At 39.0% G+C, this 125,164-nt stretch overlaps 5 protein-coding genes across 5 annotated transcripts; 1 reads left to right on the top strand and 4 right to left on the bottom strand.

Moving 5' to 3' along the window:
* Positions 1-5,418: 5,418 nt before the first annotated feature.
* Positions 5,419-35,818, bottom strand: LOC135470016 (integrin alpha-9-like). The gene is made up of 21 exons (XM_064748708.1): positions 34,698-35,818; positions 23,806-23,933; positions 23,168-23,274; positions 22,386-22,589; positions 21,554-21,599; positions 21,158-21,229; positions 20,118-20,203; positions 18,103-18,156; positions 16,780-16,917; positions 16,033-16,141; positions 15,442-15,627; positions 14,220-14,423; positions 13,493-13,650; positions 13,170-13,298; positions 12,481-13,007; positions 11,656-11,848; positions 10,997-11,164; positions 10,352-10,471; positions 9,775-9,873; positions 7,881-7,997; positions 5,419-7,433 (listed from the first exon to the last, which is right to left on the bottom strand). Exons 1-21 carry the CDS (start codon positions 34,907-34,909, stop codon positions 7,197-7,199), a joined length of 3,294 nt encoding a protein of 1,097 aa, XP_064604778.1. The 5' UTR covers positions 34,910-35,818; the 3' UTR covers positions 5,419-7,196.
* A 5,520-nt stretch (positions 35,819-41,338) lies between these two features.
* Positions 41,339-71,179, bottom strand: LOC135470321 (DNA repair endonuclease XPF-like). The gene is made up of 23 exons (XM_064749183.1): positions 71,109-71,179; positions 69,196-69,299; positions 67,222-67,318; positions 66,666-66,748; positions 65,518-65,640; positions 65,067-65,124; positions 64,160-64,312; positions 62,775-62,888; positions 61,293-61,441; positions 59,512-59,565; positions 59,135-59,204; positions 57,534-57,621; positions 57,123-57,274; positions 55,545-55,634; positions 54,581-54,730; positions 51,875-52,063; positions 50,713-50,850; positions 50,385-50,513; positions 49,914-50,000; positions 46,493-46,666; positions 44,841-44,981; positions 44,072-44,167; positions 41,339-42,104 (listed from the first exon to the last, which is right to left on the bottom strand). The coding sequence occupies exons 2-23, from the start codon at positions 69,267-69,269 to the stop codon at positions 41,844-41,846; spliced, it is 2,670 nt and encodes an 889-aa protein (XP_064605253.1). The 5' UTR covers positions 69,270-69,299; positions 71,109-71,179; the 3' UTR covers positions 41,339-41,843.
* Positions 71,180-71,565: 386 nt separating this feature from the next.
* LOC135471460 (transcription elongation factor 1 homolog) lies at positions 71,566-76,384 on the top strand. Its single transcript, XM_064750707.1, has 4 exons — positions 71,566-71,619; positions 72,288-72,435; positions 74,409-74,479; positions 75,149-76,384. Exons 2-4 carry the CDS (start codon positions 72,320-72,322, stop codon positions 75,211-75,213), a joined length of 252 nt encoding a protein of 83 aa, XP_064606777.1. The 5' UTR covers positions 71,566-71,619; positions 72,288-72,319; the 3' UTR covers positions 75,214-76,384.
* Positions 76,385-80,844: 4,460 nt separating this feature from the next.
* On the bottom strand, positions 80,845-86,580 carry LOC135471120 (riboflavin biosynthesis protein VVA0006-like). The gene is made up of 3 exons (XM_064750191.1): positions 86,277-86,580; positions 84,595-84,746; positions 80,845-83,094 (listed from the first exon to the last, which is right to left on the bottom strand). Exons 1-3 carry the CDS (start codon positions 86,539-86,541, stop codon positions 82,876-82,878), a joined length of 636 nt encoding a protein of 211 aa, XP_064606261.1. The 5' UTR covers positions 86,542-86,580; the 3' UTR covers positions 80,845-82,875.
* Positions 86,581-105,603: 19,023 nt separating this feature from the next.
* Positions 105,604-121,100, bottom strand: LOC135471532 (doublesex- and mab-3-related transcription factor 3-like). The gene is made up of 4 exons (XM_064750797.1): positions 120,926-121,100; positions 114,789-115,128; positions 107,470-107,606; positions 105,604-106,944 (listed from the first exon to the last, which is right to left on the bottom strand). Exons 2-4 carry the CDS (start codon positions 115,109-115,111, stop codon positions 105,965-105,967), a joined length of 1,440 nt encoding a protein of 479 aa, XP_064606867.1. The 5' UTR covers positions 115,112-115,128; positions 120,926-121,100; the 3' UTR covers positions 105,604-105,964.
* Positions 121,101-125,164: the final 4,064 nt, after the last annotated feature.

Below are 125,164 nucleotides of genomic sequence, written 5' to 3'. Positions count from 1 at the left end.
AGAACGTCCACAGATGTGACACTGTGGAAATGACAGGCTGATAAGGCTACTGGGTAACGTAGTGTGGAACAGGCTACTAAGCAACCTTAGCTTTGGCTGTAGTCCCACCGAGTAAAGAAGTGATCAGATATTCTGGCAAGAGGTGTTACGGACAATGTACAGCCCAGTTAAAGTGAGTCATAACGTCACAAACGCGACGTAAAGGGTACTACGTGCTATTTAAGGTTACGCATAGTCCGTGAATTATGATCGGCCACATAAGATTTACACGTCAGTTCTACCAGAACAAAGGTTTCCATGTGTAAGACATTGATCCGAGGGTTGAGACGCCTGATCGTCGTATATCGGTTTTCTCCACTGTTTTATTGATTTAATGTACTGCCAGATTAATTGATTTACACATTTGTGAATGATGAAAGCCTCTCTTGCTGTAGGTTTATGACTTTGTTCAATGTAGTATATAGTCCTCTGTAAATGTTTTGTATTCTTTGAAATAAGAAATGCTAGCCCCTGGAGTCATTTAAAGCAGGTATCAACGGTATCCAGGAAGGTTGACGATATATACCTACTAACTCCGTGTTAATGACTACATCTGATGTATGTATGTGTATATATGCTTGGGATTTAACGTCCTGCTTAACAATTTTTCAGTTATATCCCGGCTCGGAGCCAGGTTTGTGTACACATATTATGTTTGCATGTGACAGGGCGAGCCCATGCCGCCAATGTGCTATCGCCACTGAAATATCATGTGGAAGGGCGAGTCCATTTGTAAAATAAATTGCGGTCTCAGTCATTCGTATCCATCTGTTATATTTTAGAGTGAGTGCTTAGGGTTTGACTTCGTACTTAACAATTTTTCAGTCATATGACGACGAAGGATCCCTTAGTGTGCATGTTATGTGCCTCCTTGTTTTACGACGGATTTCCACCGCTTTTTATCTAGTGCTGCTTCACTGAAACGACTTACCGAAGGTAAGTAAGCAGCTCCACCAGGACTCTACCGCCCCCGAAGCGAACGCTGTACCAACTGAGCTATTGGGGGCCAGTGTTACATTTTAGATAACACGTGTTTGATATCTTTGCCTCATGTTATTGTTAAAACTATCAGGAAGCGCACAAATAAGTGATAAAGCATGTAAGCCGCCATATCCCGCGATCAGCTGACATGTCCCATCTCGGCTTTACGGACGGGAGGATGTATACAATATGACTTCATCTTCGTCTATTGTTCATTACCTACTATAATTACAACAAAGAAAGGTGCCATTAAGTTCTAAACCCTGTTATACTGTCTACGGAAATGGGGCGGCAAACAGATTGTAGCCCTTACAACTGAGTTCACTATAGATTGTGAAAATACGTTGCGTCGTTTGCATAAAAGGAAATGTAAGGCGATTGAAGTTACAATCGCGATCTTATGCCAAATTTGACACGTACAGAAAGGTGGCGCGTAAATGGACAGTGAACCGGTCATTAATTTGCCTTCATTTTCAAAAAGCGTTCTGCGTCATAATGATTCAGGAGCTAACAACGACAACATGTGAAAAATGCTGGTAACATCTTTTTGAGACAATCACATGACGTTGAAAAGCACTAGGTTAGTATTCCTAATTTGCGTTAATTTTGAAAGGAATGACCCGATTGTAATTTCTGATAGTAAGCCACAACTATCGCAGCTTAACATCCCTTCGTGCAAGACAGTGTCGATTGTAAGCTAAGTCTACAGTCGAGATCTCAGCGATTTACAAACTCGCCAAATACTAGTAACAACCTGTCGTTCTAGGTTTGTTGATTTGATAATGATGAATTATCAAACGTTGTTATGTAACCAAAAAGGACAACATTGCGGCTACTCAGCCTCACTTTGTTTAAAGCAGCCGGGTACTTACACTTGCTGTGTGTTAATGCACCATATTGCTGAAAAGGCTCTCACAATGTCATGCTTTTTTTCTGTATTTTATTTTTTTATACAGGTAGAAAACAGCTAAGTTCGGCCCGAGAGCGGAAAATACAGCTGTTCAACAGCTTCCTATAAATCGATTCCTAAATTCTAGGTTTACCCGAGTTTCAGAGCACTTAGTGACGAGCCTGGTGTCTTCACCATATAATCAACTTGTATTATCGCTCGTTTGAACAACAGGTTTCTATACCGTACTCAGAGACAGCTTAGCGATTAGATTTCCTAAATGTAGTTGTCAAATTAAATGCCACGCAAAAAATTCTGATATATCAACCGTTCACTTACATTACCACATTCTCTTGTAACACACCTAATGTGAGTAGAATAATTCTTTTATCGGCTTAGCGAAATGCGGAATTGGGATGAAGAATAAACATGCTACTCCTGTACAACAGGAGGTCTTCGAACAAAGTGCACACAGCCATTTTGATTGATTAAAGAATTTATTTAAATTTATGTATTTAGATTTTAAGTTTAAGCCTCAATAAGTTTGCCCTGTTTGAGTACACGAGTCAGAGTTTAATGGAACACCTGTAGTGTTTGAACCTACACCAGTTGGGACTGCAGTACCCAGTACTCCCACCAATGCACCAAGGTAAAACTCTTATCGTTTACAAGAAAAGAACAGTTAACCCCACTACAGCCACACTTAAAATATAGAAGGTAGGATTTAACCTTCCCAACGTAACTCTGATCGTACCGGGGTTTGAACCAGAGACCTGTGGGACTGATGCCTATGCTTATAGATTCCCCGTGGCCCGGATGTACACAGCAGGTACATTTTGTGCTGTTACATATAAGATCTTGATATATATTTTCGGAACAGATATTTTTATCGTATTTATCATGAAATATGAGCTCATGGGCGTTGCACAGACAATGAAGTTATCGAGCGGTCATCATGTAAGAATGCGGCCAAGAGGCGGTTACCTGTCCGACACAATACCTTACAGTGTTTGTCACGCCATGGTTTCCTCTTGTATGTTGTTCTAACATTAATATATTGTTATACATTTCACTTTACCCATAGACGAACAGTGACGGAGTCTGCTTCAAAGACCTTTACCCACATAGTGCAAACTGAGGGAAAACAAAGCGTTTTTGTGATGTAGCTTGACATGTGTGGTGTTGCTTTCAGAGCAGAGTGATGCAGAAAGCTTGACATAGATGTTTCGCCACAGAGAATAGAAAAGTGATGCTGATGTTTGCGGAACTTATTTGTTCCTCCGCCGACATCAACACAGTATAACGGGTTTGTGGAGGCTTCTAGCCAATATTAGTTCTTGTATTTACAGCTACACCCACGTTTGTGAGCGCACATAAACAGCACACAGAATCTATTCACGGTCTGTCGACAACATAAAATTGACTCCACGTTGTTGATGTATTATATGGGATCTACCTGCCATTAGGCCGGGCAATATTTAAAAATAAATACATAAAAAGCTAATAAAAATAACCTCATCTTATATAACACACCGTGATATTTCGAGAGGCGAATAATATTGGGGATGGGGTCTCGGTGGTCTGGTGGTAAGCTTGCTAGCGCGGAAGTATGGCCGAGGAGCCTCTCACCAATGCGATCGCTGTGAGTTCGTCCAGCTCAAGCTGGCTTCCTGCTGGCTTACATGAATACTAGTAAATTGAGTAATACGTACACCAGTGAAATAAGTAAATAAATAAATAAATTAATATGTTTTCCCAAACTCTGCTCGGTTTCCTCCCACAAAGTTTGATCACACAAATTCCTTCTCCCTGCAGGTCAGTTTTATAGCAAGAATTTTGATGCAAGCCATAATAACCAGACGAGCAGGTACGTTGTATACAGCTTCTAAGCTGTTCTGTGGTGTGTTATTGTGTTTGGCTCATGCTGGCTTCCTCTTCCGGCAGTTGTACGTGGGAAGGTCTGTCGGCAGCCTTTGTTTGTTCGTTGGATTTCCACGGGCTTCGCCCGGCTTTCTCCCACCAAAATGTTGGCCGCCGTTGTACAAGTGAAATATTCGTCACTACGGCGTTAACTACTAACCAAATAAATGAACAAATAAGTAAACGAATAGCAGTAAATTGAGTAATAGGCATAAGTATAACCTACTACTGAACAGAAGGTGATATGAACTGAGGGTTTAAAGATCGTAACAAGGTGTTTTTTCTGGTTCCCTTCCGTTTCATTTGCGTGTGGCTGACCTAACGAACAATAATTACAGGTATTTGCACAGTAATGTTTCAAAGCTGATCTAAAAACAGGTTAGAGTTTCCATATAGCTTGTTGTCACCGTCTTGGTTTCTGTCCGATACGATAGCCAATGATAGTCATTGACTTCACTGTCAGACCTATGCTTCTGCAGGTGGAACACGATTACTTCACAGAAAACGTTAGCCCAAAGTCAAACGTAAACGTGATGTGACCACACGTCAAGATGTGTAGATGACTAAATAGTTACAAACTACAATGCAGGCAACGTGAGAGTTAAGATCACCTACATACACGTAAGTATCATTCAACTTTCCCAGTAATGTCTAAAACTACGGTCAGAAATCAAAGAGATGAAGACGAAAGCTAAAAGAAAACTAACGAATTTCGCCTACATATCAGGTACATACATATTGTTTACGTCTAACTTTTGCTGCTCAGGATTAGTCTATTAAAACCATCATATTTTTACAATGAAAAAATACATGAAATTACGCTGAGCGTTTCCTCTCTTATGTTATACCAACACTGCATTTATGTCGCATGTATGTGCGTTCACCGCTTTGGTGGCCTAATGGTTACAGCGTCCGCCTCAAACTCGGGAGACCCGGAATCACAACCAGGGTCATACCAAAGACTTTAAAAATGATACTTGTTGCTGTCTCGCTTGTTGCTCATCACTGAGCGGTTACACCAAGGAAACATCACCGGTTGGTAAAATGTAACTGGGTTGGGCAAGATATTTCAGTGGCAGCAGCAATTTGGCCTTCGCTCTGTCTCAAGAAGACATAATATATGTACACACACTTAATGACTCCTCACCGTAATATGACTGAATATTTTTTCAGTATGACGTTAATTGCCAAGTAAACATACATACATACATAATGGGGTTAGGCGTGATAAATTGCACACGTTTGAGTAATATTGCTTCATATACAGTCTTTAAGATTTCTTAAAGACGCGTGTCTTTTCGTCATTGTCACAGCCATCAGCAACATGCTGGTTGAGGTAGCCAACGCCCCACTGACCACATTCCATCCTCGCAAATGACAATTACGATGGTTCTTTCCCTCTCCCAACCCACCAAGAATAACAAAGCAGACACACTTCGGCATTTCTCAGAAAAGTGTTCAACACCTTGAAAAAAGCTGGAATTAATCTTTAAGCGCAACGCCAATTTCCGTCACAGCATGGAACTTATTTCTGCCATGTCCATTTTTACACAATTATAAAATCTAAAGAAAGCAACATCACCATCGCCTGGCTTAAACACTTCATGTGTTTATCGTTATAGTTTATTTAAACTTTACATAAATAGCAGTAAAATTGTTAAAATATTATACAAGACCGTGTTAAACATGAAGGTCAACATGAAGAGATTCAAAAGGATAACTGTAGAAATAAATTAAACTTAAATCAAATCTGTCCCCTAGAAATAAAGTCATATAGACAACGGTACACGGAAGACCTTTCGTAAGCAGACGAGAGTGTGAGATACTCACTTTAAGAGAAAAAATAAAACCGGTATGTAAACTATATCACATGGGAAAACATTAGACACAACACCCCTCCCCTACCCCTCGGAAAACATTCTCTTAGACGACATTACAGTAAAAAGTTACTATATGAAAATTTACAAGAGATACATTAAGCATTTCATATCGTAAAGTTTGGTGAAATGAGATGCGGATTGATTGATCGATTGATTGATTGGTTGATTCATTAGTGTTTAACGTCGAACTCAAGGATGTTTTTTATAATCAGTCCCAATTTGCAAAGTACATCTATATAAAAATAAAGCTTGCTGTGTTGTTACACTGTCTTAGAAGTCACTTGATACTTAATAGCTGGTAACAGTTTTAAAAAGTATAGGTACAAACAGTATAGGTAGCAATTTTCTGGTAAATTATGAATTTGAAAGCTATTATTCACTGATGCAATCTGTGCATATATGAAGAGCTTGGGACACGAGCCTTTTTTAAAGCCATAGCGTTGGCCGGATCAAGTGCACAAAGCACATGCTCAACCTTGCACAAAACAACATTCATTACACACATACTTCCATAATGATTGACTCTGATTGTCTTCTTAAGCGCACCACATTTATGGCGTCTGGCATGTATATACAACTGAATTGAGCCACCTGACATTCATAGTGAGACGAAGTCTGTTCCACCTGCAGAAAATAAAACCCATCGTCATCGTCATCACATCAGTACCTGATATTCGGTGCATGCACACCAGAACTGTACAACCTATTCGACAAGATTTGAAAACAGAGCCTTCGTCCACAGCAGGAATACCAGAATAGCGTAAATCTGTTCTTCAGTTGCCTCAAATCCACATAAGAAGCCACATTTGAACACACTACCTTTCACTGAAAAGAATTCTTTTTCAACAATTTGGACTAGTTATTGGTAGAAATTGCTTCCACTCAAAAATATAGTTGTTCAAGGCATCTTCATAGTGTAGGGAAATATTCATATCGTCTATTAAATACTTCCTTTCAACTTATCATCATTTAATGATGTTCACGATTTTTTTCCTTCTGGTAGTATAAAGCGGATCATTCCGTTCTCCACCTCTACAGTAATCCTTTCAATCGATGCCGGGAGATTAACAACACTGTAGCGCAATCGTTCCTTGTCCAAAGCAACCAAATTAAACTGATCACCAGGCAGTCAAGTCTCCATCATATTCTAATCAGGTTTCAAATATTCTTCGATTCAAAACTATTTTACAAACCTCTCTAAGGACGTGGAGCCTAACTGTTTAGAACAGGAAATGGTACAAGTTGAAGTATTCTCAACCAGCAGATGATGTCTCCTCTGAAGTTTACTTCAGTGAACAATGTCGCTTTTATAAACCTCAGAAACTGGACAAAGGTTGTCGCACTTTTTACATCCTGCACAGGCGTATAACACCATAGTGCAATTTGTGCTGCATACATGGGTTTTCTGTAACTAGTCTTGCTTTGTAGGGTACATCACGATGAGGACACGATGGGGGATGATTTTGTCATGGTGTGATGAACAATTGCTACCTGTCCGTCCTTCTGGAGCCATGTCCATTTGCAATACCGCTGTTCCTTTGCAGAATAGGCTCCTCATAGTCGCCCGAGCCTGAGCACGTGACTTCGTTCCGCCTCCTCATGGGCTGTAGGCGCATGCCTTCGTTGTCGCTCTGCATAGTGTTCATTCTACTGCCGCTTTCACTTTCTCTTTCTTCAATAAGCCGTGCGAGTTCTTCTTTCTTCTTACGACGGAAAAATCCACCCTATAAGTTATAAAAGAAATGAAAGCTGTAGCCCACAAAAACCATCAAGGAACATTGAATCAAGGTAATATCAACTAACAGATCCTGATTTTTTAAAACCCGATAAAAATATATTCCTACATGGGTATCAGGAAGTATATCAGTTAGTTGTTGCCAAAGTTGTAATAATCTGGTTATATGTGGACATGCAAATGGTAGAGCTTAATGTTTCAATAACGAGATACAAGAATCACGCATCGTTTCTACGACTGCTTTTTCGTCTTCTATTTGTTACTATGTAGACTTCAAGTACACCCACCTTAGTTTTCCAATTGGAACTAAAGGTTCTTTAGGGACTATTAAGTACCTTTGCTCGATTCCAGTTTCGAATCTCATATTTTAACGAGAACATTCTACGGAACAATACATTCTACACAAGCGAATTTGTTCACGCATGCTGACAATTACCCTCCATAGCAGTATACAGATGACCAGTATGACGAGAAATCCCGCGGAGACGCTGGCTAGGAGGGCCCAGAGGCTGACTCCAGTACTACTGACGTCTGTGTACAAACTCGTCATCACCTACAACACATAAATACTGTCTTATCACATGAACTGCTGCTAACATTTTGTCCATTCACACATGCCCGCATTTTCCATCTTCGAAATTTCAACAAATTTGATCCTTGTTCAAAACCTCCTACACTCAATAATTTTTCACTTAAACGATTGCAATCAGTTGTGAAAGAAAGCGGTATGGGAAATTTAGCAAGTTACTGATATGCACTTCATACTGGTGGAAGTTAAAACTGCCAATGGTCCCAGAAAGTAGTGAGAGCTCCCTCAACAAATTAGGTGTTCAAATTCTGTTTATTCCATAATAGGTGAGAAGACTACATTCACACTGTGCGCGGTAATGCTGGGTAGTTACTACCAATTCACGGATATAGTGACTCCCTTTTCGAAAATGTAAGATTATCAGAAATCGCTAAATTAGTTCAAAACCCTCTGACCTGTACTTGTATATGTCTGACTGTTTTGTTACAGTGGTAAGTCCAAGTAGCAGCAATATAATTATTTATTTACTCATTTATTAAAGACCATACTCAAGAATTTTCAACTACACGACAGCGTTCACTTTCATAGATCGATGAATACGGAGTGCTCTGCATAAAACTCCGATCTTTGGCAAGTTACTGACGAGGTTTATCACGTTTGATATACAAATTAGCATACTATATTGGAGAGAGAGGGGTGGTGTTCAACGAACATGAGACTGCACCAAACATTTCCACGAAGGCCGTCATATTGTCACCAAGGTCCAAACAAATATGAGACTGGGAGTCTTGAAATTCTCTGACCGATGCAATGCACATGACGTAGATATATTTTATCTTACCGTATGGTGATAGCGATCAGAGGATAAGACAGCCATGCACATGGGATCGAGATCTTCTGTCATGTACCACCATGGCTTACCGTTTTGTTATAGCGATCAGACGATGGGACAGCAATGCACATGGGATAAAGATCTTCTGTCATGTACCAGCATGGCTTACCGTTTTGTTATAACGATCGGGGGATGGGATAGCAATGTACATGGGATAAAGATCTTCTGTCATGTACCACCATGGCTTACCGTTTTGTTATAGCGATCAGACGATGGGACAGTAATGTACATGGGATAAAGATCTTTTGTCATGTACCAGCATGGCTCACCGTTTTGTTATAACGATCAGACGATGGGACAGCAATGTACATGGGATCAAGATCTTCTGTCATGTACCACCATGGCTCACCGTTTTGTTATAGCGATCAGACGATGGGACAGTAATGTACATGGGATAAAGATCTTTTGTCATGTACCACCATGGCTCACCGTTTTGTTATAGCGATCAGAGGATGGGGCAGCAATGTACATGGGATCTAGATCTTTTGTCATGTACCACCATGGCTTACCGTTTTGTTATAACGATCAGAGGATGGGGCAGCAATGTACATGGGATCATGATCTTCTGTCATGTACCAGCATGGCTTACCGTTTTGTTATAGCGATCAGACGATGGGGTAGCCATGCACACGGGATGAAGATCTTCTTTCATGTATCACCATGGCTTAACGTTTTGTTATAGCGATCAGAGGATGGGGCAGAAATGTACATGGGATCAAGATCTTCTGTCATGTACCACCATGGCTTACCGTTTTGTTATAGCGATCAGATGATAAGACAGCCATGCACACGGGATGAAGATCTTCTGTCATGTACCAGCATGGCTTACCGTTTTGTTATAGCGATCAGAGGGCGGGGCAGCAATGTACATGGGATCGAGATCTTCTGTCATGTACCACCATGGCTTACCGTTTTGTTATAGCGGTCAGAGGATGGGGCAGCAATGTACATGGGATCGAGATCTTCCACAAACTTGGCAGAGGAATTGATTTGCATGAGACTTGTATCCTGACAGAATGAAACAACGATATTTATATCAGCTAGTAATTTGTGGTGGGTGTCTTTGGAAACAATCAGTATACATTTCATAAGCTGTCGTTGTTTCATGGTTTACAGCCTTCTGATATCACATTGGACAAACCATTCCATTGGTCATGACACCACATATGACAAATGATTCCATTTATCATTTTGTCTTTCAGAATGTCAATATCCTTTCTATCTGGCGTGAGTGTATACTATAAAACAATCCAACAAAAACTACCCGTTTTTTTATTTTTTTTTTACCTATGCCTTAAAGGCACGCAAAGCAAACCGAATAATAAATCTGTGCCAAGCTACAAATAAAAGACACCAGGGAAATACGAGTGGCACATGCTTCTTAAATGCGAATAAAGTAAATATCCTACTAAATAAAGCCGTAAAAATTCTTGAAATGGGTCAGTGGTCAATAAATATTGAGGCTACAAAACACTGGCTGCCCTACCTGTATTTCCACGAACACATTGCTCTGGATATACATCCTGACTGCCACGTGCACACTGGCCTCAGCACGAAGGTTCCGAACCATGCACTGGCCACTGATGCAGACTGCCTTCTCACAGCGCTGACAGATTAGAGATATCAGATCAGTTATTGCTGAGTATTAAATATATATATATATATATATATATATATATATATATATATATATATATATATATATATATATATATATATATATATATATATATATATATATAGAAAACATCTGAATTCGTTCTGGGGACACTAACAGAGTCTGGTGCCTTGCAACAGCTGTAATCCTAGAATCTAACATTTGTCTTGGTGATGAAACACATTAGGCGGTAACCATACAACAAAACACACTTACATTCTATTTATTTAATTATTTGACTGGAATTTTACGACGTACTCAATAATATTTCACTTATACGAAGGTGACCAGCATTATGGTGGCAAACCTTCCCGCGTGACTCAAATTCCACTACATATGTGCGTGTGGGATTTTTATGTAGGCCTATGCCAAATGTCTACAGGCATTGTGTGAGAAAAAATAATGTTAATACTTGTATGTCTTAAAACTGTCAAAAAAATAAAATAAAATATAAGGCATTAGCATGATACACACCTTATCAATATTATCCACGGCAGAGTTGAAAGTATAAAAGGTCTGGTTGTGTGAATAGCTCGGATGTTGCTGTACGGCTGTTTTCATGTTCACGTGAACACCTTTGTCAGACGGTTGATTAATTTGGCACACATTCTCCCGAATTAAGTCTGTCGCTGGATCTATAACCTTAAAAAAGAATAAGAGTGCCAACGTGCGACGTTATAGGCTTGGTTGTGAAGGAAATAAGCCCTGATATTCGATCCAAGATTTGCTCACAAATGCCTCGTTAGCTTAAAATATAATCAAAGACTTACAACATAGAGAGTAAAATCAGAGTAGCCATCACAGTGTGATAGCTGGCAAATTGTCACACGTAACCCTAGACATATGGGTCTTGTCACTTTACGTCATTTAGGGTTATATTTTAAATCTTCATGTAAATGCTTAAATAGTAACAATTTAAACGCCCCTTTTCACCATGGCTTAAGCAGAATTAGGTAACAAAAATGCAGTGATATTAATTGCACTCTATTAAACATCATTAGCCTAGAATTACTCAAAATGCCGTGTTGTCATCACCTAGTTACAACAGAATGTGTTTAATATTCTCCCTATACCTAACTTATCTCTAACCTTTGAGATAACAAAAATCAAAGTTCACTATTACGCGGATTTACCTCCATTCGGTTGACCTTCACCATGTCACCCAGCCGTTTGTCTAGAACCACTGTAATAAACATCGTTCCCACGGGTAAAATACTAGGTCCCAAGTTGCCGATTTCATACACATGGCTGAAAGGTTTCTCGGTAATGCTGTTATCACTTTTCAAATCAGTGCGCAGAAGGCGAATTTGTTCAGGCGATGAAATCCTACAACATAAAAATCCCTTCTTGTAAACCTTACTCATCGCAGTATTAATATTATTACAATTTGATACCAGGAGCAGCAGGACCATTTCCAAGATGGTGGTGGGTGGGGTGGGAGTAAATGATAACAAAAATAAGTTGGCGGAAGACCGCCCCCAGCAACCAGACTATCACAAACAGCGTGTTTCCGCTGTCGGGTCGGTAAAATGGTATTTTTTGACATGACTGGTTGTCATGGTGTCAGTGATAATGTGACTGAGTGGGGTGTCCTGTCTGGTGTCTTTGGCATGACACTTCAGTGGCGACAGCGCTTTTGTGGCATGGACACGCCTTGAGAACGTCGTAAAACACCAATCAAATAAATAAATGAATACTGACTCCTTGTCGTCATATGACTAAAAAATTGTTAAGTACGACGTAAAATCCTCAAGCATACATACATACGCACTTCCGGTTTGGCGCATAAAGTGGCCTCGAAAGAAATCTAGATTAAAAGTAAAAAATTAAATTTACAGAGTTACTAAGCATGTCAGAATAAAATTGTTGAGACCGTTTAGAACTGTGTCCATCCCTCTTCCGAAATAATTAAAGTTACATAATTTGTTGTCCTTTCTCTTAATTGTGTTTGTACCCACCCAGTAACGATGAGCCCGGCTTTCAGGCGGATAAGCAGATAATCTATTGTAGATCCCTCACTGAGCGTATCATTCATCTGCTCGCTGGCTGTCCGGACATATGCCCGGATCTGTAGTGGATCCGGGTCTGGATTTCCGGAATCAACGAACATTTTCACCAGAAAAAGAACAGTTTCCATAGTGCGAACCGGATTGCCTATATCGCAGATGACCACCGTGTGATTGTTTGGTGAAATGTTTCCCTCCATATGTGCGGTGTTGTTACCCGGTAGCAGGTGGGTGCAAACCGTGGCACTGGGGCCTCGTATGGAGTTTACCCGGACGTATTGCAGTGAGGTAGGGTACGAGATGAGCACACTCGTCAGGTAAGCTGGCTCTCCCGAGTTTGTCACAGTTATCTGATGGGAAATGTACGAGTCCTCTCCACTGATCAGATAGTCTTGTCTGTTGGGTAAAATCAGTTCCGTTTCCAAGTGCAAATCGCTCACACATACGTTGTCAGCTCCGCAATTTTTCACGTATAATATCTGAAATAACAATCAACACAGATATACATATATGTGAAAGATCACATAGGGTATTTATATACACTGGTGATCAAATGATCTAAAGAACATGCATGTTCTCCTTACCGTCTTGGTTCTTGCATGGAGAGATTGTAAAGACAAAGTAAGATACTGTGTAAATACCTGTTTTGAGGCTTTCCTGGATTTGTATTTGTTGAGCACTGGCTGAAGGTGGACGGAAGATGATTTTACAAAGGGCGACAACTCAAAGGACACAGCAAACTTCACTGGTGTGATAATGTCTTGACTCCCCTGTGTTAAAAAAAAAGTGAGCTATTTTATGTCAAAATATCTCCTGGTTATGACTGAAAAACTTTCAAGAAGACGTTAAACTCTTCATCCAGTGAATCAAAAATCGGCCTCGTAATTTGTACACGTTTCTCTGTGAATCTAGACTGAAACGTAAGGATATTAGAGCAAGCTGAAAGTAATTACAGGTAACTTACAAAAGCTACAGCTTGATGCTGAGAGCAAGTGTACTTGTCTTTCGTTAGTCTAGCTCTGGAGGAAAGGGACTTCCATAGACCTTCCTGTTTGAGAGAAATTCGGTCCACCTGAGACACCCGCGTATCCATCGTGTCGGCCGTCAGGTTGTAACTGATTTCTGAAATAAACATTATCTACAGGTCACTAGATATGTTAAAGACGAATCGATATCAGGAAGGTGATAATTGCATAGTTCACCGTTAAAAGCATTACAACAGCCTGATAATAACTCTATTGTGATTTGATTCAAATCTGGTTGTTAACTGACATCAACTTCAGCTCTATGAAGGCCCCCAAGGAATGTTCTAATTAACATGGGAAAAGCAGCTAATTCTGCGGATCCTTGGATCATCGGGTAGATCCTATTACATTGTTACTTATATCATTCTTCCGTAAAGTCCTTACAGAAACTATTATGCGGAAACTATTATGCGGAAGATTTCTCTAGTGGATAAAGCAATTGTCTTATGAATAGCTGTGTTATATAATTTTACCAGGGAGTATGAAGGCTTTTCTCTCTTTCTCTTATAATAGCTTAATACATGTTATGCCAGGAAAATCTCAATTTTGGAGACCATATACCCTCGGAGTCAAGGGTATTTCCACGACAATCACGATTGCCTAAGATTAAGAACATATTTAGAACTGCCTCGCGTTCTCGTGATTGTTTCAAGGGAGATAACTCACCGATATCGTCAGACGAGGTGGCACGGTCGAACTGGAAGCATACGGTCACAGTGAAACACGTCACAGGCTTGCCCTTAACTTCACAGTTTTTCTGCTTCAGGTCTATCGTTTTGACGGAGAATTTAATCTGGACTTCCAGGTCTATAACAGGGATTCCCCGCAGCACAACAGCCTTGTCCGAGAGGAATGACCCAACGGCAAAATCTGATGGTAGACACATTAAAATTTATCCTCCATATAATCTTGTAAATCATGACAGTTAAGTCACCTCGCAACACAAATACCAAGACATTTACGGAATCGACGCAATTTATGGAACCTAAAGACACCCTACAGACTTACTCCAAAAATGCTCACACTCTCCTACTTTGCCTGTCCGCACGACGAACAAATACAGCGATTTCTAGCACACTGCCGTTCATAACGACATATGTGTGTTCATGTTCACCAGAAGTGTATTAATTGATTTCTTTTTTCACATGTAAATATACAGGTAAAGGACGTTACGTAATTGACAGCACAGGACTATTCAAAACGCAGTCCATCTTAATGTTTGGTCAGTTGAAGTGCTGTTTCAGTCCTAAGAGCAAACAGGCGAAAATAGCGAAATGATAGGAGAGATACCGTAAGAAAACACAGCTAAAATCAGAGTTCAAAAACATTTACACTAGTAACCCCAATTAATGAAGAGTTCTCAAAGCAGTTTCCGTAAAATTTTACTGATGTGACACGATAATATTTCTTATATGACGATGAATCAAGAAGACGAGACGTCGAGTAAGGCATTTATGCTGGCATGACGTTATGCGTGTTTGAAAGTACGACGCCATTTGTCGCTATTCGTCAGCGATGGGTGACGTCAAGTGTTCTTGCATGACGTCACACCAGGCAAAATTGGACAAAGCGGAAAACTTTTGTTTCCGTATTATCCTCCGAAACTTACAACATAGGTTTTCATATGAAAGCAATTCAGATTATCTCAACCCTGATAAAATTAGCATTTTTACCCTGCTTTTAAAACATACAGTATATCAACAACCGCGCCTTATATTTGAAACTGACAGATGTACATGAAAGACATATAGCTCACACATTAGCATTCTGTACTGTTAAGCATCTGCACACGAGTGTTGAAATGTCCGTTGAGTCTATTATGACGGAAATGCGAAATACCGGTAGTGTGAGTCAAGCCAGCTTAAATATGTCAGTACCTATAACTTACCCCCAAACGTGTTCCCATCTATATCGTGCACCCGTGAAAACGAACCCCCAAAGCCTCGCAGGTTGGCTCCGAGCTCCGCACCTCTGATTCTTTGGGAATATTCTGACCGCAGTCCGCCTTCGTAAGCATTATAAATATAGATCGAGCCAACGCCTTCGTCTTCAAATGGCGCTCCAATCACAATATCTGTGAAGGTAAAAATGCGAATGCGGATTAGTGGTTCAAAGACAAAAAATACCAGCGCGACAATTTAATACCCAACGACCATGCTCGTCAATACTGATGAGGTGAGTCCATCTGTATAAAGCTATCACGTATTTTCCGTGTTGCGATAAGTGGGCTTTGCTATCTGATTGACATGGACAGTATACATTCATTGGGAACTACATTACATTTCTACAAACTATGGCGAAATAAAGGCCTGTGCCCAGAGGGAACTTATTTACCTAATAATTTATTCAGGTATAAACAATGAAGCCAGACTCCAAATATATAGTAAGAGAAGCAGATGTACCCAGACTAAGACAATGTTTACATAAATTATTTACTTGGCGTTGTTACACTGTCTGCTTTAAGGAAAACATCATTTACCTGGATATCCATCAATGTCAACATCCCCCAAGCTGGATATAGCTGCCCCAAAATGAGATCCAACTGATCGACTACCGTCAAGCACAGGGTTGGATAAATGAAATATGCCCTGAAAGAGGAGAACATGGTATTATACATATGCAACATTAGGAGGTGTTTTCCACAACATTCTTTGAAGCTTTTTTCCCCAAAAAATTTCGCCAAAAAATTTTACTATAACAATGACAGTTTTTCAATGTCCCACAGGAGAATAAATCCTGTTAAAATCTTGTCCTCACGCGCCTTTCCTTACTTTGACAACAGTTTGCTAACAACTTCCGAAAGTTGCTGTTGCCAATAACCAAAGCTTTAACACATTTAGACACAAGTATTCGAAGTTTTCACAACTGTTTATCGCTATAAACCACAGATGACACCCCCTTTCTTACTGCCACCCCGCCTTCACCACACCCCAAAACTCATCAGGGGAAAAGGCGAAATTATAAGAGCTGCCTTTTGCCAGTATCTGGTTTCTTCCTGTCGCTGGTCTTCGTCTTTTGAATACAAGAGCCAAAATAGGGAACTAGGCAAACGCTAAACCTGAAGCTCTTCAATTCAACCATTGAAACCTTGCTGTTACTAAGGTACTAAAACTTAAAAACGAAAGTGTTACATGACACCGAGACAAGAGGAAACATTTTAGAAAATATGCCGAACTGATCGACCCACTGACTACCACAGATATGTGTTTACAACTAAGTATATTACCAAATCCCTGTTGATGAAGACGTAAGCTCTTCCTTCGTTCATTATGTAAGAGTACAGCGGTGCTCCAATAATGATGTCATCCAAGCCATCACCGTTAATGTCCACCACCGTGACCGCAGAGCCAAACTTCTCACCGACCTGTGCAAGTCAGGTATCTTTTTAGACATTTACGAGGGACACAAGATCGTCCTATTTGTGGGTACATGTAGATAATATATAAACGATTCATTATTTATTTTTCAAGAATAATACTCAAGAATATTTGATTTATACGACGGCGGCCATCATTTATACAAACCATTGATCTTAGGGAAAACCTCGGCGTACAGCCGATTAATTGGCAAGATTTCAGAAAGGGAAGCTAAAGATGAGTTATGGAGACCAAGATTAAAATAGGTGACTATGCTCTTTTAGGATTTGTTGACTAGAACAACGCGCTTCTCTGAACTCGAGAAAATGTCGGTAAGATCAGTAAAGTGAACAAAATAATAAAAGGTTCTGCATGCATAACAAAGAGAACACGGGCAAAAGTCAAGTAGATTTATTTAAGCTTAATGAATTCCTAGCAAACCTGAATATAGTAGGAGAAAAATCACAAAAACTAAACTAAATTAATTCCTAGCAAACCTGAATAGAGTGGGAGAAAAAATCACAGAAATTAAACTAAATTAATTCCTAGCAAACCCTGAATAGAGTAGGAGACAAGATCACAAATATTATACTAAATTAATTTTAGCATGCAAACCTAAATACAGTAGGGGACAAGAAGACAAAAATTAAACTAAGTTAATTCCTTGCAATCATGAATAGAGTAGGAGACAAGATCACAAAAATTAAAGTAAATTAATTCCTAGCAATCCTGAATAGAGTCGGAGACAAAAGGACAAAAACTACACTAAATTAATTCTTAGCCAACCTGAATATAGTAGGAGACAAGATCACAAAAATTAAACTAAAATAATTCCTAGCATACAAACCTGCATACAGTAGGAGACTAGACGGCAAAAATTAAACTAAAAATAATTTCTAGCATACAAACCTGCATACAGTAGGAGACAAGAAGGCAAAAATTAAACTAAAATAATTCCTAGCATACAAACCTGCATACTGTAGGAGACTAGAAGGCAAAAATTAAACTAAAATAATTTCTAACAAACCTGAATAGAGTAGGAGACAGATGACAGGAGGAGAAATACATCGGAGCTGTATGGTGCTTATTAACATTTAAATAGAAATAGAATTTCAGTCGATATATAGTTTGCGGAACAAGATTCGTGCATGCATTGGTTACGGTTGATGTTACACCTGATCAAAACTACCTACTTGTTTACCGGACACTTTCGATGTTATTTGCATGTTTCTATGGAGAATATACACCTGAAAGAAAAGCAAGGAAGAAATATATACATCCATTCAAAGTATTTTAGGTCAATAATTAATGTAAGCAGCAATAAGGTACAGGCGAAAGTGGTAACGTCTGTAACAGTCTCGAGCATGCATGTACACCCACGAATATGCGATACAAATAGTGTTTGTTTGCTGGTTTCTTCGTTTGTATTAAGACCGGCCCTAAGAGCTCGGTTGATAGAGCGTCCGCTTCGGGGGCGGTATATCCAGGGTCGATCCTGGATCAGGTCACACCTAAGAACTTAAAAGAGGAAGTTGCAGCTTACTCGCTTGGCGTTCAACATTAAGGGAACAGTGCAACGACTGGTTGATCCGTGTGAGTATAATGGCACGGTTGATGCGGCTTACTTGGGTGTCAGTGAAGCAGTACTAGATAAAAGAGCGGTGGAAATCCGCCCTGCAACAAGGAGATACATTACATGTACATGCAACCTAAGGACTTCTTCGTCATCATATGACTGATAAATTGTTAAGCACGACGTTAAACTCTAAGCACTCACTCGTCTGCATTAATTATGGGCGTTCCGCATTGCGATGGGCCAATTCTACGCCACAACATACATATGAGGATCCCTTTCCTTATCGCTGCGACTGACGTTTTACTTTGCACTCAGGATTGCTAGACTTCTACGACGATGAAGTTTAAGGTTGAATGAGTAGTTATGGTTTAACCCTGTTAATCGAGGCCATATCGTGGTGAATTCAAGAGATGATTTATTTATTTATTTACCTGATTGGTGTTTTATACCGTTCTCAGGAATATTTCACTTACACGACAGCGGCCAGCATTATGGTAAGAGGAAACCCGACAGAGCCCGGGGGAAACTCACGACCATCCGCAGGTTGCTGGCAGGCATTTAAGAGTTGAATGAATTGTTAAGACTTAACGCAACTTCGGTAATATTGCAGTCATATCGTGGGGGGCTGAGGAAATTCGTTCACCGAGTTCACCGAAAAGTACCTAACAACATTTCCAACGTATAGGCCACGGAGATGAGCCAACTAGCATAGCCAAGGTCTAGTTTACTTTCCAAACAACCCACTAGACGGCGCGCCGGAAGCGAGGGTTAAATATTCCTCAGAGCTTATACTTGATACATACTTGATATAGTTCCATAGCTGTACACTAGATCAAATCAAATCAGATTTGTTTTCTTACTTGTAGATGGGCCATGTAGATTCGGGAACTGTTTGGAACGTGTTTGGTGTATGTATATATGAATGCTTGAGGTTTCACGTCGGGCTTAACAATAGACGTAGTGAAATATTTCTATCTATTGTTAAACATTGGATGGATTGAAAGTTGAGCACATTACCGATGAACAACACAATTGGTATGCGACGAAAAGTTGTACATACAGGCCTTAATGAAAATATAGTCAGACCGGAGTTTATTCAGAGAGATGGACATACACATGCGACAGTACAGCTTCAACTTGTCACACAGTGAATAATATTAAAGGATACATGAAGAGGTACCATAAAATGAAGAATATGGTTTTCAGGAAAATGAAGAAAGATATATCAAAATAGATAGAATATTTTTTTATTTTTGAATCTTTCTTAATAACCCTTCAGTTTGATGCATATTTTCTGTAAATGGTCGGAAATATTCGGAAATGAACATACTGGGAACGCGGGACCAGCTTAGTGCCACTGATGACGTCACCATAACGTTGCACATTACTGCAACCTGCATATGACCATGAGTGAAGTTTAGCAAAGGAAGTGTTTTCCCTTCGTTTGTTGGTTTATAGACGCATAAATTCATCATTACACAAATCAATAATACAATTCACATCTACAATATATATGGAGGCCATATCCACAAACGCGCTGGAGGACGGGAAATTAAACTGGTTGTTCCTTTCCTCTGGGTAGAGGAAAGCATAAACATGACAAAATGTCCCTCAAAAGAGTTGTTTCCTTACCAGGCCGGTCCCATGGGCTCGTGGTGCCCCCGTGACGTAATACACGAGTTTGTCACTATACAGACGCCCAGAGCTCAGAGAATATCCTGTAAACAGACGTCAACATTTACATAAATATTAGTCAGACTATCATGGCTAGTTCCACCAAAGGATGTAACCAAATACTCTGAACATGTAACTTTGTGATGCAATCTTAAACACAGGCATATCCAGTAAGCACGAGCGAAAGTGCTTACTGACTTTCACAAAACAAAATGTTCGGTATGTGGGTTAACTGCAGAAAGTCAGTTCGACTAATCTAGCCTATCTTACGTAACCAAAATAAAACTTAACTGTAAGTTTCTCTATAACGTCAAAGATCACAACATTAATATCGCATGCGAGCCTAGCTGAGAATCTGAGGTTTTGACAGATGAGGTTAACTTGTTCCTCGTGTTTATCGTTCAGACTTATCAAAGGAATGCTTGCCTCGTTTCCTAAATTTTTCAATTACTTCAAAAAGAATTTGGCGAAATCTATACTGAAAGCAAAGAATCAAAATGTCGAGAAACAGTTAAAAAGTAGGCAGGAGTGGTAGAATGCCAAGCATTAATCTGACAACAATGGGAATAACAAGCCCCCTGACGGGAACAAGTGACAATTCATCAGGTATTCGTTTAGGTTTCAAACTGTTGTTGTTCGCTTGTCAACCTTGTTCCTTGAACACTGTTTTGATCATAACGGTGTCTCCTTGAAGCTGGCCGGTCACAATACCGATATATTGCATGAGCCAGTCTAGTAATCCGAATGGAATAATACTTATGGTAACTTTCGGCGGGGGGTATAACATAGCCGTTGCGCTGTCTTCCAGTCACGGTATTTGACAGCGATCAAACAAGTACACTGAAGCTTGTGTTCTGCGCTAACCATCGGCCAGTGCTAAGCTTGCTCATTTTAAGACTACAACCAGACTAAGGCTTATCACGCTTGTTGAAGGGGGATTTTGAATATAAAATATTACTAACCTTGCTTAGCGCAGTTAGCTGAGTCACTATACTTACCGGCATAGCCGTCTTTTTCTGTAAATTTCTCCGCTATTTTCACTGTATTTCTGTCATAACGGACGACACCGCCTAGTTAAACAAATGATGCAGGTATTTAAAACTGCTCTTCCTGCTCTGCATTACTGATTTTGAGATTAAATTCTCTTTACAAATTGATACGCTTTTGACCACTTTTCAGTACAAAATGGCTTAATTGTTGAAGGTGACATATTATAATTCATAAACATCATAAATACAGTTTGCATAAAGAAAAGATTTTAAAAAATGCATTAATCATCTTAAGATCGGCCGATTTACACATCCAAAATTCTTCGTCCATGTTGAAGAAATAGTAAAAGAAAGGTAGTACGGCACTAAAGTCCAACTTCTGTAACGTAGCGATCGATATACTACCTTGCCAATCATCAACTCCTGGTGCCCCAAGCAAAAGTGATTCGTCCTGAAATGAAATCAATATGGTTTCAAGACTCGTTCATAATCTTTCCAGTTAAAGTTTCACTTTTTCATTTCTCTAGTGTTTAACCCAAAGTTTCCGTACACTGGCGGACGTATCATGCTTTTCTACGTGTGTCAGCAAAGATCATACGGAGAGAGTCATGGACAGACACGTTTCTGAGCAGAATTGTCCAACCACGACTTGGAACTTCGAGACATATGACGTATAGTACTTGTTTTTGTTTTCAGGTTAATGACGGAAACACTACAAGAATAGCTAGACACTTTTCCTTACACTCATTGTTTTTATAATTTAATGTATTTGGCTTTGGACGAAACATTTCAAAATTAGTCAGGATATGAAACAGACCAAGTTCATATTTGGGCCGATTTAGTACGACATCGTGATCATTGAGACAGATTGTAAACAAACATTCTGGTGAATGAAGAACCAAAACATGATATAAAATCGACATGGTCGGGTTAAAGTGTATGATACTAACATTCAGGTTTCGTTCTTGTCCGTAACTATAACTGATAAGACAGCTTCAACAAAATAGACTCACATTAAAAAGAAACGACTGGAACTGAAGTCTTTAACATGAAGGTCTTTTGACATAGTAACTACCGAAGCGTCGCCCGGAAAAAATTCAGAAGTTGCTAATCCTTAAATAAGTTCAGCAAAATATTAAAATGTGCTCAAATTGAAGTAATAGAAAATATGCAGAGATACGAAATTCACACACTAAAAGGCAGAAAATTATAAATTGAGTTTTGCCACAGGACTTACCTGAGCGTAGTGTGCGACGAATCCCGCCATGCCAGAGCCGTAGACAAACTCGCCAGTCGTCCGAACCTGCTTGCCCTTCACCACCAAAGGATACAGCTTACGTAAACTACTGTCTTTAAATTCCTGATCGATCTCAAAACACATCCCATTCACAAGGTAATGGTAATCGATGAATTTGGCATCAGACCACTTCGGTGCACATACCTGGCCAAAGAGAAATTTTCCAGAGATGATTCTTGGCTGATTTAAATGAGAAACAATACATTCCTTTCTCTGTTTAATTTCTTTCCAAAAAGATTCCTGGCTGATTTAAATGAGAAACAAAACAATCCTTTCTGCGTCTCATATAGAATGCTCTACAAATTATTTTCCGAAAAAGCAGCGAATGGAAGGACCGGCTAGCCACTATTAGTGATTCTTCTAAACAGACGACAGTGACAAGGTCGAGAGTTATCACGTGACCAGTTACGTCGCATAACGATCAGGGCGTTCGTGTCATGCAGCATAGTAAAGATGCCCACCTGAATGGGACTGGCCTGTTATAGGAAGACATCATCGTGAAAATACCGACAGAGTATTCAATGTCAGCACCATGGAAATTTTGGCGCTTCTACAACAGTGTACACGATGCACACTGTAAATCTAAAGTATAAACAGGGATTGGAAGTTAGCGAAAGACATATAGCTCTATGTTTTGCACTTGGGCGATCTTTACAGTATATAATCTTTCATCATCACCTTCAGATAGGCCAGAATGTAAGATAAATAGCAGGTATACGTACTGATATTGTGGCCTCGAATGACGGCTTTATGTCCAGAGAGGCTCCCAACCACTGGAAGTCCTTCCGGGTCTTACTTCTCGCCTTTCCGATCAATTCCCAGCCATTCCCTTAAACACAAAATGAATTTGGTGAACCATAGATTACACTCTTAAATAAGTTATGAAATGAGTTATTTTCATTTCTGTACGAGAGAAAATTATGTCCTATAAAAGCACTACCGTATAATATTACAGCTGCATTATAAATGGGTCTGTTTGTTTTTGTAAAGCCTGGTGCCCATGTATATGTAACTGTAGCTTTCCTCAGCATTCCACTCCAGGGTACCGTTAATTTTAACTATTGTAACTATGCCATGGTTACATATACGTATATGATAAACATTTGATGTCATGGTAGCTACAGTCAACTCATACGCCTATACGATCATTTTATGGTACAGGGCCCTGGTTGTCCGCTCTAAGCGATAATAAGTAACGTTTGAAAGAAAAGTTTTCAATGACCCAAGTATCATTAGTTGTAGTATTATTACGAAATAAAATATTCTTAACAGTCAAATATAGATTAACATTTTTTGTCTTGTGGTTAAAAGGGTTATGAAATACATTATATGAATTAATGTAACAACGTAATATATTGACCTTTGACGTCTAGCTTAACCTCTTGACATTTCCTTTTGGATTGGTGTATGGGGCATTTAAAGAGGGCTCCTGGGGACTCAATTCCCTTCAGGTATCGAGATTGGCTTTTAGGTGCTCCAGACAACACCCTGTTAAAATAAGAGAACATTTCACATGTATTGCCTCATACATGAACGGAATATCTTCAAACCCACGCTTGGCGCTCAGCAATGGGCCCGGTATCAGTATAATATAAGTGGAGAGTCATGTCTGGTGTCTTCAGTATGACACTTCAGCGCCGGCAGCACTATGGCGGCATGGACTCGACCTGCCGGAAGAAGACGCTAAACCCCTACGACGTAAAACCCCCAGAATACATATATACATACATGATACATACATACATCGAACGCACTTTCCATCTATAAGCCATTGGCCAATAGCTGCTGAAAGAAAGTTCAGATGTGTAAATCTATAATATTACTTTAACTGTGCACTGATGTCCAATATGTTATTTATTTGAGTGGCACACGCGTGTGTTAAACTTTGCTCTCACTTAACTCTTAATTACACCTAAACCACTCAAAATGTTGATATGCGAATTAACGTAAGGCACCTTTCAGGTGGCATAAACTTATGCTTTCTCGTAAAACAAAAGGTAAACACTCCTTGGTCACATGTAAATATTCAGTCTATTGGCTGACTTTCATGAACAAAGCATATAATAGAAATTCTTCTCTTCAGAAAGACTTGACTTGTGAAATATGTATATGCTTTACTTCTTACATCTGGCACTCACTACAATTCTGCAAAGCCATACAATGGTTCATGAAAACCCGAAGCACAAAAAATACCGACACCATATATCCACCAGTTGAAACATTGCCGATAGATTGCGTATTCACATTTGACTCCCCTTTATTTGAATTCCCTGACTTGTGAAGAAAAAGTTTGAGCCGATTGTAATGAGGCGACATTCTCTCCCATATTTGTTAAACTTCATTCTGATACCAGTTAGCGTTACGTAGAAAGATTGTTTCCAGATTATGTTAAACTTGAACAGAAGTTCTGTTTATCAACTTATGTAGAGTTAAAATTACAGAAGATTCAACACAAACCTGGGATCTTTCTGTCATGCATTCCCCAAAAGTGAACATAACATGCCAATGTTAGTGCAATTAATCACAGACAATTAACAATTTACTTGTATACTAGTTTAATAATGACTAAAACATGACTGTATTGGCCGAGGTGGCAAGCGAGGAGCAATGACTCAGGAGCCTCTCACCAATGCGGTCGCTCATGCTGGTTTCCTCTCCAATTTTACGTGGGAAGGTCTGCAGCAACCTGCTGATGGTCGTGAGTTTCCCGTTGACTCTGCCATGATGCTGGCCGCCGAGGTATAAGTGAAATATTCTTGAGTGTGACGTAAAACACCAGTCAAATAAATAAATATATAAACATAACTTGGAACACATATTTTAAATAATGGTACTTGTTGCTGCCTTGTTTGACGTTCGGCAATGGGAGGTCAGAGCAAGGAAACAGGACTGGTTGGCCCGGTGTCAGTATACAATGTGACTGAGTGGAAAGTTTTAACAAGGACGTTAAGCCCCAAGTATACACACATACACATAAACATAACTGGGCTCTGACAACGTCCTGCAGTATGACACTGTGCCAGGGATATTTCATAGTATTACTGAATTAAATATGAAGGCTACAAACACCTTGACCCTCTAATACCATGACAACCGTATACTGTGAAAACAAGCGTTCTAACACAGTGACAAAGACGGGTGATTACTACAATAAGGTCTGGCTGAAACACACGAAATGTTGCAGATACTGATATCACAGGAAGCCGCTATTCCTTCCGCAACGCCTCTGATTTCAAGTTAGACACGCGCCGCTCCTTTCGAATCGTTGAAGCGTCAAGGGAACGTCATAAGTCTCTCTACTTATAGTCAGTTTCGTGACACAGATCCCAAACAAATGTGACCACTTAGTGAAAGACATTATAGAATACGATGCACATCGGATATCTGCTACATAACACCGCTGTTCAATAATTATGTGTGTCACCACCCATCTCAGTTACTAGATATACATAATCCCTGTAGTATTTTCAAACCGTTTTAACAAAAGAACATGATATATATACCTATATATATATATATATATATATATATATATATATATATATATATATATATTATTTATTCATTTGATTGATGTTTTACGCCGTACTCGACAATATTTCACATACGACGGCGGCCAGCATTATGGCGAGAAGAATACGGGCAGAACCCGGGGAAACCCACGACCATCCGTAGGTTGCTGAGAAACCTTCCCACGTATGGCAGGAGAGGAAGACAGCATGAGGTGGACTTCACCTCACAGTGACCGCATTGGTGAGGGGCTCCTGGGTCACTGGTCCGCGCTGGCACGCCAACCTCTTAGGCCACAAAACATCATGGCCCTAAACATAATATATTAATGATTATTGAAGGCTTCCAACTGTGGAGCTGGCAAAAAAATGTGGGATAGGATTTTATCTGATACGTTAAAGTTTGATAAAGCACTTAGAATCGACATATAAACAATGACGTAATTTCTCCTACTTAAATGAGGGAGAGGCCACATCCAAAGTTTCCTGGCTTTTGTAGTAAACAACTTCATCCATAAGCTCTTAAGCTTACTGGGGTACATGACCAAGCGATAAGAGCCCATGGCTTGTTTTTATTCACTTATTTGAATGGTGGGATTAACACCGAAAAGAATTTTTCATCCTACAACGGCCATCTGGCCCCAGGATCACATGGTGTTCATAGGCTTAAGTTAAAATCTCATATCACCTTAAAATTGTTATTGTTATTTCTAACATAACAATGTCAAAAATTGCTTGACGACGTAATTTCTGAGTAAGATATTGTAAAACAAATTCTAGTTAAAACCGCGGAAAGAAACATACCAAGTTTAATGGTTGAAACTTTGACTTGAGCCCAAGATCGCTTCGTGATCGCTTCGTCAACAGTTTTCAGTGATGATGGAAAGACGCAAGGTATGTTCTAGGCAACTGAGTTAAATGAGTATTCAGTTCGTGTACCATGCTAGAATATACGTCATCGGTAACAAAATATGTATCTCAGCTGCGCTTTGATTGCATTTATTCATATATCCAAACGTGGCGATCTAATTCAACACGGTGAATAAGACAGTTCATGACTTTGACTCTTGCTGAAACACTGCACAACTTTCGTTCCAACTGAATTTTCCAGATCATGCATAGCTAACATAGACTTTATTGTTGTTGTTTTCAAATATACATACAACCTTGCGATTAAACTGATCTTTTTTTCGTAATACAGCGTTGACAAAGAGACTTAAGACTAAGAGAAATCCTGTTCTGTGTTATATCAACGTGTGAGTGTTAAAGAACGCCTCATTGGATGGAAGAAGAAAGAATAGCTTCAGCAGTTCAACAGGTCTTTGATCTACAGGTGTTATAGGTGTGTGCATGGGGACAACTGACAAAGTACACTCAAAAAATTGATCTGTTCATTTTAACAGAAAGTGTGTTGTCTGAGTGGTGCTAGAATGCATTGTGTTATTTTAACATAATACTGTGTTGTATTCAACATAATAACTTGCTAGTCTAATAGAATCTTTGTGTTGAATTAAAAGAATATGTGAGTTAAATTTAATAGAATATTCTGTTGCAATAGCAGAATACATTCTAGCATCACTCAGACAAGAGACTTTACTGTTAAAATTGTGTACCCGCTTTCCACATAATGCACACATACAGACGACCACAGCAAGCCTTTAATAAAACTACCTTCCGCTTGATGCACAAGTTGCACACACGCAGCATATAGATTGCTACATATAAAGTTTCTAAATTAACGCGATAATCTTGATTTCCCACATTGTGTCGGCCTTCCCGATAGTTGTAATGACTACTGGGTGACTGCATGTTTGACACGACATTTGCGCTGACCCACATTAGCTGGCCGGCCGGGGTACTCAATTCCGCCATCAACCTTTTACAATAGCTGTAATAGTATATACTGTATCAATATTACGCGCTGTGTTTATGACAGCCAACCGTGATGTTGAGCCGATATAGGCTAAATGTCAAACGATTGAGCTGGAAGCAACCTTTCGATTGCTCAAGTGACATTTTATGAGGTATTTAAGATAACAACTCTGTTTAATTAGGTTGTGGTCATAATGGGGCATTTTAAAGACTTATGTTAAAATGCGGTCCTTGGGGCAAAAACTCCCTTAACCACCCCACTTCCTCTCTTCTCCCTTCTACCACCCGTGTTCTGTGTAGCACTCCTAAAACAGCGGTAATGCATAGCACTGTGCCATGCAGTTCCACTCATGCAGTGGGCAATACACTGTGCGAGCAAATGTTCAGTACTGATGTGTGAAAATTCCATGTCAGTCTTGCAGTCTATGTCCGCACGGTATCTAAGTGGTACAGTCAAGAAGTTTGCGGTATCGTACAGCAGTGCGGCAGCTACGTATATTTCAGTTCAGTGCGGTTGTCAGGTACGCTGTACCGTGGAGCAGCAGCCACCACACAGTACTGTATGTTTTTGCGGCGCAGTACAGTATAGCTGATGTGCAGTACCCGACACAAGGTTTAAGACCACGCCATACTATCACAAGACCTTCCTGCCTCTTATGGTAACTTGCAGCGCTGTACATAGCCCCCGTTGTTAGAATAGTTGGTTTTCACTACGTTTTCATAATTGGCAACATTTCTAATTCCAGATTTTAATTTGATCTGTCGTGATTACATGTCGTCGTGGCTCGAGATATTTGTTACCCTTAAACTATGGTTTGTAATTAATCGTAAATATTTACATCCACTTAAAAAGATTCTCCCAAAGGAATAATGCTAACTTTTATTATTCGCTTTCCAATCACCTCATTGTACTGGATAGCCATAGGAGAATGGTGAGTCGGCCCAGGGCGGATTTATCACTGGTTCTTTATAACACAGGAGTGCTATGTTACCAGCTTGTTCACATATGGCCAAAGCAAATATATGAACGAACGATGTCTACACAACGTCAGCCCAAATTTTGGAGAGAAATGTAGCCCCATTCAAGTTTGTGACGGTACACACGACATGATTTGTTCAGTCTATAGTTCACATCAAGCAGGCTTATATCGGACAGCTTAGCGATAATTTCTATATGTGGTCTGAAAACAGAGAAAAGTATATCTTATCACAGTACAGGGTTTAGTAACATCGCAAAAATAATGGCACTAGAAAAGACTAAACTCAGACATGTTGTATATATATACATGCAAGTTTGCTTGGGGTTTTCGTCGAACTTAAAGGTGAAGAAAACATAAAAATGACACAAAGTTCATATGAAAGAGTGCGAAAAGTTATTCCTAAATGTGGTTCCGATTTTTCCTTAGGGAGAAAAAGACACTTGAAAATAATTTTTGTATGGTGGGTATTTGGGACCACCTTTTGGTATTTATAGTCTTTGTTTAATAATGTCATAAATGAGGATGTAACACAGGTTTAATAAATATTTTTGCACTAGAATTTGTTCTTTTCAGTTAACAAATGTATTAAACCTCAATTTGGACCATATTTGTATATTTAATCAGTTCATAAATATTATCTTAATTTAGGTTAAATGTATATGTTTCGATATAAACAACAAATTTACATTCAAACAAATTTATTACACAAGCATCACATCCTTTTTTATTATTATGCAACAACGATCAATACTAAAAGTTGGTCCCAAATACCCACCATACAAAAATATTTTCAAATACCCTTTCCTTTTGAAAAAAAATCCAAGAAAAAATGTTAAAGATCATATTTGCAAATAAGTTTTGACGCTCTTTCATCTGATTTTGGCATCATTTTTATGTTCTCTTCTCCTTTAAATAATTTCATAAGGTGTGTGTACATATACTGTGTCTTCTTGTGGCATAGCGGGTCCATGCTGCCACAAAAGTATCATGCCAAAGACACCATACATGACACCTCACCTAGTCACATTATAATGACACCGTGCCAGCCAGTCCTACTTCCTAGCTCTAACCTCTTAGTGCTGAACGCCAAAAAAGGCAGCATCAAGTACCGTTTTAAAGTCTTTGGTATGTCCCGACCAGGGTTTGACCCCAGGATTCCTGGCTTCGAGGCGGACGCTCTATCAAGCCACCAAAGTCGTCCAGGCAGGTTGTACATGTCCCTTGAATATGACAAGTTTTGTTCGTTTACTTCAATGTGTAATGCATTACAGTAAAGGTTGATAGGCATCAGTTAACTTTCACATGTGTTTAACTTCAATGACACATGCTATGTAGATGACATCTGCAACTGGTATATCTCATCCATTTTGATTGTCGTCATCGTAGTATTATGGCATAACAATTAAAAAAACGTAATGAGTCATGCGCATTACCGATTTGTCGAGCGGATGTACATGTAGACGTGTACATTGGAGTTCCGACTACCGAATTCGTCCTTTGTAAAGTCATTTACACACATTGTAAAAATTCGAGGGCAAGACATTTCAAACAGAATGGCTTCCAGTGACTTTTATGTACTGGTAAATATATTATAGTTCTGGAAAAAGCACAATTTAAGTATTTTATCTGACCATTGTTTCCGTAAAATTAGTAGACCTCGTAATGATTGAACTATTTTCAAATACTAATCGAGCCATCCCACAAGTGATCCTCCAATTCAGACGCGCGATGAAGCATTTAAAGTATTTTTTTTTATTTTTGTCTTGAACTTCTCTTGTTCAACAGCATACTAAAACATAAAAAAGTTTTCCGTGAATCGAAAGAAACCTGCCAGTGGGCCTGTAGGCGTAAGGCACTGAAAGTTTCCACAACTAAAACGTTTGGAATCTCCCAGGAAGATGTGCACCAATGCAGCATGCACAAGTTCATCGTTATCGCTAGCAGCCACCTGGAACACTTACGTCACAAAATAGAATACAGTTCCTATGCACCGTAGAACCCAAGAGCACCAGCCTGCGCCGTAAACAGGTAATATATTAGGGTCACCGCCTCACCGAAGGTAGTATGCCCATAGGTCTGTCATACTTTAGGTAAAATTAAGGTGCTGTAGGGTCAATCCTATATGAGGATGAGGCCGATATATATATATATATATATATATATATATATATATATATATATATATATACCGCCACAGGTTTATGGCTTTCAAAGGAAAAGGAAAAAGCCCAACAAGATTACCATCAAAACAGCACAAGCCTCTAAAGTCATGGATCTGGATCTGACCACGTGGAAGTATAGAATGCTGATGGCATAGGTCTATATCTGTTCCCGTATAAACAGAAGCATAACGGTCCACAATACAATATAGGCATACTGATGCACTACAACTAGCAATGGGTGCGTGCGGGTAAAATAACTCAAACCATAAAGGATACATAAAACGATTGGTTTACTTCTTAATATTGAGTTCATATAAAACACATAAAAGTGAAAAAAAGCTTGTCATCTCGGTCAGTTCGGAAATTAAGTACGTTGCTGTGGTGACGTCAACGGTGATTACTGTCAAAACGGCTTTGTTGAAGGGAGAGCGAACTGTGGGAGCTAAGTTGGTCACGCGTTTCAAGTATGTTCATTGATAACATCATTTCCGAATTTTTCCGACCATTAACAAAAAATATATATACAAAAGAGCAATATAAAATATGCTCCAAAAAACGAAAGTTTTTTTTGTCAGTTTGACATGTGTTTATTTTCCTTAAAGCCATATATCCTTCGTTTTATAGCACCTCTTCATGTGTCCTTTAACTTACACACACGATACAACTTAAGAATGTTCCCTAGGATACACCTAGTGCCGCATGACCGACAAATCCTTCCACTGGTAAAGTGTTCAGTTCCGTTACTTCCCATCCCCACATGCATTCTGAATTAATGAAGCTTACACATTACCGGTGTATACTTCACCGACATGTTCACAATGGGGTTACCCTCATGCCAGTTATATACTAACAAACAGATGTATACCGGATTCCCCAGTGATAAGGACAAGAAATGATGAAAGTGTGCGTAAAACTAAGTTTAGCCTGATGCTAACTACTACAGCTGGGTAATGAACTGAGTTACATGTAGCCAAAAAATTTATTACCGATATCGATAACATATCAATTATATTTTAATGTCAGTGTGTGCAGGTCGAGACATTTCCGACTTTATCCTACCGAGATTTACGAACAAAGATTAAGCAGCAGTCTGCATGCAGGCAAGTTGTTGACTGCATGTGTCACAGAGACAGTTGTGTTAGTTTTAACCTGCCATGCAGCTACTTTTGACAAATTTGTAATGGCCTACCGTTACCAACAAACCATCTGGCAATTCAGACATATATGTTCAGAAAGACTACAGCGTTTATAACCGAGTCTGTCTGGTGCTCAAGCACTGATTGTTATCATGTACACTTATGAACAAAGGACTTTCAAGAGCAATTGGTCCTCTAAACTCTACATATAAAATACACTAAACATTCGTAGTGTAAACAGTGAAAAGTGAAAGTTGAAAATTAACGCACAGAGAATGGAAAGGTCAAATATCAGCATGTAAACCTCATTCTGATCAGGCTTTGATCAAATGAGTTAGTTTTTCTTCAAATATTAACTAATAAGTCACTTTACTGGCGGTCTGCCTTCACTTCAGCACCTTGAGGCCAATCTTCACCTCACCCTAACATGTCTAACGTTAAATATATTCCTGTATATTTTGTATGTGACGGTAAGCAACGTGATTATATTTGCATTATTTCAATATATTGCATAAACGAGCAATCTGGTGGGTTAAGATTTTTTGGCCATGCAGTTATTACACAATCCACCTCACTGACAGATTTGTTCAGCTGGCCCTGAGTTCGCATGCGAGAGCTGTTTACATTTTGTGTTACGAGTGAGTGAGTGAGTGCTTGGGGTTTATCGTCGTACTCAACAATTTTTCAGTCATATGACGACGAAGGAATCCTTAGGGTGCATGTACGTGTAATGTGCCTCCTGTAGCAGGACGGATTTCCACCGCTCTTCTATCTAGTGCTGCTTCACTGAGACGACTTACCGAAGGCAAGTCAGTCGCCCCGCCCGAGCCATTATACTGATAGGGGTCAACCAATCGTTGCACTATGCTCTTGATGCTGAACGCCAAGCGAGGAAGTTACAACCTCCTCTTTTAATGTCTTAGGTGTGACTCGATCAGGATTGATCCTGGATCTACCGGTCCCGTTGTGTTACGAAAGTAAGGCTGTCATAGTATGCTGTGACATGGTGCATGTGTGCGGCTGTGGCATAGCCTTTCAGTGAGGCAGCACTGTATGTAAATACGACGAATCAACATGATATTATGACAATAAAAATGTTGAAACCGACGTTAGACCCTAAACAAAACAAAATATGAAGTGTTTAGAAAGATGCATAAACTATCTTACATTATGACTAGCTCAGAAAAGGCTAGATTATTATGTGAGGCAATTAATGCCATATATCTAAATCAGATAAGACGATAGTAAATATTTACTGCTATTATAATGTGACATTTTTCAACGGGGATGGAAATTAACTGATAAATAGCCAATGTGTTTACATTTCTGGGTTATCAGATAAATGCTGACATGGGAAACGTGTTATCAAAAAGATAAGAACGTCAAAATTAATCAATAAGCTCCGCTTTCACCCACCTGAGGATAAATCCCCACATTAAAGGAATAAACTCTGATTTTGGGCCAAAGTCGATGGAACAAAGTATAATGGCGCGGAACTGGATGGGCCACTTCGCATGGGCATGCAGTATAGTAGCGAATATTTCAGGAAATCCTGCTGTCTTCAGGTATATCACACGACTAAACATAGGTTTCACACATGCATAACTAAAAGGAATCAAATTACATAATAAATTTTATATATAGCTCTATTATACAATGAGATAGATAGCGAGATAGTACAAGCCAATACGATAAATTCCTGTAGGCCTACGTCACAACTGACCTTATTTGGATAACACTGTTAAAGAGACAAGACTATATCTTATTAAATGACGTACAGTATGTGAAACTATACATACTGCATATTGACATGCATGTTTACGTACATGTAGGCCTATGCAAGCCATTCATATACACAACAACTATACAGAATGCAGAATGAGTTACATTTTTATGTACATGTAGGCCTATGCAAGCCATTCATATACACCACCCTAATACTACAACAACTACATAAAATGGATGATGAGTTACACTTTTGTGTACATGTAGGCCTATGCAAGACATTCATATACAGCACCCATATACTACAACATATACTGCATGGCAGACCATCCCACGTACGACCGGAGAGAGAGAAAACCATCATGAGCTGGACTTGAACTCACTGCGACCGCATTGGTGATAGTTACACTTTCGTACATATAGCACATTCATAACCGTGATAGACCTACAACAACAGTCTGCTATGGGGACAACCTTTACTAGCATATGTAGAGGTTGTCGTTTTTACCCTCACGTAGCTACATGCAAACTGTATTGTTTCACACGACACAGCTTGAATTGTGACCTGAGATCCACTTCACACACGTCATAACTTTAATCCACCTGGTTTCATTCTGAAGATCCAGTTCCCTCCCCACCATACCTACAAAGTCTAGGGCTGAAAGTTCACTGTCAAGCCTAGACGCACTGACGTTTACTTTGTTTACGTTGGAGCACGTGTGGTATACAGGGTCAGTGTAAACATTCTCCGATACTGACTACACTTCTTCACACGATATATAGCACCCCATGTGTAAATGGAGGCTATGTTCCTCGAACAGAGAAAAAGGCAAGAGAATGAATGAATGCATATGGTTATGTTACTTACCAGGATCCTCGAGAATTGTTGAGCAACGCCACGGAATAGCCGAAGTAACTACCGTTAGACCCGGAGTAGATTACTGGCTGGGACGTATCGATGTTATAGCAGGTGATAGTTAAAAGCTGTACAGATAACACAACCACCATGTACAACAACCCCATGTGTCCAGAGTGACGATCAAACTCAGAAACCTTCAGGGTTTTGGTTGTAGAAATCATGTGGCAGTCACAATGACATCATCCTTTCAGAATCAGATTTAGACTCTGTTAGCGACCATTGCAGATCCACGCGGTTTGTATAGAAATGTACAGAGTGCTGTGGTGTTCCGATCTGGTCTTTACGGGCACTAATTGAGTTTATTTAAGCTATGTTATTATTGTTACAATTCTTTGTATTAGATCTTTTATCCGGATGATAAAAAAAACCTGTGCCCTGCACGCTGACAAAAGTTTAAAGTCCTCGGTGTTGATGTCATTCGACGTCGAAATCATATGAATCTATCAAGGTGTATCCAACCAAAATAATGAACCAAGACGTTTGGAAACTCTTGGAAAATTATACTGCTGCTTGTCTAGTACATGTCTATAACCTAATAAATATCACGGTACTACCAATGCAACGAAAAAGATCCCAGGACCAGATCACATCTCGAATCCTCCAGCCATTAATACCATTGTATGAGATTCAGGATTCAGTATCCCGTCCTCCTGTATGCAGCACAGTTAAAGAAACAAGTACGTCTTCCTTCTTGACGCGATTAGCTAGTGGCAGTTAGCTGCAGTTATATTAGCCGCGTGTACGCCGTACGGAAGCTGTTGACACACCCACCGGCTACCATTCAATGAGGGGTGCTCTATTAGAATCCACTTAAGAAGTAGCGTGAAGGATATCAGGTGATGACGATTGTCGAGTATTTGGCACGACTTTGGTAGCACTTTCCAACTCTGTGGGCGAACTCGGTAAATGATCAGTACTCAGCTTAAATCCAGTAGCACCTCACTGTGCAGTCGACTTGATACTAGCACATATTAAGTTATACCCGATGACCCAGCGAATGCGGATGTGGAAACCCTTGCAAATAGTTTACCTAGATGCAATAATCCTAGGATATTTTATGTAAGCTCCACGGGTAGTGCATGGAAAGTGCTACAGCCTCTTGTGCTTCTCTCATCAACAGCGGTGTAGCGGCAAGTGGCCCAATGAGGCCAACTATACGCTCAGAGCCAGGCGATAGAGTAACCGGAGCTAAATGGCAAGCCTCTCGTTATCGGTAACTGACACAAACCACTGCTATCCAGCAGTCAGTTCTAAACAGTGTACGTGTACCAACTACTGTTGTGGTATAAAGACTCAGTTAACAAGCGAATTGGCCAAGATAGCTCACGAGGCAAAACAAATCGGCATACATGCACATATGGTAGAGTTATGTCCGACACAATTTCACTGTTCCCTTCACAAGTTTAAAGTGAACAGTCCAGCTCTTGTAATGCCCAAGAATTTCCCCCCAGCCTCGAGCTTCCCCCATGTCCTCTCTTAATAACGTTCTAGCGCCCACATCCACCCCCAAAACCGGAATTTGCTTGAAAACACAATAAATGTCATGCTATATATATATATATATATATATATATATATATATATATATATATATATATATATATATATATATGTCGAGTGCATAGCGGTAGTCATCAAATTGAGCATATAGGAAATTCGTGTACAAAAATGTCCACGCTTGTACATTGCATTATAACATTGCACCAAACATATCAGAAAGCTTTAGTTGTGCAATAAATGCCCGCTAGGGCCTACTAATGCACCCAAACCGTCGTGTTAGCTAGGTATATCCCTGTATTCCAAGAACTCCATGTATATAGAGAATATTCCGCTACATACATCTACATTTCACAATGAAAAATAAGTCTTGTTCACAAAAAATATGTTGTTCACAAGGAAATTTATTTATTTATTTATTTGATTGGTGTTTTACGCCGTACTCAAGAATAGTTCACTTGTACGACGGCGGCCAGCATTATGGTGGGAGGAAACCGGGCACAGCCCATTTTCTACCATTACAATGTCGGTATTTAAATTCGAAGTGTTGGGGCTACTTTGAATAGAATATATATATCACTATATGTTGCTATATACTCAGCATACAGTAACTGTACATACCAGGTTTACAGTCTGTGGTCAGTCCTTCTGGGGTTATAGTTAAGGTAACAGGGGACATTGATTTTCCTTACTATTTATGAAGTAAATTTGTTAACTTCAACCTCAAACATATATATCCCCTCGCTTTCGCGGGGTACAATGCCATACCGCCACATGCAAATTGCACTTTTCTCTACAACATAGCCAAAAAAAAAAAAACTTAGCATGACCACCATTTTTGAGCTGTTGTTGCTGGAAGTGCAGTCACAGCATTTTGTTACCTCCAAGGGTGGGGGGGAGGGGGGGTTGGGGGGGGAGTAAAAATGGTAAAAAAGTTTTCAGTTCTATCCAAAACAGATAAAATTCTGATGTCTTTTAACACTGCATAACTCTATAGTCCATCAACAAATTAAAATGACTGTGTGTCAGTGTTAGCCCGTCAGTGCTCCTTCACTCTTCAGTTCGGATCAAATTGCCTCAACTGCGCATGTGTAACCTTGGGTAGATGCACCTACCAAGAGTTAATCTCAAGGGTTGAAATTTGCGTATGGCAAGATCATTAGTAATCATGGCAATCTATGAAAAAAAACAATGGCTTATAGCAGGACAATGTTGATCCGATGTGGGTCTCATTTAATTTAAAATTTGGGATTTGCACGCACGGTGGATAAACTCTTAACATTTACTGGTGCCTATAACGTATACTATTAAGAATATATATCAGCATGTGACTATGTCTTTCTTAGCGAACTATTTCGTGTTCAATGTTATTTTACTTGAACATGTTGCTGTAGTCTCCACGCATGGTTAGGAAAGATCGTGCATATATATTTATGTGATTGGTATTTTACCCCGTACTCAAGGTTATTTCAGTTATACGACGGCAGCATTATGGTGGGGAACCGGGCAAAGTTATAGGGAAACCCACGACCATCAGCAGACTGCTGGCAGGCAGACCTTCCCACGTACCGCAAGTTACATCGGTAATGTTACATCGCGATAATTTCAAGATCAGTTATTTGCGGAATGCCAGACCAGGTTTCTGACCCCATGAATACATGTACAGTGCTTAGTAATCCTGATAAACTACCCATGATATCATTAAGTACTATATATGTCTATTCATGAAACTTAGCCCGCCGGGTAGCAAAACATTCGTTATCAGTAGCAATTACACCATAACGGTTGGACAAATAGCAATACTTGGCTCGTCTGCTGGCGTTTATGTGTCCCTGCTGATATTTAAGCCGTCAGAACAAACTGTTCCGCGTGTGAACGCAAATTCCTATATTCGCAGAAGCATCATGAACGGCTTATCAACCATGCAGTCTCTCGTAGCGAAATAGCCATTCATTAATATGATCTCGCTTGAATGGCTGCAACCTCACAAACTCTACTCTAGAAGACTATGAGATTGAGGTTGAGATTGGGGCTCTGTGAATACGTAGTGCAAAAAGAAAATACAACTCCTAACATGATTACTTCTCCTTTCATACAGAATACATGCACCGTCTCTGCCTCATATGTCCCTGACGGCTATACGACGATTTGAAAGACGTGAAGAATCTAATACAACTCTAGTTGTGTCGCGTTGTCGAACCGGCATACACGTAAGGACTGGAATACCTCTTCAGTTGTGTGGCATTGTCGAACCGGCATACACGTAAGGACTGGAATACCTCTTGAGTTGTGTGGCATTGTCGAACCGGCATACACGTAAGGACTCGAATACCTCTTGAGTTGTGTGGCATTGTCGGACCGGCATACACGTAAGGACTGGAATACCACTTGAGTTGTGTGGCATTGTCGAACCGGCATACACGTAAGGACTGGAATACCACTTGAGTTGTGTCGCGTTGTCGAACCGGCATACACGTAAGGACTGGAATACAACTCTGGTTGTGTCGCGTTGTCGAACCGGCATATTTGTAAGGACTGGAATACAGCGTTAGTTGTGGCGCGTTGTCGAACCAGTAAGGAACCACGTAAGGACTGAGAATACAACCTGAATTGTGTGGTGTTGTCGAACCGGCATACACGTAAGGACAGGAATACAACTCTGGTTGTGTCGCGTTGTCGACCCGGTACACCTCTAAGGGCTGGAATGCAACTCTAATTTACTATCCCCTTCATGCTGAACGCCAAACGAGGAAGTTACAGTTTCCTCTTTTAAGGTCTTAGGTGTGACTCGACCCATGGATATCTACCGCTCCTGAAGGGGACACTCTACCAATTGTGCTATCGGGGCCGGTAAATACAGCTCTAGTAGTTTCGCGTTGTCGAACTATAGTCTATTTCTTTTAGCGGGTCGCTTATATTCAGCTGTCTATAAAATCAGTCATACTCGCTACCAAAATTGCCTTTAGTCAGTTACCCATAACAACACAAGCTCTACACAGTGATATGTTGAACGTCCGTATTATTACAAAGAAAATGCAGTTGGAATACTTTTTTAATTCATAATGTTAATCTCCGTAAGCTTAGTTTCGACACCAAGAACTCAATGCCTCGAATGACGTCAGAATTATTCCACAGCAAGGTGCATGCTGGCCAATGGGCGTGGAGAGAAATTTTGTTTTACAATGGCTGCACAAACAAGTGGTTAGAACAAACTCCACACAGTAACACAGCCGACAGTACTGTGCGAATAGGCGACATCGCTTTAATTTCTTAACATCCATCTGTAAATCTATACTGCCCTGAGATCATATACTACAAGAGATAAAATAAAATTGATTTACTTGGGTTATATTACGCTAAAACGTGTAAACAATTTCAAATATGGCATTGTCAGTAACAGTGTTTACAATTAAGTCGGTATCTAGTGTGGCCCTCCGTCAAAACATGTTCAATTCCGCCCAATATCCAACATGCCATTGGTTTTCGAATAATTCTGACGTCACGCAAGGTTATGGCTTCTTGCAGTCGAAACCGAGTTGATGAACTTTAACCTTATGAATTAGAAAAAGTGTTCTGACTTTAATTTCCTTGCAAAAATATAAACTTCCAACATATCCACAGGTAGAGCTTGTGTTGTTACGTGTGTCTGACAAAAGGCAATTTTGGTAGCGAGTAACTGAATGAGGCGATAGCTGAAATGAGGCGACTCTCTAAAAGAAATACATTATAGCATACACGTAATCACTGGAATACAACTATAGTTGTGTCGCGTTGTCGAACCGGCATACACGTAAGGACTCGAATACAACTCTAGTTGTGTCGCGTTGTCGAACCGGCATACACGTAAGGACTGGAATACCTCTTGAGTTGTGTGGCACTGTCGAACCGGCATACACCTAAGGACTCGAATACCTCTTGAGTTGTGTGGCATTGTCGAACCGGCATGCACGTAAGGACTCGAATACAACTCTAGTTGTGTCGCGTTGTCGAACCGGCATACACCTAAGGACTCGAATACACCTCTAGTTGTGTCGCGTTGTCGAACCGGCATACACGTAAGGACTCGAATACATCTATAGTTGTGTCGCGTTGTCGAACCGGCATACACGTAAGGACTCGAATACAACTCTAGTTGTGTCGCGTTGTCATTTCGCATATATGCACCAGAGCTTAGGATCCCACGCGACAGGTCGGGTCGAGTTGGATCTTATGTATAAGATCCGGTGTATACTGAGCTTGAAACCAGCGTATGATCGTATGCTCTCTGTTGGTTCAAGTTGCTCCGAACCCAGTTCCACTAGTCATGTGGATCTAATATAAAAAGAATAATGGCCAGTTGTATTGAACTACTGTGAAGTTCGGCATACACGAGAGCTTAAGACGCCAGTCAACTCGACTCAACTGGTCGTCCGAAGTTTGAATCCTTAGCGATTCAATTAACAATCAAGTTGATTTGAGTTGGGTCTTACGCTCCCGTGTATACCCATCCCTATCCTATATTCCTATCGCGTCTTCCTCTCCTGTAATATCTGGAGGCTCACCCCTCAGCGCCCCTCAGACAGCTTGTCTGAACCGGATGACCGGTGGGCGTGCATGTATCAGTTTCCAAACATGACGATATCAGTTCACATGTAAGGCATGGTATCAGTTCGCATGTGAGAAATGACATCACTTCACAAGTAAGGCATGACATCGCTTCCCAAGTAAGGCATGACATCGGTTCACCAGTAAGGCATGACATCACTTCACAAGCAAGACAAGACATCACTTCACAAGTAATACAAATGTGCCTGCTGAGTAGGTTATCTCCCTTGGGTTGTGAATACAATGGTCTCAACATTGAAGCCATTCACCTATACGTCGGCCTTCTGCACTGAATTGAAGGGTCTTTGCAGGATAAATTTTTGATAGGATACACAAATATATGGTGTCAATAATCCTCATGGTGGACATCATGAGGATCATTGACACTATATATTTGCGTATCCTACCACTGTGTAACCATGTACCTAATGGTACATGCACCTATGCACACAAATAAAATGAACAGAATAAAACTTCAAGGAAGCAAATTCAACAATATCATTCCAGTAAAGTGGTCAAACACATATATATTTGTTATGAATGTCCTACATTTATTGAGCATTTATGGTAGACACATTTACTGAGGATTTATGGTAGACACATTTATTGAGGATTTATGGTAGACACATTTATTGAGGATTTATGGTAGACACATTTATTGAGGATTTATGGTAGACACATTTATTGAGGATTTATGGTAGACACATTTGTTGAGGATTTATGGTAGACACATTTGTTGAGGATTTATGGTAGACACATACATGTACTTTTGATAGTCACAAGTGCTTGTTAAATATTAATTTTGTACACAGGGTAATAACATAAATGTATTCATCGTAATAAATAAATAAATAAATGTTACCATAATGTAATCTCATAGGTTTCAAAAAATCTGATGATGAATTGTCACTTGATTAGCTTCACAGCCTGCTGATTTCTCCACTGTAAATTTGTTATGAAATGTACAAATGCATCTAAACACTGATATTACAGATTCACAGTAAGTCAACTGTACTATCTGGAACTCTTGTTGCCTTTCCCATGGAAATTTGATTTTGAGTTTTTCTTGTATGAGGGTTTCTGGTTTGTTGATTCTTCAATCACGCCTCCTTGTTGATGCAGGAACTTCCACAGTGATTCAGCATTCCCAGAATTCCCCAGTAACTCCGTCAGATATTCTTGACTAAGGGAAGACAACTCTGCTATACTCTCAACCTTATTCATCACCTGACGATAATTTCTGGAGTTAATGCCCGGCATTTTAAGAAGCATGTCCTGTCAACAAAGTAAATGCATGAATATAATTTTGTATTTTGAGTGTGTAGAACAGAAAGGTACACATCAGTCCTGTGGGCCATGATTATATCTGTCTGACCACTGGCACACTGTGTGAGTGTATAGTACAGGAGAGTGCACACCTGTGTGCTGTGGTTATATCAGTCTGACCACTGGCACACTGTGTGAGTGTATAGTACAGGAGAGTGCACACCTGTGGGCCATGATTATAGCTGTCTGACCACTGGCACACTGTGTGAGTGTATAGTACAGGAGGGTGCACACCTGTGGGCCATGATTATATCTGTCTGACCACTGGCACACTGTGTGAGCATGTGGTACAGGAGGGTACACACCTGTGGGCCGTGATTATATCTGTCTGACCACTGGTGGACTGTGTAGTACATTAGGGTGCACACCTGTGGACTGTGGTTATATCTGTCTGACCACTGGCACACTGTGTGAGCATGTGGTACAGGAGGGTACACACCTGTAGGCCGTGATTATATCTGTCTGACCACTGGCACACTGTGTGAGTGTATAGTACAGGGGACTACACACCTGTGGGCCATGATCATATCTGTCTGACCACTGGCACACTGTGTGAGCATGTGGTACAGGAGGGTACACACCTGTAGGCCGTGATTATATCTGTCTGACCACTGGTACACTGTGTGAGAGTGTAATAAGGAGGGTACACACCTGTGGGCCATGGTTATATCTTTCTGACCACTGGTGGACTGTGAAGCACAGGAGGGTACACACCTGTGGACTGTGGTTATATCTGTCTGACCACTGGCACACTGTGTGAGAGTGTAGTAAGGAGAGTACACACCTGTGGGCCGTGGTTATATCTATCTGACCACTGGTGGACTGTGTAGTACAGGAGGGTGCACACCTGTGGACTGTGGTTTTATCTGTCTGACCACTGGCAGACTGTGTGAGAGTGTAGTAAGGAGGGTACACACCTGTGGGCAATGGTTATATCTCTGACCACTTGTGGACTGTGTAGTACATTAGGGTGCACACCTGTGGACTGTGGTTATATCTGTCTGACCACTGGCACACTGTGTGATAGTGTAGTAAGGAGGATGCACACCTGTGAGCCATGGTTATATCTGTCTGACCACTGGCACACTGTGTGAGAGTGTAGTAAGGAGAGTACACACCTGTGGGCCATGGTTATATCTGTCTGACCACTGGTGGACTGTGTAGTACACTAGGGTGCACACCTGTGGACTGTGGTTATATCTGTCTGACCACTGGCACACTGTGTGAGAGTGTAGTAAGGAGAGTACACACCTGTGGGCTGTGGTTATATCTCTCTGACCACTTGTGGACTGTGTAGTACATTAGGGTGCACACCTGTGGACTGTGGTTATATCTGTCTGACCACTGGCACACTGTGTGAGAGTGTAGTAAGGAGAGTACACACCTGTGGGCTGTGGTTATATCTCTCTGACCACTTGTGGACTGTGTAGTACACTAGGGTGCACACCTGTGGACTGCGGTTATATCTGTCTGACCACTGGCACACTGTGTGAGAGTGTAGTAAGGAGAGTACACACCTGTGGGCCATGATTATATCTGTCTGACCACTGGTGGACTGTGTAGTACACTAGGGTGCACACCTGTGGACTGTGGTTATATCTGTCTGACCACTGGCACACTGTGTGAGAGTGTAGTAAGGAGAGTACACACCTGTGGGCTGTGGTTATATCTCTCTGACCACTTGTGGACTGTGTAGTACATTAGGGTGCACACCTGTGGACTGTGGTTATATCTGTCTGACCACTGGCACACTGTGTGAGAGTGTAGTAAGGAGAGTACACACCTGTGGGCTGTGGTTATATCTCTCTGACCACTTGTGGACTGTGTAGTACACTAGGGTGCACACCTGTGGACTGCGGTTATATCTGTCTGACCACTGGCACACTGTGTGAGAGTGTAGTAAGGAGAGTACACACCTGTGGGCCATGATTATATCTGTCTGACCACTCTAACTCCTCTTCAGCTGCCGTCACTGTCATGGCTGTCGCCCCATCAGGCTGATCCCGTCCAATCTGCACAGGGAACATTAAAACATGATTGCAACAAAGGTCTGAGGTAAACTACATTAAAGAGGCTATAGTGAAGATTTTTGGGAAAAAAGAAAAAAAAAGTTGCATCATCAATTTTTAGAACTTTATTACAGATTTTGAACGATAACATCTGAACATACGACACTGATATTTTGTGACTGGTATTTTGGGGCTACCGTCCGTTCTAAAATAATAGCAAAAAAAATCGATTGGAGATTTACCAACTTTTACGTCAAGCTAGCCTAGAGGGCTGAAGTTCTATTCTATTCACTATTAAGGGTACATGGAAAGGTCTGGCAGCAACCTGCAGATGGTCGTGGGTTTTCCACAGGCTCTGCTCCGTTTCCTCCTACCATAATGCTGAGTGATGTCATATATATATATATATATTCTTGAGTGCAGCGTAAAACACCAATCAAATAAACAAATTAAAATAAATAAAATAAAATAGCAAATAAATTCACTATTAAGGAGATCCCACATTGCTATTCAATTATATAAACATACATAGTTTTCTATAGTTTGTGGGCTTCTAAAGCAGGAAAGTATCCCTATTTCCCCTTTATATCCCTGATTCCTCTTTATATCCCTATTTCCCCTCTATATCCCTATTTACCCTTTATATCCCAGATTGTAAGAGCCCACATATTATCACCTTGAGTTCCTGGATAAGCTCTGCTGTAGCATAGGGACTGGGACACCAGAGGATACGCAGTTTAGGAAAGTGAATTGTGATCAAGGTGAGGCGTGATGTCACATCCTGTATTGACACTTCCCTAGAGACATCATACTTCCCCTACAACAACAACCACGGACAAGTTTTCAGAGAAACCATGTGTGATTACTAAGCATTAAAACGGATTTTACATTTTACTGAAGGAGTTTTAGAGCCTGACACACTTCCTAACACAAAGCTGCATATTTACGGAGAATGAGGGCTAGATTCAGACAAAGAATTTCATTTATCTTGACATATATCAAGTTTCACTAATGTAGAATTGGAACCCTTGCATCTACATGTAGCTGGTCAGATGAAGTTATTGCTAAGCCTGTCCTATTTTGGTGGCCATCTTTGGAGACTTTCCGCATAGTTTTGATGGTAGAACCTTTAAAACCTTAAAACATTTACAACTAGATTTGTTTTTTTTTTCTTTCGTTGCAATAACAGAAAAACTACAGCGTCCATTTCATTGAGTAAGCTGCCTGTGCAGTCCTAACCTGACCAATTACAAGCAGAATTGTGATTCAAATTATAAAAAAAAAATGAGCATATGGGCTTTCTTATATGGAGAAATGAGATGTTCAAGAAAAATATAGGATTTTCCATCTCAACATACATCGCAGTCATAGTTTAGGACTACATCAATTGCATACAGGATTGCTAAACATGAAAAACATGTTTGTTCCCAACACATCTAAGGTTTGTTCCCAACACATCTACAGTTTGTTCACAACACATGTACAGTTGTTCACAACACATGTACAGTTTGTTCACAACACATCTACAATTTTTTCAGAACACATGTACAGTTTGTTCACAACACATGTACAGTTTGTTCACAACATATCTACAGTTTGTTCACAACACATCTACAGTTTGTTCACAACACATCTACAATTTGTTCACAACACATCTACAGTTTGTTCACAACACCCCTACAGTTTGTTCACAACACTTATACAATTTGTTCACAACACATCAACTTGTTCACAACACATCTACCAGTTTGTTCCCGACACATCTACAGTCTGTTCCCAGCACATCTACAGTTTGTTCACAACACCTCTACAGTTTGTTCACAACACATCTACAATTTGTTCACAACACATCTACAATTTGTTCACAACACATCTACACTTTGTTCACAACACATCTACAGTTTGTTCCCAACACATCTGCCAAGTATCATCATGAAAATTCCCTCATTTCATTTAAGTCCAAGGTCTACCTTCAAAAGCCAATAACTTGGAAAACAATTCATGGAACAACATTGCCCCCAATACACCTGGAATGTTTCATTAAAATCTGTTGAGAACTGTATGAAGAATTGTGTTAAAAATGGACAAAGGGACACACAGTCTATTAGATGTATCAAAGATAATCCCTATATTCCCCCTCCCCACCTCACCCTACACGCACATACACATTCAATATATGCCCTTGCATCATCTTTGTTTTTTTTACACACAGAAATATCTGAGACTAGCATGGCTATCCTTATAAATACCACAGTTTACAATGTGTCCATACATTTTCATCTTTGCTAAAATTATGCACTTATTTCCTGCTATAAAACAGAAACTGACCTGCAGAGAGAAGGACTTTGTGGGGTCAAACTCGATGAGAAGGATGGGGCGTCTGTAGTAGCGACACATGGAGACACACTGGTTGTACAAGCGTCCATTATTGAGTGAACCTATCAGATCGCTTACACTCTTCCTCTCGATGCACATCTCTGGAGTGATGATGTAATCTCCCACCTGAAAGGATTACAATTATTTATTCCAAATTACCACATTTTCACTGCTGTCTCACTAAACACATCATACAAAGCTCTCTATGCACATCTCTGGTGTGATGATGTAATCTCCCACCTGAAATGATTACAATTATTTATTCCAAATTACCACATTTTCACTGCTGTCTCACTAAACACATCATACAAAGCTCTCTGTACACATCTCTGGTGTGATGATGTAATCTCCCACCTGAAATGATTATAAATATTTTTTCCAAATTACCACATTTTCACTGCTGTCTCACTAAACACATCATACTAAGCCCCTGATGCACATCTCTGGTGTGATGATGTAATCTCCCACCTGAAATGATTACAATTATTTATTCCAAATTACCTCATTTTCACTGCTGTCTCACTAAACACATCATACTAAGCTCTCTATGCACATCTCCGGTGTGATGATGTAATCTCCCACCTGAAATGATTACAATTATTTATTCCAAATTACCAGATTTTCACTGCTGTCTCACTAAACACATCATACAAAGCTCTCTATGCACATCTCTGGTGTGATGATGTAATCTCCCACCTGAAATGATTACAAATATTTATTCCAAATTACCACATTTTCACTGCTGTCTCACTAAACACAGCATACTAAGCTCTCTATGCACATCTCTGGTGTGATGATGTAATCTCCCACCTGAAATGATTACAAATATTTATTGCCAATTACCACATTTTCACTGCTGTCTCACTAAACACAGCATACAAAGCTCTCTATGCACATCTCTGGTGTGATGATGTAATCTCCCACCTGAAATGATTACAAATATTTATTGCCAATTACCACATTTTCACTGCTGTCTCACTAAACACATCATACAAAGCTCTCTATGCACATCTCTGGTGTGATGATGTAGTCTCCCACCTGAAATGATTACAAATATTTATTGCCAATTACCACATTTTCACTGCTGTCTCACTAAACACATCATACAAAGCTCTCTATGCACATCTCTGGTGTGATGATGTAATCTCCCACCTGAAATGATTATAAATATTTATTCCAAATTACCACATTTTCACTGCTGTCTCACTAAACACATCATACAAAGCTCTCTATGCACATCTCTGGTGTGATGATGTAATCTCCCACCTGAAATGATTACAATTATTTATTCCAAATTACCAGATTTTCACTGCTGTCTCACTAAACACATCATACAAAGCTCTCTATGCACATCTCTGGTGTGATGATGTAATCTCCCACCTGAAATGATTATAAATATTTATTGCCAATTACCACATTTTCACTGCTGTCTCATTAAACACATCATACTAAGCCCTCGATGCACATCTCTGGTGTGATGATGTAATCTCCCACCTGAAATGATTACAAATATTTATTCCAAATTACCACATTTTCACTGCTGTCTCACTAAACACATCATAATAAGCTCTCTATGCACATCTCTGGTGTGATGATGTAATCTCCCACCTGAAACGATTATAAATATTTATTCCCAATTACCAGATTTTCACTGCTGTCTCACTAAACACATCATACAAAGCTCTCTATGCACATCTCTGGTGTGATGATGTAATCTCCCACCTGAAATGATTACAAATATTTATTGCCAATTACCACATTTTCACTGCTGTCTCACTAAACACATCATACAAAGCTCTCTATGCACATCTCTGGTGTGATGATGTAATCTCCCACCTGAAACGATTATAAATATTTATTCCCAATTACCAGATTTTCACTGCTGTCTCACTAAACACATCATACTAAGCTCTCTATGCACATCTCTGGTGTGATGATGTAATCTCCCACCTGAAATGATTACAATTATTTATTCCAAATTACCAGATTTTCACTGCTGTCTCACTAAACACATCATACAAAGCTCTCTATGCACATCTCTGGTGTGATGATGTAATCTCCCACCTGAAATGATTATAAATATTTATTGCCAATTACCACATTTTCACTGCTGTCTCATTAAACACATCATACTAAGCCCTCGATGCACATCTCTGGTGTGATGATGTAATCTCCCACCTGAAATGATTACAAATATTTATTCCAAATTACCACATTTTCACTGCTGTCTCACTAAACACATCATAATAAGCTCTCTATGCACATCTCTGGTGTGATGATGTAATCTCCCACCTGAAACGATTATAAATATTTATTCCCAATTACCAGATTTTCACTGCTGTCTCACTAAACACATCATACAAAGCTCTCTATGCACATCTCTGGTGTGATGATGTAATCTCCCACCTGAAATGATTACAAATATTTATTGCCAATTACCACATTTTCACTGCTGTCTCACTAAACACATCATACAAAGCTCTCTATGCACATCTCTGGTGTGATGATGTAATCTCCCACCTGAAACGATTATAAATATTTATTCCCAATTACCAGATTTTCACTGCTGTCTCACTAAACACATCATACTAAGCTCTCTATGCACATCTCTGGTGTGATGATGTAATCTCCCACCTGAAATGATTACAAATATTTATTCCAAATTACCAGATTTTCACTGCTGTCTCACTAAACACATCATACTAAGTTCTCTATGCACATCTCTGGTGTGATGATGTAATCTCCCACCTGAAATGATTACTCCACAACACCAGTTTTTTGGCGCTACCTCACTAAACACATCATTCTAAGCATATATCCAGTGTGATGGTGTAATCTCCAGCCTGAAATGTTTACCAAATGGATCAGTTTTTCAGTGCTCCCTCACTAAACACATCTACCTATAGCTCCAACATGGACTTACTGGAGCATGACTATAAATCTAGGCAAACTAGACTGGGCAAGCAGAAACAACAGGGCATTATGTAACAACATCTGACACATTCACCCACTTAGCCAAGCAATGCAGTTGATAATTGAAAAAGGAAGATTTCCCAACACATCTACAGTTTGTTCCCAACACATCTGCCAAGTATCATCATGAAAATTCCCTCATTTCATTTAAGTCCAAGGTGTTATGTGATGCATTAGATGTGTTATTTCAAATGCGTAATATTATAACTTTACGTATCAAGAGACAATCTCCTCATCAAAACAGCAGGCTGAATCCCAATATGTGGTGTACTGGACTGAGCCGATACATCGTGTGTGAGTGAGTGCGTGCTTCGGGTTTAACATCGTACTGAACAATTTTTCGGTCATATGATACATCGTGTGTGCCTTGTGGACAAAACAATATTGAATGTTAACGTACCTCCAGTGTAACAGGCTCAATCTCTATCCCACGACGGTGGATCAGGGACGGTAACTCACTGCGGAACTCGCGCATGTCCACAATAACCTGTAGTTATGGGAAAACAAACCATCTCTTTAAAATGTCTGTGAATTCAAGGCTTCTGTGAAAGAAAATATTTTTCCCACATTTTCCAACCTTCATACAGAGATCAATGAATACTACTTTTGATTTAAAGTTTATTTAAAGATCCACTTTAAACCATAATACAATATGATATTTGTTCAACATAAAAAAAATCAACCACTATCCCGTAATAAACACATTTGCAAGAACAAGGACCTGAAAACTTTTAACTAGGTTACTTATCAGGAATTTCAGGACTCTGTGGTTAAAAGTCTTGAGTACTTGAATAACCCTGAATAACTGACTGTTTTACCATCTTATTGCAGAGTAGCTATGCAGATTTCCAGAACTCTCATAACCCTTTACCCTCTGTTCTTGTGGTTTCTCCACAGCACCTTTCCTAGAGCTGACCGTCTCACTAGCAGGAGTGCTGTCCCTTGCCAAATTTGGGGCATCCCCTGCCTTACCATCTCTTTCCTCTGGGATCACCATTGTCTGTATTTCAATTAACATATTTATTGATTATTGTATTGACTTACCAGTACTTCATTTATGTTTTTTATCTTAACAAACACAAATTTTTACATCTGAATAATAATCATCATGCTAACAACTTTTTTTGCACTTATTTGTATGCAGTGGTACATGTATCATACAAGAGAACCTGTTTGATTTTAGACTAATAATTACTCACAGCTTTTGTCCTAATAAGGTACTCAAATGCTTCTTTTTCCTTTCTCAATGTTGTCAGATATCTCTGTTCTTCTGTGGAGCCTGTGTACATAACAAAATACACTCTCAGTGGAAGGCCAGGCCTCGTACACTTAAACAGCTGAAATAGAACAAGACAGTACTTATTACATCTATCTAATTATACAAATTCATTTATGAGTGCTTGGGGTTTAACATCGTGCAACTGGCATCCATGCAAGGACTGGAACACAACTCGAGTTGTGTCGCGTTGTCGAACCGGCATACACATAAGGACTGGAATACATCTCTAGTGAGTGCTTGAGGTTTAACGTTGTACTTAACAAATTTTCAGTCATATGATGACGAAGGAATCCTTAGAGTGCGTGTAATGTGCCTCCTTGTTGCAGGATGGATTTCCACGGCTCTTTTATCTAGTGCTGCCACACTGAGACGTCTTACCGAAGGCAAGTAAGCCGGCCCGCCCGAGCCATTATACTGATACGGGTCAGCCAGTCATTGCACTATCCCCTCCATGCTGAACACCAAGCGAGGAAGTTACAACTTCATCTTTTAAGGTCTTAGGTGTGACTCGACCTAGGATCAACCCTGGATCATGGACTGAAGTGGATGCTCTACCAAATGTGCTATTCGGGCCGGTTCCGACCTTGAAGAAGAGAACAGATTAGCTGTTCACCATCGTGACTATTTTCGTACTTTCTTAGCATTTGCTAGTTTGTGTTAAACATCATTTTGGGAACTGACCTTGCGATTATTGGCATGGTTATTGGTTGTTGGCTGGTATACGAATGTCTGTTTCAACGCATAGATAGATAGCATTTTGTTCCCTTGGTAACCACTGGGCAAAAAGTTTTTACGTCTATCCAAAACAGACAAAATTCTGATATACATGTAGTTTAAACTACGTACAACATAGCAGTGCAAAATAGCAGTGCAGAAATTTATTTTACATTAACAATCTAAAATGTCAGGGTGGCAGTATTACCCAATCTTCCTTCACTTCGGAAGCAAATCTTGCACATATATCACCTCTATACAGGTTTCTGAAGCCTGTGGCGCCCCCAGTTCTCTTGCCAGGAGCAATCACCTTTCAATACTCAAATCTGAGAGACTGGCAACAAATGCTAAATGTAAGCACAATTTACCTCAAGCTGTCTCACAAACTGCATGTCAGCATCATAGAGGATGACATAGCGAGGCTGGACCTCCTGCAGTGTCCGCATGAGGCCTTGGTGGTCAGAGCAACCATGAAGGGGGTGAACCACAACAGCTGGGGAAGAGAGGATACCATAGTATGCATCCTGAGAGGAAAGTTGTAGGCCCTCGTTGCCTTCCTAAAAAGAAAAGACAGAACAAAAAAATACAACCTTGTAGTGGAGAGGTGTGGAAACAGGCCTTAATGGCTTAGTGGTTATTTAGTTTAAACACGCATGGTAACTTTATATATCACGTTTTAGTTCGGAATTTTTACGAGGCAATGGGGTACGCCATGTTGGAGGAACTGGAAAGAAGATGTCATGTCACTCGTATACCAGCGGCGTTCTTTTGTTTTAGAAATAACTCATACCTGATTGGTTAAAAGACAAGATGGCGCTTTCAATTTTCTAAATGTGCATGATTTTGTTCCCTTTCAAACTGCGATATCTTGGTTATGTAACATAACCCATGACAAATGTATATTTTTAAAACTTTACGTCAGATACTTTATCAATGCATGCATACATTTGGCTATTCTACTGTTGGCTTCTTCAGATGATGATATTTATCAGCCATGTATGCCAAATACCAAGCTACTGAATGTCATTAATATCAAATGTACACAAGTACTATGGTAGTCAGGTATCTGGCCATAAGAAATCAAAGAAACAGAATTCTGAAGTGTACCATGTTTTATCAGTTTCTTTTAAAAGTTTCATTACATGTAAATAAAGCTATTTAATTTGTACATATGCATCTATGTTAATATTGGGAAATTCAAAACAGTTATATTTTGACTCTCAAGTGGAAAACTCCAAACTCTGAAAATATGCAACAGTCTTGTATGAAAGAATGCTCAACTGACAGTAGACACAATAAAACAACAGAACACAAAGAAGTGGCATGTCTTCCTAAATGTTTCCCAGACAATGTTTGTTTTTTCACTTGTTCATGAACACTTGGCACAAAGGTTGAGAGGTTTATGGTGAACAGAATCAGGTACCGGTTCACCTCTCCATGCTGATTATGTGTCGTACACCTCATGGTCCTACAGTTTCAGACTTCCTTACATTCTGTCTCATTACATGCTCATCAGGCCCTTATTGTTCACATCATACATGTGGGATGGGGGCATCCATGGCTCAGTTGGTTAGTGCGGTAGCGCAGCGTAATGACCCAGGAGTCTCTCAACAATGTGGTCGCTTTGAGTTCAAGTCCAGCCCATGCTGGCTTCCCCTCCGGACGTACGCACTGCCAGCAACCTGCGGATGGTTGTGGGTTTCCCCTGGGCTCTGCCCAGCTTCCTCCCATCATAATGCTGGCCGCCGTCATATAAGTGAAATACTCTTGAGTAGGGCACAAAACACCAATCAAATAAATAAATAAATACATGTGGGACGTGTTCATGCAGCTCTGCTGACTGCTCATCCATACAGTATCCAGAAGCTTCTCATCACGTTACGAAGCCCGATATTTAACCAATATCTAGAAACATTCTCCAGGCATTTTGGAGGTATTAAACAGTTACATGTATATGCATGTACATCAACCAAAAGCAGGTTTCATTTCACTGCTCCAGAGGCTGCTAAAGTGAACATAAAGTCTGCCACTATATGTACATAGAAAAAATGATAAAAAAGGACACAGCTGTCACAGAAAAATATGTGAAAAAAAACTTCAGAAAGCTGAGAAGAAGAAGTTCAGCAGTGGAGATATGGCACTGACAGACAATTCACTCCAGTTAGCCATGTTGTAGAAACGCCTATGAACTTGGCCAATCACCGGCCCTGAAAGCGTCATGTGATAATTGGGTGTCACATCAAAAAACCTTTTAGCTCTCCATTGTCAGTGTGGTTTCTTATAGTGGATAGACAGATATCGATGTAACAAATTGGATTTTGCAGTTAGTTTAAGTGTTAAATTGATGCATTTTGGACCAGACATTTATGAGTAGGGAACTGAGAATGGCTGTATGACGGGTCATAAAGCGCACATGTTGGGCAGGATACTGTAGTAACTTGTCAGGGTGAGCTGGCAAGAAAACCGCCTCGGGAGAGTCATTGCTAAAAAAACAATACTGTGACTTTGCATTATTTTTCCTTAGCAAAGTCAGATTTATTACAAAAATATCTTCCCAAGATCTGAATGAAACAGTCTGTTATCAATCAGAAGGACCTGCTATGTTCGGTGAATTCCCTGAAGTCGGTACGATCAGCTAGAGGAAATGCTTACACCCATGCAGAACAAGGACCAGCAGGACCGCTAAAACACGACGCTTGTGTTCACGAACATCGTCCAGACCGAGCGCTAAACTAAAAGAAACATCGGCCCATTCAACATGGAACAGAGCTCATAATCTCTGATTGGGCACTAAGCGTTTTGGTTTGCATTTTCTCACTGTCACATTGTTTATTACTGATGGTAGAGGAGAGGTCCTAGGTTTTGTGACGTCACTCTAGATAACTATAACATGGCTAAATGGCGTCAAAAAATGAGTGGCTACGTACCGACGATTGCTTGCTATTAAATATTTTAGAACGTTTCTGGAACACTACTTCCTTAATTAATTCAGCTTTAGTGGCTGACTTTATGTTCCCTTTAATGTGCTCCTAAACCTGATTTATGACTTTATGGATTTATTAAATACAACATACTGGATTAGCTCTGCTGCTGGTGTTATCATCGATCTTCCCAACCATCTGAGTCAGTGTATATTCACAGCTGCTTTGTTCAGGTTTCTCCACAGGCTTCTTTGTCATCTTTCCTCTTCCTTTACTTTTGTTTGGATATTTGTCAAGCTCTTTCTGCATAGTGGATAGAAATAGAGAAGCAAGAAACACCTTAAGTAATCAAGTATATCAGAGCTCACTCCATGCTTGACTGATGATTCAAGCAGCATATGAAGCTTATTTACAGCAATATACAAGACTTTAGCTTATTTTAGCTGTACAGAAGCTCATATTAGCCGTCAGCCAGGTTATTTCAGCTGCGCAGAAACATATTTCAGATGTACACAAGTTTCTTTCAGTGATACACCAGCTGATTTTGCTTGATGTCTAATTAAATTTTACAGTGAAGCTTTGGCAAGTAGGTGTCACGTTTTATACCTGTAACTCGACGTGAAGTTTTCTGTTTTTGTGAAAAGACAAAACTCAAAGCTTTTTCCAGTGAGAAATATATTCCACTTTCATTGTTATAGAGTCACCTTCCCCAGTTATAGAGTCACAGATATCATTTGTACATGTAGTCACAGATCCTAATTATAGTGTGACAGATAACAATTATAGAGTCACAGATCTTGGTTATAGGGTCAAAGATCCCAGTTATAGTTCCCACATCCCAGTTATAGTCCCATATTCAGGTGTAGAGTCACAGATCCCAGTTATAGTCCCACATTCCAGGTGTAGAGCCACAGATCCCAGTTATAGTCCCACATTCCAGGTGTAGAGTCACAGATCCCAGTTACGGAGTCACAGATCCCTACGTCATAGTCACAGATCCCACTTGCACTAATCCCATTTATACAGCCAACGAAATCTGAGTCACAGAATCCCAAGAGTCAAAGATCACACCTTCACTGAGTCACAGATGTCTTTTCGCTACGTTCACAGAGTTTACCTTCTCCGAGACCTCCTGTAACCCCAGCTTCAAGGCCACATATTTGTTGTACATCCTGGCTAAGATGGTGGACCCTCCCTCACAGAGATACTGGCAACAACCACAATAGTATTTAGTTGTTTAATTTATTGGTGATTCATTCAATTATTTATTTCTGTGATTGATTTTTTTTTTTTTTTTTATTGGTGTTTTACGCCGTACTCAAGAATATTTCACTTATACGACGGCGGCCAGCATTATGGTGGGTGGAAACCGGGCACAGCCCGGGGGAAACCAACGACCATCCGCAGGTTGCTGGCAGACCTTCCCACTTACGGCTGGAGAGGAAGCCAGCATGAGCTGGACTTGAACTCACAGCGACCACATTGGTGAGAGGCTCCTGGGTCATTACGCTGCGCTAGCGGGCTAACTGACTGAGCCACGGAGGCCCCTTCTGTGATTGAGGTTAATGCCATTTCAGTGATACATATATGATGGCTTTCAGGTTTATTGCAAAAGAAAACCAGGCAGAATTTAGAGAACACCAATGCATTTCACCAGAGTCACGGATCCCAGTTACATAACAAACAACCTCCTGCCTCAAAACTGCAGCCAAACCTGAAGTACACAACCTCACTGGTGGCAGGAGCTTGATTTAGCACACAACCTCATTCATAGCAGAACCTGGATGCTAGCACACAACCTCACTGGTGGCAGGAGCCTGATTTTAGCACACAATCTCATTGGTGGCAGGAGCCTGATTTTAGCACACAACCTCATTGGTAGCAAGTTCTGGCTCACTTTCACAAAAGTGTTTTTTGTTCATTTCTCATAACTGATGTCAACTTATGGTGCGATAGCCTAGGCATCCATCTTTTATGAAAAAGTTTACAAGAAATAAGACTTGTAGCCCTGGATTTTTGCAAGCAGTAGTCAGATGTATAAGTGAAGGAAATCGCAGTGCCCACATTAAAGGGAATGCTATTCACAAATGACATCAAATCAATAAAAGATTCACAAAAAGCAACGCCAAAATTAAAGTTATAGTTATCATACCATTTTTTTTTTTTCATTTTCATTTTTGAAGCATATTTTAAGCCTCAGCTTAGCACCCTTAATTTGGACACTTTATCCTACAGAGTTGTTTTGACAGCACTAACATCACATCCGCACATCAGCTGCTATAACAGTTTCTGGACAAATTGCTGGGGTCTTAGGTAAGCTGCAGATTAAAGCTATTTATAACACAAAAAACAAGGTTGAGAATTTTTTTGTACTAGTATATATTAGAACACATCCTAAACTTCATATTAAAAAACTAAAACCATACATATCACGTATCCTTCAAGAACTGGATTTGAACCGGTCACCTCTCACAGACTAATGAATCAAACCATGATAGGTTGTGTCAAGAGCTACAGAATGAATGATTATGTCTCAATGCAACATCAGCAATATATCAGCCTTATGCCAGAACTACTGCATAAAGTGAAATCATAAAATGTCAGAGATACAAGTACAATATATATGTGGCAATACTGTACACAGTAAAATGCTAACATGTTTCTGGTAGCAAGGTGCCGTAATACCATAACTCACATCCTTTATTTGAGTGCAGGTCCTGTCATCCTCCGCAGCAATGAGTGTTCTCCCCTGACTTGAAGATAAACCCTGCTTAACATTTTCCTCCTCTATCTCTGCCAGGATTTCTGACAAGGCCTCCCACTTAGGACACTGTTCTAGGATTGGAACTAGATTGAGAAAAGCAGAAAACCTTAACAAAGGTACAGTAAACAGAGCTTTAAGAAGCAAAAAATACACAGTCAGGTAACTTTATTTTAACATTCTATTTTTCAAAATGAATTGTCAGTTCTTGCTCAAACTTTTGTGGTTTTATGCTGTACTTGAGTATTTTGCACTTCACATGATAGCAGTATGTTGCTGAAGTAAACTACCTGCATTTCCAGCTTTTGAGAAAACTTCCTATCCAAAACATAAGCCAGAGCATACCTCTGTTTTCTTGTTGTCTTGTAGTTTCTTCTGCAACCTTGGCCTTCTTCATTGTATCTTCAGGTCCATAGATTCTCTCTTTTGCATGCTGAAAACAGACCGCAGCCGCCAACTTGTATACACTAACTCTTGTATACACTACAAGCCGCCAACTTGTATACACTAACTCTTGCATACACTACAAGCCGCCAACTTGTATACACTAACTCTTGTATACACTACAAGCTGCCAACTTGTATACACTAACTCTTGTATACACTACAAGCTGCCAACTTGTATACACTAACTCTTGTATACACTACAAGCCGCCAACTTGTATGCACCCACTCTTGTATACACTACAAGTCGCCAACTTGTATACACTCACTCTTGTATACACTACAAGCCACCAACTTGTATACACTCATTCTTGTATACACTACAAGCTGCCAACTTGTATACACTCACTCTTGTATACACTACAAGTCGCCAACTTGTATACACCCACTCTTGTATACACTACAAGTCGCCAACTTGTATACACTCACTCTTGTATACACCACAAGCCACCAACTTGTATACACTCATTCTTGTATACACTACAAGCTGCCAACTTGTATACACTAACTCTTGTATACACTACAAGCTGCCAACTTGTATACACTAACTCTTTTAACAGAAGAACAAACCCTTAATAAGAATGATTACATGTAGATATTTTTTATACCGCTTTTTATACTATCTTTCTTGGTGAAAATCAGATAAGTCTATTTGCTATATACACAAGTCTGTTACACCATTAATGTGTGCTATTAATGACTGATACATGTAAACATTTACAAATAGTTTTGTCACTGAAGTGGTAGACCTACAGGTGTAAGTTGGTTGCCTGTTAATGAACTGTGTGATTTGAGTGAATAGAAATGAAAATTGATTTACTGATTTGTATACAATGCCGTTCTCAAGAACTTTTCACTTAGTACACATGGCATGTATGTGATGGTCGTCAGGGTTATTGGTAGAGGAACCCAGAGTGTCTGACAAAACCTCTCAAGTGGTTTAAAGCTCCAGCTAAAACACTCACACATTCAACCTCATTAATATGTGTTTTAATAATTCTCCCAATGGAAACTTGAAAGCCAGTGTTTACTGGATTTGAAAAACACTATTTGATCAGATTTGTGACAACACAGTTTGGTCAAATTTGTAAAAACACAACGTGGTCAGATTTGTGACAACACAGTTTGGTCAAATTTGTAAAAACATAATGAGGTCAGATTTGTGACATCTCAATTTGGTCAGATTTGAGAGGGCCAAACTTGGTAAGATTTGTGACATCCTTATTTAGTCAGATTTATGACTGCACAATTTGGTCAGATTTGAGAGGGTCAAACTTGGTAAGATTTGAGACATCTTAATTTGGTCAGATTTATGACTGCACAATTTGGTCAGATTTGTGACAACTGTAGAGACTGTGGTCCATGTAGAGACATGCCTACTTGGTCAAATTTGTGACATGAAAATTTGGTGAGATTTGGAACAACTCAACCTAATTATTTTTGTGACATTCCAATCTGGTCAGACTTGTGACATTCCAATTTGGTCATGCCTGTTTACTTTACCACAAATAAACTGTCAGCCGCATCAAGGAAAAGCCATCCAGAGTTCTGTCCAAAAGTTTTTTCACTCGATCTGTAAATTTTAAACAGACTTCATAAACTGGTACTTAATTTCTCATGAAAAACTTTCTAACTTTACAAGAAGCAAAACATTTGTGGGAAAAAATGTACACAAAACATGAATGATTTAAGAGTTAAGGCTTCCCTGAACAGTGCCAGTGATGATGGCTACAGGCCTAAAAGCATTCTGTATACATAAAAATTCTTTCCTTTGTAGATTTCCTACAAACCTACAATACAAAAATTATGCCTTTTTCTTTATAAAGAAAGCAAAATACTATGGTAACCACTTTCAATTAAAATGCTGCAGTTAATAATACCTGATAGATTTGACGAGGCTGTAGAAGGTCACACAGTCATACTGGGTTAAGTGTCTGAAGACAAAGCAAAATGTCAACATTATACACGACATGTCCCTGGATTTATTTAAATTACTCAACAATATTTCATTTCATCATCTAGACTGTCACTGTCACTTCCTCAATTCAACTGCTGGCACAGACTTTTTCTGAATGGAGGGACCAGTTAGCTTTGCGGATTTAAGCATCTGGCATCCTCACCTTCAGAACACCACTGGTCTACAGATGTTTTATGCCAGGTTGACAGAACTGTCTATCCCATAAACAGATCCAGATTTGTTTAGGAAATGTCTGATGGCCAGCTAAATTTTATTCAATACAGAAGCAAGCCAAATTGTGGAAATGACCTGCTACATTCTTCAACAGGTATTTTTTTAAAATCAACTTCATGCTTTACATGTATGCATAAATCAAGTCAGGAATTTTGTAATTATTGTAAAAATGATGGACCATCCGACTCATGTCAATGTACAGTACATGCCTGCAAAATCTGAGTTCAGTACTAGCAGTATTTTCTAAGATACAACCCATAACATTCACATTAAAGTAAGCATAAAGCCTAATTAATAAAGTAGTATTCTAGAAATGTTCTAACAATATTTTTAAAATTTTACATGGCTTATCAACAAAATAAATAGCAAACAATTGTCACTATTTAGCCAATCGCTGGGTGATGCCATTTTGCCATGTTATAGCTATCTAGGGTGACGTCACAAAACCTAGGAGCTCTCCTGTATCATCGGTATTAAACAATGTGAAAATGAAAAAATACAAACAAAAATGCCTGATACCCAACCAGAGAGTATCAGCTCTGTTCTGTGTTCAAAGGGACGATGTTTCTTTTATTTTCTCACTCAGTCAGGGCGATGTACGTGCACACAAGCGTCGTGTTTTAGCGATCCTGTTCGTCCTCGTCCTGCGACGGTATAAGCTGTACCGACTTCAGGGAAATTACCGAACATATCAGGATCTTCTGATTGATAACAGACTGTTTCATTCAGATTTTTTTTTTTTTTTTTTTTTGATTGGTGTTTTACGCCGTACTCAAGAATATTTCACTTATATGACGGCGGCCAGCATTATGGTGGGCGGAAACCAGGCACAGCCCGGGGAAACCCACGACCATCCACAGGTTGCTGGCAGACCTTCCCACATACGGCCGGAGAGGAAGCCAGCATGAGCTAGACTTGAACTCACAGCGACCGCATTGGTGAGAGACTCCTGGGTCATTACGCTGCGCTAGCGCGCTAACCAACTGAGCCACGTAGGCCCCATTTCATTCAGATTTTGGGAAGATATTTTTGTAATAAATCTGACTTTGCCAAGAATAAAATACTGCAATGTCACAATATTTTTTTCTTCAAGCACTGACTCTCCTGAGACGCTACTCTTGCCAGCTCACCCTGACAAGTTACTGCAGTATCCTGCCCAACATGATACGGGCAGCCGTTCTCAGTTCTCTGCTCATAAATGTCTGGCCCAAAATGAATCAGTTTAACACCTAAACTGCAAAATCCATTTTATATCTGTCTATCCACTATAAGAAACCACACTGAAAATCGAGAGCTAAAAGGTTTTTTGACAGAGTGAATTGTGTGACATAGGCTGCATATGTACACTGTACATACAAAATCAAACCATGCATTTCTTGCTTGATGCTCAATAAATAAATGTGTAGTAAGTCCCAGAATTCAGTACAGTAATGTCTGGTGTATTCGGTATAGCTCAGCTGTATTGCTTACCTCAAAACCAGACGAAGTGTTTTCAGATCAGAAACCAGCTGTTTTGTCTTTGGGCCTAGCTGGTGCCAAATTGGATCGAGCTGAAGGCGGAGAACTTGATCAAAGTTACGAGTGAGGGCATTTTCTACTGTTACTTCATCGCTGTCAATCTGGTGGGATTGTAAAACAAATGAAATGTACACATTCACTTTACACATTCTACATTTAACAGCATGTACACATGTACGTCTGCAAGCTATAACCATAACGTGAGGAACAGCTTGACACCATAAAACAAGTGCATGAATGCATGTTAACATGTGACAAAGGCTCAAAATTAATCTGTTTAACTTAACAGAAAGTCTGTTGCCCTAGTGATGACAGAAGTTATTCTGTTAGTGCAGCAGATTATCCGCCGTTATATTAATCCCATCAAACATTAAGTATTAGGTATTCTGAAGTCGCCATTCATTAAGTTTCGGAACTATTTCTTACGTTCAATACCTACAAATAAATGAAATAAATGTGTACATTTACACGAATATGAGGTCTGCATGTAGCAAACTTTGACAATAATCCTTTGTTGATGCATCTAGGCAGGTTGACCATTTAAAGAACAATTACTGCCCCATGCATTTGTAAAAATATCAAGTAAACGTGTAATTATATTTGGTGGCTATATTTAGCAAGATCATATTTTACTCATAACCATGCAGCCTCAGGCGAGTATTTGAAGGAAGCAAAACAGGAAGAATCAAAGGAAATGACACCACTACACCATGCTAATAACCTTGTTAAGCACCTTACAACTCTCACTTTTATACAAACGCCTCAAATCACCACATAGAAGGGGACTAGATTTGATAATAAAATTTTTTTAAAAAAATTATGTGGATGATTGCTAATTGAATATAAAGCATGTTTACAATATTTGTTTAATTATTTGATTGGTGTTTTACGCCGTACTCAAGAATATTTCACTTATACGACAGCGGCCAGTATTATGGTGGGTGGAAACCGGGCACAGCCCGGGGGGAAACCCACAACCATCCGCAGGTTGCTGCCAGACCTTCCCACGCACGGCCGGAGAGGAAGCCAGTGTGAGCTGGACTTTAACTCAGAGCAACCGCATTGGTGATGTTTACAATAAGCGACCTAAAATATGCCTGCTGACTCAGCTGCACATTTTGCCAGATTCAAGAGTTTTACTGACTTTAAAAACGCAACATTGAGGTTTGTTTGGAAAGTAGGATGATTTCTCACTGGAAAAATGTATTTTTTGTTTCAGAAACCAAACGTTATACTTTATGACCATCATTTGCCTCTAAAGATGCACGTTTTTTTGGTGAAATCTGAGGTCATTAGTTATACATAAACCCAGATATAAAAACAGTACAGATTTATTTTCATCATAATATAGCCATGCCTACATTGAATCTAGCACATCTGGCTCCTAAATGTGCCAGGTCACAATCATAGTACTGTACTGCAGAATAAACTTACAGCTGGTGTACATCTTTTTAGTTCCTTCAAACAGGCATTAATGAGGTCTAAAATGGCTGACTGACACGCCATCATGGCTGGAGTCAAATGAAGCTGAACTTCCACTACATCAATCTGAAATCCAACATCACCAGGATTATATAAATATGTGACCGGGGAAGAGCATGTGATGTATTTATTTATTTGACTGGTGTTTTATGCTGTACTCAAGAATATATCAGTCACAAAGTGCACATTTGGAAACTGAAAAAAAAGAGAAAGAAAATTATAACTGATACATATGCTACATGTACTGAAAATATACACCCACAATGCACATTTGGAAACTGAAAAAAAAGCCCACTGATACTTTGACGTACGTGATCCAAATTAATTACCAAATGTAAAAGTAAATAATCATCTCAATAAATATAAATATTTTAAACTAGCTTGATAAAATAGGGCAAAGACCAGACTTTGATCTCCTGTTAGGCTACCTCTAGTGTTAAATTCACGGCTTTAATACTATGATAAACCTGTAAGATGTTAATACAAAGTTGGTGACCTTCACGGAAAGCTGACAATGACAACATGCGTTCTTTGAAACAAAAAAGGCTGTTAATTAATTTTAACACTGCTTTCTACTTAATAAACACACATTCAGATCTGGACCTCAATTTCTGGTAATTTCCGGTGATAAGTGCTTTATTGAAAAATTGTTTGGAGGAAGAAAATTAAAATGACCAGAGCAAACCACAGCCCCTGGCTAGTTACCTTTTAACTTCAAGCCAAATCTGGATTCAGGTCTGCGTACTCATTGGTCAATAGATAGAAGATTGATACTTTCAGTAAATGTACTTGTGTTTAAACTGAATCCTATGTTGTTATTAAGCCTATTAAAATGTTACGGAGGTGTAGTCCACAAATGGCTGGATCTGATAAATGAAATTTATTTGGGTCATGAAAATTCCCTTTAAAGGGATACAGAATCAACACTAACTGGCTGAGTGGATATATAGTAAATCTTCAACCTTTTAAAGCACACTTTTCAGTGGAAGTTTTGCATACAATTATTATGAAAATGACACTAAAATTAATTGTTTGTATCATTAAATATGCAAGCCTCATAAAACTGTGCAAATTATTTCTCTACATCCCATAGTTCTCTCAGAATGTTTGAAAATATTGGTTGCAGAGCCAGTTGAAATGGTTGAAGAGTTAAGGTTGGGTTTCCTGGGTCAAACCCTGCAGTCTTGGTCAGACTTGAATAAATCTGTCATACCTAAAATTTAGGCTAGCATAGGCTAGGCAGCCAATCAGAATTGTTTCTGTATCCCTCTAAACACAATAGGTGCAAAACTCAATATAATCGTGCAGTAAAGAAAATGGCCCTTCATAATCCTTACCTGATGTTGTTCCATGCATGAAACAACGTTAGCATGAAATCTTGGCCACAAGAAGAGTTTTCGTACAAACAAACTTTTCATCACCCTTTCCACTTGACAAAAACCAGATGTAAAAGACTCTGGGCTGTCAGAGAAGGCCTTGATAAAACCAGTCTGAAAACAAAGTTTATTCATTGTGCATGTAAAATATATTCAATTATTTATTTATTCATTCAGACATATGTCATCTTTCATAATAATCTGCATATCTTGAATGGTGTATGTACCTGTTCAACAACACATTCATGAATCTTTTTTTGTGTATTTACAAAAAAATTTAAAAAGCTCCCATGTTGTTTAATTTCTGTCTAGCCATCTCGTTCACTAGATCCATGGGTGTGGTCGCCGTGAGTTCAAGTCCAGCTCATGCTGGCTTCCTCTCCGGCCTTACGTGGGAAGGTCTGCTAGCAGCCTGCGGATGGTCGTGGGTTTCCCCCGGGCTGTGCCCAGTTTCCACCCACCATAATGCTGGCCGCCGTCGTATAATTGAAACATTCTTGAGTACGGCACAAAACACCAATCAAATAAATAAGTAAATAAATAAATAAATAAATAGATCCATGGGGAATAAGGATGTTAGCAATCTGCTACATAATAATCTATAACATCCTCTGAGACTGCCTGCCTGTAACTCTTCAATAACAGGTGTAAAATTCATTGTTTTTACTGTTGATAAAATCGAAGCTTAAATGAAGGTACACGCATGCACTTAATTACTCCATTACATAAAAATTCTGATAACACCATTATAAATATCTACTATTAAAGTTAAACAACAACCACAGTGCACCAACAAACAACACCCCTGTACAATGCGTTTGAGAAGGAAACATGCCTGAAGCCGTCTACCTAGATGCATTTTACTCACGTTGTTCTTCTGTCGATACAGTCGCAGAATAAAGGCCTCTTGGCAAGAATCTATAATCCTGTCATACAAAAATAAGAACATCATGAAAACTTTACTGATAAGCAAATGCATTAGGGTTCACACATCATGTCAAACAAGTGTGGGTTCTCCTGCAAACAGAGGGATGTTTGGTATTTCCGGCATTCTTCTAAACGTAACTCACAATTTAATGCTGATGTGTGTCTTTTTCACTCATTATGGAAATGAAACAAATCATTTGATTGTCAGGCTTTAAAAAAGAAGAAAAAAATATACATGCACCTCAAACCTTTATCTGAATATATCAGATAGTGCACGTTCATGTGTCGCTCATTCTAGCTTGAGTAGCAAAGATTAAATAAAATTTTACTAACACAATGAATAAGCAACAATATGAATGAAGACATTTCTTTTAGATGAAGCACACGCGTACTTATGAGCTTTGTAGACCAGTATTCCTGTCACATGATCAATAGGGACCCGATCTGTCAGCAAATCCACAACCAGAATGCGGGAGGTGATAAATAAAACACCTCCTTGGAGATAAATGGACTGTCTGAAAGAAAAGCAGATCGTATCTTCAAAAGACAGGGCCTGTCTCATTTCTGCCATTGCACAGGTTCACCTTGATAATATTGGCTTTTAAATAATCATTTAATCTCATAGTCATTCTGTAACTCCTTCAGGGCTCATGACTGGCATCTTTGGTGAGCAATTCAAGCTCACTCCAAATGCATGTAACACACTTCTAACAATGAAATGCCAGATGTAAAGGCACTGCTGTGAGCAATCAGAATGTACATCTTAAATTGATGATCATACCGCATCAATTTACAAACATGTGACTACAGATGTGTGCTGAGATCTCCTTGAATGATCTAATGAAGACAGTGACTAACCTGTAACTTGAATGAACTAGCTGCAGTACTTAATAGAGTCAAGCAAAATATAATCGATGACAGTTTGAAGGTGTACAAATGCACTTATTGCTTGCTTAGGCCTGTCTTTATCCTGTAATAATCCACCTATCACAATGTGTATGCTTTGGGTTTTACATCGTATATTTACTTATCATTTTTTCAATCATATATTTATTTTATTTATTTATTTGATTGGTGTTTTACCCCATCCTTAAGAATATTTCACTTATATGACGGCAGCCAGTATTATGGTGGGAGGAAACCTGGCAGACCCCAGGGGAAACCCACGACCATCCGCTGGTTACTGCAAGACCTTCCCACTTACGGCCTGAGACGAAGCCAGCATGAGCTGGACTTGAACTCACAGTGACCGCATTGGTGAAAGACTCCTGGGCCATTACGCTGCGCTAGCGCACTAACTGACTGAGCCACGGAGGCCGTTCAATCATATAACCACAAGGGGTCATGAGGCATGTGTAAATGTACATGTACTGTGCCTAATGAGACAGCAACAAGTACCATTTTTACAATCTTTGGTATGCCCCAACCCGGGTTTGATCCTGGGTTTCCCGACTTTGAGGCGGACGCACTAACCATTAAGCCAGAAAACAGAGACTGTGATGACTAAGACATATGTATGTCATATCTGTATGACACTGACCTGTCTGAGGCATTGTACTCGTTGGTGATCACCTTGGGCAGTGGTTTCACACCTTCAATCTCTAACTGCTCTGTCAAGTAGTCCTGATAACACACATGAGAAGAACCTTCAATACATTCCCATCAGAAAATGTGAACACATGTTCATCAGTTTGATCAAACAGACAAAAATCTTGGCTATAATGTATACCTGTACAGTTTTTCTTTGTATCTATGGTGAAGAGTTTCACCTCATGAATACGTAAACACTGTACATTACCAAAATATGTACATGGAAATCTGCTAAAAGTGAAATAAGGGCCACTTTTTTCCAGCCTGGAATTTGATATTTGAATTTGTCATTGGCCCTGTTCTGAAAGATATTTTACATATACAGAAATACTGATTTTTTTTATTTTTCAACATGAACACAACATAAATTAAACATTATTACATCACTAAATATAGTGTGAGCATATAAATCCAAGCTTCTTATATGGGAATGATTTTTGTACATCCCTATGAAAAAAAAACCAAAAAAAAACATCAATCGTCAACACAATTATTATCATACCCACCACTTCTGTTGAGCTAACATTGAGAACCAGTACCAGGTTTGCGGGGTCACAGTGAACCTTGATAAAGTTCTTCAGAATTCTATCAATACCAAGACCTCTGAGAAATAAAAATGAGACAGAGGTTAGTTACACTTTGAGCGAACATTTCATCTATTTTAGGTCATTTTCCATGAATGTATGCTCCAGTTCAAGATACAATACTTATACCGTTACCAGAGAAAAATTTGCCATTTCTTCATTCACTCTAATACTGACTGCTGGTGAATGATTAAAGTAAGATCAGTTGTATATTGGCATGACATACCAGTAGGCCTTTAGTGGTAAGATTCTAACCTATTTGCACACATCTACGGAAAAATACCTATTAAAAATTTCACCCACAAGCATGACCACTAAGTTGCATATTTTGCAACTTTTAATACTTTGAGAGGTCTACTCTTACAAATATGGTAAGTGGGAAGGTCTGCCAGCAACCAGCAGATGGTCATGAGTTTCCCCCAGGCTCTACCCGGTTTCCTCCAACCACAATGCTGACCTCCGTCGTATAAGTGAAATATTCTTGAGTACGGTGTAAAACACCAATCAAATAAATAAATAAATCTTACAAATACATGTTTTGAAATTTGTTTGGAAGTAAGGAGGTATGTTTGAAGGTAAAGGTGAAAACTACAGGAAAAATGGAAAACAAATCATCCAAGAGAGTTAGTTGAATTGTTCAAGTTATTGAAGCATATTGTGCATACAACATAGTCCTCCTTCGTAGTACATGGCCTGAATTTTTCATCAGGTATTTAACTAAAGCTTTATGCACAATAATTATGACAAGCTATAACAAGTTACTACTGTGGCATAGGCTACACATACATGTACAGTTCCTGACAGATTTACTCCCCCCACCCCCTCCTCGTCTCAATTACAGTCATAGGTGAATAACTAAAAAAACTTGCAAAAAAGAACAAAATGTATTTAGAATAAACAGGAATAAAAAAGTGGATTTCAATCTGAGACTGCTAGGTGGTATTTGCAAAAAGCACTAAAAAATGAATTAATGCTTGGGGTTAAACATGGTACTTAACAATTTTTCAGTCATATGACGACTAAAAACCACTAAAAAGAAAGAACACATTGTTTTCAGATGATACCTATTGTTGTACCTTTAGTGCTGAACGTCTAATAAATAAATAAATAAAGAAACTAGTAGCCTTCACAAATGACACACTGTCGCAAAATTGTCCCATAATTAGATAAGGTCAACTCTGCATTATTGTATATCAAATTAGCAAGAAAAGGGAAAAAGAATAAAAAGGAGTCAATCTGCACTTGCATACAGAAATCAAATCTTTTACCACTAAGTAGGCCTACCTAATTAGTTGAACCTAATTACATCCAGCAGTTTCTGAGAAGAAGATTTTTAAAGGTATTCACTAAAATGCAACATTACCATCAAATCATGTGACCAATCAAAAATCTCAAAGTGGCAAAAGTTATGTCATGTGCTCAATATAGTTATTGCCAAATTTGATTTCTGTACCTCTAGCTGTTTTGCAGATACTGTAGCTTGAAATTAGCACGTAATAACCGACCTATCAATTTCAAGAGGTGTGCCACAAGGTTGGCATGGAAACCTAATTACTGAAGATGTACAGTGAACCAGGTTCTAATATAACAATGTTATATTTGTAGCAAACTGTACCGAATTAAGTTAATATTTATGTAAACCGGGTATACAATAAATTGTGGATAAAATCTAGTTATTTAATAGTGGTGACCCACATAACTCTATACCTTCGCTAATTTGACAGACTTTCTTGGTTGATTTGTCTTGAACGATCTTGTTGTTGACCTGTATACACCCAAAAGCAACATCTTATACCATTTATTTACTTCTAAAAATGGACTTTTAGGAGTGACATGTTTGATCTTGTAATAAACATGAGCAACAAAATTAGAAATATGAGGTAAAAACTTTAATACTTTGCTGTCACTAAGAGTCCATCCTCATGAAAGGCATCCAGAAACATCTGATTCTCATAGTCTAGAAGGGACATTGTCTTGTAAATTGAGTATCGATCATCAACCTAAAATATAAAAGAAAAGACACCAAATAATATAACCTGAGTTATTTAGGGAGAGGGTGAAACAGATCTTAACGATCAAACATTTTTTTCTGATGTATTTGCTAATGCTACAAATTAACTTCTAATAAGGAATTTTATCAATTCCATGTGATGCTCATACCCCAAGCACATATGATTAAAAAGCAAAACTGGGTTTAGATAACGTAAGCAGAGAGAGGTATCCTCCACTTATAGAAGTAACTCACACTTGATTGGTTAAAACTGATAACATGGCCCCGCGCGAATGTCTCAAATGTGTGCGCGTTTGCTTACATATATCTCGCTTGTGCAACATCACGAATATAAAAAGCTACTTTTTTAAACTTCCTGCTAGTGTGGGATACTTCATCGATGAATATATGTACACTTGATCTAAGTGTTGTCTATTAAGATTTGTAATCTTAATACAGCCTATCATATATCAAACCGTGTTATTCAAGGCTTCTATAGTGGACTGTCTGAAAACTGTTTAAAATGGTCTGTTAATTATGGAGAGAATTTGTCATACATTTACCCATAATCCCTACTCTACATGTTTCTTTTGAAGAAATGTTAAAGCATTATTTTGTTATATTTGAGCAGAACAATATTTATTTTTAAAGACGAAATATAAAATATAATAAAATCTCAACGAAATTTCCTTTTCTTTCTGTCGAAGTTACCTTTTCATGCCATATTTTCATCTTTCTTTTCTTTTTAACTGCCAATCTGCAATTTTTGGCAATAGGGGCCTAAATTTTCTATCCCATCAATAAAGGGAGACATTTGTAAGGATGTATAGAGTGACTATTACCTTCCTTGCCCCATGGTTCGTTATTTTTTTAATTTCACCATTCCTTGTAATGATGTTTATCACAACATGGTACAAACAGTGTCTTTTTAAGAATGCACAGTTACACGATATTCTCCTTGTTTCCACAACACACTACATTTTTGAGTCAATACTACAGTCTTGTGCAAAACAGTGACACACACCACTGTCTGTATCAGTAAAAACCATATATCTGATGATCCTTTGTTCATAAATGTAGGTACTGTCAATGGCAATGCATCAGGCATTGAAAGAACAGACCAGTTGGACCAGTGCTTGCTTATCTTCACTATATGTATGTATATGATGAAGAAGCTGCACAATGTAACTCTGAAATAAACCACCATAAAGTCTTACATTCCGCAATGAACGGAAGATGACAATGAGGAGTCATTAGATGTGTGTGTGTACATATACTGTGTCTTCTTGTGTCCAAGGCGCCTCTGTGGCTCAGTTGGTTAGCACGCTAGCGCAGCGTGATGACCCAACAGTCTCTCACACATGCAGTCGCTGTGAGTTCAAGTCCAGCTCATGCTGGCTTCCGCTCTGGCCGTAAGTGGGAAGGTCTGCCAGCAACCTGTGGATGGTCGTGGGTTTCCCCTGGGCTTTGCCTGGTTTTCACCCACCATAATGCTGGCCGCCGTCGTATAAGTGAAATATTCTTGAGTACGGCGTAAAACACCAATCAAATAAATAAATAAATAAATTCTTGTGTCCATTCCATCAGAGTGCAGCCGCCACTGAAATATCATGTTGAAGACAAAAGATATGACACTCCACCCAGTCACATTTTACGGACACCTGGCAGGCCAACCAATCACTGTTTCACATGCTTTTCACCCTGGAGACTGGCGATACGGACAGTACATCATCTCATGTACATCCGTGTTTTCACTGTGGACAGTTGAATAAGTGAGTCTACGACAAAGACAGACAGCATACTAAACAATTCTACGAACTTTACGCCAAAATCCTCTTCCTCACTATGTTGTCACTGTCACACTGAGACAGGCTTTTTCAAAACATGTCCCGCAACTGTGCAGTTGTATAGATTGTGGTTACACACGCATGGAGGGAGTAGCACTGGGCAGCCGCCATCCATGAGGAGAACGTCCACGAGGAGAACGGACATCCATGAGCAGAACGGAACAAGTAACTTGTTCGTTTACGAATAATTGGGCAAGGTACGAGACTATAGGCCTGTATATTTATACATGGAGGCCGCCATCATTATTAGTCATGACTAGTCGAATCTATACTGATCCGTTTATGCTATATAATTTATTGCGATTGAAATTACAACAAAGTTTCCGTTATTTTTTTTAGTGTAATTTGCTTTTATGGAGTCTATAGAAGACGTACAAAATTAAAGTAATTATTTACGGTATGTGCTATCGATTAGCTTTGTCTAGTGGCGAATAACGCGTGAACGACGAATTCGATCTCAGTACAGTGTGCTGTATTTTTAATGTAAGTGATTTGGAGTTGTTAGTCTGAAAGGTATCATAGCCTCTGACAGTAATTTAAATTTAGTGTGCTGGTTAGTTCCGAATGACGTAAAGGTTTTGTTTAACCGCTGAAGTCGTTCTGAGCTTAAAAGTTATTGGGTTACAGTTTGCAGGAAGTGTTATCATAGGAGGTTCAATTTTCGTTTGTGAAACAGCAATTCGAACACTATGGCAACTAGAAGATAATCAGAACTGGATGAACAACCAGCTGGACGTTTATCTAAAACTACCTAAAATAAGAAAATTTGTAAATTAGACTTTCAGATCCGTAATTAGGCCGTCCTTTAGACCGTGCCCTGTAATCTGTAATCTAGCAATTCAGGTGGTATCCCACAGACCCTACAAAAAGTACAAGCCCATGTACAGTATGCTACTTCTAATATAAACTTGTTATAAGGATACGGTATAGTAATGTTTGAAGACTGGTATTGTCAATATCGTTTGCTCCATATGCGTGAAATCAACCTGTGATTTCCCTTGTGTCAGCACATTGCAGTGTGTGTAACCTTTTCATTATTCTAACATGTTCTTGCCTCAAAAAGGGTGAAACACATGTGTGTCCATTGACCATTATTGAAAGGGGCATTAAGCCATGATTATTCATACATTCTTTTACATATTTTTCTCTAGCTTTCAACACTCTTGCATCATAAATCACAGAGATGGGAAGAAGGAAGAAAGCCAACAAGCCACCACCGAAGCGTAAAGTTATAGAACCTCTGGATATTTTGTTCAATTGTCCGTTCTGCAACCACGAAAAATCATGTGAAGTGAAAATGTAAGTGTTTGGATTTATGGCGGACCTGAGTCATTGAATAGTCTGGACTCTGATGTGTTCTCCCCCACTGGAGACCACTGAATCAGTGTGGTAGACTTGCCACTGTTATACAGTGATTTGCCTTTGGCTCGACTCACTACCCCCATAGCAAGTGGTCTAAACATTTATGTATTTATTTGATTGTTGTTTAGCAGGTTACACCTTAGTTATGATAAATGACCCAAAAACTGGCCCTGGGACATTGCGCTGATTGTGGTTGTTACTGACTGAGCGCAGTGGGGGAGCATCAGGGGTGGCCAGGGGATTAAATGGACAGTTCAAGAATGTAATAAACAAGCTCACGCTTCACTGACCGAGCAGCTAGTCTATGCTCCTACCACCAGCGGTTCATGTTTTCCTCAGTTTTAATCATACTGATTTGAGCACATGCATTTCGCAACAGGTTGATTGTTTTATTATCGTTATTTTGTGATAAAAATGTGAATTTGGGAGAAACTCTGTGGAGCTTAAGCGTGACTACCCAGTACCTTTACACATGTGGAGTGTCATGTCAACTACTCGTTTCTAAACTATAGGGCTCTCCATATACAAAGCTATAAATTACTTCTGGGCAAAACTCTATACAGGAAGTCATAAAATATTTTGTTTATAAAGCCAGTGACAGTAATGTGATAACAACTCAAATAAATCCTGTTTCCCGATATTCCGGACTGGCACACAGTGCTACCGAAAAGGGGTAACAGTAAGTGTGGTAGTTTTCGGAAACTTTGTGTGGAGTATGTTTGCTGGATTTAGTGGGAGATTTCCTGATATAAAAACTCGGGAAAAGGAACTCTTCTGCATTAGGAAGACAGTTCCGACTGTAAAGAAGCAAAATGTGCATGTAGACTGACAGACTAATTTTGAATTACTTGGACATGGGAAGCTGAGGGCAGATATTTCTCATTGAAATTTGTTTTTAGCTGAAATACATTTGTACACATTCATTGTGTAATGAGGACTCTTTTCAGACAACCGTTCACCAGATAATGGTGTAAGGTGACTATAACGTAGGCCTACCTCGAATATTGAGTTCGTCTGCAGCATACATTGTGCATGTACATTACTTATTTGGCGTGGTCATGGTTTGAGACAGTGTTTGTAATTTAAAGGTTTGTGATAGACATTGCCTGTCTTAATGCTGTCTTTGATTTCTGCACACCTCACAGTTAGTGACTTGACCCCATGTAGCAAGGATTGGCAACCAGAGCTTCTAAGTGCCATGTAGGGTAATGAAAAGGGCTTGGGGCTAATCACTCTCTTCTGTCATCTTGCCGCCAACTTCGATCGTGCGAACGTAAGCGACAGTAACTCGTGCAAAACTTTAAGTCATTTACCGTACCTAAGAATATGAATTTTTCACTTAAACCACTGCCCTACACAAGTAGTAGACAAACTTCCTGAATACAGGCCAGAGCTGAAGCAGTGGAAGCTGGATTTGTACACACAACCTCACTAGTGCAGCAAGCCAATGCTTTATTAAACTGGTGTGGCGGTGAGTTTCCTCTCCGGCTGTAAATGGGAAGATCTCTCAGCAACTTGCTGATGGTTGTGGATTTCCTCCCATTATATTGCTGGCCGCCATCGTATAAGTGAAATATTCTTGAGTAGGGCGCAAATCACCAATCAAATAAATAAATATGAAACTGGCCTGGGCCAGCAAAGGGCCCACTGGAGATTGAATGACATGTAATTTTTGTATTTGAAGATATACATAATTTGCATTATAAATATATTACATATGTGTGAGAAATGATTCAGCACATTGGGTAATTTACACATTGACATCATTGAAGGAAAATATGGTATATGTTCAAATCCACATTGAGTTAAAGTCAAGCCTGTATGTGTGTATATGGTCAGATGATGTTAAATAGCAAAAGCAAATGCGCAACACGATGGGATGCACTTAGGTTTTTTGCTTGTTCTTTCAGGGATCGTACCAGGAACACAGGGATTATCACCTGTAGAGTTTGTTTGGAGGACTTTCAGACAAACATTAACTGTATCCATACTGTATTAGACAACCATATATTCTGCTATATTTTGGAAGGTTCTAGTGGAACCAATGAAGGATTTTGTTAAAGTCTTCTGAATATTTTGAGGTATTTATCAAGAGTTACACACGGACACACGGGTGCAGGTTCAAACCTGGCCTAGAATGGAATTTGTAGGTTTTTGCACTCTCATTGCTTGTCACATCTCATTGATAATATAGAGTGTAGAGTCTTCATGGTCTTCCATTTGCTGAAGACCACATTTGTTCCATGAATAGTTTGCCAGCATAAATTTGCCAAAGGTTGGTGGTTTATCTGTGCACTCATGTTTTCCTGCATGTCCCAAAAAATGACTGCCATCATATAAGTGTAAAATTCTCTAGAGTGGCATTAAACAATCCAATAAACAAATCTGCAGCAGGCAACTTTCTGGTGGTCATGTGGTTTAAGACACTTCTTCTAGCGTCAGCAATTTACCAGCGAGATTCAGTGTTTGATAATGAAGCTTGTCAGGTAATAGGTAGAATGGTATCATTTTCTCATTGTCTCATTTAAATGAAATACCAGATTACTTGTTGAGTGCATGTAGTAGCGGTAATATTATTAGAGAGAAAAAAAACACAAGGTGCAGGAAATTGTTTATATATGAGAACAGATACCCTTAACTTGACTGTCAGACCTTTCAGAACCAGTGGATGTCTACAGTGATTGGATAGATGCCTGTGAATCAGCCAATCAATGACCCTGGCTTGAGACATTTGTGACGTCTCTTTCATGTGTAACTGGACAGATCATCTTGACATAGGGTACAAGTGTTTGTTCAGTGAAGACAGGCATGCTCTGACAGGCATTATGGAATGGAGAAACAAGAATCCAGAGAAAAGATCAAACATGGACTATTTTCTATTTCATTGTTATTCTGAATAGTCTTTGAATGGATGGCTGCAGACTGCCATGGTTTCACTTTCACTTGTCCCAAGGAATATGGAGGATCTCCATGTACTGGGAATTGATGGACTGTTTGCTGTATAAGCTGAGGAGGAATTCATTGGGATACTTCTGCTCATAGTCACATAAAAATTCCCCCACAGAGGTTTGGTACGAGTCCATCAAATGCATTGTTCACCTATGATTTAAACGCATCGTAACATTTGGTTCATCATTTTCGGTATTCTTGTGGGGAAAAGCATTTTTTTCTTAGGATCAATAAAGGTAATGGGGAATTTAACAACATTGGTATGTGATATGCATGTACTGGTGGGGGGGGGGGGGGATGTTATGTTTAGAGATGAATTAAATTACAATTATTAAACAATTGCTTGTTCGTGGTAAGTCTTCTCCACCAGTGATGGATGAACAGAACAGACATAAACATTTTCATAAATTATTCAACGCGATTATGGTTTCTTTCTAAGTTTATTGAAGATTTCAAAAGCTGTTTGGCTTTAAAACATCTGCTGTTGTTTGCATTTACTTGGTTTAGAGCCCTATTAATTTATTTCTTACTTCAATTTATGCATGATTACTTAATGCATGTACATTTGCCATATTCAGGTCCCATTTCATTTTGAACATTGGTTTCCAAGAGAGAAAACTGTCAGCAAATTTGAATAATCTACATGAAGATTTAATAGGTAATGTTAAGAGGGGAAGGATATAGTGTCATCACAGGTTGACAAGCGAGGCTAACAAAGCTGATACTCTTTAAAGTTTGACAGATACCCCCCCTCTGAGAACAACATTCAAACACATTCTTTCGCAGAATTGATTTTATTGTAAGATTACAGGAAATTAATATGTACATGGAATATTTGTATGACATTATGTGGTAAAATTCAAGAATAAAACTCATGGACATAATGCATTAAACATACTCATGATCATCTTATAGTTTGTTTGTTTTTTGTATTGTCTGTATGGCAGGGTTCGCACGCCTCCTGGAAAGTCCTGGAAACTCCTTGAAAAAAAAATCCGACCTGGAAACTCCTGAAAGTCCTGGAATTTAAATAAAAACTCCTGGAAAGTCCTGAAATTCTGATAAATATAAAAAACTAGCGGTCGGTAATCTAACGCTGTTTGTGCAAGGGAGATAACTTTGCATTTTTTACGACATTAACGTATGTTATATTATAAACCGTAAAGCGTTCTAACTTTTAACGACAGTTGGCTTTACTTTCTGTCTCGAGGTCCCGCCAAATTTCTCCGTTTCTTTTGTTCTGATTACTGAAGTGGGTCACGGGCTATTTGTCATCATGCCTCCAGGCAAATGTTTATTCAACCCACGTTGGCTGAAACAGGCTGAGTACGCCAGATGCTGGAGTCGGACCCAGGAAACAAATTAAGCGCCAAATGCAAGATCTGCGTTAAATCGATTGACGTATCAAACATGGGAGAACCAGCATTGCGCAGTCATGCCAAGGGACAGAAACACCAACAACGTCTCGAGGGAATTATCTTCTGGATTTGTCATTAGAAACTTTTTTCAACCTAAAACGCACAACTGCCACAATAACAGCACAGTCATGTGAAGATCTCCTACGACCTCTGCAGCCTCAAGTACCGGTAGACCAACTTCGACTTCCGTGCCTAGTTTTGTAACAAAGTCGGAATGTTTGCACGCGGAAATATTGTGGACACTAAAAGTGATCGCATCTCATTACTCCTTCAAATCCTGTGCAGATACCCAGCACCTGTTTGCAGAAATGTTCCCAGACTCTGATATAGCCAAACAGTTTGCTTGTGGCGAGAGGAAATGTGCGTATTTATGTACATTCGGAATCGCGCCATACCTGAAACACAGACTGTCAAAAAAAATCTCAGACGCAGACGGTTACGTCCTCCTCTTCGACGAAAGTTTAAACAAGGTGACTAGAAATAAGCAAATGGACATACACGCCAGGATTTGGATGAAGGACTGGTATGTACATGTACTAGAATTGATTTTTTTTTTATTGCGAGCCATTTTAACCATTACGTCTAGCCAGCCTGCAGAAGTGTAGGCCTCTTGTCAGGGACTTTTCCCCTTTTATGCCAGACTGTCGAGCTGTCATATATTTAGAACAGCATAATACAGATCTGACACGGCCATTGATAATTAATATCCCTTGTTTCTCGTGCCCCTATCTCCTGTATTTTTATCTTTGTTAAAATAATTGGGATTTGTAAAGTTTATGGATCGACTGATCCTTGACGTCACCGGAAGAGCTGCTTCTCTTTAAGTACATATTGAAAAGCTGCTTCTTCATTGACGGCTGTGATTCCCACGGTCCAAATTGGGGAATAGATCCGCCAACTTCACTTTAGCTAAATAATTAAAATACATGGAGGATTTTGTCATTATTCTAGAATTTTTATAATTTCCTTTTCTCTAAGTTTATATGTATTTTAGGCCAAAATTCATGATTAATACTCTATAATAATCGTATCTAGCTTATTTGTTTTTTGTTGAACAGGTCATGAAAAATAAGATATTAACTATCAATGGCTCAAAATCAAGAAAGAAAATAAAAGCTGACTTTTGCCTCGCTTTGCATGTGTATTTTTAATTAAATGTATTAACACAATTGAACCAGTTACATTATCATTGTTTGAGCACATGGGACAGCTTTAGTATTTGGTGCTAGCCTTGCATGTGTTGCTCATCATGCTAGGAAAATAAATCTTTTGATATATGATGATTTATTTAAGTTTAATCCTTTTCTCTTTTCAGGTTGGCACCCATTACTTCACCTCTCTATTCATGGGACATGCCACAGCTGAGGACATGATCGAACACTTTGAAACTGGCACGGACGGGCTCAATATGAGAAGACTTCTACAGCTGTCCATGGATGGACCTTCCGTCAACTGGAAATTTCATCGCATGTTCCAAACCAAGATCTCTTCTACTTATGACCACTTTCTTCTGAATGTTGGGAGCTGTGGGCTTCATATCGTACATGGAGCATTTAAGGATAGTGCAAGTGCATCTGGTTGGCAGATTCAGGATGTGTTGAGAGGCCTTTACACGTTATTCAAGGACACGCCTGCACGAAGGGAAGATTTCATTAAATGTACAGAATCAACCACTTTCCCAATGAAATTTTGCCCCCACAGATGGGTGGAGAATGTTCCTGTGGTTGAACGAGCACTCTCCATATGGCTTAACATTCAGAAGTATGTGAAACAGGTTAATAAAGGACATTGTGACAACCCAAAGACAGTTTCATACAAGACTGTATCAGATGCAACCAAAGACAAGATTATTGTTGTAAAACTTTTGTCATTTTTGTCTATTGCCAAAACTATTCAGCCATTTTTGACACAATACCAAACTGACAAACCAATGCTACCATTCCTGCCTGAGGATTTGTTTCGTCTGATACGATCTTTAATGAAAAGGTTCCTCAAAGAAGATGTGGACATAAGCACGGTAAACAAACTTGTTAAGGTCAATCTTGAAGACAAAGATCTTCACAAGAGCTACACTGATGTTGATCTCGGGTTTGCGGCAGAAAAGGAGCTCAAGAAAATCAAGAGCTCTTCCTCTGGGCCTAAAGTTAGTGACAGAGAGATCCTTGAGCTACGCATGCAATGCAAAGGGTTTCTTATCAAACTTTTAAGCAAGCTCCTTGAAAAATCTCCTCTTAAATACGCCCTTACTTTGCAAATTTCTTGTTTGGACCCAAGACAAATGGCAACAAACAAAACCGTGTGCATCACTAACATGAAAAAACTGTTGGCCACATTACTGGACGCCAACCAAATGCGTGGAGGAGCATCTGCATGCGACACTGTACTCCTACAGTTTGAAGAATTTCTGGAAACAACTGTTATTGGTAACATGTCAACATTTTCCAACTTTGACCCACATAAACCTGAGAGTAGACTAGATGCCCTGATGTTTGAATCTGTTGCCCTAAATCAGCGAATGGCACCTTTGTGGAATGTTATGAAAAACCTTCTTCTCCTGTCGCATGGACAAGCGACGGTCGAAAGAGGCTTCTCAGTGAACCGACAGATTGAAACAGAAAACATGATTGAACAAACTGTTGTATCTGAACGACTTGTGTGTGATCACCTCAAGGGAATCGGCGGATTGAAAAACATTGAAGTAACAAAGGAAATGTTGACGTACTGTTCTTCTGCTAGACAGAAGTATTCCTTGTACTTAGATTCCAAGAGGGAAGAGAAACTTAATGCAGAAAAACTTGCCAAAAGAAAGCATGTTCTGGACACAATAGATGAACTGAAAACAAAGCGTAAGCGCATTGAAAGAGACATTGAATCCTTGACACAATCTGCAGATAAATTTGCAGAAAAAGCAGAAGAGACAGGGCAGTTGGACTTTGTTACAAAGTCCAACAGTTTGCGAAGAACAGCGAAGCAGAAGAAACAAGAACTTGCCACCATTGCTTCTACCTTGGATGAGAGACTGCAAGAGTTAAAAAAGTGACTGCTGTTGGACATCTTGTCATGATCAGGGAAATCAGTTTGACTGTCTCTGTCATGTACTCCTACTTTTTATGATGCAAAACAATATTGTTGCATGAATAAAGTATCATAAACTTGTGAGATTGTCTCCCTTGTGAAAATACTAAACAGCCAGGGCAGTTAAATATACTATCACTACTTGACTTCAAATTCAAATGTAGATATCAAAATTTCACAGTTTATAATTTTGTGATTTGGGATCACAAAAACGTTTTGATGCCTGGATTGGGTCCTGGCTGTTATAAGTTTTGAAATAGACCGGTTCAGTTTAAGAATTCAGACTTGCGCATTGGTTGGGTTGGAGAGCTCTGTGAAATGTGACATCATTCAACAGGTTAGGGAGATCCACCTCTTTTGAAATGGTGGTAGAAAAGGTATGTGTTGTCAAACCATACATATGTTTACCATGCAGGGGCATTACTGCCTTCCCCTTACATAGTATTATTGTGCAAATGAGAAGGGAATGATAGGCAATGATTTCTTGAAAGAAAGTAATTTGGTGTTTGACTGACAGGTCAAATAGTGTTGAAGTTAAATATCATTTTTTACCTCCAATTTATAAGGGGTTAATCTCCCTAAACTGTTCTATGCACAGCAGTGTTTTGTTATATAAGTGAATTTCACAATCCTTCATTCTTAAACTGAACTGGTCTGTGGAAGTCCTTTTGATGATGAAGGCATAACTCCGGACAACTAACTGAAATGTGGTTTGGTTTGACTTCGGCCAAAGTGAACAATTATCACTCCTGGAAAATTACTGTGACACACCTGGAAAACTCCTGGAAAACTCCTGGAATTTCATCGGTGAATGAGTGTATGAACCCTGTGTATGTTGTACACATACTGCATGCTCCTATGCAACACTTACACTATCTGGTGACCAGCAGACGAACAACAGCAGCCAACACAGGAGATCGATGATTGACTACATCTACCTGTAACAACTTCTGCTCAAAGATTCTCCTGCTACAAACTTTATAAGCCCATGAGTGGAAACCAGTCAGAATTATCTTTTTATTTTGAGCGTCTGTGTTTAAAACAGTTTTACAGCTCCACCATACAAGACCGTTCAAAGGATACCAGTTAATGTAGGAAAAGTGGAGGTTCTCTAACTGTAACAGCTGAAAAATTATTCCTGTTGTAAGGCACACTGTGGTTTCCTCTCTCCTTAAATCTAATTAGGTGTAATCCTGTACGTATAGTAATACCTTATTTTTACTAAAGGATTAGCGTGATAGCTTCTGAGTGATGTACTAATTACTTTAAATCCACCAAAACAATAGATTTACTGCCTAGTTGATCTCCAGCCGGCTGCCCCATTGCGACTCGGTAGGTGACGTCATAGATTGCCATCCCTAGTCTAACTGGGCTAAATAACCTGTGAATTTCTATTAAAACAGTGTAATGTTCAAATGACATGGATTCTAATTGCACGAAAGCAAATACATTGCTGTATCAATTTGAACCCACAATGAACAATGTTAAAGTTCTGATTTATGACACTGGCACCGCTGACTAGACTTCAGATTCTGAGTTTTCAGGCATTGAATTTGCATTTCCAATCACTGGCATTACAGCTATAGCTTACACTGTACTTTTCATGTGTTAATCTTAGAATGTACTATATATTTACTATTCTTTCCCTCTGTCCGCTTCATAATAAATATTCTATTCCCCAAGGTATTCTGAATTCATACCTGTATGTGAAGACAACTGCCTGTTCTTGTCGGCATTCCGAATAGCCTACATGTATGCCTATGTGGCCGTGTACAATATAAATGTGGACATCAGCGTTAGTGTATAGAGATTTGCTATTTATCAGTTTCATGTTCAGTTAAGCTTCAGGTCTTAGTTGACTAGAAAAGTACAGATATGAGTATGTTGTTCATTAGATGGACTCACAATGTGAAAAACAGAAAGTAAATACTACTGCTACAATTTTACATGTATATGGCTTAAAGGAGCAGACTAGATGTCCCAAAAACAATTCCTGTTTATACCAATGAAAATATATGTTGCATATGGATATATCGAGTGGGCGTAAAAAAAATGGCCGTACTGTGATGCTGCGTTGCTCCATTATCCTTTGTTCAAACCCTTTCAAACTTTAGACATTCAAATGGCATGAATAGTCTGTACACAGGGTTAAAATGAAAACATAGCCTCAAAAACGCACGTTCCGGTGACCCACACTGCATCACCTGTCAGGTGTCATGAGTAGATTGCGCGCTGCACCTGTGTGACTCGCGTCAATCAAGTATCGTCTGGAAAAATTGTCTGGCTCTTGTGTCAGAGAGACCCTTCTGCCAGATAGGCACAAATTTAGCTGAATCAAGATGGTTTTCTATGCGGCGGACAAGGAATTGATCACCTTTTCAAGTAAAACAAGATAGAACATCATTTTGAAATATCCGGAAGGTGTTTTTGATTATTTTGATTTTGGTCCCTTAACAGAAATCTTCAAGGATGAAATTGAAATCTGGTCTGTATACTTGGGACATAATGGCTTTTGAGTGTGTAAATTTTCAGAAGCTGACATAAGAGGGTTTCGTAGATATCGAGTGTCAAATTATGGCCCATTTTATATGCCCACCCGATATATATATGGATATGTTCCTTAAGAACTGATACATGATAACAAATTACAGGACTTCTGTACCTGTATATTACATTGTACAGATAAAAATTCATAAAAGTATGTCTTCAGGACACTCTTCTGGAAACAAGATTTCACAACCTGAAGATAATGCCAATCTGGATCCATTTTAAAAAGAGCTTCCTTTAACCTCCAGGTTAATAGCTTCAAGCTGATCTGCAGGTATAGGATCAACAAAAAGCAAAATATCACAAAAGAAGGGCACAAATCTCAAAAGATTGCGAAATTATACATTTGATTAATGTTTTTTGTTTTCACATATAAACCAATATGAGCTCAGTTTATGGCTGATTTTTCTTTCATTTCAATTTCATCTCTGACAGATGTCAATATCTGTCCCAGGAGATTTTTCCCACGCCATTTTTTTCTGCTATGTACACCTTCATTGTTCACTCCCAGTCCAACGCCCCATTTTCTGTCTCTTGGACTAGCTTCTACAAGAGTTGTTCCCCTTGTGGCCAGCAGCGCTTGCTTCAGTTCTTGGTTCTGAGTAAACTGTAATGAATACAAATAAAATATTAATATTATTTAATACTTCCATGAGCATAATACAGAAATACTGATAACAGGTCTAAATTTCATTTGACTTAGGAAAGGAGTATTAACGTAAAGCATTAAAAAGAAAGTCAATGATCTTTAACATGTCTGACAAACCTTTATGTACAATTTCACTAGACTTTTCTCAAGAAATTCTTAGCTGGACATCGCCCAATCAGAAAAATAGAGTTGGTCAGCATAAAATTCAAGTTTTCATTCTGATTGAGGAGACAAACTTTAGTTTGTGCTTTACAGGCGATTATTATTATTTTTTTTTCAGCAGGAAAATTGCTGGGACAGCTCACATTTCCCACAAATTAGGTGATTTTTAAAGGGATACAGAATTGATTCTGATTAGCTGTTGAGAGAGAGAGGCATGTCCAGAAAATGTCCTAAGCTGAATTTTAGGAATTGCAGATTTATTCAAGCATGACAAAGGCTGCAGAGTTTAAGCCAGGAAAACCTATCTCCGCTATCAGCCAATCAGTGTCGATTCTGTATCCCGTTAAGCTTTATTAATTTCCTCTCATAGATTTAGCCAGTATTTGAAATTAGACCTTTTCATTTCCAAGTTTCTGTTAGTTTCCCTATTTCTCCCATGTTCATTTTGTCAGAATAGGGTGTCTCAAAGACACTGAAACACCTGCACAAACCTATGCCTCCTCTAACATTGGAAAAAGATTCATTCCGCTCGTTTAAATTTAAACTACAATTTAAATTGGTGTGGTCTAAAGAAAAAAACAACAGGAACAAAGGCCAAAATTTTGAATGTTTGTGTGGCATATATTTCATGTATAAATATTGCACTTTGGTCAGAGGCAAATGACTGACATCACTTCCTTAAATTAATCCACCCTAATGAATGCACTTGTGTAAACAGAGAAACAAGACAAGATATTCTTGCTGATCTGAGGCGTAATTTGGTGCCTTATTTTTTTTTTTTTTTTCACTTTCTATTTATGGGATAAACAGAATCTGTATTATCGAATTTAATAAACTTGAGTCAATACTTTTTTAACTCTTGTTTAATAAATTTGAAACTAAAGGGTTACTTGTTCTAGTTCCTCAATTTACACTCTCATGCTTTATGTAAAAAAACATTCCTTTGTGTGGAAAAGTTAGAATTGGCCTGTTGCAGTCTGAGGATTCTACAAAGAAAGAAGATATAAACACCTGAGCAGAAATTATTTTCCCTTTTGACCTTTTGTCTTGGATGGAAGAACGGTGAAAAGTACCCAGGGGGCCTCCATGGCTCAGTTGGTTAGAACGCTAGCGCAGCATAATGACCCCTGAGCCTCTCACCAATGCGGTTGTTCGTGGGTTTCCACCATGCTCTGCCCCGTTTCCTCTCACCACAATGCTGGCCATCGTTGTTTAAGTAAAATATTCTTGAGTACGGCATAAAACACCAATCAATTAAATAAATAAGTAAAAGTACAGAAATGAAATTAGACACACCTTTTCTTTGTTAGCCTTTCTAACAATATCTTCACAAACTTCATTCCACTTAGCCTGATCAAAGTTTTTAACATTTCTGCCAAATCTTTTCTGCTCCACAGGATCCTTGGATGCCATTATCTTCCTAGCCATTTCATTGTCTTGAAACAGAACTGAAAGAAAAAGAACACAAATAAGTGCTTTTCATTTAATTCTTTTTTAAATGTCATTTTTCTGTATCCTTTAAAACCGACTGTGAAACGTCACATACAAAGTGAAATACGCTCACTTTTAAATATCTGTTCTTGGGCCAGTTTCACAAAACTTCCTTTTTCATTCCATGAGATATTAACCCACTAACTTTTTTTCGAAAGCAGTCAATCACTGCCTTCTTTAAGACCTGTCATTCTACATCTGATATTAGCAATGCTCAATACAGATCAATACGAAATCAAGATATTGTTGGAGGCCTTTGAGTTGCCAGTGCAGCACAATGACCCAGGGGCCTTTCACCAATGCGGTCTTGCCCCCACTTGAGTCGCAGCCTTACGTGGCTACTTCGGCTCCTCTCTTTATATTTGGCTGGCAGAGTATCACAGCCACAGTGAGGACCAATGGTAAACCATACACCAGTTCACAACATGTCCGGTAAGTCCCTTCTAAACAATGGCTGCAGTCCAAAAGTGGTGTCAACTTTGTCTCTTACCTCTCTGCTGGCCTGCACTTGCAACATACCAGGTATATTCCATTCGGTAATGGCACACCGGCCCCCTATTCATGACATGGCAGACCATTTCTATACAAGGTGGCCATTAGGCCCCTCCTTTTTCAGGTTTAACCCGTGCAGGAACGATAACTTTTTCAAGACCCATAACTGTGGCCAAGGCAAAATGGCTGCTACTTTAGCAATGACTGTGAGGTGAATTTGGGTCTCATATGTCCTCACGAATTGGAATATATGTGATATGCTGCATGCGCAGGTGAGCTGAGAGGTAAGCGCCAAAGTTGACACCGCTTTTGGACTGCAGCCATTGTTTAGAAAGGACTTATCGAACATGGCGTGAATCGGTGTAGGGTTTTCCACTGGTTGCCCCTGTGGCTACGATACTCCGCCAGCCCAGTATAAAGAAAGCAGCTGAAGTAACCACCTGGGGCTACTCCAGTTGTACATGGGAAGCTCTTTCATCAACCGCAAGTTATGAATGTTCGTGGGTTTCTCCCGGGCTCTACCCGGTTTCCTCCCAACATATGCTGGCTGCCATCATATGACTGATATATTCATGAGTATGGCGTAAACACCAATCAAATAAACAAACAAATATTGATATTGTTGGAATTTCATAATGTATAATAGCACTCATTTGTTTTCTTCAAAATGAAGTTAGATATCAATGTCATTCCATATGTGAATATGACTGCTAGAGCCCTGTAAGAGAAGAGGGGAGTGATAATCAGATCATTTAAATTAAACGTTGACTGGTAATATCCCTTAGTTGACGACAGCTATGGTTGATCGATCAGCGAGAGAGCCGGGTGTCAATGTAACCCTAATAATTATAGTTTAAAGAGTCCCATTAAAATCGATGGCCTAAACCGAAACGCACCCGGGGGTAAACGCTTGGCTGCTGTTTATGCATCGGAATTTGTCATTTCTAAAAATGGACGTGAAAAGAGTTAAATATATTTCTAGCCAACTTCCCCACCTGCTTTCTGGTACATCATGTACTGCTCCGCACAGTTGAAACGCATGCCGTCTATCTCGAATTCACAAAAATGATGCTGACTGAACGGAGATGCCTTGGAGTAAAAAGGTGTGAATTTTTCTTCCGAATCAGCAACTATTTCTGTCTTCACCTTTTTCGCAGCCATACTTCGACAGGACAGCCTAGCAAATGTATCAGCCCTGTTGAATCGTTGAGAATATATAAAGAATCGGAAACAATACAGTTTCGTTGCACCACACAGCATGGAATTCAATAGTGAAACTCAGGGATTGCGTGTTCATTTGGAAATACGTAGTAGTGGGGTCGAAAGAGCTATCTCAAGGGAGACTACTCCTACGAAAATCACTGCGCACCTCACGAAGCGTTTAGGCCCTACGATATATATAGATCTTTCTACCCCTCTAACATGAACATTTACGTCATTCATTTCCATTTCATTTTACTAACTATGTAAACATGGCGTAGACATCCATGCAGATTTTAGTCGGAAATACGTAGTAAAACTTCCAACACTTAAGGTGCAGTTTCATACCTGGTTTTTGACCAGGTAGTTTGTAGATTCACCCGCTCTCACAGCTTGACGGGCCTGGGTGAAAACAAGGGTTGATGATGGTCGTCTGGCCGTTTGCGCAGTCTAACATTCTTACAGGACCACTTGTCTTCCAACAAAGTTGTGTGTTCATGTACGTCTACATGTATATATGTATATTTTTTATCACATACGAGACACATGTCGAATTATGACAGCCCAGGAAGTCACATCTTTTACTTACACGTATAGATTAGGGCCGTACACGTATATACACTGATTCCTCACATGTATATAAGCGCAGATACCACTATCAAAGCCTGCAATAGTAAATAATCTTTCAAGTGTAATTCAGCCGCTTGAACTTTTGAATCAAACCATGTCATGTTTTTTAATTCGAACTTCTTGACATCTCGATTTCAAAAAATGTAAACAAAATAATTATTGGTAAATGGAGGTTTTGCCGGTGCATGTTTTGACACTAAAACTTGGTCAACTTGTCCATTCCATATTCTATACCTAGTTGCTCGAGGGCTCGAGTTGCGCAGGTTAGTTAAATTTTCCTGCTGGGCGACGCACATGTGTAGGCCTACGGCCACGAAACGGGCCAGGTGTGTGGGCCTACATGTACATCTTTTACTGCACGTGTACGGCTGGGTGGGCTAACGTCAGATATTGTTTGTCAGCAATTAGCCAACGGCAAGTGGTTTACTCATCTTCGTTAGCCTAGGCTATACACAAGAGGTATTGAAATGGAAACTTAACTTTAATTTTTGTTTAAGTAATGAATAGAATGTATATGTACATGTATGCTTGAGACCTTTAGTTAGAAGTTTGAAGTTCAACTTGTAACGTTTAACCTCAATCTAGAATAGGTAAACTAATTCTAGTTTGAAGTTATAATTACAAGTTACAACTTCTAACTGCTAACTAAAACTCTCTTTCAGTCGTACTTAACAATTTTCCATGACGACCACGAGTGAGCAGGTGTGTGTACATGTACTACGTGTGTCCTCTAAATTCCGACAATCTATACCCACCACTGTCGAATTATCATGCCAGTCGAAGACACCAGACTTGACACCCACCCAGTCACATTATACTGACACCTGGCCAACCAGTCCTGATTCCTTGTTCTAACCTCTCAGTCCTGGGCGCCAAGCAAGACAGCAGCAAGTAGGGCCTACCATTTTTAAAGCCGTTGCGCGGGTTTGACCATGTCTACTGACAACGAGGTGGACGCTCTAAGCATGAGGCCACCGAAACGGTCTGTAATGAATAAAGGGAACTATAAACAACTACTGTGAAAAAGAAAATAATCTTAATTTTGGGAAAAGAAGCCATCAATAGGGCATGCCACGGAGACACGAGATTCGAAAAAGGCGGTTTGTTCGGATGTTGTCCGAGTGAATCATACTTATATTTGGTTTAATTGCCACATTATGTTCTTTATTATTCCAACATAAAAAGGTGGTATAAATTCAGAATGAATTTAATACATAACGAAAATTCTGTTTGAAGCTATGAAAACATACAACGTGCGCTATATGTATAGACGACAAGACCGATGGAGTTTCATGAATCAGAGCGGTCAATGTTAAATTAAGCTAATCTGGAAACATATATGTGCACAAAATGTGTAGGCCTAGGTCAGCTATATCTTTCCAGATTAGCTAAATTTAACATTAACCGATCTAATTCATTAAATTTAACCGCTGTTATTCATGAAATTTAGAAACCTGCAGCTCGATCGGTTATAGGCCTATCCGTATAGGCCTACGTTTTTATGAGGCGGCGTATTTATAAATCCCAGTGAGGTGGCGCTTGTGTGAAGCAGGCCCACGTGCCATTGTCACGTCAAAAGATGATTGTAGCGAAACGTCTACGACGATAAAATGTATTATTTTCTTCTGTAACGTCCCTTTGTCTTTATTGGGACATCATAGCGATGAGCTTGTACAGGACCATAACTATTGTGACGTTATAACGAATGTTTGGCGTCAATAAAATGGCGTCAAGGCCCTACTATCGGGAGGTTGACTCATTCACATTGCTTTTAGAAAGTGTATGGTTCATGTATGTTTACCCCATACAAATTGGTACTTGCGAATCTCAGACATTTGAGTGTCAGACAGTTGTGAAATCCCAACTCTGTGGAGTAACAAAATCAGTCGGAAATACGAGGAAGTCTGTCGCTGTTTGCTGCAGGAAAAATAGCCAATCCCGTGTTCGTGCTGTCGTTTCTGCTGAATCCTGGGACGACTAGGACAACACGGAGCGCACTTTTATCAGCGTTCACAGTAGGAAATAGACCCGAGGAAAACAGGAATTTATTAAAGCAAGCTCGCCTTCCAGGATAGAAATACTGTGAAAATACTAGAAATGCTGTGTAAAAAATGTTTTGCCGACCACTCGCTATTCTTTCCCCCGACGGGAGTAGGCAATTTATCGCCAACTGGCGCGGCCCCAAAGCGCGCGATAAAATATTGTCGGATCTTCTCTGTTGGAAAACGTCTCCGGTATTTGTCGGATTAATTCTAGTCCGTGTACCAGCGGTTTGGGGCGAGTAAAACTTGATACACTGCTTCGCCAAGCGAAAACATGTATACACAAGTCTTCTGCTATTTTCACAATTGTTAAACAGATGTTGAACGTTCCGATCTTCGCAGTCAGGGGGAGGTAATTACGGCTATCAGATGTAAGCCATCGGCTTGCAGATAATGACCAACATACGCATAAGTGTGGATTAGTCAGGTTTGAACAGACCGAAATAAATAAGTCTGTGCAAGACAATAAAAACATAATAAATGGGCTAGTGTAATAACATCTTGTTAGTTACAGTAATGACATGGACATTGACATTACAAATCTTACCTAATAATAGGCTCTAGATCGACGGTAGTCCTAGGCTTAGCCTATATATAGTGTACAGTCCTATACGTAACATGGCGTACATGCAGTTCACCCTGTCCTATAACTTTACACCTGTCTACGGGGGGGGGGGGGGGGGGTATCATTTACAGATTCACACTTTTTTATGTCATATATAGGCCTATGTCAACGCTCTACAACATTTCAGTATTTTATGAGGTCTAACCGTGGGTGGAAAGGGTATAGCTGGACGCCCAACACGCAACTTATAAGAGTGAGTGAGTGCTTAGGGTTTAACGATTTGTTTAACTTAACAATTTTTGTTGCAGGACGGATTTCCACTGCTCTTTTATCTACTTCTGCTTCACTGAGACACTTTACCGAAGGCAAGTAAGCCGTCCCGCCTGAGCCATTACACTGATACAGGTAAACCAGTCGTTGCACTATCCTCTTCATTCTAAACGACAAGCGAGGAAGCTTCCTCTTTTAAAGTCTAAGGTGTGACTCGATCCAGGATTGACCCTGGATCAACTGTGCTATCGGGGCCGATGCAACTTGTAAGAGTGTGGCATAGACATATATACACAATATATAACCAATTATATTAGACATAGGCCTACCGGCCCTAATAAACTCAAGCACTCCACATATTTAAAATTTGCATTTGCACGCTCTTGTTTTCAAACGAAACAATATGATACCCCTTGACATTAAGTCGGGACTAGTAATTGTTCATGCGAATACAGCCAAAGTTTTGCGTGTATAAAGGGTATGTGGAGGAAGTCAATGCTCCCAGTCAAAACTTTGGTAGAAACAGTTTTGAATGTGAACAGAACTAATATGTGTCATTTCACAGACATGTAACTCTATATGCCTTTTAAGTTTCTCACCCATGAAGTGGTATGAAACACACGCATATATAGGATTTTATAATATTTCAATGTATATATATATATATATATATATATAATATATATATATATATATATATATATATATATATATATATATATATATAATATATATATAGGTCCAGGTCAGGTTTGGACGCGGCCTCTTGTGAGGAGATTTGTCAATTATACCATGCAGGCCTTGTGAGGAGTTTTCCTTGTGTACTATAAATAAACCTGACCTCTGTCCACTGTATGTGTGATATACTGATATTCCTAAATTACCGGCATGCATACGTATTCTATAATAGTCACCGAAATTTCCTAAACTCCTTCACCTAAGATCTTGTTACTGTAGTTATATGTATATCTTAGCAATGTCGATGTTGTAAAGTGACACAGAATTTAATATGGGCGGATCTTCATGAGTTGAGGAAGGGAGGCCGCGCTCAATACCGGATGTGAGATGGATAGCTCTGAGAATTCGGATGAAATTTAACAAGTGATGAGTAGCGGGAAAACATTGTGGGTGTCACCCGTCTTCACCATTGCCTATCTTCCTTCTATAGGTCAGCTATCACGCGAGTTTAAACACATACGTCGCTAAATAGGCTACATAGAAGTTGACACAAGACGAAGCTGGTTACATACTATAGACCGTCACATGCACGCATGGTCAGATTGTTACATTTATACCCCCAACATGAGTATACTCATTACTGCTTCTCCCTTTCAAGCAGCGACAATAGATATATAAGGAAGATATTACCATGTTTAATGCCATAAACATATGTACCGCACACACAGAGGTATAAATACATGTATATGTAAACATTTGTACACAGCTGATTTAAGGGAGTCATATTTCTTGAAAAATGCTCGAAAACCTGATGGCATAAGACGCATTTGGAATACACCCAGTTATGCAGAGAACTTGTGAAATTCATCAAATGGCGCCATCTGAATATGATGATGTAGATCCTCGCCGTTTCTCAACACTTGCTTTTTCTCAACGAAATCATCTTCACAACACCATGCATCGTCTTCACATCACCATCGTCTTCACAACACCATGCGTCGCCTTCACATCACCATCGTCCTCACAACACCATGCGTCGCCTTCACATCACCATCGTCTTCACAACACCATGCGTCGCCTTCAAATCACCATCGTCTTCACATCACCATCGTCTTCACAACACCATGCGTCGTCTTCAAATCACCATCGTCTTCACAACACCATGCGTCGGCCTTCACATCACCATCGTCTTCACAACACCATGCGTCGCCTTCACATCACCATCGTCTTCACAACACCATTCGTCGCCTTCACATCACCATCGTCCTTCACAACACCATGCGTCGCCTTCACATCACCATCGTCTTCACAACACCATGCGTCGCCTTCACATCACCATCGTCTTCACAACACCATGCGTGTCTTCACATCACCATCGTCTTCACAACACCATGCGTCGTCTTCACATCACCATCGTCTTCACAACACCATGCGTCGCCTTCACATCACCATCGTCTTCACAACACCATGCGTCGCCTTCACATCACCATCGTCTTCACAACACCATGCGTCGCCTTCACATCACCATCGTCTTCACAACACCATGCGTCGCCTTCACATCACCATCGTCTTCACAACACCATGCGTCGTCTTCACATCACCATCGTCTTCACAACACCATGCGTCGTCTTCACATCACCATCGTCTTCACAACACCATGCGTCGCCTTCACATCAACATCGTCTTCACAACATCATGCATCTTCGTCACAACACCAACACCATTGCCCTCACAGAATGACCGTCATGTCGACTTCAACGAAAGCTGCGGACAGTTTTTTTGTTTTTCCCGTTTTTCATGCACGGGTATATTTGTTACTTGCATATTTAGTTTGGATCTGTTTCTATAAAGGTTGTTTAAGAAATCGTTTTGCGTTGTTGTCAAACTGGGAGCTTTCTATGTTTTGTATGTCTGCAGTGATCAGTTTTGGACGGATTCCATTCAGAACCTTTGTCTATATAGCTTGATATGCATATCGGCTTAATCAAATTCAGTCAAGAGTTCACAAGCCATGTACTGACGTTGGTTGTCTCATTAGGTAGTTTTATGGGGCGTGACTGTCGACATCCAGGGTGATATGAGCCGTATATAAACAGATGTCAGATGTCAGCGTCTAGCCCAGTTATCTACCACCTATCCCATTTACAGATTCCCTTATCTACCCCGCTTATCTGCTGTCTGTGTATATGCTATACATCATTGGCTGTACACTTATGGCCTCACAAAAGGCGCCCAGAATTTCGCCACTATTGCCTGTATTTTTACTACATTACACACAATAACACAGAATTCGCCAAATTTGTGTAAAAAAATTCATGGGCAGCCTATTATATTTTGTTATACATGCTATACTTTTTTCCTCTTTTTTATTATCACTTAATTTATTTCAGTAAACCTGCTAAGTACGCGCATGCAGGAAATACATGTAAACGGGAAGCTCAATAACGAGATATACCAACCGATACGCAGATATCGGGTCAGAAATGGATCTCTGAAAAATCTATATACATGTATACCAGTCCCAATCTAAAACCACCGTTTAACAATTAGCTCTAAAGAAGTAAATGGCTTGTGTATTAAACTCCTGTCATGAACGAATGTATGCAAACATGCGTATAGCAAACAGGGCTATCGGTAACTATATTGAAAACATACAAAACTATATTACTAAAATATATGACGTCTTCTCACTGTTTCTGCATAAATCTAAGCAGTTGTTTCTCGTTTTGTTCTGATTTCATTTGCGTGCACGGAATTTTAGTGATAATTGTTTGTTAGCTATGTTATATGCCTACATATAGGCACCTAACAGAGACGCCTTTGTGTTAAATATGTTATAGAACAATATGGTGTTGTACGATGTGTGTATATGGACTACGGCCAATTTTCAAATCTATGCATGGATTTATCTCTACCAATAAATCAAAAATCAAATTTATTTTTAGTGCTTTTAATCGCACACACGAGCTGTGGCCCAAATATCATTCTCGGACACAGAATTTTGAATATTCCCCATGCATCCATTCATTGACGATGGGGGCCTTTGTAACAATAAATGGTCTACTCCTTTTTTCCAACACTATGTACGGCAGAAGTACGGAACCGTAAATGGCGGTTTTCTTCTTTTTTTAACTCTGCGTTTTTCATTTTTTCCACTTTTGCAGTTTTTCCCTTTTTGTAAGCAGCTCCTCCCCCCTAAAAGAAAAACCCCCATTAAAAAAAAGAGAAAGAAAAACTCTCATTGGATTACCTCGGGGCTCGACTTAGTTATGTCGAGGCCCGAGATAATCATCCAATGACAGTGTCACATATATGAGTGTTTCAACAAAAGCGCGAAACAAAGCGTAATCCGACTGGTTTATTATGTCGTGGCATGAGATCTTTTTGTAGGAGTTTTTCTTTGTTTCTTTTTTTTTTTTGAATGGAAGTTTCTTTGGGGGAGTAGGGGGGCTGCTTAACAAACAATCTGACTACAGAGGTGAAAAAAAAAAAATGAAAATCCCACAGTTAAGAAAAACAAAACGCCATGTACTGCTCCGTGCATACGACATACTGGTTCACCTGTGTAACTTTCCAGAGTCGCGGATATACTACAGTTTCATACACTCATAACATATTTATTTGTCATTGTATTTGTGCGAAATAAATTTGAATAAGATATTTTTATTTTATCTTTTGAATCGAAATTTTTTCTATGAAATTCAGTTAAAGAATGAATGAATGAATGATTATGTCTTATCGCCACTTTGTCAATATTACATCCATATTGTGGCGATCATCTAAAGACGAATATATAAAACTGACCTTCATGTTGGGGTAAATAGGGCCTATATAAAACTGACCTTCATGTTGGCGTTAATAGGGTCTATTTAAAACTGACCTTCATCTTGGCTTAAATAGGCCTACTAAGTAAGCTTGCATCCAAACATTCGGTCTTAGGGTCTGGTCAGTTGGGACTAGAAGTTGTGTTCATGGATAGCAACTCTATCATCGGCTTAATTAACCAAGCACCAACATACGCTTAAATCACTTCTAAACGAAAGCCCACATTTAGGTATAATGCACGCTACAAAACCAAGCAGCCATAATTAGATACCTCTGCCGTTATTTATTTTATTTATAAATAATATATTTATTTCCTATAAGGCTTCATAAGTCTATGATTAATGTACGAAGTCGCAACTTGGAATTAAACAATTTAAATTAACTTTCAGCGAACATTAACCTATTTCAAAACATATAGCCTGTGTAATAGAGATCAGTGAATTTAATTGTTTAATTTATTAGTCATAAAACACAGTCTAAACTGTACAGCTATATTACAGACATTTCAGTGTATTACATGTACATCAGTCTTAATTACACACCCTCTGAGCAATTGCCTCATTCAGTTGATGGCTATTATAGATGGGATAAGATGAGATAAGATAAAAGGAGAAATAAATCCGTCATTCATGGGATGTTGATTTATGGGCGGAGCAGTGAGAGTTGATCTGCATCGTGAGAGATGTAGGCGTGTCATCTGGTAGGCAACGTGTGTCAGTCATTCAACAGGTCTCTCTAATTAACCCACAAGTCTCTCCATTAAGCAACTCATATATATACAAAACACAAACCAGTATTATTTGATATAATCGATATTATTTGTGGCCACTCAGTTCATGTTTGGAGGTAGGGAACATGCATGACAACAGGTTAATTCCATGGCCTGAGAATAGTAAAATCTGCCTGTATAGGCCCATGCTTATATATACATAACACATATTTATAATGAAATACGAAAAGTCTTTTCAGTCTACATGCTTGTAGGCCTACGATATATGTACTTAGTTATACCAGAAGTTTATAACAGTTATATCAAGGGCTTTGTGCGACTCCTGCCAGCAAAACCCTCTGTTCAACAAGTATATCCCTTATACCTATAGTAACAATCATAACATCATAACAATATGTATTTATATTTTTTTTATTTTAATATTGTGTAATGGCAAACCTTAAGTAATTAAAATTTTTTATAGTAAATGGTAGTTTATTTCAGTAAAGTTATGTGGTTCAAATAACATTTTGAAAATGCGATAAACGCATTTTTGTATGTAAGTATACAATATAAGCGTGTTCTAATTGCTTTCTCGTGGCGATAGTATCTTCATGCAGATTGTGTACTGATTCCTTCTCGACTGCGGCCTCAAACCCGACACCAAAAAACGATCACATAAAAATATTTCTAGACAAATCATAGCCAAAATTAGAGGTTACTCTAAAACATGGAAGTAGAATTACCACTTTTTCTTGCTTTTTTTATTTTCAGGGTGTATATTAGCTATTTTGGTCGCGTTTTAAAACCAAAACTATTTCCTTAACATGAGGGTCATCATATGGAAATCGTATCTCTTACGGCAGTAATATTAATATACGCACTTCACATTAATGTCTCCGGCCGTAAGTGGGAAGGTCTGTCAGCATCCTGCGGATGGTCGTGGGTTTCCCCCGGGCTCTGCCCGGTTTCCACCCACCATAATGCTGACCGCCGTCGTATAAGTGAAATATTCTTGAATACGGCGTAAAACACCAATCAAAAAAAAAAAAAAAAAAAAAAAAATCACATTAATGATATGGGCCTATGGATGGTGAACATACATTTCTAGTTCTTAAATCTCATTTTTAACGTTTTTTTTAAATCGCTATTTATCCCATAAAATGTCTTCCCTATACCTCTTACTGCAATCTTTGCCTAATTCTGATAATTTCCGGTTAACTACGCCTGCGTGTGGTCAGCTTCTGGCCAACACTATAACAACGTCTTCACGCAGTATCCATACCTATTGCCGTATCCAGTACAGATCCATATGGATGTCGTTAGAAGGCCGCCATGTCCCATGATAATACCGACCGACCCCCTGGTAAAACACAGACCACGTGTGGCGGATTCCGGTGGCACGGTTTCACATCTCAGGTAAATTCCCAGAGCGTGTATCTACAAACAAATAAGACCGTGCTCTGTTTCAACGCACAGGTTCAAAGGGGTTACGCGATCCAGATACCGCTAGTTGACCAGAGAGTGGGACGTTTGGCTTACTCCCTTGACGGCAATTAAGGTCAATGGGAACGGTTTAAGACTTTACCCTCCAAAGGGAAAAGCGACAACGAGCTGCCACTCTTCGTCTGTGAATAACATCTGTGTGTTAATCTGATGTTCCAGAGAGTCTAAGTATAGCCCTCTATTTAAGCATTGACGCATCCCTTTTTCTTATTCTTTTGGAATTATTTATCTAATCATAAATTTATTAATTCAGTTCAGATTTCGTAAGATTGGATCAGTTTTGTGTACTATCCCAGTTGTAATTACACACACGACACACCCGATAATGGTGGGTCAAGCAGACAAGCAGTCAATGTGAACTGCAACAGGAAATATGTCACGCACAAACATAAGCCTACATGTAGCCTATATAGATACCATCATCAACAAAACACCTGAGATTTTAATTCATGCATCAATGATTTAACCAAGAACTTCACCTAACACAAAGAAAATGCCACTGTTCATAACAACGGGAGTTTAAATTGATGATGTGTCTACAAAGCCAATGGCATACATAATCTTATTCCACGAGGAGAAAATAGAATCGTCCAATAGTTTGCGACAGTAGCGATCATGTAATCCACAACATTATGTGTTTATATATCGAAAAGTCCATACGCTAAATACATAGTGCTCATGTTGCAAACCGCGCGGGCGTGGAGCACAGTACAAAATGTCGCGAGCAAGCACGCTTTATGACTTCTTTAGACGAGGTGATGTTTAATCTCATCTTCACAGATATTGAGCAAACTTATAATTGCATGCTTAAGACTATATTGTCTGATATCTGCATCACTTTGATCGTAGGCTAAGAATAAAGAACGGTATTTTGGGGGGAAACTGAAGGGACTGGATATAGGCGAGATACTGATATAGCGACTATACAATATTGCTTTTCATGCAAGAGTGGATAGTATCACAATATCACTTTAAGTGACATTTCTCTTGTCATGTGTGTAACGGAAACAGAAGCTGGAAAAAGACCCCATTACTCATTGAATAAAGCGTTACATTTTAGAGAATTGCAGTCAGGCCAACCATAGTGGCGTTTTACGTGCCTATATGATTCCTCACGCCAACCTATACAAGCACAGGAATTTGCATTCTTGAACGTGCGTGATGGGACTTTTCTCCTGACGCTGGCCACCAACGTGCAAAACCTCGGGAAATGTCAAGACGTCTGAGAAATATTGGGTAATGATGATATCGTTGTTTTGGGGGAAGGGAAAATTTATATTGCTTTGTGTATTTTGATGGAAATGGAGGCGTATCATGTATCGTGTGGGTGGGCTGTCTCAAGTTGGGGTCGGGGCAATCAGAACTCGTCCTGACCTTCGGTGTTCTAGCGAGGCCGCTGTAAACAAAAGGACGTGGGTAAAGTGGAGAGGGACATTACCCTTTAAGGACCCCGACGCCAGTGCGACGCCCAACAATGTGTTATTTACTATTGTTTTATTTGTCTTAGAATTCTAAAACTTGAATCATGTATCAGGCCGAAACATCTTCCAGACTTGCAGTGGTAAATTTCTTTGCGTGGTTTTCAAATCTGTACCGCATTAGGAGTTATTCCTGTTGTAAAAGTCTGTAAGTATGTTTATTGCAATGTTGGAGTGCAGATTTCTTCTGTCCACATATATACAAGCTGTAGGCCCACTACCGAGTTCACTCTGACAGCAATGAAAACAGCGATATATCACGAAACAAAGACCCATTGCTTTCAATGCATTTGTGGGATTAACACTGAATATTCTTGAGAAGGGCGTGAAATCTCAATGACATAAATAAATTAAATACATTGTTTTGTGGAAATATTATTACATATTAAAATAATCTCCATGTATAACAATTTAACCTAAAGAAGGAAATGCGATTTTATTCATATATTTGATGTTATGCAAATACGAACTTGGTCCACAAATACAAAACACAGTGAGTCTGCAGACTGCATAGTGTACATAAATTGTCGCTATTAAAGAAAATTAAAAATTAAAAATGTCAAATATCGAAACAAAATGTGCTCATTTAAATTATAGTTTTCAGAGTACTGGGTATATGTTATTTTCGTGTGTTGGGTGTATATCAAAGTATGTATATCGTGGTCAAGAAACTGAAAATAATTGCGAGGAATATTCCAAGGCTATTTGTGCTGAGTTTGACCTCTTAATTTGGACTAAAGAAGATTTGTGAATACAAACATATGCATATTATGAATCTATAGGTAAACCTGCTAGGTTTATAAATATAATCAGCAATAAGGTTTTTTGGAGAAAATTCATTTTGCCGCTTTAGGTATTAAATAAATAACACTTTGAGAAGAGAACACCTATCCTGTATCAAGAGATCTCAAATAAAGTTATTTATCGGTAGTTTTCATCATTTACCTTTAAATAATATGTCACTGGCCTGGTGACAGAAATCAAAGTGTATTGTACAGGTAACTGTAAATCGCACGTACAAGAACAGCCTTTGTTATTGCAGCATGGATGTTCCATTTTTTCCTCCATTTGCCAAAATCTTTGTTGTATATATAATGGTAACAGGCTGCTCATTTCAATTTTTAGTTTAAAATTTTGATTGTTTAAAATATTCTCATTTAATGGCCAAAGATATTTTTTGTTTCCCGCACGTAATAAGCTTTAATTGTACAGCTTTAATAAGCTTTAATCGAATATGTCTGAATATAAGCAAAAATCAGACAGTTATATGTCGACAATCACGCATTTACCCACTGGGTACGATTCAAGAAAAAGCTTGAAGTTATAACTTCATGCTTACTTAAATTAAGACTTACTCTACGCTCATCTGTTCATGGATTACAACATTTTAATACCGTAATACCGAAACTGTACCTCACGTTTGTTATTTGTTGATTTTTTTTCAGTTTGCGGCAGAAATTTATAAATTACAAGCCTTTGAACAATATCTAAAGGTTTGCCCGTCTTCCGGTTTTATGGTAAATAAGAAAACTTTTGCAGATATACTCCATTTTCTCCAAACATGACCGGGGCCAGAATACTGCAGAGAAATTTAGAATGTTATAAGGAGTGCTCTCAACACTTTGACAAAAACCCTTCCGTAAAAGACTTTATTTTTTGTAACAAAAAGGGCTACTGTATCGTTTCTTTGCCGCTCAAAGTTAACTTACCACCGCCTTTGGTATAAATATACGGACCGTCTCCAAAGGAATAATTATTTGTTTAAGGGTTTCCTGGGATTCTCATGAATAGCGTGTACCGTCAGGGCGACTGGGTGAAGCAGTAAGCAGTTTAACTGCCCCGGGGGCCAGGGGCTGCAGTTGTTTAACGGAGAGAAGAAAAGCGTCTCTTTATTTCCACACAAATAAACAAGAGCGTCTGTAAGCTAAGTGGCGAGCAGGAGATATGAAGCTGAATGTCGTCAAATGCAGAGAATCTGATTCTAGCGAAAAGTGATAGAAGTCGTCTGATTATTTCTCTAGTTGTCTGAGTCGAGCTTTAATCCCCAAATGGTCTCTTAACATTCGTCTCCAGAGGAAAGGCAAACCAACTTCCCTAGTTTTGCACAAATAATCAAATTAAGCCAATAGACAGTCACTGATGGTTTCTCTATCTCATCAACCAGAATACATCCAAAATATAATTGTCATAGTGAGTTTCTTCTGTTTACTTCACGGACCATCACTGGTTATATATAACTCGTGTGTTTCAGCCAAAAAAATCACGGAAACCACCAACAGAAATCGTAAAACATCGTTTGACAGTTGTCTTGTATTAACCGTGGTAATACTTTAATAAAATATTTAATAAATCAGGAAATATTGTTCTGACAAAATCCAATGGAAAAATACTAATGTTAATGCTGTAGGCTGTATACTGCAATTAGATAAGAGTGACGTATACATTCTTTCAAGTTCAATTCATAACTGTAGCATGAAGGGAGATTTTGTGAATTTTGTCCATGGCATTTATTTTTCATTCAGTATTACTCAATCATACATGTCGTCTATCAGACATAATTATCTCAGTGGAACAAGAGTCAGTGTTATAATGAATCTGAAATGTGCAGAAATGATGCATGAAACGTGTAGATTAAAAAGTAGCATTCTTACCGTTCAATGAATACCTTACTGCTAAAATGTACTCCACATTCTATTTATGAATAAGACACGGGTATTCAATACAGGAAACCGAACCCCTTATATCAAACGCCTTCATCGTAGAGAAAAACGATATTTGAGGCCTAATTGACATAAATGAAGCGTAACTGAATAAAGGATTGTAAAGAAACATACATAAGAAGCGTAACTGAAACAGAGATTGTGAAGAAACAGAGATTGTAAAGAAACAGAGATCATAAAGAAACAGAGATTTTGAACAGAGATTGTAAAAATAACCAACAAATATGTGTGTATGCATGCTTGGGGTTTAACGTCGTACTTAGCTGTGTCATTAGATGTGTGTGCATATATTGTGTCTTCTTGTGGCTGGGCGAGACCATCCCAAGTGCTGCCGCCACTGAAGTATCATGCCGAGGACACCAAACATGACACCCCGCTCAGTCACATTATATTGACACCGGGCCAACCAATTCTGTTTCTTTGCTCTAACCTCTTACTGCTGAGCGCCAAACGAGAGCAAATACCATTTTTATTTATTTTATTTATTTGATTGCTGTTTTACACCGCACTCAAGAATATTGCACTTAAACGATGGCGGCCAGCATTGAGGTGGAGCCAGGGAGAAACCCACGACCCAGACCTTCCCACGTATGGTACCATTTTTATCATGGCATGACCCAAACCGGGATTGATCCCGAGGTCTCCCGACTTCGAAGCGGACGCTTTAACAATTAGACCACCGAAGTGGTCCCGACAATTATGAGGCGTATAATTAAAACAGAGACTGTGTCGAGATGAGACGTTGAAATAGAGATTGCACAAAAAACCAACATATGAAACATAAATAAATAGGGTAAATGTTGTAGGGGTCAGAATCTTTTAGTATCACACGACGTATTAGTCAGATATGCATAGGCGCTTAAAAATTTTAACAAATAACGAAATTATATGTAGGCCCTACAACACAGAAATATAATACTAGTATAGCATACCAAAGTAAATGTGAAAAACGAATTTATGCTTATTTTCAATAAGCAAAAAGTAACTATAGTTTGTAATGCTGACGTTATTGTGATAGTTCATTTACAATAGATCACAAACCCTCAACCATGTAAGCCAAGTTACATGTGCCTTATGGTACCGTATAACATTCAATACGGTACCGTTATGCATGTTATAGTTATGTGAAGTTGATTTTTTTCATGTGAATATTGTTCAGAGCCATACCCGATAGCGGCCATTTATATGGCTTGAGAAAACCTTTGTGCCCCGGGTAAACCACCGACATTTGATCAATTACTGACGAACTTTCCCACATGTGACCAAGAGATATTGATGGAGGACAACTATCGTTAAACTGAGCATCTTCAGCTTATTATCACCAAGGCCTCACGGACATCATCCGCATGGGAATCAACAAGATTATGATGTTCGAAACGACACTATAATGATCTCGAAACTGTTGGTTCACACGAAGCTCCGTAATAAGACTTGTTTCCAGGAATACACATATTCTTTAGGTTGAATCTGTTCACTGTTCACATGAAGGGGAGGGCGAGAATGGGTCAAGGGTTGTGTTTGGATAGCTTAGCACACACAATATCCTCGTCTGATCACATATCATAAGACAAGCATGTATGTACTTAACGCCAATGTTGTGATGTTCTTCTGTTTTCTTTGTGATTATTACTCCCCGCAGGAACCGCTCGCCATGCGGGCATCTGAGAGGTTTCCACCAACCGGCCACCAGCCCTGGCCCACTCACGGCTGTATCAGACGCCATCGGCTGCAGGATCCGGTTTCCTCCCGGCGCTAATTGAGCCATATTTCTCCCGAAAACACGACAAATATACCCCAGTGAGGGATCCACCAATGCTTCGTTATATAAAACATCAGTGCCGACCGTGCCCGAGACGAAGGCGGGGCAAGAGACCGACATATCTTAAGAAATATCACAAATCAAAACAGGAAATCGCCATATGGCTCAGCTTGTACAGCGCCCAGCTTTGGTGGACGAGCAAAATCTTCTACAAGTGCCAGAAATATGATAGGCTGTGTGATTCGTTTCAGATACTCCAATCAAATAACTCTGGCTGAAACCCCCTGTGAATATATTATTGATATCTTCCTCTCTTTGTTTCTTATCAAATTTAACCGACCGACAACCTCTTGATAAAATATGCTATCTTTCTGGTTACTACGTGTTCTTTGACGCCTACCCTTTGTCCAGCGCGGCCCTGCACTGAACTAGCGTCAGAAACCAAAGATGAATGTGTGTTTTTTTGTTTACGAAATGCCTATGGACATTTAGGTGAATTATCTCAATAAGAATGTCATAGCTCTCGTCTTTTATCTTTCAAATGACAAAGAAGAAAGTCGAGTGTTGAAAAATGTATATTAACCGCAGTATGTTGAAAATCTATAAAAAAAATCTAAGCTGCTTCGTTAAATTTAAAATGCGTACTTTGATATACAGTATGTATGAAATAAATACCATGGTCTTGGTGTACCCTGACATGAATATTTAAGAGTACTTCAAAAATCGCAAGGACAATTTTCTTTTATGAATGAAAAACTCAAAGTATGTATAAGGTAAGGCGGATAAAAAGTATAAAGTAAATTAGAACGAATTCATACAGTCTTTTATATGTACTGATTAGTATTTTGAAGTCTTTATGTAATGTTCAGATATATTTGCACAGAGTGGGCCAGTGTTACTGTTTGTAACTCGGAGGATAAATACAGTATAGTACAATGTATTATAAGAAAGGGGGTCTCTGTAATGTATATAAGCGGTACTCGCACGAATTTTTGTAGTTTAATAAAAGCTTTCAAAGGTCAATAAATTTTTGTAAACTATTTAATTAATTCAAGTTTACCCCGAACTCAGAATTATGAAACTGGTTATGGTGATGAAGATGATGGGTAGTGGAGAGAATCAGAGGCCGAAGAAAAAACAACTGCCCTCCGATAAGTGCCTGACAAACTTCATGAAGTAACGTCACACCCCAGTCAGTCAGAAATGCGGAAAGTAACAGTAAGATTTGATTTCCTGTCGTGTATGTATAACGGTGTATTCGTTTGCTTGAGTGACCAGAGGACTGAATCTCGACTTAAACCAGCATTTGTGGATACATGGAATGAATGAATGAGTGAATGAGTGAACATGGCTTAACGAGACAGGTATACATTAGAGCTGCGGACTCCAAAGTGCTTCCGATACGGCATCATGTACCAAAAGTTGACTACACAGCATGGAGGACAAATTCAGAGCAGCGACGACAGGGTGGTTTTTGACAAATGGTTACAGGCTAACCCGACCTCTTTTCAGTTTGCTTCATAAATACTTCATGTAAATCTGAACAACTCACAAGACCGTGAGTCCTATCCCAACGCCACGTAATGTCCCGGGGCCTCCTTGGCTCAGTCGGTTAGCGCGCTAGCGCAGCGTAATGGCCCAGGAGTCTCTCACAATGCGGTCGCTGTGAGTTCATTTCCAGCTCATGCTGGCTTCCTCTCCGGCCGTAAGTGGGAAGGTCTGCCGGCAACCTGCGGATGATCGTGGGTTTCCCCCGGGCTCTACCCGGTTTCATCCCGCCATAATGCTGGCCGCCGTCGTATAAGTGAAATATTCTTGAGTACGACAATCAAACACCAATCAAGTAAATAAATAAACAAATATATATAATGTCCCAGACTTTAGCCTGATAAGTCTTTGTCACTATAAAAATGTCGAATAGAAATGGGTGTATGTTTGTGGAATATTGTCATAGACCTACGACGAAAACAGATATTATGAGCTATTGTATAATATTTTCTTGCAAGTTTGTAAAGGCCATTCAAAGAACAACAGTGTTTGATTAAATATAGGGCGAACTTAGGGCGAACGTTACCTATAAATAGGAATAAAATGCATAATGTATGTCCTAAAATCACAAACGTTAGACCTATATACGATACATGTACACAGCCCTTCCGTCTTTACGCGTACATATTAATAGCATTTGTAACACTGTATGGGGCGTTTTGTAAATTCACAAAGATTCATTTAATGTCTACAATAATTTAAAATAATACTGTAGGCTACAACAGATTAATTCCTAAATACCTTCTACATCCAGGGTGAAATGTTGAAGTGTGTGACAGTTGTCATTATTCAGTATTCAAGAGCTTAGCTAAGCACACAAGCCGTCCACATTAACCGCTATTACACACACTCCGTCTTTGTTGCAAATCGCCATTGCGCAGTGGAAAGTATCATGCTTCATCAAATCTGTAATACCCTCCGGTGTCGTAGAAACGGTGTTCGGGGATTTCACCATCGTGTGTGCATATAAATATTATGTGATTGCCCACTACACTAAGTTCAGTGGAAGAAGATATATATTTCTTTCAGTATGTACTTTGGGGAGATAATGCATTGCTCCACTTTATTTATATCTGGTGGGGTATGACCTTAAAACGACCACCATGTATGTTACCCGGAAGTCGATGCTGAACATAGGCATGCAAGCTTCCACTTCTCCGGCTGTATGTCTGATTTAGCTATCAAATTAAAGGGACAATATTTAAAATAATCCCAACAAAAATTTTGAGACAAGTTATATGCTACTGGTTTCGGTAGTATACCAAACATCACCAAGAAAATAAAAACTTAAAGATGACAATTTGTGACACAAGCCTTGAGAAGATAAAGGCTTTGCATCATTCAACAAATCTTAACATCATGCATCTCAAAACAAAACTGTTCATTCTCTGTTTTTAGTATCTCGATTTTATTTATGAAATAATAGCATGAAAATTAACTTTTACACACATAGATGAATATGTCACTCTATGTTATGCGTATTTCAGTGAAAATAGTTCTCAGCTATATCATTACAGCATTTACACTATATGGCTTTGAACATGAAAGCAAACGACATCATATGAAAGTTTTGTGTTGAAATCTTCTTGCGACTACAATGTTATTATGCGTATGTCCCTGAAATATATTTCTAAATGTAGAAAAGATGAGATCGGTATTTCTAGGTATACTGAGAACAGCTATATACTCTGTATATGAAAATGGTTTGCAGCTGCACTTAATACACAGAAAGAAACCTTTGGATATACTGTTTCTACTTTCCAATGATGGAAGCAACCGAAAACTTGAGCGGGGATTTCACTACACTGCCTTTACACGTATCTCGGCGATTGCTGGCGTTAACAGAACTACTACTGGTTGTGCTGAACACTTTGTTGCTGTAGTTGTTGTCGCCGTTGTCTTCCGATAACGAATCTGTCAGAGATCGGGGACTCGTTGCCGCACTGTCGCAGCTTTCGTACATATCACTGTCGGTTAATTTACCATTGTCTGAGGACACGGAAGTAAAAGCTGACCTGCGCTGTAAAAGGTCACGTGTAAGATTCCACGCACTGCTGTGTGATGTGTCTGTAGTGGATCTGCGGATGGATTCTTCTTGGCGTGGTGAACCAGCCAGTCTCACATCGTCGGATTTGGCACTGGATAAAGTCGATGATGCCGAAGCTTTTGGCATAAGTGCTGTCACTGTGTTCATATGGGGGAAATACGACGATGGGAGGTTGAAAGCTGGGTGTCTAATCCCGGCTCCCGTCACTTCGGATGAAGATGATTTTAAAGGAAAACAAGGCTGGGAATTGGCAAAATAGACGGGCAAAATACCAGTGACAGCCTGAGGGCAAGCAGGCTGAGGCGGAGATAGTTGTGGAAGGTTTGTTTTCAATCCACGGGCTACAATCTCGATGGTCTTTTCCAAGCTCCCTCCACAGCCTTGCCACACCAGCTCCAGCACGTTCGGGTTGTGCGCCGGAAATATCCGATGTAAGAAATCTCTGGGACTGGAATTGCCGAGCATCAAACGGGACTTCGAAACATCAATGGCGGAACTGTGTGGCAACTGCTGCATGCCAGTTTGTCTCTGCTTGACGATCTCAGCCTGTCGCTCTCGTTCGAACATCACCAAATCCAGTTCCTTATCTGCGAAGCATCTTCTCTTGCGCATGCGCTCATTCATATACGGAAGCACTGACCTGATGGCTTCCGGTGGAGGAAGAGCGTGCAGCCGGGCGCGGTAATCTGAAGCAATGGAAGATAGTGAAAAACGTAAATTATTTTGGCACAGAATTTTATTGTGTTTTTATACTTATATTTTGGTGGTTGTTTTACGTCTTACTCTAGATTGAATACTGCTTGTGCCACGTCAAGCAAGCAACAGGCTCGTCCAAGATTGCTCTGACGTTAGGTTTGGCAAAATTTTATTCGGCCAAGGATGGCCTCAAACCAACGTCAGAGCGCGCTCCATTGAAAAACCTGATGCAGTTGCCGTGGCCATTTGTCCTCATCTTTTCGTCTGTCAATTTATCGGTAACTACATCAGGTTTTTCAATGGAGCGCGCTCTGACGTTGATTTGAGGCCATCCATGGCCGAATAAATTTTGCCAAACCAGCGATCTTATTGGTAAATGGCTTGTAAACCCACCAAACTGCGGATTTAGGTCCATCAAGTCAGTAATTGGGCTTTTTGTTCATAGAAACCGGCCATTTAACTTTATACGGAGCAAAGCTTGGCTATTCCACGTTGAGCTGTAATTATGTACTTACTGGAGAGGATTTCTCTGGACAGGGTATGTTGTTGAAGGCTGCGGAGATTTCTTTGTAGAATCTTCCTCTGTTGAAGCAAGGCGGCTGCGTTTTTGACTTTTGCCTTGATATTCTGGTCACTATCTGTGGCCTGGTGCCTACAATGATGAAGAATAAATGGATTACAGTTACACTAGCTTAACGACCAAAGAAATCCATCCATGCCACATGTTTCACTATACATTAGCAATTTAAGGCCTAGCTACAGTAAACATTACGGTAAATCAGTTCAAAGTTATTCTCTTTTATCGCTTTGCTATGAAATACTGGGATGAAATCGGAAAGTGGCTATGCTATACAGAAGAGCATATCAGCCTGTTAGGCAGAGTACATGAATCGTGAAAAATGACCGGGAATATTCAGTATTAGAAATACAGTTCTTCGATGTATACTGCATATTTGTACTCCCCGATTAATAATCAGCAATCTGGGAAGTATACGTCGTTGAGAAATGAAAACGTGGCTGCGCAGGTACGTTCTGAATCACACTTGGTGTGGGCTGTTTTCAGTGTAAACAAAGTCCAACGTATTTTATTGTTTCTGTTGTTATCGATTTGTTTATTTGTTTCTCCCATATTTCCAACGCTTTCAATATTTCTAAAATCATATCATAACTGAAAAAAAAGCCTTGTGACATGACGAGCAATGTAAATTTATCACGCGCAGCATGATTATACTTCCAAACTAAATGCATAAACTAATGAAACATCTTCATGATATGCTCGAATTAGTTTATATCTGCTTTGGATTAACGCGATTGGCAAAGAATCTGTATATGTATTTGGACTCCACCTATGTACGTAAATATTTATGTATATATGTTCATATTATAAAACAGCAGCAAGAACCAAACCAGTTCCAGAATCGTTCCATTTGGGAGTCTAAAGAGGTGATACAAAGAACATATATATAGGCATGCATATAGTTATGTAGTTTAGCAACTCTTAGTTGTTGCCTGGTATATGTATACAGAAATAAGTTTACAGGGATTTAGGTATGTGTACAAATAAAGCTTAATTAAACAAAACAAACAATAGTATTTATTTATTTATTTGATTGGTGTTTTACGCCGTCCAACAATAGTAATACCCCTCCAATGAAACCTAGTTGTTAAGTTGGGGCTTGAATTTTCGAATGAAGTTGTGTTCCATGTGAACACGTTTCGTATTATTCTCCGAAAATAATTTTAAAAAGGGTAATATTGAGAATTTAATCATAATATATTGAGTGCATGTCCAAATGTCTTTACTGACTTTAAGATGTCTAAACAATCGATGCTGATTTGTTATTGATGGACACTGGTTCTGTTGAGCAGAAATATCTCCAGTTTCTCCTGTGTAATATTTCAAAAAAAGTAACGTAAATCAAATTCTCGGAGTTCCAACTGATACCCGCATTTATGATGAACGTCTTTTCAGCATCTCTGAACTGAAATTTGGACTGAACTATTACATGATTACAACATTTACATCATTTATGACGGCATTAGCTGACAGAAACATTCTCCGTAGAGTTCGAACTGAATTTGGCCTTGGTTAATAGTTGTTTTAAGTTCTTATCTTGTCTGTTTGCTTTTAGAAATTTTGTTCCTTCAAAATACAGAATTTGTTTGGATATATATATAAGGTATATCTTCAAGGTATGAATATATACCTTGAAGAGATAACAGAAGTCTAAAATGCAGCTTGTGCACCTGACATAAGAGAAAAATTACGATCCTTTCCATCACTATTTTCAGGAAGCCAGGTGCGGAATTTCACAGCAATTAATGAAAACCATCCATGGAGGCAATGATTCTGAGGTAACACCGGCGTTTGTGCTTACTGAAGCCGCCCACGTGCTCTATGTTCTGACGCGTCACGTGCGCATCGTGTTACCCCATTCCCATATGTGCTTCATAAGACACCTGACTCGCTGCAACAAGCTCTGTTAGGCATAAAAGCCACTTGACATGATGGAGACTTTACACGGACGATGCGGGTAATATATTGTAAAGTACTCGCGGATGTTATTACAAAGTTTTGAAACAGAAATCTGTCGTTAACTACTTCATGCAGGTGTAAGCTGAAAGTTTGCAAAATGCTTAACTTAAACGTTTATAATCCTTGACCGGCCCTGGAGAGTTGGAAGTGCAATGACATTTCCCCTTCTAACACTTCTAACTGTTCAACAGGTTTCATGTGAAATACTGCACTTCGCCTAAAGTTTACCATTTTTCTTGAGACATATTTTGCTTGATTCTAACTCACTGATCCACATTTTAATGGCCACTGGAGGTTTCTTTGGAATTTCGATTAATTTCTTGTTATAAAATCTTTAGCGTTGGCATCAAAAGTAGTTAAATGCCATTGTGCCATTTCTGATAGACCAGGCCGGAGAGAAAACATGAGCTGGATTTGAACTCACAGCGTAATTTTCATACTAGAAGAGCACATTTTATTGGTACATATGTGGCTGAAACGTCTAAATAAGCCTTGACCAAGGAACGGCACAGGCTTAGCTGTTAAGACTTACCGTTATATTATTCTTACATGAAAAACAATATTAATACCAGACGGCTTAAATAACTACGGGTTATTTTTTAATTTCAACTATAAAATATTTTAAACTTCTTATATTTGATTTGGATTTTCTTGCCTGAAATATCAACCAGGTTGTCCTGTTACCTCTGAAAACTGGCCAGTAGACTACTTTTCAATCTGATTTCATGGGTAGGTTTCTTTGGATGAGAATAGGTGCTAGCCAAGGCGTTGAAAATTGGTCTGAGATGATCGATCATATGGATGTTATTTAACAGACGACGAATGTCTCTGTTTGACACTTAGACAACACATATATAGTGTAGTGCAACACAATAGGGTCTTGGAATTACCCTCAACAGACAATCCTCTCCGGCCGTACGTGGAAAGATGTTCCAGCAATCTGCGGAGGATCGTGGGATGGTCCCCCGTGCTCTGCCCGGTTTCCTCCCACCATAATGCGAGCCGCCCTCGTATAAGTGAAACATTCTTGAGTACGGCGTAAAATGCCCAATCAAGTAAATAAATAAATATTTGATTGGTGTTTTACGCCGAACTCAAGAATATTTCACATATACTACTCTGGCCAGCATTATGATGGGAGGAAACATTAATTCAACGAAGAGATTATATTAGACAAACTAGATAATATGTTGATTATGACACAGTATTTTGTTATAATACAGAATACATTCTAGCATCACTCAGACAACAGATTTTATTAAAATTATTATATTAATTTTTTTTTGAGTGCATGTCTTGACTCATTGTCCCCACTGGTAGGAAATAACACGCCTATGTATACTTGTGATTATATTCAATGATAACTATTTAAAAAGTCCGCTTATCTCAAAACTAAAGCTTCAGTAGAGTTTGTGCTTATAGACATTTCAGTCTCACAATTACTACTATACTTCTGAATAACTATCATTTAGGCCCTTTCCGGCTTAATATAACTGAACGCCTTGCTCTACTCGCAGTCGTTTGGCCCCGGATAATAGAGACCTCAGAACCCAGTACTCGCTGGGTCACCGGTGGCTTTGAGTCCGAAGGTTTGTCTAGTACCTGCCAAAAGGCGATGGTTTACTCCCGATCGGACATTTGGGTTTCCTCCACCCGTAAACTTGGCCGCAATCGTATAATTATGGCGTTACTTACGAATAAAACAGAACCTAAACGAACAAATTCGTCGTACGCTAGACTGAACGTCAAGGTTTTCCAATCAGCGATTGCGATCCTATGAGGCGTATCATACATACTACTGAACTATACACACTTCTATTACACAAGTATCACCAGTCCTAGGCGTCATGGGAATTGCAAATATTACAGGAATGAACTACAGACTGAGCTGAACACAACTTGGTCACAAATTGTCTTGGGCGTGCAAGTTCTTCAGTGATGACGAAGGCCTCTCTATATATAGACGTATACATTTCCAGTGACGCTACTGTACACATTTTATCTCAAGCCCTGTAGTGCCACATGATCCTCTAAAGTGTACATTTCACAATATATTGGTTCCTTTATATCTCCCTTAAATATAAAATATATACATGTGAATATTAAATTTCATATTTATTGTTTAAAAATTATTTTCAGCTCGAAATAAATATCACGCTGTATGACAGATGTTAACGTGAAATCCATTCGTGAGAATGAAAAGAAAAGAGAAATTCATTCACTATTTTTTTTTTTTTTGAAAACATTTTTGTAGTGGTTTTACTGTTGTCCATGAATGCACAATTCCTGTATCTTATTTGGTTTGTCTTTCAGATAGCTGAAACACAATTCCTGACACAACACACGCTGGGGTCTCGTTAAATGTCACGTGTCACGAGATATGTGAGTTTGAGCCTCATTTCAACAACTTTTATGTCATTATATGCGATAAAACTGGTAAGTCCTTATCGTTGGGATTCTAAAATGACGAGATATCTTCAGTTTTCGTCGACTTGTCTCGTTTTACCGATAAACGCCGAAGATTGGCGAGGGTTCACGAGTTTATCATCAGTTTGTGACAAGTCAATTCTGACTATATCCCGTCATCTACGTTACAGAATACAGCTGCCGAATTGGCGGAGAATTTGCCACAGCGGTGTACTGATAAAATGATAAAATTTGCCAGAGAAGCATCAATTAAATCAGAGCTTGTGCGTTTGGCCAAATGTCTTTGGCATTTATAGACAAGTGTTTGTCTCATATTGTTATAATATTCAATCTATAAGTAACTTACAAAATACAATATGTCTTTTCTATCTTTGTTCATGTAAAATAGTAAATTGTGCATAAGGAATAAAGTGTCTAACCGTTTATATCACATGTACCAGATATCAAGGAAGGTTTCCCGGCAAAGCAGTTTCCATGAACAAATTTGTGTGCACAAAATAAAGCTAAAAATCACTAAAAAGAGTCTACAGGAGTTAACAGATATTTCTGAACTCTCCAAAACTGCTGACCCATGTGTGAAAAGGCATGTCACGTTGCTAACAGCGAGGCTCTTTTAATGGACATGCGCTATAATAATTGAAGGAATTAGTACCAAGTTGTCGATTGTACATCTTACTGAAGCTTACCTCTTGAACTAGTATTGTCATAGTGAAACCATAACAAAGATTGCATAAGTGTGTTGGTGGTAATTTGATACTGTAGCGATCACTTTCCGCGGGCTATTTACACAGTGGGAAGGGGTAGGGAGCAGTCACATGAACAAACAACCACCATGGGGATTAACTTACACTCGCTAGATGCCCACAGGGGTGAGGGATCATCCTGGTGCCTGAGGGGTGTGAACTATGGAATTTTATTAAAACCGTATGTGGAAACGTACCTTTACAAAGATAATGTTCTCAAAATTATCTTTTCAGTATTGATATGTTTTGTACAATATATAACCAGCAGTTGTTAACGCACATCATTTGTGTTGGGATAAAGCTAATGTCAGATTTGGTTTGAACGGTGTCGTATAGTTTGGTGGATCCCGTGGTTAATTTGTTAAGTGTGCCATTTGTGTTTGCACAAAGCTGGTGTCAGAGTTGGTCTGAAGGATTCCGCGAAGTTTGATGGAGTTCTCGGTGAAGATGGGATGCCCAAAGGGGACATACCCTACAGATTTGATGAAGGGCTCAAAAATGGTACCTTTGGCGTGGGAATGGGGACAGTACTGGGTCTTTCACCTCTTCAAGATTAGTGACTTCACACCAAGAGTAAACAAATAACTATAGAAGACCTTAATACAAAAATCTTCGACATAGCCTATATCAGTTTATATCCGCCAAAGTCTTCAGGAGTCCCAAGAGACTCTTCCTATTTCACGACGAGTGCCGTACTTCCCATGTGACCAAACCACTGTGATGGGCTTTAAAAATCACGAAACAGTAAAGTCAAACATGGAGGGCAGTCAGCTCAGCTCTTACGAAACAGGAAAATGGTTATAAAATTAACTATTATATATTTATAAACACCCTCAAGAGTCAGAGTGTACTATTTTGTAATAAAACGTATAGTTACACTGTAGACTATATATTATTTATAGACACGTCCGGGAACTGATGCAGCTGAACACCTTCTATAAGTTTTGATTCATACCTGTGGATATTCATAATTTTAATTAATCAACTGATGGTTCCAATGTGATAAAATCATGCTCTTTTTAAAATGCTGTTCTTGACCAAAGCACGAATGTATAATGATTACACATGGCCATGAATCACATACAGTAAACGAGAAGGTCAACTCAGTACAGTCTAGATAAAGGCCATTATTTCTCTAACGTTTAATCTAATACTTAATGTATACAATGTCGGTCGTATACAAAGATATAAGTTTTCAAAGAACTTCTGTGGCTGGTCTGTGAGAAGAAGGGTTCTTGTGCCTTGTGCGCGTTACTTCCCGGCTACCCCCTCCCAACGCTGATCCAAACACATCAGCAAGGTAAATATCAAGCCCACAGTTTTTCACTAATTCTACTGGGACTTTTTGACACATACACTCTTAGCTATAAGGGGATGGAAGGTACAAATTTTTCCTATCTACAAACACTGCGGTAATTCAATATCGTTTTATCGCCTTGGAAAAACACAGGTAGCGGGAAGGTTCGTTTGATACCATGGGTCCCATATGTTTCGATTCATTCCAGACACTTGCTACCCTATAGTTCGCTTAGATGATTCCCACAGTTCGACCGTCAGTAAAAGACGAGGTCTAACACACATAAGCCAGAGGGGTTTTGTGGAGTTTTTATCTCAGCAGAAGTGTTTTTATCATCAAACGGTTTACATAAGAGCGTTGGATTCACTAAAAGAAACGACAGTGAGAACAAACTTCGTTATATACAGCCCTGTATGCCAGAAACGATAACAATTGAAACATATGGGATCTGTGCTTCTTTTCTAAAGTATGCAGAAGACTTCGTTGATATATCGTTTTCACATCGAAGTGTTAATGCAAATAAAATTTATTTGTCTGTGTGTATAGGAGGAAGCACGGTAAGTGCTGATATATTTAGCTTTATTAGTAAGCTAATATGTATTAGTAAGTTTCAATAATTTTAAGGCCAGAATCGCAAAAAGACATTACCCGATGAAAAACGTGTCTAAACTACATTCGTGTTTTACGCCTTATGCAAAGACAGTCAGCATTATGGTGAGAGGAAACCGAGCTGAGTCTGACAGAAAGCCACGACCATCCACATGTTGGCGACAGACCTTCCCACGTATACCAGGTATATGAAAAAGTTGGATAATTAAAATTCGATCTTACCTTCTGAGCGCCACCTGGGCAGCCATTACTCTCTGTCGCTCCACCACCAGGAGGCAATTCGCGCACTGACAGTCGCGCCACCTACAGTAACGTTTGTGTCCTTTTAAACAGGAGACAACTCCATGGTTCCTACAACGGGCACATTTAGGTGTTCTCAGGAGACGTCGTGACACTGAGCGAGCTCGGCTCACTGTCGAGGATACAGGAGCCATGGAGCTCAGATTGCTCCTCAGGAACTCCTTTTTCTCCTTGTGAGCTTGGCGCGGTGGGTCCGTCGTGGAGACGTCGATGGAGTCGTCCGAGTCACTATCAGAAGATAACATCCTCTCGTGTATGGATACTGAAACATGGAATTCCTGGAATTAATATGGCAGGGCCTTTTGCCTTGATCTTAAAATTTGATTGGAAATTTAAAGTATGTAGCTCGGTCCTCTGATAAATCGAGATACCCGCGTTATTAAGGGTGCTAACGGTTTCGTGAGACAAAGTGACCATGCAAACTCCACTCTGAGCTGAAAATAGCCTGTAACCAGATGAGTTTGATATGTTACTTAAGCCGGAAAGGATCCTAGATTTATATCAATAGCACTTGTAAGTAGGCTATATCCATAGTCTTGCAATTCACAATAGAAAATGAAGTATGCAAACCACAGATAAACTTATGTCTATCTGGTCTGACATCCAAACAAATACTCCAGCACCAGGGCCAAAAAAAAAAAAAGAACCAATATTAAAACGGAATCCCTCCAGTAAATTAGCCATTGAAGAAATTGCCGCCGAATTATCGTTTCGTGAATGACTTAAAACGCCCAACATCTGATGAGGCACTAGTAATACGACTATATGATGAGGCACTAGTAATACGACTGTCTGATGAGGCACTGGTAAAAGTACGACCGTCATGAACTCTGTAGGAATCAACAGTCTGATGAACCATTAGTAATACCACCGTCATGAACTCTGTAGAAATCAACTGTCTGATGAGGCACTAGTAATACCACCGTCATGAACTCTGTAGAAATCAACTGTCTGATGAGGCACTAATAATACCACCGTCATGAACTCTGTAGAAATCAACTGTTTGATGAGGCACTAATAATACCACCGTCATGAACTCTGTAGAAATCAACTGTCTGATGAGGCACTAGTAATACCATCGTCATGAACTCTGTTAGGCCAGTGCTATTCGGCGATATGGTGACCTCGACAAATTCAAAGGTTTCTACAAAACAGGAAACTGGCAGTTACAATCCGGGCCATTACCTGTCAGTTCAGCGCAGTATATTGACTCAACTAAACATCAGTAGAAAGTAACAAAGATTTCCGGTCAGAGTGGGGAAACCCAAAACACATGTAGTGTCAGTTATGGTACCTGCCTGAGCTTGGAAGAGAAACAGAGCAGGTTTCACAATGGCACTGGTTCGAATGGGCGGCTTACGATCTCACAACACCGCGGGTATATGGACTGGGCGATCGAGTGCAAGGTCTGCTTCCAATAACGGCTGTTTTACGGAGGCTATACACGACTGTTGCACCGCGTACCCTTCCAACAGCTACGCCCGTAACTTCGGAATCGTTTAGCTGGCCGTTGTTTCAATGGGCACATCTGGTAACCACTAGACTGAACTATGTGTCTACAGGGCGCAGGGACAGACGGAGAAATCAAAATCCCATTTCAGAAATTTGAACAAGTGGCGCTGTTGGAGAGCTATATGCTTGAGTACTTCACCATTTTTGTGCGTATAACACATACACTATATCATTTTGGTCTCAATATTTTTGTTTCTCGCACATAATCTCTTATGAAGAAGTTTTTTATGCCACAAATTATAACATGCAGATGTATTTTGTTGCATAAAAATTAGATTCTTATTCGTAATTTAAGAAATGTGGAATCTAAATGTGGAATGAGTACCAAAAGATCTGTACTATTTTCAAAAACTGACGTTTCATTGGTCGCCGCAGAATTAGATATTTGATTATAGCTTCCAGAAACGCTAAATACACATCTATTCAGGAATGAAGAAGGTTTAAAATCGCATTAAGTGACATCTGCAAGGTGTTTACACGGATGGTCGATGGGTTGTCTTTGTCTTAAAAAATCGACCTGGACATGATACTGTCAAGATGTTACCAGTTTATGTAGATTATATGCCTGAACCTCGCAAATTTGAATGTCAGACATTACTGAAAATCTCCGACTTCTTGTCTTTTCACAACACTGACCTTTTACCTTCCATTTTTTTCTTATTGACTTTCTCGGTCAGTTTTTCGTGAATTTACGATGGCCGTTTATTTTGAAATTAGTCTGAATCATGTTAATACGGAATATATTGCTGTAACGCTTGCAGGTCATTGCCCGAACCTCTCACACTGTAATAGTAAACTGTATTGTAAATCTATCTGGACAACTTGACAAGGAACGATGATTTCCCCAGTGATCTGCATATATTGATTATGTAAAGAAGTGATCTCGAGAAAATTACCATTTAAAGCAACTAAGTCACCTATGGAGCTGTCCTCACGTGACTATTGACCTGTGTCATGTGCATACGCCACATTACAGACCCAAGGTAGCTTACGTGTAAACCTTCAGGGTATATGTACATGTGCTATTTTCGAAAAAATTTCAAAACTATCTAAAGTGTATAACCAAATTTGTAAAAAGAAGCATTTATGTTTTTAAAAAAATTACCATAAAGTAGCCTTATACAGTTGATAAAATTATATGTTTTATAGATTCTTTTAACGTTACATCTGTAATTTTTTAGATAAATAATTCGAATGGTAAATTCCTTCCAATCTTCCTTAAAGCACGTAGTTTTAAAAATTACAAATATCTGAATACAGTTATGGGCTTCATGATTTCTTTTTAACCACAGAGATGTTTTTGTCCTCAAAAGTGTGAATTCTTTGTGCGGTCTATTCTCCCGAGGGGTGCCGTAAAACACGGGCAGTGCAGATGACCATTATCAACCACTATCACATGTCAGTCGGGCAAATAAAAACACGGATCGTATAACAAAACGGACAGTGGCCACACAGAGGCGTGGATAAATCCTCATACTGTCCCGGTGACGACAGACCAGATAAAAGCCTGTCTGTAATTAACGTAATTGATAACAAGTGTAGTAATTATCACGTCTGGGTGGCACTTAATTACCAGTGACACCCAGTGTTATCGGCAGTGGGTAAGGCGATTTCACCCGCGTTAGAACAGCCTCTCAAACAGTGTGAAATAATTTATGGTAGTATTTTGGGCTGGAAATATTCGACGATAAACACACTGTAGCATGGTCTCTCTCTCTAATCTCAAATGTTCATACTTGTAGTGATTAGTGTTTCTGAATCTTATTCGTTTTTTGCATGGTGGCTTAAGCGTTAAAGACCAAGAAAATTTACATGAAAGCTCAATTAATAAGACGCATTGTAGAAGTTGACACGATTTTTTTTTACATTTACCTTTCTTTAATAACTCAACAGCGTTTATTCTTTACCCAAAAGAAATTCTACTGTGTGTAAATTGATCATGATAATAGTGCGTTGGTATATGAACACGGCTGTGTGGTACAAAGAGTTAGTAAGTTGTAAACACAAACTCGCTAAGTACTGAGTTAAAAGCCTTCCCTAACAGCTATCGTTTGTTTATGACCAATTTGTATTTGCACTGGGTACTTAAATACAGTATTTCTGTGGCGACAACAGAGAGCGTTTAGAATGTTTACAATATGTACGATTAGGAGGTGTAAGCCAAAGTCGTACCAACATAACCTGATATCTGCAAAAGCAATCAGGAAAAAACCTTCTTAAAAGCTCTGATTTTTCTACATACTGGTGCGCATAATTGCAAACGGTGTATCCCTTTGAAAGTGTACATTTTCTAGTTGTGAAAAGCAAGCTTGCAAACTAAACTGGAGGGTGAAGTCACACTTTTTTTCTGCAGGCAGAGATTTATACTAAATGGGCAAAACGAGTACAGGGACATGAAATGTTTAACTGGTACATAGAATGTGAATATTGCTCTATACCTTTCTACTGAAATACTATTGAAAACACAGACTGCAAATTAAAACATACGTTCGCATTTCTAAATAATTTTTTAGGATGATACTCAAAGACCGTACGGAATCATACGAAATGTGTATGTTATGCTAAGCTTACACCCTATCACCCTATTTTCGTTTACAGATGCTTGCAAGAAGCAGTGGAAAACTGCAAGGCGCATGGCATTCTTAAGATCTCTTAAGATAATCTAAAGATTAACTCTTAAGATAATATATAGCCTATATTCATTAATACTAGGAACCGTAAACCAACTGACATATACTTCCACACTTTTACTGGTGACAATGAATCCATAAACTGTAATCAAAACTTTTAAAAACTGAGTCCCAAATAGGTGTAAAATTTATTACCTTGCGGACAATAGATTTCTTATAAGTGTGTACAGATTTGTGAGTTTATTTATATCACAGATAACGGTATTCACTTACTATAGACACGCCCACTCTCACGTATATATATATATATATATATATATATATATATATATATATATATATATATATATATATATATATATATATATATATATATATATATATATATATATATATGTATATATATATATATATATATATATATATATATATATATATATATATATATATATATATATATATATATATATATATAATCCACATATGCAGAGCGTAAGGGAGCAAGGGCTATTTTTATTTCAATCAAAATAGTTTTCACGGCCAAGTATCGAGTTTACGACTAATTAAAACCAGAACTTAAAGCAGGGTTGGGAACATTGTTATAGAGGGGAACAACTGGTTGACACATGAGCAAACACAGTTGTTGTACAGCTTTGACAACATAACCATGTGACGATGGTTGATAAATGGTTTCACATTTAAGGAAAGGTACAGCTAGATACCGACTAGGATTTTACGTTCACCACGTAGAAGGCAGGTCACTAACATATTAACCACTTTGTAAGCTATGATTTGATCTATTTCATAAATTGTAATCATGCACCCTTAAAACCAAAGGTCTCCCCGTGGCCTCAGCCCGGTTTTCTCCCACTACAATGCTGGCCGCCGTCGTATAAGTCAAATATTCTTGAGTACAACGTAAAACACCAATCAAATAAAAAAAATAAATAAATACGACTGAATGGTGTTACATTTAACAATGAAAAGATCACGAGGCGTGACTGCATCTGTAAGAATTATCTGACCACTTTCATGAAGAGTAAATGTTTTAAAACTTGTCTCACTTAGAAAGGTAACATGTATATGGCCAGTTTTATTGAGTGTTAAAGTTTCAACACTCGTCAAACTGTTCACACTAATCAACATCTCAAACCAACGCTTGAAATCGAGTTAAAAACATCACACTTATAGTGGAGTCGGAATAAGAACACCTTTGAAGAGTGTTGGAACATTGCCACTTGATAAAACTGGTCAGATACACGTAGCCCCTATAAGTGCATTCACTCCTCGTGACCTTTACATTGTTAAACGTAACACTTAATTTTTAAGAGAGTGTTTTGCAACAAAAACTGCGGCAGAGACTGTGAGCTACAAATGCACAAGCTAAGTTAAACATGCAAGACGTTTTGGCATTCACAAAATGAGCCGAAGTTTCCAGAATATAACTTCTGTTCTGAGGAAACGCAAGTGTATGGAGAAACTAAAAACTATACGCAGCCTTGACGTGATTGTCAATGATCCCTCCTCCATGAAGCATTAAAAACATTCCATGAAATCGGGATTTTTTGGATTTACTATATGTGCTGATCAATATTTTTGTTGCCGCCAAGAATTATGAGGATATAGTACATTTACATGTAAGTAACGATATTCCATTAAAATCAGTGTATTGAACAACATGGCCATGCTTCAGTTCTTATCATTGATATTTTAATATCACCGAGCAGGGATCAGCGTATCAAGACAATCGTATGGGCAATAAAACGAATGACTTATTTCGGAGTGGCGGGTTTTGATAGTTAAAGACAACCATCATTGAAATTGGGCATCGGAGATCTTTATTGAAACTTATGTGGAGACGTGTTTAGGGCATGAATGAGGTGATAAAAGAATTCGTAAAAAAGAGAACTTTCTTACCTGCAGTTGTGTAGTTATTACTCCAGAATACCAAAATACAGCACTGTTGGTTGCTGTTTCTGAGACAGATCCTCTGCGATCGGAAGAGCTTTCAACAAAAGTCAAGACGCCCGCGAGTTTAGTTATCCCCGAGCGCACGTGGATTGTATCGTTTACAGATAGTCCCAAAAGAGAAAGTAACCCTCCACTCACGACATCAAATGCATAAATATTTGGTGGGATGAGGGAGGGACAGTGACATATGGTGTTAGAGAGTAAAGGGACGAGCCACGCATCGCAGCTCACCGCCCATTGGTTGGATTCTAGATCGCACATCATTGAGCCGTACCAACGTATCCAGGGGTTCAAAGAATTCCTGGAGCCCCATACCTCGGTAAGAGATCGCTAGCAAGGCGGACAAATTTGCGGTCCTGTATCAGTAGGGAGTTTATTTGTTTGATAGGCGCTCCCCAGTAGCCGGTCAGCAGCGATCTCGTCTGCGGGCCGGTATCTCACGCTGCCGCCATTTTGACGTAACGCCGTGCAACTCTATCTTAATCTTTGCGGCAACACCCTTGCAACTAAACCCGCAAAAAGTTATATATCAAGTGCGGCTTTCGAGGTTTCCATTGAAGTATTCGGAAAACATTAACTGGAAGTATCAAAGTGTGGACAGGGTTTGTCATTTCCCATGTAAGCACAGATACTTGTTTGTTTCCTAAGAAATCTAACCTATTCAATGCCACGTCACTTAGGATATCAGACGTTATCCATTCTGAATTTCACAGAGACTTTCTTCTAACAGTTTTGACAGATCGCCGAGGGCGCAATTTCTTAGGTTTCAAGGGAGAAGAAAAATGTGTCCCTTTCAAGCCTTATAATGTGAAACACTCTACACAACATGTTGCATACAATCAGTACAGGTCTATGGTAATGTAGATAAAAAAAATGCACTATCAAGACTTTTAAATGACTCGTTTTTATCAAGAATTTATGTAAAAGACAAAAAATCACATAACCATTTTTTAAAATTGCTATTAAATTTAAGCCAAATGATGACGCATGCGTAATTTCAGATGTTTAGCTAAAAGATCCAACTGATACGATAGTCGAATATACATATATAATTTAAAATGCGTAAAATAATTGTGTGACGTTTAATAAAATAGAGTATTAATTTGTAAAATGAATCCAAGTCATTTAAAAGGTTAACATGTAATAAGAGGAGAAAAAGAGCTTACATAGCAATAAATCATCGGTGCAAACTTACCACGCCTCGGTTATGATGCATTCAACTGCATATACAAAACCATACTGTAAGGTTTTCAGCTTTTATCGCCTGCTTGTAAGCACGAAAACACTGCGCATTCCAGGACAGACGACTTTTTATGCTTCTTGGTAAATAACTATATATGCATACATTAACGTCGTCTTCGTCTCACCATGCTAATTAACGCTTCAGTTTGGTTTACTTCGCATCCTTCTACACATACACTGTTTTAAGGAAGCTCATCGTCGACAGTTTTCACACCATGTTGTTAAATCGTGGGAAGGAATTCACGCAAATTAGTCTGATAATCATATGCTCATCATGAATATCGACGCAATTTTCGAAGAATGAGCTCTTAAAACTTCAGTATAACAGGTCATTATAACTATAGCATGGCATTTATTTATACTTGTGCTTTACTATAATGCTGTTCTGTTTTTCTCGATCTGATGAAACATTAAACACAATTCTTGAACAACTAAGTGTATCACATTTGGATGAAACTTTTTGAACATGGAGACTACTCCGCCCAAAACAACGAAGGCAAATTTCTTCTAGGTCGATGACGGTTTTACGTGCCACGTTATATGTGTGTGTCTGGGCACGGGCGCACGGTACCAACTGGTAATAAGATAACGACTGAAAATATAAGTTCCAGCCCTATATAGCATATATTTTTACCTACTTATTTATTTAGTTAGTTAGTTATTTAGTTATTTATTTACTTGACTAGTGTTTTACTACGTATACTCAAGAATATTTCACTTATAACGGCGGCCAGTGTTATATGGTGGGATGAAACCGTGCAGAGGTCTAGAATATATGTAAGTCTCAACACATATTACGTATTGTTGTACATTTATGGATAAGAACTTCTGGGATAATTGTATCAAACCTGTATAATTACAAATACTTCATACCATTTATACTTATACATTTATATTTATAAGATGTTGGTAAATTTCAACATGCTGATAGTGATAGGTAGTGGTATATCTGTCAATATTCATGGATAAATACATGTTCTATATTAAGATATAATATATATATATTATATCTTATAATATACATGTTCTATATTAAGATATAATATATATATATATATTATATCTTAATATAGAACATGTATTTTTCCATGAATATTGACAGATATACCACTACAGGAACTCCGGATGTTCAAATCATCGTACTGTATGCACACAATACTGCAAATTTTTTTTAATGTGAATTTAAACCAACCAAACCAATTATTCCATATGTAGACTTGCAACCCCTTGCAATTATTTTATTACCCGGGCGCTCATTTAAAAAGTTTTGTTACGTTATATTCTACTTATTACATTGCAAAGAACTTCAAAGGCACTGTTCTTCAATAGTCAAATGAATGAACTTACCAGTTTTGGCTGATATTTTTTTTAAATTTCATTTTAAAATTCCATTCTCATTGTTATTAGTGAATATGCTTTATTACAACTCCAAACCGATATAAATACAAAAAAATTTGAAAAAGGGCACAAGGTATAATGGGATTATCATGTGCTTAACGGGGTTTTAAGTTATTTTTGTTTTTGTGGGTAGTTTTAAAAGCCCCCGTATGTTTCCGCTAATTGTCAGCATTTTGTCATTTTAAAGATCAAAGCCAAAATATTCCATTTTTCTAACATTTTCTCACCAAAACAGTGTTAATGTGGCGTTAAACCTTAATCAACGATCCATTTATTTATTCAAGCAAGTAGATCGGATTTTAGCTGTCTCTCTGGCTTGAGGCATAAAAGTGCTACCATAACTAAACCACCAACAGACAATAGATATCAGAAACAGCACAACAGAAAAAAGAAAACGTATACAATGTAAAATTTGAGAGTGAGTTGGAAAAAATATCCTATGCACATTTATCTTTAAACATTAAAAGTTTTAAATAAATGTATAAGATTTTATTGTACAAATATGCAAAATGTAGCTGTTCGCATGAAGCTGACTTTCAACGAAGAATTTATATTTTCGTTCGTAATATCATGTTTAATCGTTATAGTTCACTATAGTTGACATAGTACCAACATATAATATTTAGGTGATTGTAAAATCCATACCGAAAACATTTTCTCTATGTAGATACGTTGAGATCACATTCACAGTTCTCTTGTATTCTTAAATTCCACGACAATGCCTGGCATCTTTATTTCCTCCCTCGGAATTCTTGTTCGGAGTTTGATTGCACGATATGAAGAAGCCCCGGGCAGGTAAAGTCGATGGGCGGAACAACAAGTGCTTATACCATCCCCTGCTCTCTCTTAGCTGGGGCGCCCAATGACTTGATCGAGTATCGTTTTACCATTTTCGTGAAATTGTTTGGCAGGAAACTTCCCGTGAGTCTCTGAACAGGAAGCCGGGTATTTAGACGACATTTCACTGAAGGAGTCACCCCCCGGGCAATCCGAATCGTTAGCTCTTCACACTGACATCGGAGAAAACTGACTATACAGGCAGAAGAAACCAGAGAGATTGGGAATGCTGTGCTGTTGATGTGATCTCACCCCATTCTCAGTCATGGCACTTACCGTATATAGGATTTAACCCTGGAGGACCAAAAAGTTTGAATGCTTAAAACTTCATAACGGAATTATATGTCGATTTTACTATACATGCTTGTGGAATCATTTTACAAATTCACAAAATTTCAATGAATAAATGTGACTGTCTAAGAAATTGCAAATAACAGTTATACGTCGATTTAACTGTACACGCCTTTGGAATCAGTTTACAAATTCACAAAATTTCAAAGAATATGTGCGGTGTCTAAGAAATTGCAAATAACAGTTATACGTCGATTTAACTATACATGCCTTTGAAATCAGTTTACAAATTCACAAAATTTCAAAGAATAAATGCAAATAACAGTTATACGTCGATTTTACTACACATGCCTGTTGAATCATTTTACAAATTCACAAAATTCCAATGAATAAATGTGCGGACTGTCTAAGAAATTG

The sequence above is a fragment of the Liolophura sinensis genome, chromosome 7, assembly GCF_032854445.1.
Source record: "Liolophura sinensis isolate JHLJ2023 chromosome 7, CUHK_Ljap_v2, whole genome shotgun sequence".
Classification (NCBI taxonomy): domain Eukaryota; kingdom Metazoa; phylum Mollusca; class Polyplacophora; order Chitonida; family Chitonidae; genus Liolophura; species Liolophura sinensis.
Note: the sequence above shows the minus strand (reverse complement) of the source record. Positions and strands in the feature narration are given on the sequence as shown.

Coding starts and splice junctions, on each gene's coding strand:
- LOC135470016 (XM_064748708.1), bottom strand. CDS start 34,909: ATGATTTCTACAACCAAAACCCTGAAGGTTTCTGAGTTTGATCGTCAC. Junction 16,142..16,779: donor TCTTCATCAACAGGGATTTG/GTAATATACTTA, acceptor CTCCTCTTTCAG/GGCATATTTCATTTATCCAA. Junction 15,628..16,032: donor TGACATTGATGGATATCCAG/GTAAATGATGTT, acceptor TTACCTTCACAG/ATATTGTGATTGGAGCGCCA.
- LOC135470321 (XM_064749183.1), bottom strand. CDS start 69,269: ATGTCCCTTCTAGACTATGAGAATCAGATGTTTCTGGATGCCTTTCAT. Junction 46,667..49,913: donor TTGAGCCTGTTACACTGGAG/GTACGTTAACAT, acceptor TAATCCTTTCAG/GTGGGAGATTACATCATCAC. Junction 42,105..44,071: donor GATATAATCATGGCCCACAG/GTGTGTACTCTC, acceptor CTTTGTTGACAG/GACATGCTTCTTAAAATGCC.
- LOC135471460 (XM_064750707.1), top strand. CDS start 72,320: ATGGGAAGAAGGAAGAAAGCCAACAAGCCACCACCGAAGCGTAAAGTT. Junction 72,436..74,408: donor AAATCATGTGAAGTGAAAAT/GTAAGTGTTTGG, acceptor TTGTTCTTTCAG/GGATCGTACCAGGAACACAG. Junction 74,480..75,148: donor CTTTCAGACAAACATTAACT/GTATCCATACTG, acceptor CTTGACTGTCAG/ACCTTTCAGAACCAGTGGAT.
- LOC135471120 (XM_064750191.1), bottom strand. CDS start 86,541: ATGCTGTGTGGTGCAACGAAACTGTATTGTTTCCGATTCTTTATATAT. Junction 84,747..86,276: donor CATGATGTACCAGAAAGCAG/GTGGGGAAGTTG, acceptor TTTTTCTTTCAG/TTCTGTTTCAAGACAATGAA. Junction 83,095..84,594: donor GAAAGGCTAACAAAGAAAAG/GTGTGTCTAATT, acceptor TATTCATTACAG/TTTACTCAGAACCAAGAACT.
- LOC135471532 (XM_064750797.1), bottom strand. CDS start 115,111: ATGTTATCTTCTGATAGTGACTCGGACGACTCCATCGACGTCTCCACG. Junction 107,607..114,788: donor GCCCAGGTGGCGCTCAGAAG/GTAAGATCGAAT, acceptor TCATCATTGTAG/GCACCAGGCCACAGATAGTG. Junction 106,945..107,469: donor GTCCAGAGAAATCCTCTCCA/GTAAGTACATAA, acceptor CCATTGCTTCAG/ATTACCGCGCCCGGCTGCAC.